The sequence below is a fragment of the Pleurodeles waltl genome, chromosome 11 (assembly GCF_031143425.1).
Source record: "Pleurodeles waltl isolate 20211129_DDA chromosome 11, aPleWal1.hap1.20221129, whole genome shotgun sequence".
Lineage (NCBI taxonomy): Eukaryota > Metazoa > Chordata > Amphibia > Caudata > Salamandridae > Pleurodeles > Pleurodeles waltl.
Window position 1 is genome coordinate 740,481,436 of NC_090450.1, and position 144,179 is coordinate 740,625,614.

The window sequence follows — 144,179 nt, forward strand, 5'->3', positions numbered from 1 at the left end:
CTAACTTAGAGAAGTCCCGAGTTAAATAGATGCTTTTAGAGAGGGCAAACGAGTAGAAACAGCTACTCAACTCTGCACTGGGCCAGTGCACCTCTTTATGATGTACCCCAACAGTGCTTATGCATAGTCTGGACACTTCTTCGTTTTTTTAAATTTAATATTGCTGTTTCATTTTTGTTTTTTTTCTACATTTTCTACAGATTGCTTGTTTGGTTTTGTTTCACATATAACTTTGTTTTGCTTTCACAAGGCCTTCTGCAAATGTTCAAAAGGAAAAGCTTTTCAGGTAATCAATCCAGCACCCTTTCCCTCGGGAATTTCAACCAGAAAGGAGGTTGTGGATCAGTAACACTGTTGTACTCGAGGGCTGCCATCTCCAGACCAGCCCCAGTAGCGTACATAAGATCCTTCGCAAAAAATAAATATGTCACCGCTAAATAGAGGAGCCAGGAGCAAGACCTTAACATAGCACAGAAGTGAACAAGCAGTGGACATTCACTCTTGCAATGGAAACGTGTGAAGCAGTGTTGGTCAATCTAGAAATGAGACCCGGCTTTTTAGGAACCATTAAATATGCTTCAGCAGGTAAGGTCCTTGATACATGGGGAAGAGGGAAAGCGCATATAGGTGCTTAACTTTAAGAGGGAGGCACGTAATATCTTAGATGTATGCAGAAGTAGAAGCAAATTAGAAGCACGTTGATTTCTTCTAATTCGAGGCAAGGCAAGAAAGAAATACACTCATACACAATGTTGGGATTAGGCACCATCGACCCTCACCCTCAGACAGGTATTTCACTCAACACTTAGTAGTTTGATAATGGCAGACAGGAAAAAAACGTTATTCTACCCCTTTGCCAGACTATGTTTGAGCTCATGTTTAAAAATGCTAAAAGTATGTGCTTTTCTAGAGAAGGCCTGTTCCAAGCTATTGTATTTCAGAGTTTTAGGGATTTCTGGTCACAGACCTCTTTCGCTTCTAGAAGTGCTGGCAACTCCCAATACCTCACCTTTGTGTGAGCAAGCATGGCAAGCATGATGCAAGCACGTTGTCAGGAGTATTTTCCTTTAATGGGAGACAATGGAGATCATTTAGCACTGGGATGCTGTGGTCGTTGCCAGCGACGCCAGACAACGGACAAAGACTATTGCGAGCCTAGATTTAGGAAGGCCAGCCAGAAGGACAATGCCTTAAGCGGTATTGTAAGAGCTAGCATGTGCACAACATTTTTAGGTCTTGTTTGGAGAAAAAATATTTTAATTAACTTACATCCTGAGTTGAAGGCATGCACAGCTGAGAATATGTTAAAAGTGTTTGACCATGGTCTTCCCTAGGAGAAATCCACAGGATTTTTTTTTTCTCCCAGAAAAGGGTCTCTAATAGGTCTATTTGGGAAGGGCTTTTTAGGGCCTGTTTTGGGGTGGTCAGGCACACTGCTGTGGTAATTGGAGGAATTCATATTAATATGAAGAACGGGATTTTAACCTTTGAGGATTATTTGTTTTTGGTAAAGATGAGAAGATAGGGTATTTTTGGTATGATGAAGGCTTTGTGTTTGCCTTCACTTTTCTGAAGGAGATCTTTAAAAACGTGTGAAAGGTTACTACAATCAGGCACTCCACTGATCGCTTGACTTGTGTCATCAGTAGTTTAATCTGTAGCTTGCCAATGACGAATCAAATCTTACTGATTTTATCAATGAAGAATTCTGCCAATGTTTCAATCATCAACTGTAAATAAGTATTTGACCAAGTGTTCTATGCGTTTCGGTTTGTTTTTGGCCTGGTTTATCTGGGTTTTGAAAAAGACTTCCTTAGCCATATGTATTTCTTTTTGAATGATCTCATTCTCTGTCATAAGTAGCAAATATTAACCATGAAGGTTATTTTTAGCATTTCCGTTCCAGTCCACGTTTGTCTTTCCACTGGGTGTTTGCTTTTCAGAATAGCACAGGCCGAAGCATTTAGCTTGCTTCCCTCTCTTTTTATAAGAAGCAAAGGAGTCAAGTGCTGAGGCCACCACACCAAAGTAGTGTGCGGTTAAGACAGATCCATTGTCATCTGAGGGTTTCATTTTTAGGTGATCTGTGAGCTGCATCAGAGACATTGATTTATCTTGGCCAATTACCTCCTTCTTGGACATAAGACAATCAAATTTGATTGTGAAAGGAATACATTTCTGATCAGACCAGTCACCATCAAGGGAGTTTAAAAAACTAGACAGAAACTTTCTTTGCTTAGATAAAGCCCAGGATTCTACTGACTGTACGGGTGGTAGATGAAGAGAGCTGAGCAATATAATTCAGCTATTATTTAAGAGTAGTGATTGCTAGTCTGTTTTGTAATTCCACAGAGCGATTGAACACTTCAATGAAAATATTGGAATTGGATGACATGAGTTGTGTTGACATGTGATTAAGACATTGTACCTCACAATATGTAGTACCACTGAAGGCGGAAGGTGGGGAATTACACTGTGGAATCATTAAGACTGAACAAGATGGCTGAATGTCCACATTTAGGTACGCTAAAGAGTAGAGCAAAGTGGAGATAGGCATACAACACTACCTCTTGCTTTCTTTCTTTTTCTATCAATGCTCCTAATACAGAAACACCCCAATACTGGAACCAATAGTGGAATTAGAGAAAGAGATAAATCAGGTTTAGAGATTGTGCTTTAGAATCATCATGTAATCCCATGTGGTAAACTGTGGCTGAACAGCAGTTAATAATAGCTCCTCTGATATGCCATAGAACTTTAGTAGTCATAGGTGTCTGGAGTGTCAGGAATTGTCTGGGGTTGAGGGTACTACTAGGTGAATGTATTGATTCAGTGAAATACTTATTGCTTCTATGTGGGAGAGATGAGTTGTTCGTACAGTGTCTATATGGTCATCGCTCAATGTTAACATGGGGTGGAGACTTGGGGGTTCATTGCGACTTTGGCGGGCAGCGGAGGCCACCTGCCAAAGTCCCATGTCGGATGACCGCCCATGCGGCCGTCCCTCTGCGGGCTCTATTACATTTTTCCCACTGGGCCGATGGGCGGAAACAGCGTTTCCACCCACCAGCCCAGTGGGAAACTCACCACAACATTGCCGCCGGCTCGTAATTGAGCCAGCAGCAATGTTGTGGTCCACCAGGTGCGACAGCGCCCATTGCGAATTATAGGCAGTGAAAAGCGCTATGGGGCTGTCCCTGGGGGCCCCTGCACTGCCGACTGCCGACTGGCAGCTCTGCCATGGTCATAATGTGGCTGTCAGACCACCGCCATAGTGTCTTAAGACTGCCACACTCGTAATGAGGGCCCATGTGTGTGTTGTGTAGCCCTTTGCCAGTCCATTTATAACCCCTAGAATAGCCGCATGGCCAGGGATCCGCTTATAAAAAGGTACTGAAAAATCAGTGTGTGCGGTTTTCCAACTTCACTCTTCCAGCTAATAGATCAGAGTAGTCTGACTGGAAGCATGAGAGAATGGAAGGCTAATTTGGAGCCAGAAAATACATTGATTACAGTTTGAACTTCCAACATATTAGATTGAATTTTTGGTAACACTTGGGTGGGATTAGGACTTTTTGCCAAGTATGAGTTAAACTGGAAACAAAACAAAGTTTGTCTTAGATTATTTAGTTAAGGTGAAGCTATGAAGCTTCTAAGAAGGGTTAGTTGGTGATTTATTCTCTGTATAGGTTTGAAATGGATGGAAAAATTATGTATAATTTAGCTGGTGACCAATGCAGATTTTTTGGTAAAGAGTCTGAAATGTACATAAATGGGGGATAAATGGAGGGTGGTTCGTGTTTGGGTTAACTTCTCTGTGGAATGTGTGACTATATTCAATGGGGTATACTTTTTGCCAATAATCCTGTGAACTTCAGTTTTGCCAAGATCCTGGGTTCATTGCGCTGGCTTCGAACCTCAGCATCAATTGAAAGGCAAAATGTGGCTTGATCCTTGTGAGAATAAAAGGAAGGAACCCGGTGTGTCAAAGTGTTGACAGAGTGTCGAAATCAGCTAAAACATAAGATGTGATTTGAGGTGGTGCAATCAGAGTAGGGTGGATCACTAGATGTGTCATGTTAAAGTGTTGCCTGAGGGCGGTAGCATCATCCCAAACCTAAGCTGAGATTTGGGTTGGTGTGATCTGAGTAAAAAAGGACTAATAGATTTGGTGTGTCAATGTGTTGGCTAAGAGTTGCCCCACCAGCTGAAAGATAAAGCAAGAATTTGGATCGATAGGACGATTAGGCATTCTCACTGTATCTAGTGTTTCAGTGTTTTGGCTGTATAATACAGTGTCAATTTATACAGAATATGAAACTTAAGCACTGATCGTTCCACTTTTGGTATCAAATCCTTCATTGTACATAAGCTAATCACCACCCTGAAATGTTAATGTTGACTTTCCAGACCAACCCCAAGCGTTTGAAAAACAGACTGCAATTGTTAATTTGGGCAAGGAACCCTACAACCACAGCTAATAAAACAATATTAAAACAATACAGTTCAATACATGAAAAATAACATCACATTAAAATAAAGATTACAAAATTCCCCAAAATTGGCCCTGGACTTTATTGTCAGTGAGGTTCAATCAGTGTGGGTGTGTTAGGAGTCATTTGGCATGCTGGGTAAATGGATACATTACTTTCACATTGGTGGAGTCACCATGTTGCTCCTCAACACATGTGTTGTGCTTTCCACCACCTAGACCCTCCGTACCTCACCATTCCACACTATACCTTACCCCCTTCTGTTACATCTAAATAACTTGTCCACTGGCATGTGGAGGGTTCTTTCCTGCAGAAATGAGTGAGAGTATGTCTAGAGACCAAGGGGGTCATTCTGACCCTGGCGGCCGGTGACCGCCAGGGTCACCGACCACGGGAGCACCGCCAACAGGCTGGCGGTGCTCCCTCGAGCATTCTGACCGCGGCGGTTCAGCCGCGGTCAGAAACGGAAAGTCGGCGGTCTCCCGCCGACTTTCCGCTGCTCGGGGGAATCCTCCATGGCGGCGGAGCGCGCTCCGCCACCATGGGGATTCTGACACCCCCTACCGCCATCCTGTTCCTGGCGGGTCTCCCGCCAGGATCAGGATGGCGGTAGGGGGTGCCGCGGGGCCCCTGGGGGCCCCTGCAGTGCCCATGCCAATGGCATGGGCATGCCAATGGCATGGGCACTGCAGGGGCCCTCGTAAGAGGGCCCCACTTAGTATTTCAGTGTCTGCTTTGCAGACACTGAAATACGCGACGGGTGCAACTGCACCCGTCGCACCTTCCCACTCCGCCGGCTCAATTCTGAGCCGGCGTCCTAGTGGGAAGGTTGATTTGCCCTGGGCTGGCTGGCGGCCTTTTGGCGGCCGACCGCCAGCCCAGGGCAAATCCCAAAATACCCTCAGCGGTCTTGCGACCGCGGAGCGATATTTTGGAGGGGGAACATTGGCGGGCGGCCTCCGCTGCCCGCCAATGTTAGAATGACCCCCCAAGTCTAATTTCTAAGAATGTGGGAGCGTGATGTTTCTGTGAACCTTCCAGTGGGTGCCAAAGCTATTGTTCCCAGGAGGACGAATTAGAGCTTCTCGAATTCCATTGTTGGTGTGCCTGCAGAGTGCATAGGCTGACTCTGGGTGAGAAAGGCCAGCTTTAAGGTCAGTGTTGCATTATACCTCCTGCCATTCCACTGCTCTTCACAAGGATTATTTCTTCTGGATTACAGGTATGGCTTTTTCCATTATTGCAGGTATTGGGTTAATATCTTGGGTTGTGTGACTTGAATGTAGCACACTTCAGAAGTACTAACAAAGTTAAAAGACATGACAGTACTGGTAAATCTCTTGTAGAACCTGCTCTCAACACTGTGGTCCTGTTCCATCTCTAATGGATGTTGCCGCAGAGTTTGGCACTAAAACTGAGACAAGGCTGGAGCATTCTTACATACACATACTACCTGAACATCTAGGCTCACTTCTATTCTAAGACCATTTTACAGCTCTTCAAGCATCAAGATGGCACTCATTTTGTCACATCAGTATGTAAATTGTGCTATGATAAACATTGGCTCCCAACCTAAACCCATTATTAATCCCAAATATCGATGGGACTGAAAATCATTACAAAAGTATTGAGGAACAGTTAATCGAACTGCAAGTTCATGTACATATTCAATACCTGACTCCACATATACATACATTAGTGATATAAATATCTCCGAGGTATGTAGATGTGGGATTAAGAATAGTAAATCCTTACCTCCTTCTGTGCACTTACCTTTGAATATTTTGTCACTAGATAGTGTGGTAACGATATTCTGCCCCGTCAGTACTGATATTCCTTTATCAATAGATGGTAGTATTGACAACCATTATCAATAGATGGGCACACTAAAGGATACAGACTTGGATATTGTAATGATGACAGAGATTTTTTGGATTGTTTGTCAGGCTGCACACCAGGGCTAACTCAAAATACAACATGGGGGCCACTTGTGGCCCTCCAGGCCTTTTCTTGCCCCCCCTCCCACCATTCCCTCCTCCTCCTCACACCCCCACCCACTCGGTGAACAGCAGCACTGGGCTGCTATTTACTTATGTTAGCACTAATACCCAGAAGGCTTTTAAATGGGGAAGCATTTATTTATGAGATGGAGCAAACAAGGTGTCTTGCACCACTTGTCTTCAAGAGCACTGTCAATTTGAAGACCTTGTGCAACAATATGCAAAAATATGTCTCTTAAAAACTAACTCTCTTCAAAATTCAAAAACGTTCACGCCTTTAGTTTGAGCTTGGCCCGAAACTTCAGTGGCTCGGCCTCCTCTTTCACACAATGGCAATAAGGGAACAAAGGCATAGGAAGGATAGGATTTGACTAGAACGAAAATTGGTGCACTGTGCAGTACTACTTGTTTCAAGATTCATACCTTTCTAATTACAAACGTATTTTAGTGAGTGGACTACAGTCTAGGGGCTTGATTCACAAACTTCATTTTGTAGTTTTGTAGTAGTACTACAACACTTACTACCAAGTGCTGTTCACAATCTGCACTTTATAGTTTTGTAGTCGTACTACAAAACTTACTACAAAGTGCTTTTCACAAACAGCACTTTTGTAGTAATTTACACTTTTGAGTAAGTTTACTACTTTTGAGTTCACACAAACTGCACTTTTGTAGTAACTTTCAGTTTATTAATATTAATATTAACCTCTTAGCTGCTGGGCCTTCCCCCCCCCCGGGCTGAGCCCTTTTTTGGCTATTTGGGGTAGTTCGCGCTTAGGCCTTCATAACGTTTTGTCCATGTAAGCTATCCATGCCAAATTTGTGACCTTTTTTTCCAACATCCTAGGGATTCTAAAGGTACCCAGAGTTTGTGGTTTCCCCTGGAGGAGACCAAGAAATTAGCCAAAATAGAGCAAACATTTAGTTTTTTTCAAAAAAATTGGAAAAAAGGGCTGCCGAAGAAGGCTTGTGGTTTTTCCCCTGAAAATGGCATCAACAAAGGGTTTGTGGTGCTAAAATCACCAGCTTCCCAGCTTTTAGGAAAAGGCAGACTTGAATCAGGAAACCACATTTTTCAACACAATTTTGTCATTTTTCTGAGACATACCCCATTTTTACTATTTTTTGTGCTTTCAGCCTCCTTCCAGTTAGTGACAGAAATGAGTGTGAAACCAATGCTGGATCCCGGAAAGCTAACTATTTTGGAAAAATAAACAAAATTCTGAATTCAGCAAAGGTTCAGTTGTGTAGATCCTACAAGGTTTTCCTACAGAAAATAACAGCTGAAATAAAACAATATTGAAATTGAGCTGAAAACAACAGCCATTTTTCTTTATGTTTTACTCTGTAACTTTTTCCTGCGATGTCAGATTTTTTAAAGCAATATACCGTTATGTCTGCTGGACTCTTCTGGTTGTGGGGATATATAGGGCTTGTAGGTTCATCAAGAACCCTAGGTACCCAGAGCCAATAAATGAGCTGCACCCTGCAGTGGGTTTTCATTCTATACTGGGTATACAGCAATTCATTTGCTGAAATATAAAGAGCTCAAGATAAGGTGTTGAGGAGCAGTGCTTATTTGCACATCTCTGAATTCCGGGGTGCCCATACTAGCATGTGAATTACAGGGCATTTCTCAAATAGACGTCTTTTTTACACACTCTCTTATATTTGGAAGGAAAAAATTTAGAGAAAGACAAGGGGCAATAACACTTGTTTTGCTATTCTATGTTCCCCCAAGTCTCCCGATAAAAACGGTACCTCACTTGTGTGGGTAGGCCTAGCGCCCGTGGCAGGAAATGCCCCAAAACACAACGTGGACACATCCCATTTTTCCAAAGAAAACAGAGGTGTTTTTTGCAAAGTGCCTACCTGTGGATTTTGGCCTCTAGCTCAGCCGGCACCTAGGGAAACCTACCAAACCTGTGCATTTTTGAAAACTAGAGACCTAGGGGAATCCAAGATGGGGTGACTTGTGGGGCTCTGCCCAGGTTCTGTTACCCAGAATCCTTTGCAAACCTCAGTATTTGGCTAAAAAAACACGTTTTCCTCACATTTTGGTGACAGAAAGTTCTGGAATCTGAGAGGAGCCACAAATTTCCTTCTACCCAGCGTTCCCCCAAGTGTCCCGATAAAGATGGTACCTCACTTGTGTGGGTAGGCCTAGTGCCCGCGACAGGAATGGATCACACAAGGGTCAATGGTAGTCCTTGCATTACGGCTACTGTTAACCCTGGAGTGATCCATTCCTGAAGCAGGCACTAGGCGCAGGCACACAAGCGGGGTTGTGTTTTTATTAGGACAAGTGGGGAAACACTGGGTGGTAGGAATTTTGAGGATCCTGCACATTCCTGTAGTTTCTGTGATAAAAAAAGAAAGGAAAAATAGTGGTTTTAATCAACGTTTCACTTTTTCAGGGTATTCTGGGTAAAAAAACTTAGTTAAAAACTTAGTTAAATCCAAACACACCACATATACGTGGGCTGCCTCGGGTGTCTAGTTTTCAGAAATGTCTGCGTTTGGTAGGTTTCCCTATATGGCTGCCGAGCCCAGGACCAAATACTTAGGTGACTGTCTTAAAAAACAAGGCTGTTTTGTGGTAGGTAATTTTAATGTCTCCACAATCCGTTTTGGGTACTTCTCTGTTGTGGTCACTTGCCCACTCACTAAAGTGAGGCAGTTTTTCGCTGGAGACTTAGTGGAACTTGTGGCTCCCTGCAGATCCCTGGACTTCTGCTTAATGGAATGCAAGGCAAATGTGTTTTTTAAGCACATTTTGTGATTTCAAGGGGATTCTGGGTGAAGGAAAACTGGTGAGAGCCACGCAAGTCCTTCACCCTTGGACTCCCCTGGTACTAGTTTATTAAAGTTAATCCACCACTCACACTGGTTGGTTTTTAGCACATCCAGAAATTATGGTTTCAAAGCATGAATACTTATCAAAGTATCTGAATATTGAAACCAAGCCTTCTGAAGGTGGGCCATAAAGCCGCGTCCAGGCACCAACCTCTTTATGGTCCATTCACACGCCATTCACGCACAACAAACAACTCTTTCATATCGCCGGCCACGGCCCCAATCCAACCAATCACTGCACTCACATTAACTTACCGCTGCCAGACAAGGGCCCATCACATTCACACGCCACAGAACGGAATAAGTTTGACTACATTTTACCACCTGTCAAGTAACTGCCTCCTTCTTCCTTAACATTACCAAATGCATGCGTAACGAACCTTTACTAATGACTCCTGTGACAGCCACCTGAGGCTCAGGAAGACATGTTTTTCATGCGCCTTTAACGCACTCTCTGTGCTAAATCCAACTCCTTCCAGTTTGTTGATGCAAGTTGGGGTTATCCGAGTATGCCGTACAAAGCGATTCCTCGAACTGAGTGAGCATATCAACCTTTGAAACTAAGGGAGACATGCTGGGGATTTCTCATGATGTTCCCTAAAGAGAAGGTCATAGGCTATGAAAAAGGGTAGTGTTTGGTACACAGGGGAGTCCATGAGAACGTAGCATATGTCCCAGCCAACATTATGTGCAGTGATGTGACTGTAATACACTTATACAGCAAACTGAACATCTACTAAGTTCTGATGGAGGATGAGCATAAAAAGCAGGTCAAACACTGACCTATACAAGTCATTCTCCTTCAGTGCTGGGATGGCACCAATGGGTTTGAATCCATAGGTGTAGATGATGTACATATGTACTACCTTTACTATCTGCCTTCTACCTGTGGTACTATACCAGGTACTATACCCCTGTGAAGGCACACCTACCATAAGCTTTTCCTTACCCATTCATGTCTCTGTTCTCATCAGAGTCCTGGCTAATCCTGTATAATTGCCAAGTGAACCTATACTAGTTTGTGGATGCAAGTATGCCGTACAAAGTGATTCCTCGAACTGAGAGAGCATATCTACTGTTGAAAGTAAGGTAGACATGCTGGTGAAGAAAGGGTACTCCGTGACAATGTGGCATATGTTCTGTCCACTAGTATATGCATTAGGGGGAATATAATGCATGTTAATGGAACAGAACACCGACCACGTTCTGACGGTGGATTTAGCTCTCAAGCAGTCCAAAAGGAAGTCCATGATGAAGTAGATGAAGTAAAATTCTGTGGCTCCTTGCCTAACGAAGCAGTGGCCCATGGACGTTCGGTATCCATGCACTACCACTGAAAGGATTACCCAAAGGCAGCTCAACCTCAGTCGATTTCCGAGAACTTTGTTTTAGTATGATACAACGTAAAGCAAGTAGGGATACAGAGGCCTGGTTGTGATGGTCACTGGGGACAGTAATACTGACTCTCCTGCCGTTTTCCATGCTTCGAGCACACTTTACAGCGACGACATGGACGATCCTTTTTGGGTGTTTTAGGAATGCGATCAGCAAAATCACATCCTCCAGAACATATGAGGTGGAGGCTGCTGCTGCTTCTGTAACAGCAGTGAGGCTTTCAATTACAGACAACTGGAAGTCAAGGAAAGTCATGAGTCTTCCTGTGGTTGTCTGACTGTAAACAACATAGCATTATATGTTGCCATCTGAATCAGGTGAGTAAACAGTTTCTTGTACCAAGTGCGAGTTTTACGACACGCATTGTATGGTTGAAGAACCTAGTCGTTCTTGTCCACTCCGCCCATGTACTTATTGTAATCAAGTATACAGATGGGCTTGTGGACTTCGGCCATCTGACCCCAAACCGTGATGGGAGCAGTGCTCTCATCATGAATTGTAGTGAGCACGGATACATCACGCCTATCTAAAAACTTGACTGCGAGCAGTTCGTTAGAACGCAATGCAGTACTCTCTGATTTCTGGAGCTTCTTGCAAACAAGCTCCTGTGGGAATCCTTTGCGGTTACAATGAACTTTACCGCAGGCCACAGTGCCAGCTTTGTAGAGCTCACTGAACAGCTCTACTCCTGTATAGAAATTGTCCACATAAAGGTTATAACCTTTGTAAAGAAGTGGCTGGACAAGTTCCCATACAATCTTACCTGTGACCCCTAACGTAGGAGGGCAACCTACAGGGTTTAGGGTAGAATCCTTCCCTGTATACACTCTCAAGCTGTACACATAGCCAGAAGAGCTCTCACACAGCATGTACAGCTTTATGCCATAGCGAGCTCTTTTGCTGGCAATGTACTGTCTGAAAAGCAGCCGTCCTTTGTACAGGATCAAGGACTCTTCGACTGCTATATTCTTTCCAGGAGTATAGATCTCTGGAAACCTGGCAGACAAATGTTCCACAACAGGCCGAATTTTGAACAACTTGTCATGGTCTGGATGGTCCCGGGGCAATGCAGCAGAATTGTCATTGAAATGCAGCATGCGCTGCAGTAGCAAAAAACGATCTCTGCTCATGTATGGTGCGAAGATGGGAGTTACCCAAACCGTGCGAGTCGTCCAGCAGGACTGCAAGGTGGGTTTCTGCACTAACCCCATTTTGAGCGTAAGGCCCAAAAATATCTTCAACTCTGCCAGCGAAGTGGGAGTCCACTGGCATGCCCTAGAACGGGCCCTAGAGTGCCTCCACGCTCCCTCAGAAATTGGTCTGCACGCAAATTTGTTTGCTGCACAATTTTCTGAAGGAAGTCAACATCCAAAAATAGATGGATGTAGTCGACTGGCAAAAAGTTAGCTGTATCGACTTTACATCCAGCGTCACCAGTAAAAGGTGGAATTTGGGGCTGAACTAAACAGGGGGGCTGCCAAGAGAGCACTCTCTCTGTGCTTGCGGCCACAAGCAGGTGCTCTCTGGGTTTGGATAACCCAATGTGGTTCCGGTGCACAGAATGTGCTTGCGAAGGGACAGCACGGCTGTCATCATTGTCTCCTTCAGACTCACTTGAAGTGGTGTAGTTGGATAGGACTCCGCCGACTGAAAAATCACTCCCAGATTCTGCCCCATTGTCCTTTCCCTCAGATGCTGTCTCAGTCTCTAAGCCTACATCAGATCTGTCCTCCATAACCCGAGTTAGGGCTTGATCAGCAGTCATCCAATGAGACGCCATCTCTGCTACTGGCTAAACTGTCCCTCTAAATTACTAGCCTACGTAGAAGGCAGATAGTCAAAAAATTGCTCGTGGATATGTTTGTTGTGTACAATAGGAAATGTCGTCACCTTACCTTCGCTTCTTCTCCAATTCTGCAGATTCTCTGAAAACACTGAAAAAAAAAAAAAATAATGTATTACTTCACCTTACCATTTACGCATCATCACAGCCTTCAGCGCTGGTGGCACCCAGTGCGACAGTCATTTTTGGTGCTCTGCCTCCCATTACCTCCTCTTCTAATTCCCTCAGTACCACCCAGCAAAAGCGCCACTCATATAGTCCCCCTGGCATAACATTTGTTTTAAAGCGCAGGTAACGCATGCCTTTACTAATCCACTCAGCTAAATACATATAAATGTATATCCTTTTCAGCAGGACAATAAACCATCTGCGCTACTTTATGGCAACTGCCACTACAGAAAAGACATACATGCATGCATACACATATATATTTTGTGAACAAGAATCTCACCGCACTCCATGAGGTTCAAATTGGCATGTTTTATTGCAAGCAACAGCCACCTATGCGTTTCGACTCTCAAGGAGTCTTGATCACGGTAAATGAGTCCCTCTTTTCTTTCATTTTTTATACTTGCAATAAAACATGTAAATTTGAACCTCGTGGAGTGCGGTGAGAATCTTGTTCACAAAATATTTTCGAGGTTGCTCTCCTCCATCACCGAGCACCGGCAGTGGAGTGCCCTGTGCAACAATCTTTTAACCAATTTGTGTTGCATATATATATATATATATATATATATATATATATATATATATATATATATATATAAAAAACACTCCACTTGTGGCGTTCCCTTTCGGCACCTGAACGTCAACGGTGCTTTTCCTCATACGCACGCCATCGCGTATTATATTACACACTTCTCTTCCGTGGATATAGGAAAAAGGCAGCACTCCACAGCCACAACGAATTCAATCATGTTTATTCACCTACAGGGACGCGTTTCGGCGTTGCCGCCTTCATCGACCTGTGAGCCGCCATTTTAGCTCGGTTTTTATACTCCAATTACAATGAACTCAATTAACATATATCATGCGAAAAACTGTTTTAGTCACAAATTTTCACCATACATTTAAATTAAACAGCAATTAAATACAATTAGAAAATATACAATGTAAAAATGCATTAGCTTGTCGAGTGTCAATTCTTCAGTGTTTATAAAATGTGTTAAACTAACCCTCGCCTATAATCCATGAATACAACTATCTCTATTCAGTCAATGATCCTTTTCAAATTCATTACCATTATGATTCAATAATAATATGCGTGCTGAATGATGATCTACATGAAATTCATTCCTTTATATACACTTATTTTCTTAGTGTATATATGTATACATATATAGTGACAAAATATTCTCATCAATCCTTGTGAGTATGGATCTCTCTAAAATTACTTTATTAATATAAGTGAAAGTGCATCTCCTCACTACTATTCAATCCATTTGGCTCTTTAGTATCAAATGCCAATATGTATTTGGATTCTAATTTCCTTAAATGTTTTTCTCTGTCTCCTCCCCGAACATCTTTTTTCACTCCATCTATCACGCTATACATTATTTCCTCTACTTTACCTCCGTGTACTTCATGTATGTGTCTAGCTACCGGGTAAGTCTCATCTCGATTTTAAATTGCCCTCAAATGTTGCAAAATTCTTAGGTGTACCTGCAATTTTGTGCTGCCTACATACATTTTGGGACAGCTGCATTTTAGTATATACACCACATGGTCGCTTTTGCAATTGTATTTGCCTCTGATAGAGTGTATGATTTTACCTCCTACTTTAATAAAACTGATATTCTCTCCATTTTTGCAGGCTTTGCATTTAAAGCATTTATAGAAGCCATCTTGGGGTTTGAGCCAATTAGTATTAGACGTTACCTTTCTCACATCACTCTTGACTAAAATATCTTTCATGGATGTTCCTTTTCTGTATGTTATAACAGGTTTATTGCTTATTTGTTCCCCAATCACAGGATCACTCTTAAGCATGTGCCAATGCTTTTGTAGCAACTTTCTCATCTCCAAGTGTGCCATATTGAAAGTGGTTATAAACCTCGTTGTATTCTCTAACTTGTTCAATCTCTGTCCTGTTCTGTTACATGTCCTAGATACTCCTCCGTCTTGTCTAGAAAATAGAAGCAAATCCCTGGTACGTGATTTTACTTTTCTCACTGCCCTTTCTAATATGGGTTGAGAATATCCCCTATCATGTAATCTGTAAACCATTTCTCCTTGTACCTCTTTAAAATTTTGCTCTGTGCTGCAAATTCTTTTGGCCCTTAGCAACTCACCGAATGGGATATTATCAATCAATGATTGTGGATGATAACTAGTGGCATGCAGAATACTATTGCCGGCTGTTGGCTTTCTATATAATGTTGTTTCTATTTTGTTATTGACAATCATTATTTTCACATCTAAAAATTCAATCTCATAATTATGGACTTTCCCAGTGAATCTTAGATTACAATCATTTATGTTGATCTCTTCCAAAAACTGTGTAGCAGTACTCATATCACCTTTCCAAATTATAAAAATATCGTCTATATACCTTAACCACAAAATTATGTTGTCATTCCATTTATCCATGGGGGAATTGTTAAGGACCAATTCTTCCCACCACCCCATGTAGAGGTTGGCGTAACTTGGGGCAAAACATGTGCCCATCGCGGTACCCCGTTGCTGTTCAAAAATCTCTTGATTGAAAAAAAACATATTATGTTCAAGGCACCATTGTATCATTTCAATTAACATTTTACTATGCTGGTAAAAATGGATTGGTCTTGCACGTAAAAAGTGTTCAATAGCCTTTACCCCTAGATTGTGTGGTATGCTTGTGTATAATGATACAACATCTAAACTTATCAGCAAAAATTCACTCTCCCATGTAATGTCGAAAATCCTCCTCAAAAAATCCGTACTGTCCTTCAAATATGAAGCTAAATTCATTACTAGAGGTTGTAGAAAGGAATCTATATATTGGGACACATACTCAAAAAGACTCCCTCTGATAGATACTATCGGTCTACCTGGCGGCTTTAAGGCATCCTTGTGGATTTTTGGTATCAGGTAGAATACCGGGAGTTTAGGAAAATCAACCTTCAAAAATCTGTGTTCATGATCATTAATAAACCCCTCTTTTCTCCATTGCTCCAGTTTATTGTCAAAATTGACCTTAACTTCATCAACATGTTTCATATCAATCCTTCTGTAACATATTGCATCATTTAATTGCTTGTATGCTTCTTCCATATAATCCTCTATAGACCATATCACAACATTCCCCCCTTTGTCAGAACTTCTAATTATGATCCGTGGATTATTTGATAACTTATTCAAGGTCTTATAATAATTATTCTTGTTTCTACTGGTTTTGCTCATCATCTTCAAACTGAGAGCTTTCAGTTCTTTAGTTACAGTATCCGAAAATTGATCAATCATGTCTCCACTTGGGGCTGGAACAGTTCTAGATTTTGATTTAAAACCTGATGCACCTTCTTTGTCTAATCTTATTCCCTCAGATTCCAGTCTTGCAACTAGTTGTTCCTCACCAATCTCCTCAATTGAGTTATCTTCCAATGACCATAACTGTCTGATTAAGTGTATATCTTCAATTAGTAGGTTACCCTTCCATTTGTCAATTTCATCCTGTTCAAATTCTGGTCTCTCACTAGGTCTCTTTGTCTTTCTTTTACTGATAGCATGCATCTTTGATAATTTTAATTTACGTGTAAACAGAAACAAGTCAATACGGCTTTGCTCATAATTAAACCCATCTGGTTGGCAGAAAGAAAGACCTAAGGATAAGTTCTTAACATCTTCTTCTTCTAAGATAACATCTGTTAAATTAATTATTGTTTTATCATCGGTCAATACCGTCTGTTGCTGCGAGTCTTTTTCTCGCCCTCTTCTACATTTGTTTCTCTTCCCCCCTCGTCTTTTCTTCCTCTGCCTCTTCCTCTTGCTCTGTTTGATCCTCGCCATGGTCTGTGATTGGTCCTGCGATCTTTCCTTAAAAAATCAAATTCGTCCTGTAAAGAAGTATGAGTTTGGAGACGACCTGTATCTTCAAGATCAGTATCAGAACTTTCACTGATGTCTGTGGATTTCATACTTTCTATATCTAATCCTCTAGAGCTTTTTCCATTTCTTTTTAGTCTTCTCCAGTAATCAAATTTCTTTGCAAATGTGTAGATCTGCCCTGTTTGGTAATCAATCGTGTCTCTGTTGAATTTACGTGCTTTTTTCTGTATGATTTCTTCCTCAATTTTTGCCAATCTCTCTTCCATAGCTGTTTTTAATGAGTCTCCTAATTTTTTGTCAGTGAATCCATCGATTGTCTTTTCTAAATTTTCAATTTTCTCAATTGCTTTGTCTCTTTCGATTTGGGCGTATTTAACTAATATTCTCATCATTCCTGCGGAGCTCAATGCATTATGGGCTGCCCATTCTTTTAACAAATCCGGATGCGGATCTTCATATGTGGGCATGATGAAAATGCGTAATCCTCTTGGAATAATCTCTGCTTCTAAATACCTGTTTAAGGATTCGCATTCCCACCATTTGTTTAACTCTTTTTTCTTGAATTTTTCTAACTCTTTGAAAGATCCATAAACATCGGCTCTTCCTTCCGTTTTATCACCACTCAAAAGCGCTGTTTCACTCGCATTAGATTTAGGAAAAACTAATTCAGAAGCATACAAGCAATTAAATGATGCAATATGTTACAGAAGGATTGATATGAAACATGTTGATGAAGTTAAGGTCAATTTTGACAATAAACTGGAGCAATGGAGAAAAGAGGGGTTTATTAATGATCATGAACACAGATTTTTGAAGGTTGATTTTCCTAAACTCCCGGTATTCTACCTGATACCAAAAATCCACAAGGATGCCTTAAAGCCGCCAGGTAGACCGATAGTATCTATCAGAGGGAGTCTTTTTGAGTATGTGTCCCAATATATAGATTCCTTTCTACAACCTCTAGTAATGAATTTAGCTTCATATTTGAAGGACAGTACGGATTTTTTGAGGAGGATTTTCGACATTACATGGGAGAGTGAATTTTTGCTGATAAGTTTAGATGTTGTATCATTATACACAAGCATACCACACAATCTAGGGGTAAAGGCTATTGAACACTTTTTACGTGCAAGACCAATCCATTTTTACCAGCATAGTAAAATGTTAATTGAAATGATACAATGGTGCCTTGAACATAATATGTTTTTTTTCAATCAAGAGATTTTTGAACAGCAACGGGGTACCGCGATGGGCACATGTTTTGCCCCAAGTTACGCCAACCTCTACATGGGGTGGTGGGAAGAATTGGTCCTTAACAATTCCCCCATGGATAAATGGAATGACAACATAATTTTGTGGTTAAGGTATATAGACGATATTTTTATAATTTGGAAAGGTGATATGAGTACTGCTACACAGTTTTTGGAAGAGATCAACATAAATGATTGTAATCTAAGATTCACTGGGAAAGTCCATAATTATGAGATTGAATTTTTAGATGTGAAAATAATGATTGTCAATAACAAAATAGAAACAACATTATATAGAAAGCCAACAGCCGGCAATAGTATTCTGCATGCCACTAGTTATCATCCACAATCATTGATTGATAATATCCCATTCGGTGAGTTGCTAAGGGCCAAAAGAATTTGCAGCACAGAGCAAAATTTTAAAGATGTACAAGGAGAAATGGTTTACAGATTACATGATAGGGGATATTCTCAACCCATATTAGAAAGGGCAGTGAGAAAAGTAAAATCACGTACCAGGGATTTGCTTCTATTTTCTAGACAAGACGGAGGAGTATCTAGGACATGTAACAGAACAGGACAGAGATTGAACAAGTTAGAGAATACAACGAGGTTTATAACCACTTTCAATATGGCACACTTGGAGATGAGAAAGTTGCTACAAAAGCATTGGCACATGCTTAAGAGTGATCCTGTGATTGGGGAACAAATAAGCAATAAACCTGTTATAACATACAGAAAAGGAACATCCATGAAAGATATTTTAGTCAAGAGTGATGTGAGAAAGGTAAGGTCTAATACTAATTGGCTCAAACCCCAAGATGGCTTCTATAAATGCTTTAAATGCAAAGCCTGCAAAAATGGAGAGAATATCAGTTTTATTAAAGTAGGAGGTAAAATCATACACTCTATCAGAGGCAAATACAATTGCAAAAGCGACCATGTGGTGTATATACTAAAATGCAGCTGTCCCAAAATGTATGTAGGCAGCACAAGATTGCAGGTACACCTAAGAATTTTGCAACATTTTAGGGCAATTTCAAATCGAGATGAGACTTACCCGGTAGCTAGACACATACATGAAGTACACGGAGGTAAAGTAGAGGAAATAATGTATAGCGTGATAGATGGAGTGAAAAAAGATGTTCGGGGAGGAGACAGAGAAAAACATTTAAGGAAATTAGAATCCAAATACATATTGGCATTTGATACTAAAGAGCCAAATGGATTGAATAGTAGTGAGGAGATGCACTTTCACTTATATTAATAAAGTAATTTTAGAGAGATCCATACTCACAAGGATTGATGAGAATATTTTGTCACTATATATGTATACATATATACACTAAGAAAATAAGTGTATATAAAGGAATGAATTTCATGTAGATCATCATTCAGCACGCATATTATTATTGAATCATAATGGTAATGAATTTGAAAAGGATCATTGACTGAATAGAGATAGTTGTATTCATGGATTATAGGCGAGGGTTAGTTTAACACATTTTATAAACACTGAAGAATTGACACTCGACAAGCTAATGCATTTTTACATTGTATATTTTCTAATTGTATTTAATTGCTGTTTAATTTAAATGTATGGTGAAAATTTGTGACTAAAACAGTTTTTCGCATGATATATGTTAATTGAGTTCATTGTAATTGGAGTATAAAAACCAAGCTAAAATGGCGGCTCACAGGTCGATGAAGGCGGGAACGCCGAAACGCGTCCCTGTAGGTGAATAAACATGATTGAATTCGTTGTGGCTGTGGAGTGCTGCCTTTTTCCTATATCCACGGAAGAGAAGTGTGTAATATATATATATATATGTGTGTTTAGGAACAAAGTGGTTGAAGGGTTGCTGGGCGGCGTACTCCACTGTCGGTGCACAGTGACAGAGAAGACCAATCTCAAAATTATGTAATGCCGAAAAATTTCACCGCACTCCACAAGGTACAAATAAACGTGTGTTTTATTGCAGTCAACAACCACCAACGCGTTTCGAATCACCAAGGAGTCTTGATCACGGTCCTCGTGGAGTGCGGTGAAATTCTTCGGCATTTTATATATATATATATATATATATATATATATATATATATATAAAAATAAATAACTTTTATGTATATGTGTGGTTTCCCTGGTGGGCCAATTGTGGCTCCCAGAAAACAACACACAAAAGAAAAAAAAAAAAAAGAAAAAAAAAAAAATATATATATATATATATATATATATATATATATATAGAGAGAGAGATAGTGAGAGAGAGAGAGAAAGCAAGACACTAACTCTACATAACTTTTTTTTTTCATACATGTGTGCTTACCCTTGGCAAAGCACTCATGTAGAAAAAAAAAATGGCACCATAGATGGTCACCCTAAGGGCTGACCAGCAACAATTTCATTTTTTTTTTTTTAATGCAATCTAGTTTTCCCTGGGGGGGGGGGCGATCGGGCCCCCCAGGGAAAACTAGATTTGTTTTTTTGACCCCTAAGGGTCGGCCCGTGTTCGGAGGGCCGACCCCGCCATTTTTTAATTTTTTTTTTCAAATCTGGGGGGCGCGATCGTCCTCCAAAACAGTAACGTTTAAAAAATACAAACAAGGGGCGACCCCCCCAAAGAAGATCCCTGGTGTCTAGGGGCGTTTCCTGCGATCCATGGCCAGGAAACGAGTCTCCCCTTTCCATCGATGCCTACCTGGCATCTGGGGAGGGCGTTTTGGCCTTTTTTTCCCCACTGGAGCAGAAGAGGACTCTTACCTGATCAGCTTCTGCTCCGGTGGGGAAAAAATGTGACGTCATCAGCTTCTGCTCCGGTGGGGAAAAAATGTGAAGTCAGTGCGTCTTGCGGCGCGCTGACGTCACAAAGGGGCGGGAGGGGGGCAGGATGGAGACGCGGAAGTTGTTCCGCGTCTCCAATGGGGAAAATAATTAAATAAAATCCTCCGGTGCATTGCACCGGAGGATTTTTAACCCCCTCCCTGGTGTCGGCCACTGGTCGTGACCCGCACAAGGGAGGTAGCGTGGGCGTTGGCCAATGGCCGACGCCCGCACTTTTGGGGTTAATGTGTAGTATTGGACCCACTACAAAAGTGTTATTTACTTTAAAAGTGTAAGTTATTACAAATGTGCATTTTGTGAAAACCAAAAAGTAGTAAACTTACTCTATAGTGTAAACACACTAAAAAGTGTTTAAGTTACCTTTGTGAATCGGGCCCTGGGTGTTCTCTCCCCAGTGAGTAAAATCAAATGATTGTTGGGTTACAGCCCTGTTTTCTTTTCACTTACTATCTTTGTTTAAATTAAGCTTTCCCCATTTGTGTTAAAAATGGAGCAGAGAAATATGTTTAAAAATTGATTACCCAGAGCGCACAATTTATCACAAAGGGAGGTCAAGCTTATTAAAATACATGCCTTCTGATCCAATAGTGTCCATTTTACTCATTACACAGCAACTGGGGCATGTGTGGTTGTGATAGTGAGACTCAGAGACTTCTCTTACTAAAGAAATGCCACTGTGTTATGGAACCTGCCCATTCTTTAAATACAGTGGATCTTAATTCGCAAGGACCAGAAAGGTTTTATATCTGGCTAGCAGCTTTTTGACATAGCTCATATAATGGTGGGGACAATAGACCCAGCTGAATAGTAAAAAATAACCTTGGGGTTATAACTTTATATGCTTAGATGCTGCCAAGGCATTGGACAAAATCAACTGGAATTATATGTGGGAATATTTGGAATGCTTTGGTCTTAAGCACAGTTTTATACAAGTAGTTAAATCTCTTTATGCACAATCGTGGGCTAACATGTTGGTTAACAGGACTCTAACTGATGATATAGAAATACGGAGAGGTACAGGGCAGGGATATTCACTGCCCCCTTTACTATTTGACCTATATTTTGAACCCTTTGCTAGGAAAATTAGAGATCATAAAAAGATTATGCCGTTTCGCTATAAGCATGACATTAGGACACTAGCATTGTATGCAGATCATACAATGGTCTATACAGCTAAACCAGAACATGCCATATTAATTATAGGAAATGCATAGCAGTGAAATTCTACAAATTCTCAGAATATCATTCATATGAGGATGAAACAGAAGTTATGACCTGAAATTCTGATATAACCACCAAAGAACCAGGCAAGGAAATGAAATACCTGGGAATTACTATGATAGAAATTATGAGGGTTATTCTGACATTTTTTATCTATGGTAGCCAAATACATCAGCATTTTATTGAGTAAGTGATGAAAAGTACAGCTAACTAATATTGGGTCAACATAAGCAAAATGAGTATCTTGCCTAAATTAACATGTTTTTCTATTGCATCGCATAGAAGTTCAATAGGAAAGAAATCCTAAAGATTCAAGGGAATCTGAGCAATTTTATCTGGGCATCTAAGTAAAGGAGACTAGGCTGGAAAAGATTAATAAGGAGACTGGCGAAAGTAGGTCTGCCGCTTTCAAATATTAATCTTTACTGTCTGGGCTTTCAGTTTAAACATTTCAGGATGCTGTTAGGGAAATCTGATCAATCTAGTAGCGTGCAAATGCACGGTATCATGACCATAGAGGTATGCCAACCAGGGATCTTTTTTATATAAATTTGATGTAACACAATTCTTCAAGAAGGTACAAGTAAAGTTACTTAGAGAAGCAGCAGAAGTCTGGTAGCCCAGGGAACACCAGAGAGTATGAAAGGACCAACTTGGTAAGTCACTGATGGACACAAAAATATCAGGTGGGGGGACTTGACAGACAAATATAGATTAGACCGCTGGGAGGAGATAATGGAGAGAACTACTGGCAATATCTCAGGATTCAGGTATGCACAGATGAGGTCATAGAGTGCCACTCTGACCTGGAGACAATGAGATGCGAAGGAAACGGCAGTTGAAATTCAAGATGTAAACCCTAGGATAAAGGAAGTGTTGAAATGGTGTACTTCATAGTGTAGTGCAGAAGGAAATATAATGGCCCGCCTCATGGTATCTTGGAAAGAAGCTTGCCAAACAAATAAGTCGCAACTTTAGAGCAACTATAATTTATACTTCACAGTTATTTCCAGCCTTTGAAAGATTCACTTTTTTTAACCGTTGCAAAGTTCACTAGGGTGGAGAAGAACCAGATATGTACCTGTAAGAAATGTCCAGCTCCAGAGCCAGATGATATGCATTAGTTTGTGTACTGCCCTAGTATTAAGAAATTCTGGAGTAAGGAATGCTTTGTCTGATATATTTTGTTTGAAAAGATAATAGAGGTAGCCCTCCTGCTTATATTTGGTATTGAAGATAAAGATTAGGAAAGCAAAGAGACAACACACAGAATAGAACATTAACATTTTACCTAATCTTGTTGGCAAGAAGAGAAACATGTAAAGGATGATCATAAGTACACCAATCTTTTTGGAACAACAGCATTGATTTAGAGAAACAAATAATGAAACCCAGTAACAAAATCAAGTTTTGGATTCCAGCCATGAGATGGCTAGATATAGAAGCAGGTTGTTAGCCACAAAAGTCCCATGATTAAATCCTTAAGGGAGGATAAGGAGAGGAGTGGTCAACTCACTGCTTCCCGTAGAGAAGCGATCGCATGCCCCCCATCCCCCTTGCACAAGAGGACTAGGCAGATTGTCCACATGGTCAAGAGAACTAAACAAAAAGAAAAAAACGTGCTGCGGCAATAGGAAGTTGAAACCACAGGGTGTGGATTGTCAAGTTGATTGACCTGTATATATTGCTGAGATGAATATTCACAGTTATAGTTAAGGAAAAAGAGTATTGAAAAATGCAAATATGATACCTGAATACACATCGCAGAAAAGATGGCTCAGCATTTTGTTCAGTATGGAGCACACTTAGAAATTAACATTGCACCTACATCACAACCTGTATCTTAAGAAAACTTTAAATTCTGAAAGGCTTACCAAAATCATTGTTCGACACCTCCTAATGGCACGGCATTACCAGACTGATGCAATCAAATTCAGGACACCTTTGCAGACAAAATATACAACATGTGCAAGCATAGTACCTCTTCCATTAATGCCAGCCCTGAGCATAAGTCAGACTTCTGCACAATACACATAGGCTCCAGAGTGCAGTGGCTCGATTTCTCTGAAATCTAATAATGGAAACAAGGTTATGATTTAACAAACGAACCTGACACACTGTTCTGGAGACTATACTGATAGTGGAATGTTATGATGAGATGTTTTCTTTTTATCAAAACTTTGTAGATTACTATTTTCCTTCAAGGTGGGTTGCAGAGTCAATGAAATGTGTTTGGGTGATGCCTTTGCTCAAGAAAGGCTCAATGGATTATCTAAAGTGCATAAGTCATTGCTCCTCTTCAAATAATTTGTACTATGTGAATTCAGAGGGGTGAACATTGAGTTGAGGCAAGGGCTGGTTTACATCCATCCAAGTAAACAAACCCTTTTGGGTCTTGGTAAACTCAGTGTCTGACCATGTCAAAGCTACCTGTGGCTAGGTATACTAGAGCTACTGCTTGTAACCAGCACTTTTTAACATATATATGTTAGGTCCTTGCATAATCTTCTGGTGTTCCCATAGTTGTCATCCCATAATTAGGTAGATAACACACCATGTTGTTTTTTAATTGACCCCCTCATACAAAATGGAACTTTCTTTCCAAAGACCCTTTAATTAGGTTACTTTTACATTGACATTATCATCCAAACTGCAACAGTCGGTCCACTGTCTCTTTAATTCAGAGGCCCTGAACCCCAAAAAAGGTTAAGTCGAAATTAATTTAAAACTGAATTTCTGCTGGTGGGGTATTTTCATTAGCTGAATCTGAATAAAACCCTCTATCAGCAGATTACACTTGGTAGTTTCTTAATAACCACAAAGGGTAAGGTAAATATTTTGGGCGTTGTGCTTGATGAAACCTTGTCCACTGGCCAAACATATCAGCACTGATGTGGCTTCCTCCAGTTACTTCAACAAACCTCTGTGCAAAAACAGTTTATTTTGGATATAATTCATAGATTTTCAATAGCACACTTAAGTCCACATTCTTAATGTTTGAAAAACCAGTCGCCTCATTTAGAGTTAGGCGGGTGGAGTACAGTCCGTTATGATGGCAGAAGCCATATCTGCACCATCATGATGGGAAAACACCTGGTAAATGTTGAGATGAACACCAACCCAGCAGTCATTTGTGCACATTAAAGAGAACCACCATCAAGGCAAGCCCTTTTAATATACTACAGGTTTGATAGTTGGCAGCTTCCAGTTTTGTTGGCATCCACCAGAACAGTTTTTTTTTCTTCAAAAAGAAACTCCCAAAGCGAGAGTTTGTTTTTACAAAATGAAAAACTGATGACCCGCACACCCTTGGAATCTTCTTCGGGGTGTGGGCATCATTACGGGTTTTTTTTCCTGTCCCTCAATGCCACGTTTTTCCTGGCAGTGATGGGCAGGGAAAAAAAAGAACATTACAACGTCCACCCTAAATAAGGCAGGCAGTGTAATGTCCTTCCTCCGATGGCTCCTGCGCCTTTCGAGTTTCAGATAAAGTATTCCATCAAAGGAGGCAACAGTTGCACTGTAGGCAAAATACTGTCCGCCCATCTCTAAATAAGGTCAAACAGAGGGTTCGGCCAGCGGAGATACTCCTTCATTTTTGCAACTTACTACCCTGTCCGTCAAACTCTAAATCAGGCTCTAAGAAAACTGTTAGCCTGCACTCCAAAATTCAGCTGACCAAGCAGTGAAACAAAAAAAAAAAGAAAAAAACACAATCAAGAAAAGATTACATTTTTTACAATGTTGAGATGTCTTCTTTGGATGTCCCTAGCATATAGAATGAAATTTAATCACTTGACAACCAGAGTACTTGCATAAATCTTGTACCAAACCCAATCTCCAAAATTAGTACAGATCTTGAACAAATGTTTGTTATTGGCAAAATCAAAAACGCTTGGTCTGTGGTTATTAGAGCCTAACTATAACTCCCTACTGGCTATCGCCAGTAGGCTATTTATTTATTTATAGATATATATACATATCAATTTTTATTTCTAGCCCAGAAAAGATGCCAAACATCATGATAAATCACCTAAAAAACTATTGCACCGTAAATATTACTGCTTAAAATGTCAAACAATAAACTATACATTCCAGGGCTTTGATAAAAGAAAAATTTATAACAAATAGTAGTGTAACATTTACAGTCGAGGCTTAAGTTTGTTGGATCTAATATTCGTAAACAGCTTAGAATAAGATAAAAGTGCTGAGTGAAAACGTGATGCATAGTAACGAGCTATTGTGTAAAAAGCATTAATTCATTGGGGACAATGCATACACTTTTCAGAAAACTGTACCCACATTTTTCCTGATTAGCCACACTTCATAAAAATATGAGCTAATACCAAAGACTACAACCGGACTGGTATCAGACCGTAGAATTCAGTAAGCTTCCTTAAATTGTCTCACACCAATAGACATGCAGAGTGGCTTAATCCAAGTCCTCCCAGGTCTATCATATGTGGGGCAAAAAAGCATAACATGTGGTCGACTTCCTCAATCACATGTTTACAAAATACGCAAGCTGCCAGTTTGGAACAATATTTTTTCCAGTTGTTTGTGAATATAATAACCAGCAGTGTGCCCATCCTACATTTTATAAGCAACGTGGGGGCCTGAGTGGTTGGATCACATCCTTATACAATTCCTTTGCAGGTGCAGGTTTAAAGGATAGATACTCTCCCACGAGCCCCCTGGCTTTAGTGTTACAGTGATATGCGATGGTTTCACTATTCCAGAAAGCAATTTTTACAATGCCCTTGATGCTCGGTTTAATTAAATAAGGTTACTACAGTAGGCACTCAGGCTTATATTAAAATGGAATTTAACATACTCACGCCAAGATGTGAGTTGTGTCTTATCCAAATTCAAAACGTCCTCAACTGCCAACCTTTGTAACCCTGGGGTGGACCACAACCCAACCCAATACAAAAGGGGTTTCAACAATGTCACATCACTAATCCTCTTAGGCATGTGTCGAAGAATAATGGTGTCGTAGGGTGCTCTGCAGTAGAATGAACAAAGGTCTCACAAAACTATTTTCTTTGGGGCTCAGACTTTTAATTTCTGCCCCATAGAGTGCTACAGACTAGACTTTTGTCCTATACACTTCAGTAACAGGAGAGACAAATTAAAGGGGTGGTTGCCTTAAACCTCTTTGTGATTGCAGAAGCATTATGTAGAAACTTTAGTTCACTTTTTAGGATGTAGGATTTCCAATTTCTTGTTTTATCAAATCTAACCCCCAAATAATCAAATCTTTCTACCAGGGGAGAGTCGGCCACCCTTCAGTGAAACCCCACCTCAGCTAGTTCTGTGGGGTAGGAGTATCATAATCTTAGTCTTTGAGGTATTCACCTCCAAACCACAAATTTCACAGAACTCATTAAATTTGTTAAGCAGGTTTTGAAGCTCAGATAGGGTTCAAGAAAGCAGAAGGGTATTGTCTGGAAAAAGGAACGCAGGTATGGAACATCCACCCAACAGTGGGGAGTTGTTGACACATTCACTTAGATACTTAACAACATCACTTATGTACAACGAAAACAACATTGGTGCAAGTACACATCACTGGTGCACCCCTCGCTTAATTGGTATGCGATCAGTTAGTTTGCCACTCACCCCCACATAATTTGAGCAAACGTGTTATGTAATCTGATGAGTGTGTCTAACAATGCATGTGTGTGTGTATATCTACCTTCTTTCGATAGTCAGTAGGTAGGTATAGTTAGGACCTAATTCCCATAGATAAAGTGTTTTTTGTTTTGCCACTAACCTTGTTCTGTTTGATGAATCTTCATGAAATTTTCAAAATGGAATTACACCAAATTTGGGAGGAAGATAGATCTGGGTCTAGAAAACTTTCTTTTTATAATTTGGTGTAAATCCGTATAGTAGTTTTTGAGATTTTAAAGGCACAGAAATATAGGTATCTAGGGATGTGGACCTCTCACAGAGGATCCATGGATCCGGGTGAAAAGCACAGCCCTAATTGGCTGGCCGCAACTTGAAAGGAAAGTTATGGCTGCCATTTTCTTTTTCTTTCTTGCATCGGGCAAGAGTGAAGAAAAAACATTGCAAAAATGGAGGGGTTCCTGTGGGATCTCTCATGGGCAAAAATTGGCCAATATATATGTTTGACCGGATTGCAGATCTACAGATCCTCCGTGGACTCCCAGTGTAAACTCGTAAAGGATCTGCGGATCCTCAAATAATTAGTATAAAAAAAAAATCACCCACTAACACACCAAAACCCTCTGTGCATGGCAAAAGGGCGTGCATGGAGTGGTGTTGGATGCATGCAGAGGGTTTGGCTGCAGGGCCTGACCGCAGGCTGTGCCTTTTGGTGGTTGTAGTAATGTGTGGTAATGTGTGGTAATTTGAAATTATTTTAAGTAAAAAAAAAAAAAAAAAGAAATTCACAGACAAAAAAAAAAGATTACAGGGATGTTATAGTTAGGTTGACGATTTACTCATTCAAAACCAGAGAAATTCAGCAGTTATAGTTATACTTATCTATAGAAACTGTCATTTTTGCTGTAACTTTAGGCAAGAAGTTATTGTTTCTTAACATAACCTTTGGTTTTGTCAGTGAATATAAATATATCTGTCATAAAGCTTTAGAGGGTGCACAGGTTATGATGTGTAAAAACATCATTAGAGAAGTTAAGGAGTTAAGGCTGAAACTGAAATCAAATAAGCAAGTTGGAGTAATTTGGAGGCCTAGTCTTCATCCAGAAGGAAAATGTGGTATAACCGTGAGCAGAGATGAAACGTGTAATGGAAGATATAAGTAAATTACCAGAAGAAATGTAAAATACTGCTATAAATGTAATGTAAGGCCTTTTGCAACAGGTGTTATATACACCGGCCTTTAGTGGTACCCTGTTTTGGAATTAATAAAAGGTTGTTCATGGTTCTTTTATGTGAGTAGTGGTTCTTAGTTTGTGAGAATCACTTGTCCATTCAGCACTGTTTACCAAGTCCCAATACTGATCACTGAAATAAAATCTCAAATTCATATTCTAACAGTTTTTATTCGGAAAGCAGTACTTTAAGTGATAATACATAAAATCAGTACCTCCACCCTTCCCATGCAGGGAGGCAATAGTGTCGATTGAGGGCAATTTCCGCAGTAAAATTACCAACATTAAAAAAATTAATCTGTATTCTTAAAGTAATAACACATTAATCTGATAATTCAGATAAATCAAAATTTATGTTACTAACAACATTTCTGGATGTCAAGTACTGCAAGGCTAAATCTATACAGGCACGTCTATATATTACAGAATGATTGTATATTCATGTATGCGCTTCCTTAAGGTAAGCAGTTCCTAGAAAATGAAAGCTAGTGTGTACCACTGATTTATATTTAGAGAACATTTTTCTGAAATTAGTTCCTTCAACTGGTCTCTGTTTCAAAAAGCCCACTTTGTCCCACACAATGTTTATGATGGGAAAGGTGATTAGAATGGTTGGTAGAGACAATGGAGCTGATTTAAGAGCCCTTAGCGCCTCCCTGCACCACATTAGCGTAATTTCTTTTACGCTAATGTGGCCCAACAAGGCCAACATTACTGCGCCAAATTTACAAAGTGGTGCAATGCATGCATTGCGCCACTTTTGTAACCCTCTGCACTACAATATGCCTGCACCAGGCATAATGTTTGCAAAGGGGGTGTTCCCCCGATATGAAGGGGGGGGGGGGGCAAAAAAAGGCACAAAGAAATCTAAAAGATTTTTTTGCATAATTTATTTCAGCACTTTTAACACCGGCTCAGAGCAGGCGTTGAAAGGAGGCATGCCATTGTTTTCAATGGGCTTTGCATGATTAGCAACAACATTTTTGACGTTAATCCTACAAAGCTCCGAACTAGCATTAAAAATGTTGACGCTAGTTCCCCTAACTACCACCATGGTGTACCATATCTTAGATACAGTGCACACATGGTGGCCTGGGGGGGCGGTAAGGGGCAGTGCCACTTTTCTTAAATCAGGGGCAATATGTTTTCGCTAGTTATGACAATAATATATTCAAATAGTGTGGTTTCCTCTGGCAAAAATAATATTGCTCAACTGGAGAACTGCTCTCAGTAAGGTCAGCCATAATTATTTCTTTGCACTGGCATCCTTTTACCAGCACATCATCTATGCTCCAGATCTTTATTGATTAATGAAGGGTAACTTTCAACATAGCTCTCTGACTGTTATGTCCTTTGTTCTGATCAATCTCCACTATAATTTCAACTGTTTCTCTAGATTGGCTCCTGGTACTTAATCCCATTATTTCAATATGGAGACTTAAAGGATTGTGACATTTGTAGAAACGAAACTACTGCACTCTGCTGGCGTTGTTTGAATGGCTCCAATTCACTGCTGTGTGACACATATGGTGTTTCAATTTATTGTGAAACTAAGCCATTTCTGAATTTTCAATATAAAAAATGAAATAGGACTTCATAATTTAAATGCTGTCCTGGTAATTATATTACATCTCAGCACTTCAGGCATTTCAAATGTAATCATTTAGAAACAAATGTCATGTCACCTAATTTCTAACCATAATCATGCACAAAGCTTAAAAATGATAAGCAAAACAATTAATGATTGAAAGGAGGCAAGGAATCCTTTTTAAAACATGAGTGTAACGAAACCTGATGGGAACCCCCTGATCAAAATGTTGGTGGGCACCAGCCAGCTTTTAAAACATGTATGCAGACAGTACAAGACACAGATGACAGGGCTCCCTCCTGACCAGAAGCCAGCCCTCTATCTGCACTATAGGTGTGAGTGGCATATTGTATTACAAAAATATATGGGCACACCCTATATACGACCATAGTAATCATTGGTTATCACTGTCTAGTACACAATTATCTATGTCCCCATTAGGTGTTAAGCAGTTTAGAAAACACATTACCCAAAAGGTCTCTAAGCAGGAACACATATGTTACAAAAATCCATCATTATGATTGTATGCACACGAATCATTAGGTTGTATTTATATGGTCCGCTGCTCTACTTGGGTGGAGCTCCCCCCCAAAAAAAGAATCAAAATGCGGGATGGATAAGATAACCCACTGAATATATGGAAGGCAGTGTCAGACCTCTCAGGGGAAAGACGATAAGGGAATAAACTCTGACTGTGGATTCCTCAAAAAACAGGTTTTAACAGTAATGGTCTGCCAGAGGTAAGGGCAACTCTTTCCAGTAATCACAATGCCACTGGTACTATGATGTGTCTAAGCAGATGGTGCCTTCCAGAAGGAGGACAAAGTTCTTGGGCACAATACCTTTTAGAGGGCAGAGAAAGGAGACAGGCAGAAAGCATTCAGGGGATGTACCCCACGATGGCTGAAGAGGACTAGAGACGCAGTTAGGAGTATTACAAGAACCAGCAAAGGGGCAAGAAAAGAAGATGCATCTCCCTGGAATGTTGGATGACCCTTCCAGTCGATCAAAAATTGAAGCCTCTTCCTAAACAAGCAAGAATCACTAATTTCCAGGACCTCAAACTCAGAGGTACCATTCACAAGGAGTACAGGAGGGCAAGCAAAAAAAGGACGATGAAATGGATTACTCTAATATGGTTTTCACTGCAAGAAATGGAAAACAGTATGGACCTTCCAGGACAAAGGCAACTGGACACTAAAGGCAACAAGATTAATGATTTGAATAATTTTGAAAGGACTATAAAAGCAAGATTTGAATTTGTTCTGAGAAAAGTGAGCTAACAGGAGTTTGGAGGAGAGCCACACCTTGTCCCCAAGGTGGCAAACAGGAGGACACCCACAAGCACCAGTAAAAGACTTCATTTTCTGCTTAGACGAATAAAGATTATATAAAATCTTCAGTCTGACTGTCAGGAGTCTGAAAGAAACTAGCTGCTGCAGGAACAAAAAAGAGGGGCTCGAAGATCAGAGTGAAGGGACCGAGGATGAAGACCATAAAGACAAAAAAACAGGCATGAGCCTGCTGCCACTATGGAAAGAGTTATTGTATGAAACTCGACCAGGGGGCAAAAGTAAAAAAGTAGACAAATCACATTGTGTGGATTACAAAAACATCAGAGATATTGTTTGAGGTCCTTGTTCAGACGTTCAGTATGCCTGTTAGTCTGAGGATGAAATCCAAAGGACAAGGCAACATCAAGCTGCAGGGATTTCCAAAAAGATTTCCTAAAATGGGATACATACTGAAGGCCTCTGTTAGAGAAGATAAACTGAGGCAGCCCATGAAGACTAAAAATCTCCTGCCTTTGGCAGAAGGTAGTTTTTTTGGGTGCTGTAAAATGAGCCATCTTAGAAAAAGAATCAACTGTCACGATAATGACTCGATTACCAGTTGATGGAGGGAGAGCAGTAAGGAAATCAATAGAAACAGTGTGCCAAAACATTGTAATATCTGACAAATAAATATAGAAAACACCGCCTATTTGACCACAATGTGTACCATAACAAAGTATGTGTGACTAAAGCATTGTCCACAAGTTACCATTTACTTATGCCCATTGTGACTGCTTTTCCTCAAAGGTATAGTGATGTAGAATACAGGTTAACGATCTCACTGGTGTCCACTAAAGATCACCTGAGGAGAATGGAGTATGTATTTACTCATGTTACCTTCCATGTTTTTGTCTATTTCTGAATAATGCGCTGGATTACAAGTCACATCACATGAAACTACATAAGCATTGTACCAATTGTTCGTTAAAACGCAATATAATAAAAACAATATCTTGAAAAAAAGAAAAAAACAATATGCCAAGATTCAGGCTGGCAAGGGGCGAAGCAACCCAGAAAGTCAAGCACGAGAAGACATCTTGAGCCTTGCAGTCCTCACAACACTGGTATAACCTTCTTTCACAAATGAATAATGACAATGAGATAGGAATACAAGGTCATTTTCTCCAATTCTGGGGATAAATTCACTGACATTGCCCACTCGGTGGGAGGGCTGTTGGGAATCCAGGGGTAGGAATTAGAGAGTGAGGGCAGGGTAGGTTCAGTGAGGAGCTTTGTCTACTCTACTCATGTCCTGTTGTGCTCAAGGTTAGTGGTGGGGCCATCAACCATGGGATTGGGCAGTGACCCTGCACGTTCTCCTTTTGATGGGTGTTCAGTTGCACCCAGCATCATAGCTATTGAGTGGGGGATGAGGAGGGTTGCGGACAGTATGCCTGAAGACAGGTGAAGGCACTGGCCTGCTTCGTGGGAGTTTAATCTGCTCCCCTGTGCAGGTGTTAGCACTGGTGGAGACCGTGACTGCCCCGTGCAACAGTCTTTATTTAGTTTGGGGGTAGGTGTAGCTGGGTGTGTACTGATTGGAAAGAACCTTGTATGCTCCCTTTGTGCTGCTTCACCAATCAGGTGGAGGTCAGGTTGTGCTTCTGCCCGCAATACCTGCCCTTGCAGTAGTTTTCTCTGGGTGGTCATCCACACCTGGTCACAGTGGGCCCAAAAGTACCAGGTCTGGTATTTGCAGACTTGGTAATTCCAGATGCAGAAAAACCTGACTACTCAAAATGGCCTGGATACTAATCTCCCCTAATGGGATACGGTGCTCCTGGCCCTTTACAACGAGAGTCATTCCAGTTATCTTTATTGGTTAAGTGCTGCTCAGCGGATGACAAGACTTCACAAACTGCTAATGTAAAACCTGATCTATGTTGTCTGATGTTTTTGTCAACATGTGCATGAAAAACACAGTTATCAGTCAATGTATCAGCACAATTTCAAGAAAATGCGGATTGCAGTCATGCCTAGAAAATTGTACCCTAATACAGTGCTTGCAATATGCACTTTGTTTATTTGTTTTATAAAGTTTTTTGGAGACAGTGTGAGCAAGACGGCTCGCACAAGAGCAAGGTAGTAGGAGTTAATCGAAGGAATATTATTACAAGAGCATCACCAATGTTTAGTTAAAAGCCCCCCATAAACATAAAAAGTAACCTGAAACGATTATCAGGTGATTGTGATGTGATTCAATAAATATTACTCAACCACCTATCTGACGAAAGAACATTTATTTAGACCACAGATAATTGCACAATGTAAAGTAAAAAAATGATTTTTACAGTCCTTTGAACTTATTGGACACATCCTGAATTTGCAATTTCAGAAGCACATAAAACACCAACAAGAATAAACTATAGTGTTAGTATTCATCCACAATGTCTAGAGACACACAGAAGTGAGCACACCCGATTAAATTCAGAATTCCCAATTGTATGTCATTGTAAAATAAATGAATATACCAGTTGTTACAAGTGTAAAAGATGCCATAAATAAAATGTTTGTAACACAGGTAATTTATATTAAAACATGCAGTGTTGTGCAGCGTAAACTGATAGATTATGACTTTTCTAGAGTGTATGAGTTTGAGTCGTTTATCACTGGCCACAAATCAAAACTCCATTTGTTGATTCAATAATTGACCCAAATTCCTCCATACGCTTTACACTAAGCACTTTATCTCATATTTTGCGAAATATTTTTAGAACTCACTGTTCCCTCCGACACAACTTCCTTTCTGAAACTATTAAAATGCATCATTTAACTTAACGTTTCCAATCACAATTTTTGGAAGGTTAAGGAATACAAAAGTAAGATGTCATTGTTAGTCTCACCCCTATTGAGACAACACACACTATGCTTACTCACAATTGCGGTCTTACTCCTCTGCTGGTGATCCAAAGCCAGCAAGACTAAAGTTCAAATTTCTTGTAACAAAATGTCATAACATATACACAAATATAATTTGCAATAGGAACTTTCACTGTCAAGAACGGATTTTCCATTACTTTAGCTGGGCAGTTCCCAGGGACAATTCCCCATGAGACTAGAAGCCAGATGGCCAAGTTCCACCCTCACGGTAGAGGTGGCCAGTCTGTCATGTTATATAGGCTCTGTTTCCAGCAGGATTTTATATCCATATTCCATTCCTATATTCATTCAGCATAAAAAGAAATAATTTAGGGCCAAATGTACTAACATTAGGAATTCCAATTTCCTAATTGTTATACTGTCTGAATCGCAATTAAGAAATCGGTATTCCTAATGTATGAAACTCGTTTGAGTTTCATTAGCGATTCCTAGAGGGTCACAAGTAGACCAACCTCAAGGATATTAATGAGGTAAGTCGCAATTTGCAACCCATGAGGAATCACAGCCATCACAACGATGGTGGATTGCTGATGTTAATAAAGCAATCCTTTTTTTTTTTTTTTTTTAAATGCAGGCCTTTTTCCTTAAAGGAAAACAGAATGTTTTTGAAAGGAAAAAATGAAACTTTGCAATTTCATTTTTTAAGAGTATGCAGCTACTACCTATTCTTAAAAAATATTATTTATATTCTCAAAGGGGAAGGGATCCCATGGGGACCACTTCTTCGTGAATGGCTTACCACCAGTTTTGAAGTGATGGTAAAGTGTTACTGTTTTGCGACTAAACTTTGGTTGCAAAACAGTAATACATACTATAGTGATTTGATATTTGGAACGGTCACCCTAAACTCGCACCTTCCAAATACTGAATACCAAATGCAAAATGTGATTTGGAAACAAGTTACCAAATTGCGTTTTGCACATTAGAAAAAGCATTTTTCTGTTCGCAAATGGCCTGATTCGCAAAATGCTTTGTACATCTGGTTCTTAGATACAAAAGTGATGGAAGCTTAATTAATCAGTTGTTCCCAACTTGCAGACTGATTTCAGCCCCGAGGGAAGCGATGGCGGGTGGGGGCGGAGGATGGGGGTTGGGAATGGGAGGCTTGTCTATCCTAGCAAAGTGCACAGCACCAAAGGGACCACATGGATCAAGCACTGTGTCTCTGCGGCCTGGCTAAGTAACCTCCTGTGGTGACATTCAACAAAGCACACTGATCATCTGATGTTACCTGTGAACAGAAGTATCTATAAAACAATCCTCCCACAAATGCCCTCAAATCCCCCCTGCAGATTACCAGTCACTCGTGTGATGCTGGCTTGATGCTTAGTGGGCTGTTATGAAAATGTTTCCCACATCTATTGCTGACCATGAATTTACTAATTAATTGGCATGCCTATCGTAAACAAAATTATCTCATGTCGATTGAAATCTACATCCACTTCATAGGCACACAGAAGAGCGATGAGGCGAATCTCCCTCAGAGTGATTATAATCACAAGTATGGCCGATCTTCAACCTAACAACTGTTCCAGACACGAGGCAATATCTGAACATGATTAAGATGTAAAGAAAACAGGTAGTGTTGGTGTAGAGAAAGACTGAGCAACCCACCGTGCATCACATGCACCTAGTGCTACGGTGTCTCAAAAGGGCTGCCCAGCACTACCCTTGTAATCCCAATTGACCACGGATCCACCAATAAACTAGGACAGTTTTAGGAGATGTTTGCTGGTTTGCAAAGATCCCTACCCAGAGAAGCAGTAGTCATCAGTCAGTCATCAATAGTCAAACCCTAGAGTCTTCTGATGCTCCTACCCTTGACTCAAGTATCAGTAATGACACGCACCATAAAACCAGACCCATTCTATCCCTAATATATATATTCCTGATTTCAATAAAAATACCTTCTCATTACAGAGGACAGTTTCGGACGGTCTTACTTCCTCTGTATGCTTCAACTGCAGGCACGACTTGTATGACATCTGTCACAGCTAAGGTTTGGAGGCCTGGCTCAGAGTTTAACATTTTCTCTAATTGGGGCAACATTTTTGTGGATGTTTCTAAAGCACCTTCTCTAATTTCCAGTACACAGGCACAATCATAGACCAGTGGCTAACTGTGCAGTTGTTGGATGTGGACTTTATGAGAGGCATTTATACCGCATATTTGTGAATATAATTCAGAAACTGTAGCCTGATACTGAACATTTTGTCCATCAGAGTGCCATTTCTGAGTGCAAAAAAGATGAGTTTGTCTTTGGAAAATGGAAATCCTAGTTGAGACAATCAAAATGTTTGCTTTGCCGGCTGCAAATTCTACTAACGACTGGGAATATGGTGCTTTTCCATAATGTGAAACGTAGGGGAGGCTGTTGACCCCCAGAAAGTGTAGCTTTGTCTTTATTGGCAAGTATTTTTAATGTTGTTTCCCCCCCAATTTGCAGAGGTAAATGTACTCTTTAAAAAGATGTAAGTGGGTGTCACAATGACCTGGGTAACTAAAATTGTTTTTAGGGTTGTAGTGGAAGGGGTTTCACCACATAAAACAATGTTTCCAACTAGAAGAAAAACGTTTCAGGTGCTTATGCAAATGTTTACAGTAATAACTTGAGTGGATTGCTCGCAGGAGTATACTTGGGAGGAGGAGTATGTATGAAAAGCAACAATTAGGTTAGATTACCATATGTACCCTTGGCGATTTTTGTGCATCCTGTAAATGTTAGAACCCTAAGGAAACGCAGGAGGTAACATACAATCCACGCATTTCCACCTTTTTTAAAAAGTCTTTGTAAATCACACACTAACTAATGTAAACCCAGTACTTCAGCAGTGCAGATGGTCAATCCTACGACTGTGCGCACTGACAAACGTAAAATAAACATTACAGGGCCTGCGAAATAAGTCTGAAGATAAATTCTCATTGTGAGTTAAGGAGGAATTAGTATTAAAACTGCCACATCCCCACAGCACACAAATTCTGTATGCTTGCGCATTTCAAAATACAGCTTTTAAAAGATTACACGGTTTCACGGTTCATGCCTATAATATCAAAGAAGATGGCACAAAAGTGTTGCAGATGGAGATAAGACAGCATCCCTGACATTGTTTGTACATTTGTCAGTTTAAAATTGTCTTTTATACTGTCAGGAATGGTGTGAAGTCTTGTGCATTCATTATGCTAGCAAAGAGTGCCTTATTGACCAGTGAAAGATTTGTAACTTAAATATAATGTAGCTTGGGCGTGTCTCCGTGGGCACTTTTCAGCTTTGACCCACACAGCAGGGTTATTAATATCTATTAAGGTGCAACCTTCTCCAAAGTAGACAGACTCAATATCATTTTTCATTGAAAGGCAACATTATCTATTGCAGGCACACTCCTCAGTCTTGCATGACAATCTCCATTGATACACATGAAGATCATCTAGTCTTCCATCCATTTTGGCTCCATATCCAAATATATGGTGGGGGGCTGGGGAGGGGTCAGGAAGGGCTTTCAAGAACGTTTATAGAGCAAGGGAACTCTGTTGGTTCTGGTCGTTTCGTACAAATTTCACATTTCTTTTGGCATGATGGCGTTGGCAGTTTGGTATCCACACAATTCAGCCAAAAATTTGCACAGCTGACATGGTACCGGTGTCCCTGATGCATCAGCAATTCTTCTCCGCTTTCTGAAGAATCCTGGGGAACAAGAGAAAGGTGAATAGCAAATGATACATTTCTTGTGCATTAACACAACCATGGACGGAGGACCCCAATTAAATCATCATATAGGCAATGAACGTTTACTAGTTGAACTGTATCAGCTTCTCATTCAGTGTTATGAAAACGTACTTGTAATAGTGTCATCAACATATTTAGTTTATTGTGAAATTGTGCAACATGAAACATTAACACACATATGACAGCCAAGACAAAGATAAAAAAAGACTGGTATAAGGACTGAGGGGCACTAGAAAGTACACTCAGGAATCGCAAGCCTGGCTAGTAATTACACTTTAGTGACCTGACCTTTATGGATGAACATTAGGAGAGGCTGGTAGTAATGTCGACCAATGCATAGTTTAAGTTTTTGTTTAACTTGTTGGTTTCTCTGAATCCACATGATTTGTTCTCTCCATTGTACTCTCTTCGCAGAAAGGTTTGTGTGTTGGATGAATGTGCCTTTATGTGCATCTCTACTGTTCGTACTTGAAAGTGTTTCTTTCCTAGACCCTTTTTTGAAGATTCAGGCTGAATCTTCGCTGAAGGGGAGGAGGAAAAAGCACAGCACTGCATCAGAACTGCAAGGCCAGAGACAGCACACTCAAGTAATTGACAATGCACTCCTCAGTGACGGGAACAACCCTTGCCTCCTGGTCCTGCTTTACCTCTCCGTAGCCTTGACACTTTCGATCCAACATACTGAAAACAGCACATAGGACTTTCACGCTCTACCTTCAAATGGTTCCCATCCTCCTTCACCAACTGGTAGTGGCTCTTTCCAATATGGTCAACAGGATCAAAGGCACTCACACTCTCATGTGGAATACACCCACACATCCTCCTCTCTCCAATCATCTTCAACTTCTACGTGGAATCCCACAGATCCATTTGTGCAGGCAGCAGCGTTAGGATCCATCAATACACAGATGATATCTGTGGGTGTGCTATTTGCTTAGATAACCTTCATAACAGTGGCGCAGGCCCAAATTTTGGAAGGTAGGGTCAGGGACACTGGTAACCTCAATGTCTGAGAGGTAATGTGTCCCCAGAGACAAGATTCAAACAGCCCTTCAAAATGCAGTCAATAAGAAAGGACTGACTCAAAACGGGAGTTTAAGATCAGAAATTTAGAGAAAAAACATGAAGGTTTATTGCAATTTAAAGTGTAATACAGAAAAAAGGAAATGCAAATGCAGCACTGAACTTATCAAAGTACATAGAAGTCAATTGCTATAAGCACACTGAGTTATAGAAATAATGCAATAATGAGCAGAATGTGGTAAATAGTCTAAGGGCCTGATTACGTTGAGGTCTGTTAATTCTGACCTGTGGGTAAACCCCAGTTTACATACGGGTTGAAATCATGAGTTTGGTTGTCCTTAAGGCCGCCACTGATAATTGGATGTGTTAAGTACCCCAATCTTTGTTAAATTTCGACAGGTGTAATCTGCTGAAATTTAACAAGGGAAAGCATACAGTATGTCCCTTTTTATGCAGATTTTGGCATGGTAAACACCATAATCTGCATACTATTCCCCACAAACTCATAATAGGTGCTATTTATCACACCAGATAAATATTGTACCCCATATAGGTATTTATCAGGTGCAAAAGTTAGCACCTATACTCCTAATCATGGTTAAGTTGCAAATATGCCACAAATAAGTAGAAAATCAGGCAGCATCTATAGGGGCTCAGGATAAAAATATGGCTCATGTCCAAATTCAGGGGTTTTTAATAGGTATTTTCAGCATAGGAAATGCATGGAAACTGCAATGTCAGTCTGGTGTGAGCATTATTATGCAAATCATATTTCATATTTTGTAAATGTTGCATACCCTTTACATCTTAGCACTAATCCACCACACAAATATTGATTCGCCCTCCTAACCTAATGCCACCCGGAGGTGCCAGAACAAACCAGTCATATAAACAACAGAAAACAATTGTGAATGAATGCAATGCAGTGTGCTAGCAGAAAGAGAAGTGGAATGTAGCTAAAGGCTTCCTCCAACAAATCCTTTGAGAAAAACATGTCATAGAAATAAACAGTGCACCTCTTGCCACATGAGGTTTCAAGAGAGAAATGTAAACACAGACTGAATGTCATGATTTGGCAGCCATTTTAACAAAGATGACGGTCTAACTGATGACTAGTTAGCCTAAGACAGAAAAACACACTAAAATATATTACAATGCTTTTGTATTAATCGCAATAGGTCTGTGTTAATGCAGATTTGTGAATTTATTCACATAACAACTAATATTAATGCAAAGGTATAGATCAACTGCAGAAAACTCCCACAAACCCAACTGTCCCTATACAAATCCTCGACCAGTGACAAACAGGCCTTGAACTAATTCCATATTGGATGTAAACCAACCTCCTTAAGCTAACCCTCACAAAGACTGAATTTCTTGTTTGCCAAAAGCCTCAAACAAATCCCTATTCAAGCGTGGCTCTTTAATCTAAACCCACACAGCTTCACCACCCACCTGCTAGAGCTTGCATATCTAATAGGATTTATCCTTTACACACACCTCTCATTCAAGGAATCCTAAATTTAGAGAGCAGCATTAGCGTGCATGTATTTCTGGAATATTTATTTTTCCTTGTACTTTGCACTTTTAGGAAATTGGCATTCCTGAAAACTATGAGTTGCTTACAAATAGATATAGCTACGGTATATCCATTTATAATTAAAGTTAGATTTAGTATTTTAATGAGAAGTTTCTTAAGACATCTCTTTATCTTGTGGATATCCGTTAGAATCTGCAGATGTCCTTAACCTCAGAAGTGATGAGGTATAGTGTGGAGTCCCAAGTCTCTGTTATTCTGTCTTATCCCATTCTTTACACCCTCTTCTAACATTAGCCCTCCTATATTAGTGTATGTGGGGCCAGATGTAGCAAACGTTTAGCGAGTCGCAAACGGCAAAATTTGCCGTTTGCGACTCGTTACCGACTCGCAAAATGCATTTCAGACTCGCAAATAGGAAGGGGTGTTCCCTTCCTATTTGCGAGTCGCATTGGGATGCAATACCATTTGCGACCGCATATGCGGTCGCAAATGGCATCGCAGTTACCATCCACTTCAAGTGGATGGTAACCCAATCGCAAATTGGAAGGGGTCCCTAAGGGACCCCTTCCAGTTTGTGACTGGACCCCAAAATATTTTTTCAGGGCAGGGAGTGGTCCAAGGGACCACTCCCTCCCCTGAAAAAAAACCGAAACTAAAGGTTTCGTTTTTTTTTAAGTGCAGCTCGTTTTCCTGTTAGGAAAACGGGCTACACTTAAAAAAAAAAACTGCTTTATTGAAAAGCAGGTCGCAAACATGGAGGTCTGCTGACGACAGCAGGCCTCCATGTTTGCGAGTGCCTATACTCGCAATGGGGCCGCAATTTGCGACCCACCTCATGAATATTCATGAGGTGGGTCATTGCGACCCCATTGCGAGTCGCAGTCGGTGTCTGAGACACCATACTGCATAGCAATTTGCGACTTGCAAATTGCGAGTCGCAGGGACTCGCAATTTGGAAGTCGCAAATTGCCGACTTGCTACATCTGGCCCGTAGTCTCTTATGGAGAGGTAAGAGCATTGTTTACATTGGATACTGAACACATGGTTAGTGCAACTTGAAACTACCAACACTGGATTTACTTGCAGCTAATATTGTCTTTATCCCCTTCAGGACACATAATTAATTATGGTGTTTCTTACTGCAAGAGAGCCAGTAATCCCTTCTTGTAAATTTGTGTAACTGCATATGCATTTCTATGTGTTAACCATTACAAGGTAGGTTCTCGATTTGTATTTTTCTGTGCCATTACCCTGTCAGGAGACTAGTTTTTCCTACTTCCATTCCTGGATCAATAAAGTTTTTATTTTTATTTATTTTATTATTTTGAGCATGAAATTTACACTTTTCATGTCCGGCCCATGCTGCCCACAATTCCTCCCTTCCGATCCTTATCCCTCCCTCCCTTGTACTGCTCAGACATACACCTACCCACATTGTATTTTTTAGATTACCACCAAATTTTGCTACTTGTACAATTGCCCCTGACATAGTCCTTTGGATAAAACACCCATCACAGAGTCTCCCTTATAACAGTCTGCTACGTGTATTCTCGCCCCATGTTCCCCAAATCTTTTCAAATTTCTTCATACATCCCCTGCCCTTATACATCTCACTCTCCAGTAACCTGCTCTGTCCCAACCCTAATTTTCAGTCTCAATAGTGAGGAGGTATTCCGGCTCCTAACTTCTGAGCAATATCTTGTTTGGCGACCATTTAGCCTGTATCATGTGCTCCTACGCCATCCTGGCATACAGACACCATGGATGATACCACGGAGGTTCCTTCTCTGCCGCCTGTCACAGGAAAGTTAGGCGCAACTTTGTGCCACTGTAGCCTCTTGCCATGTGCTCCTCAATCATGTCTCCCCAGATTGGATATTGCTCTTCCGCAATGACCAAGTTAGTTTGTGATACACCCTTGCTCCCCTCTACCACCTACTTTTGGGTTGCCACTCCATTGGGCCTCAATGCATGGAGGCCTTCCCACTTCCTGCTCTGTCAAAACAATAATCCGGGCACCAGGCACACTCTTGACACAAGTGAATCCTCTGGGCTTCATTAAAGGGGCACAGTTAGATCTGTAAAAGTATGTCACACTTGAATTGGCAGGATTTTGAGAAATTGAAGTGGTAGCTCCCTAGTTTCATCCACCATCTTAGGAATCTGGTCTTCCTATCCCGACCCCATTTTTAATGGAATGAACTAGAGCCAGTAAGGAAGATTGCCATATATTACACCAAACTCTGAATAGGTCTATCCAATACACAGTTGCTTAGATTTTTATTGCAGGCTCAAGGGTTGAGAATGAAATATATTTTTGGAATATTTGATGATACTGAGTATTGTATATCAATCGTTTCAAATTATTTTTTATTGATTTGTGAACAAATAAACTACTAACAGTAGAAATAACAGATGTAATAGCTCCCTTTTGGAGGTTGAAACTGATTCAACACTCACTAAAATGATGTGTTCCTTCAACTCTTTCTGATGCTGCTGAGACACCAATTCACTGAAGGTGATAACGTTTGAAGTTATGTAGTCATGACTACACCCTGGTTTGGGTCCATTGATAGTGGGGGCCAGAAGGAGGTAAAGCCTTTGATCCCACTGGAGTGTTGTGCATTCCCTGGAATTAAGCACTGGATGACATCTTAGTTGGATGGCAGGTAATAATTAGAACTTAGAGGCTTTCTTTTCCTCTGAGAAGTCTACTCTTAGCATGTGAGGGTGAGGAAAAGAAGAATCTGGCATGAGGTTTATAAGATTGAAATACATTAACCAACTGGTAGGACAGGGGTCTGATTGCTACTGTTTGATAGAACTGAGCAATTTGACAGTGACCACACCAGATTTGCACTACTTCAGTATCTCCCCCAATGAGGGTTTGGACAGATTCATGATGTTAAATGATGAATCGGTGACATTGTTCTTGGCCTTCTAGTTTAGTCTGAAGTCTTCAAGCCTGGTGGTTACCACATAATGTGTTGTTCTCAGATCATGAAGTACTATTGATGTGGTCCCATGTCACCAGCAGGTAATCCTCTACCACCTTTCAGCCTATGATGAGCATAAAATATACTTTTCCATAACATATCTGGGCAACAAGGTCAATTTCATACCAAATCTGTAAATAGAAGTATGCCATGATCACAGGGACTCTAGCCTGTCTAGCTAAGAGGCAGTTGTACTGGTATATTCTTTGTCTTGATTTCTCAAGGAACTTGGCCTCCTTGCCTTCATGGGATGATAAATATTTTACAAGTATAGAGCTAGATGATGAAGCATGTCTCAGTCAACATGTGTAGTGAGCCAGCCAGCATTAACACACACACACACAAACACCGCTCGCCTCCCCCACTGGCCAGGCTTGGTTGAAGGAATAAATAAAGGAAGTGTGATGGCTCGAGGCCCAGTACATACTAGCGATACAGATGTTTGCTTCTAATCCTTGTTGCACTTCCAGTCCTTCCCACATACCAAAGCTGCTCCACTACAGTGGTGAAGAGGATCTGAACCCATAAATGTGCCAGACCCACCTTGCTTCACAACAGAGCTATACACTAAATAGAAGACGCATCTTCTCTGAATTGCCCCCTGCCATTCACTGCCCTCTGAGGCCCATCTGCTGAGTTGGGTGTCTGTTCAGCGACCACCACAGTAACTGGTGCAGCCAGTGCGAATGCCTAGAATCACTTGCACCACTAGCAAGAGGAAGTTATTACTGGCACGTCTACAGCAGCAGGGCAGGCAGGAAGTGAAAAAGAATAAAGCCGCCCAACCTGAGATGTGCAGTATACTAAGCCTGAGCAGCTGAATATTCACAACGCCACCTACCGGTGAGCATCCATCACCACACCCTCTTGCAGGCATGAACACTGCTGAGAATGCCGGACACTCAGAAACAGAAGACCAAACAAGATTGGCCAGAGCAAGCCGAACAAGACACATTAGGTGCTCACACTTGCTTCCATCGACATTGGAGGTGTGGAGTGCACACGTTTTCACAAGGACTGAAAACACACCGCCCATTGAGAGGTGGAGATCATGTGAGTTTTTGTCATTGGCTGCATATGACATATGTACACCACGTGATACAAGGTTTTGCATTAACAGCTTTAAGATGCTGTTTCTAATTTTGCAATTACATTACAGTGCCCACAAGATAGGAGAGTTATTGATCCAGACACAGGTCCACTACATGTTTGCACAGCCACTGTCTGCTTGTGCTTCTGCTGTTACATTACTTGATCAGACTGTGATAGTATCAAAAGTTCTTATCATATAGCTGTCTCTGGAATAACTTCTGCAGTCATTCAGATTTAATACCTAGAAAATGGTAAATAAAATTCCTCAGGGGGTGCGGCCAATAGTGGAGGAGCATCCTAAAAATGCTCCACAGATCTCCTCAGTACTCTTCTCGAATCCATCACCCTGGGTCCTTTAATGTGCCTGTGGTCGTCAGAATTGACCCTCTGACAACTTGTGGTGGCTGCGGCTTTCCAGATAACTGCTCTGAGGTCCCTAGAGTGGAGATAATGGTCCTGGGCTGCACTGCCTCTCTAACACCCAAAATGGCAGCCTCCCACAGTCTCCAGATCTAACATCGCACACACATTGACGCCACCCGTGGCATCCTGGGGGTCACACGCTGGATGCTGATTGCGTCCTTGAGGGGCAGCTGACTTTGTCTTCGGCACCCAGGCGGCATTGAGGGGTCCGTGGACCCCACTGATACCTGAAACTACATTGGGGCCATGCTGTGCTTTTTAGAGGCATGTGACTGGGCCTCCTGTACTGGTCCTGCCCCACCCAGCACACCTGTAGCTGCTGGTGGCCCTGGAGATGAGTGGCGATCGCACTTGAGGAAGGTGCCAGTGTTCCGCATGGCCATCTGCTTCCATATGCGGCCTCTAATTACAATGGTGCACGCTCATCGCCGCAATGGCCTGTGACTGCCTGGGGCCTCGACACTGGCCTTCGGTCAGGCTCTTGGAGGGCAGCTGACTTCTGTTGGTGCCGCCTGTCTCCTGCGCAGCCCTATCTTTCTCTGGCTGTGGGACTGTGCCCGGGTGGTGCCGGGGGGGGCTGCACAAATACAAACACCCACGTTAGAGCTGTGCTGGCGCTCTGCCGGGACCCGCAACCCAGCTTCCCACACCAGCCTGCCCTGTTCTGCATAACTGCAGCTGTGGATGGCCCGGGGTGGCAGCAGCTGGGCTTGGAGTGGGGCCGCTGCAGTGTGGGGCTGCCCGCCTCTGGATCCTGCCTTAGACCATTCTGCTTTTGTGGCTGTGCCTGGGTGGCACTTGGAAGCTGTGGGTCATGTTGCTGCCCAGTGGTGCTGGAGGCGCTACTCTGCATGCCAGAACTTCTGTCTCCATTTACCAAGATCTGGAATATCACTCTTCTGAACTTCTCTTTCTACCTCTGACCTGCACTGCTCCCGGTGAGTGCCGCCTTACAGCCATAAACAGGGGAGACCTCCTTATGATCCTTTTCCTCCTGATTTTGCTTATGAGAATGAGGATGCTATATCTTTTCACTATCCACCATAACAGAGATTGACCTCTGGGCAGTGAGATTGCTGGATGTTTTCCCTCTTCCCTCGCCCTCTGGCACCTGTATTCCTATGTGAACTGCTGATCCTACACAATTTTTGACAGTGGTGGTAGCGCACTGCTTGTGAGGCGTGTGGATTGGTGGAGCCCTCACTGGACCCATAGCTTGTCTGGACCCTCCCCGCAGCTGCAGCATAGTTCACCACGGAATGGCGAGGATGGCCTAAAAAGTGCAGGTCTGGTGGTGTTGGAGACCCAGATCATTTGTCCACTGTTGCTGCCCTGCACATCTCACCGTGACTGCTTGTGCTGCCACTGACCAGAGCAAGGGTGTCACAAGTGCTCACAGGGCTAACAAAAGACTTACCTCTGATGCCCTGAGTCTCTAGATGCACATCACATACTTCATGAAGCCATGGAATCAAAAATTGGGGAAAGACGGAATTGATGTGGCCCTACTGCGGCAAGACCTCTGCAATGTGCCGGGGTGAGTGACGGAGGTGGAGGGCCGTGTTTCTCGACTCGAGGTGGGGGAGACTTTAACACTGTAACTGACCTGGCTCTTGATGTTTCTGGCCCTGTCGCCCAAGAACATCAAGCCCACTGCTGATCCCTTAACCTCTGGACATCTTCCCTTGGACTTTTAGATGCTTGGAGGGTCTGGAATGCACAAGACAAAGCCTATACCCATACCTGGGCTTCTACTCAAGCTATGTTCTGCATTGACCATGTCCTTCTCCCTACAGTCAACATTTCTGCCATGACGGGAGCCTCCATGCTCCCCCATGTTGTATCAGACCATTTCCCACAATTTCTCCAACTGGGATCCCTGACTCCCCATAAACATCCTATGTGCACGGACAGACTGGCTGAGCACTTGGCTGGGAAGTTTAGATCCGATTTTGAAACTAACACAGTGACAGTTCAAAATGTCCATACCCTTTGGACAACTAGCAAGGAGAGGGATAGGGAACGTGATATTGCAGACTTGGAGACCCATATACCGAGCAGCATAAATGGGATCACAGTCTGCACTACTGAGGCGCTGATCCGGCAACTTGACCTAGACAGAGCAGCACTGTGCCACTTGGTCTCCCACAAGGCCTGCCGATGCTGGTGCATGATCACTCAATGCATATATACACAAAAGCAGTGTGCTTCTATACTGGCTGGAGACTAGAAATATTAGTTTGCGATTTATCGCTGCCATGAAAGATGCTTTGGGATCCGTAGTTACAACAGCTGGCATTGCAACAGTATATGCTGCCTGTTAAGAGCAGCTCTATGCCTGCCAGCAACGTCCTCCCCTTGAATGTGCTCAACCTTTGCTTGCAGATATCCCCTTTCTTTCCATGAAACGGGTTCAGCAAATGAACCAACCATTAAATACAAAATCCTAACCGCCATCCTGGACTCCCCTTAAATATTACTCCAAAGTCTGCAACATTGTAGCCCCTCACTAGCTCCGGCTTTACTGAGAGGCCATACAAAGGGGGTCCTTCCCCTAAGAACATGATCTGGCAACTACTGTCATCATCGCTAAGACTGACCAACCATCAACAGATTGCGCGTCTTACTGTCCCATCTCCCTGATCAACGTTGATATCAATATTTACGCAAATATCCTGTTGACCAGGCTCTAGACAGTTATCTGTTCCCTGGTTTCCTTGTGCACCCAGACCAATGTGCCTTCATGCCAGGCCACAGCACTAGACACTGCATACGAGGTCTGTACATCGCCCTTGCCCGTGCTGGTGAAATCAAAGAAGCTGTACCCTTACAACTAGTTGATTTTGGAAAAGCACTTTACACAATTGATTGGGATTACCATGGTGCAGTGCTCATCCTCAGAATTTGGGGTCTGTTTTCGGGCGATGAGATCTCTTCTGTACTCTCATCCAACCGCCCAGATGGGGTGTTATCCCATGCGATTCCACTTGGGTGAGGCACCCGTTTTTGATTTGGCCATTGATCCCTTGGCACGTTTGATTCAAACTGATTCACAGATGAGGGGTTGGCAATGGGTTGGGGCCTCTGATGATAGATTCACATTGTATGTAGATTATGTCCTGTCTCTCACAGATCAAGCGCCCTCTGGCCTGTGTGCCCTTGAGCTTCTCCAGCTCTTTGAGAGGCCTCCAGGGTTTGCCTAAATAATGAGAAATCTCTTCTTATTCCACTGTGAGGGGACAGATCAATGAATGACTGGAGGGCGGGCATCCCCATCTTTCACCTCGGCTTTAAATGCTTAGGGATGCACATTACAACTCTACCTGAAGTTGCCCAGGGGGACCACAACCAGCCTAACAGCATAGCAAAATCTCCCTATTAATATCTTGGATAGGGTTGCTTTAATAAAAATGTTGATACTGCTCCGATTGCTATACATCCTACAATATTTCCCACTCCACATTCCCAACGTTTGGTTCAATGAGGTGGCGGGACTGTTTTGATCCTTTCTTTGCCGCAGCTTTCCTTCTCGCATCACCCAGAGTTAATGTTGCCTCTCAGTTTATGAAGGGGGAACTTGCTGTGGTGATCATCCACCTCTTCCATTGGGCATCCCACCTACCGATCATAAATAACTGACTAGTGAAAGGATGGGATGACCTGGCATAACGGCAGGAGCTAAGCAGCCTCGATGGGGTGATCCATTCTTTATATGGCCGACCACTTCATCTCACTCTTCCGGAAATACCTAGAGTGATATTCTTGGTTTGGAGAGGGCTCTAGGCTTCACTGGCCGGGATGGACGCCTGATCGGAACGTTTGGAAGGTTTGCAATGTTGGGATCTCATAGGGGTCCCTACACAGATTGACATGTGGCATGGGTACACCATGAGCTCCTCTGCCGCTCTTCAGACCCAATTTTCACTCTCTCATATTCAATTCCATAAATCCTTATAAGTGTGTCACCCCCTAGGATGTTACAGCAATGGCTACAAGAACTCCCAGAATTCAACCCCCTGCAAGCTTGGTTATTGACGAGGAAGCTGAGGCAAGGGGGCACTTCCCAACTATACTGTGCTGTTGTGGGTAACACCCAGGAGGCATTGAGGCAGCTCTGACAGAAATGTGAGAAATGGATTGAGGAGCTGGAGGATCCGGAGTGGCGAGAAGCATGCATGGCTCCTAGAGAGCTAGCGATCTCGGCCCACCTACGTTTGATCCATTGTACTACCTACACCAGCCTTACATGACTCCCCAATGACTGAGTTACTCAGGTATCCTTGCAGACCCCTTCTCCCACAATAGACTTCTTTCACATGTAATACACAATGGGGTGACCCTGTAAAATACATAGAACAAAGAAATATATCATTCATATGCACATGGTTGCATAAATCAGTCCATAATGCAACCTGTAGGTCTTGAAGTCAATTAGTACAGTAAATTTTATCAGTCCAAAGTTTATTGTGAATATGATTTCATATTGAATAGTCAGCAATCCAAAGCAATTTGTAATTCCGGTTTCCAGCCAACACGTGTTACGTCTTTGGGAGTTATTAACATCCCTATACGACTTCTTCAGGGCTAGAAATCACAAATAACACACACGAGTTAAGACCAGTATGCTCAACCGTCAAATTAATACTAAATGTGTTTCAAAAGCCCAAAGGGAGGTAGAGAGTGAACATTGAAAAAACACCCAAACATGGTGAAATGAAATTCAATCACAAATGAAGCGATCCTCAAAAAACCAACACACCAATATCCTCAACCTTTATATGAATAAAAGATATTTATGTGCCATATATACGTGACAAATCATTAAACCCTTAGTTGATTTAACAAGCATGCAACCCATAGTGCTAAAAAGCCACCAAAAAATAAATATTCTAAAACACAATACCTTACAAATCCAATATCATTTAAACACTTGATAGTAGTGTCAGCTAATCCAAAACCGATATATTGCAATTTGAAATTTCTCCGAATGGAAGACACATGGTTTCCAGGCCTAAGCCCCCTACTCCAGTCGGCACTTACACTCACCGCTTATTATTCTGATTATTAGCACCATTAAACAAATATCGGCGCCTCCGTATCCGGACGCCTAGCGAGTGCGCTAGCACCGCGCATATGAACTCTGAAGTTTAAGTATACTTCCGGGTTTATGTGTCTTTTTAATTAACCATACTTTAATATTTGCTGTTGGTGATAGTGCTAAAAGTGATAATTATTATAAAAAGTCATGAATGCTTTCGCAGCTATATGGTCAGGCACTTATCTTGGATGGTTTACTCCTGATCTTGTGAGGACATTTATTACCATTAGTTGCTGTTGTTTGGGGGTTAACATGTGGTAACTACATTTTTAAGTTATATCTACTCTTCCATTGACAGTGTTTTTGAACTTCCAGTCGGAGAAATTTCAAATCGCAATATATCGGTTTTGGATTAGCTGACACTACTATCTAGTGTTTAAATGATATTGGATTTGTAAGGTATTGTGTTTTAGAATATTTATTTTTTGGTGGCTTTTTAGCACTATGGGTTGCATGCTTGTTAAATCAACTAAGGGTTTAATGATTTGTCACGTATATATGGCACATAAATATCTTTTATTCATATAAAGGTTGAGGATATTGGTGTGTTGGTTTTTTGAGGATCGCTTCATTTGTGATTGAATTTCATTTCACCATGTTTGGGTGTTTTTTCAATGTTCACTCTCTACCTCCCTTTGGGCTTTTGACACACATTTAGTATTAATTTGACGGTTGAGCATACTGGTCTTAACTCATGTGTGTTATTTGTGATTTCTAGCCCTGAAGAAGTCGTATAGGGATGTTAATAACTCCCAAAGACGAAACACGTGTTGGCTGGAAACCGGAATTACAAATTGCTTTGGATTGCTGACTATTCAATGTGAAATCATATTCACAATAAACTTTGGACTGATCAAATTTACTGTACTAATTGACTTCAAGACCTACAGGTTGCATTATGGACTGATTTATGCAACCATGTGCATATGAATTATATATTTCTTTGTTCTATGTATTTTACAGGGTCACCCCATTGTGCATTATCTGAGTTATGAGGTTATTTGACCTCTGAGGGTTGGGTGTTTCCCTAGTGGGGTTCCCCGATTTACTCTGGTAGATTGGCACCGTGAGCGCAATATTTCCTCATATTACACCCCGTTCTTTTATTTCTGACTTCTTTCACATGGTGTGGGAATGCCAGAAGATTATTCAATATTGGTCCAGATCCATTCTACCCTCTCAGCCATCTTGAATAGCCCAATCCAACTGACCCCAAAAGGTGGCACTGCAGGATATAGTGGATGACTTTGGGGCTTCCTGGGGCGATAGGCCTCTGGTTGGACTAGCAGCCCTGGTGGTCAAAAGGGACATAGCACAGTCTTGGAAACAACCCAAACCACCGAAGCTGAGGCAATGGCGAGCTGGTATGGACTGGTGTGCTAAGCAGGAGGAACCGATTTATATTGCTTTGGGATGTCTGAAAAAAATTATTGTAAATTTGGGGTAAATGCTGAGAGTAATATGGGTTGTCCTCAACGTTGGCTTTTATGTTTTCTAATGAGGATTGATATTGTGGGGTGGTGGGTGGGGGAAAGGAGGAACTGGGATTGAGGTAGAACATGAGGAGCTTTTATTTTGTTTACAATATATTGCTTTATTTCTATTCCATTTGTCAAAACCAAATAAAATATGTTTATATAAAAATAATCCTCAGAAAACCTAAAAAAAAAATCCAGGAATGTTTATGAGTAATCCGCCCCACAAAATGTTTTTCTAGATGGCTCGGTTGTAAGCCTTGCAAATACTGACATGCAGCTTGACTTTGTGTGGCAATTAAAGTACCATATAGTCAGTGGAAATAGATGGTATTGGTATAGCATTCTGTGTTGCACGCTTTTCAACTCTGAAGCTTGAACAATGTTCAGGCTTGCAAACAATGCACTCCCCTGCCTCCCACACAGAGCCAGATTTTGCCTCGTTTTGAACCTCTGTGCTGTGTGCAGTTAATCTTTTATGCACTGAATTGTAGCTGGTTAAATGTAGAAAAGAGATTTACCATATTTACTTGAGCTTTTCTATTTTGAAATAAGCTTACAACTTTACTAAATTTTTTACACTTTGAGCAATTTCACTGCAAGGGGTGCCTTCTCTTGTCTGCTCTGCAATTTGCACTACCCTGAACACTCTGTAAAGTCTCCGTGCTGTCTCTCGCAAGGTCTGCTGTTCTTGGGATAATCTGTGAAACTCACAGCTTCAAGAGACAGATTTTTGCAGTCTCATACTTATTCCAAAAGCCACTGAGCAAGGATTGCCCAGGCATGAACACTGCTGTTCCCATCTATTGTGGAGTGTCTATTTTTAGTCTGTATTACTGCTGCACCTACTCATGGAACCACAGAAGCTCCTCCGTTTAATTTATATTATTAATATCAATGCACTTAGAGGAGCTGTTTGCTCCAAATCACTGTTTGCTCTAATGATGAGTTTAGAAAGAAATCTTACCTCTATGCTTGCAGGCACTTCCATGAGACACACACCACAGTTATGATGAGGGCATAGTACTGAATCGGGCTGTGGTATGGTAATTTCACAGGACAGCTTAGATTCTGGAGGCTGTGAATTTCAAGTGATAAAGTGATTAGTCTCATTAATTAGTGCTAGGTACCAATTGAATATAAGTAAATCTTTTGAATGAAATAGAGTATTTCAACTAAAACGTTTACTAAAATGATAACATGCAAGCCCCATTCAAGAAATGTATTAAATTAATAAAAGGTTTTTTTTCTGTTTTAACTGAAAATAACGATCAAAAACCAACAATAGAAAATCAGGGACATGGGTTTAAACCTATTTCCACTGACTGTCAAACACCAGGTGGCCTACTTTGCCAACTAAGGGAGCAAACACACTGCAAGTGCAAACTGCCAGAGGGTTAAGTTTTTCTTGTATGCAGATCTGAACATAATGCAGTCTCGGCCTTTTCATTCTTCTGCCTGTACATGCCGTGTTGGTCCTGGGATCTACCCCAACTCAGGTTGTGTGCTACAAAGGCAAAAAGTTCCATTGAACTTGCAATTATGGGCTCACAATTGCACTGAAAATTGCATCTGATCTATTATTGCTGCTAAATGTTCCAAGGGCAGTGAGAAAATAAAATTCTTTAAAACTATTCATAATAATGAAACACCTAAATAAACTGCCATTTGTCTTTTCAGAAGCATTGAGTTTTGGTATGTAAGTGAATTTACAAATATGCCATGTTTCTCATAGAAGGAGACCATGCTTTATAAATAATATGGTGAATTTTCAACGCTAAATAGATTTCAATAAAAATGTAAAACTATGCACCTGTTCAATAGCTTGAGCTACAAGTAAGAGAGCATGTTCCAAACAACATTGAGGTGATAAGTACATCAACCTGTAGTCTTCATTCCTTCTCGCTGGCTCCCGCTACCCAAAAACAGAATGGCAGCTTTAACATTTTGATTGGTAAGGGTAAGGAAACACCCTATAGAGATACAAGTCTAAGCTTGATAGAAGATGGTTTGAAACAAAGATGTAAAAGATGTTAAGGATGTATCGTATAGGTGTGATGTATGGGTTTGATTAGTGATTAACATGGCATGCACCGGATAAGAAAAATCCAAGATTGAATTTTCAGCCACTATTCTTGAGCCAGAAATGGGTTCCAGTCATGACTAAGTGAATCCTCCGTATTGTGTCCCAGTGCATAATGTCCTCATTGGGCACATGCTCAAACAGCGCATATGTTCTGTGGGCTTTGCTGCACATACAAATAGCTTGGAGGAGACATTGAAGGCTTGTTTTCCTTTCCAGCTTGGTTCTGCTGGAATTCTTTACATCCAAGATTGTGGCCTTGCTGTGAACAGCTGGAGGTCAAACAACATAACCCGGACACTCACTCTCTGACATCAGATTCAGTACCTCGATCAGAGGAATAAAAAAGCACAGCCTGTGACTTCATAAATTGTCAAGAGATAAACTCAACTCTATCCAACTCTGCATCTGTTAAGCTATGAAGGTCCAAGTGTAGTCTTAAAAAATGTCAGGTATGCCTGTCAGCTAACGCTAATAGTTTGCGTAGCACACAATGCAAACTGATTGTCATGGCATTTGATTATAAGTATTAATTTGGGTTATTTCCCAACAGGGACCATTTTGTAAACCTTACAGAAGAGAAAGATTGAGTTAAACTCTTCAAAGATTTAAACTTATGCCTTGAAGGATACGTGCAACTCCTAGCTGCAGGTCACACATCAATTTCTGAAATAATACAAACTAATATTCATGACATTTAATCATAAGTGTTTATTACAACAAGTTCCCACAAAACATATGCCTTGAATGTTGTATGGAACTGCTTGGGGCTGGCACATAGCTAACTGGATTATAACTTGTGGCTACAGGTTACACAACGATTTTTGCAACAAAAGTATCAAGACTCTTAACTATCACAAAAATATAAATCTGTGATCTACACGTATTGTTCTGCAAAAGGGACATTAATCATCTGAACTATTTTATGATGATTCAAACCTATCAACAGAGATCATGCCCTCACATTGCTTTCCAGCAATTCTATCAACCACCTAAGCTATATTACTTGTTCTATAACCTAAACCTTTCTGGGTACAATACAGATCTCTGTCACATGTTCCTCACCCTACTGAGCCATCATAATAGGTCATCTGTTGGCTGCCACTAAAGTAAGCCAGAACACCATCACTGCTCCTACTTTTTAATTTATTTTCAAGGGCTGAGCTTATAAAAATTCTTCAGGGGCTACGTTTGTAAAAAATATCATGCATTCCCTGATCGTCCTAACACCACCCCTTGTGACTCCGCCTCTCATTACTCTGCCACCTTTGTATTCACTGGTGTAACAAAACTTGGGGGCCCCCCCTGGACTCACTCAGGAGCCCTCAGGCCAAGGTACTGTGTTGAGGGAGCCCCCTGAATCTCGGAGGACCCCACCCTCGAACAGCAAGGACTGCAGGGGCCCTTGTTACGTCACTGTTTACACTGCTGCTAGCACACAATTCTACTTCCAGCACTGCCACCTAGAGATGTCATTTTTTTAGTTGTGCATTGCATAAAATAGCCTAGTTGTTTCAGTAGGTCTGGCATTGGCTCAAAGAAGCAGTTCCCTGTGAAGCACACTTCTTGAGCGAGCATAGCTATACCTACACTGAAACATAAGTGAGTCATAGCGATGCACACACTGAAACATAAGTGAGTCAGTTATGTTTCAGTCTGTGTTTAGCTATGCTCGCTCGAGAAGTGTGCTGCACAGGGAACTGCTCCTTTAAGCCAATTATTGTAAGAAATCTATTAAACTAAGGAATAGGAGGAGTAAACACACGTTTACTGTTCCTACTTCTCTGTACTAAAGGTTCCAAATACTTTCCTCCTATTACTTACTTCTCTACGGTCTCCCTCAGCACTTTAAGTCGGCCTTTAAGTGGCATAAAACACAATGAGCATCGCACAAAACTAATTTGACAGAACGTATCACGAACACATAACACTACCTTGATATTCTTATAGTTGGTCATATCAGAGAGCCTGGCAGCAGTCACCAGTTCGAGGCAACAAACCCAGTCAAATGACAGAGGCAAAATTGTACTCACATGCGATGGAAGTGATTGGACGCGAAGAAGGGTAGGTACGAATGGCTTAACAATATTAGATGCAAAAAGACTATGTATAACTATAACTACTGCCTCATGTACACTGTATGCATACTTCATATAACGTCGGTGCCGTAAGGAAACAATAATACAAGCAAAAGTGTATGCAAGCACCTGAAAAACACTAACCCATGTGTTTTTAGAAGGTGAAAAACTGTAAACACTGATAGCCACTTGTTTTATCAAGTTATAAAAAAAACAGAAAGACCTCATTGGAATTTACAACAAATAGAAACTGAAAACAGGAATATTTAAGGTATTTGATGGCCACTAATTTCCCACATACCTTGTGTGTCTTTTTAGAGATGGGTGTTCCAAATCTTGCTTCAGTCAAAATCACCAATCAATAGCAGTCACTTTGGGCAGAGTGATCAGTGAGCCATTTCATTGCTTTCCAATAATTTATTGGATGTGCTCGCCTCAATCATTGGCCAAAGCAATAGGTCTGGCATAAGCTGCCAGCCTTTTGGTTTTCCCATGGTCACCTTCTTTTTGTAAAACGTTATTGTTGAGGGAGCTGCTGGGCCTTTGCCCTTTACCAATACAAACAAAATATGAGGTAAAATCCAAAAATATTTGTTGTTTCCAAAAAAAGCGCATTGCCAAAGTAGACCCTAGTTATTGAAGGGAACTTCTTTGTGTGTGGATATGCTCCTTGTGAAGGAGCAGAATACCTTTAGTCACAGTGACATTAGATGAACTTGGCTGGCCGACTGCCCCATTCTGCTTGTTCTAGTAAAGGATCAAAAATAAGAAAGACACAACAACAGGCCAATGGACGAAGAGGCCTAACTTTGAAAGCTCCTAAATGTAAGTATATTATGGATAAAATGTTAACAAAACCAAAAGGTCTTTGCTAACGCCAGACTTAATAACGCCCTTGTATAACAGAAACTCTGTTGTTGAGTTGCCATATCCAAATAAGTATAGTATGCAACCAATTTAGAGTATATTATAATTCGAAAATATGCCACTGTTAAATTAAAACAGAACTCATCAGAATTGAGCACTGTCAGAAATCCGCCTTTTCTGCATGACACCCTGGAATTCTCACCTCTTGCTGGCCCTATATTTTTGCTGCTTTCAAAACTCTGCACACTTTATCCATGTTAACCAGTTGTAAACTGTCTGTGCTCCCCCTTTAAACTTGGCCAAACTGACATATTTCTAATTAGTAAATTTAACTTACATGTATGTCCATAGTATATGGTACAAAATGTACCCAGGGCCTGTAAGTTAAATGTATCTTACAGACTACAGCACCGGTCATGCATTTCACTATAGTGATAGTGAAAACATGACTTCAGGCATAAAAGTGTACCCTAACTGTGGCAGTTTAAACTCTGCAGTCGGACCGGTCAAAATAAACCCTTTTGACACGTCAAAACCTCCCTTTTAAATATTAATGTCACCCCTATGTAGGCCTTTTCACCCACAAAGCAAAGTGTGACATGTAGAGTTTTAATGCTAACATTTCCTTATCATGAATAGATCCCAAAAGCTATTTTTTGCTGTGGCAGGCTTAGCTGTTCTATGTAGAAAACGAGAATACAGATTAAAAATCCTAATATTGTATCCTGGGAATGTGACTAGCTGGGAAAATAATTGAAGAACTCTTTTTCATAGTTACTAAATATAAAATTCAAAGGTGAAGTTGGATTTTTAATAACTATTAAGTCAAAGTAACTTTTAGAAAGTTATCTGTTCCCTGCCTGAATTTCCTGGAGGCTAAATTTGCATTTGCTCCCTCACTTCTGCCAGTCTGTAATTACCATCTCAATAGGCGTGAAGAGGGTGGGAAATGTTTCCCAGACATAGCAATATGCTGACCTGAATGGAGAGAGGTGACGCCTCTAAATGTGACAGACTTAGAAGAGGGGGCTGTGAGCACCCTATTTGACTTCGTAGTATCAAATCCTGCTCTAACGTCAAATCCTACTTCAGAGGTCTGCTTGGTTTTTATACATAACACTGTGGCACACTTGAAAGAAAGAGGAAAAACGAAGCCAAAATATTTCATGTTTATCTACTGTTTGGTTTCTGAAAAACCTAATTTTGTTACCAGACTCCCGTCTAAGGATTTATTGTGGGTTCAGTGACTGCCCCAAACTGGATTTTAGTGGTAGATGTGGGAAGACACTAGGCTTGTCATAGTCCACTCCCCAAACACACACCCAGCCCTCAGAGCCCAAGGTTATCATGACCCCCCTCCCCTTAACTCATGCCAGGGATAAACTAGTTCAGTGTACTCCTAGACCTGAGGAAGAGCAGAAGTGGACTATACTTGCTGTATGTGACCTGAGAGATATGCCCTAAAGGACTGGGCCTGCTCCCTCTTATGCCCAGGATAAAGAAGTGCGTTCCTCATGCCATAAGGCTGACCTCCTGTTCACGCCATATGGTCCAACTAGCTACATGCTCTACTGCCCAGCTGATGAGTGACAATTGGACTTTGACTGGACCCTGCCTCACACCCTGTGAGTCTCTAAGTGTCTCTCCTTAGGTCCTGCGGAGGGGCTTTAGAACTGTACTTCTGTGGTGGATTAGGGACTAAAGTCAGAAAGCAAAATCTTTGACCAGGATGGACCTGCTTAGTGTATCCTACCCAGCTAGATAGTGGTCAGCTTCAAATTGTGCATAGGTACTGCCCTACCCTGACCATTGGCAATCATTGCCTCATTATGCACATGGCGCTATTCCTATTTAAAAATTCATATCTCCAGATTCCCTTATTAGATGTTTGTTATTTTGGTGTCATGTTGTTTATTACATTCTGCGTTATCTTTCTAATTTGGTTTGGGATCTTTTTTATATTGCATTTTGACTTTATTATAGTTTTGGTACTGCATAAATACTTTACACATTGCCCTAAATTAAGCTTGTCCGCCCTGTGCCATAGCTACCATGGGGTTAAGCTAAAGGTAATTTAATGACACTGGGGGTCCACCCTTACAAGGGGTTGTGATTGTTCCTTGAGATGGGAAGTCACCCACCCCAAATAATATTCCAATTTCTTACAAGAGCTGTATGTTAAAATGGTGCTTGTGAGCGATCCAGAATTCATTTGATATAGGATCAGAACTATATTTGAGTTACAGTGAGAATGCTGTGACATATGGGTGTGTTTTTTAAACACCGCCTGTTATAAAGAGGTCCACTAATTCATGTGAAGGGTTGGTCCATGCACAAAGGCTGTTATAACATTATAAATAAATGCTGAGGTCTACCATACCCTCATAGTAAGTGTCCCTTAATGCTTATAGACATTTTATAAGTTCACCTTAGTTAATACTATTGATTGTAAATGTGACCATTTTGTATTCTTTCAGATATTTTCCATGATACATTAGCAAAGAAGAAATACATTATAAACGTAATAATAAAAGAAATCTTCAATATTTTCGGGAAGTTTTTTGAACAGATATTTTGTAAACAAGTTTCTGACAATATCACTATTCAACTGCATTTTCATTTTTAATTTGTATCATCTGAAATCTGGTTAAATGAGGGGAGGTCTTACACTGTTAATGATTAATTTTTAAATTATTTTTACAATTCAGTAGCATGGTGCATTGAACATTATGGCGCAGGATACGTGTGCTGTCAAAAATATTGCTTTATCTAAAATGGCATAATATCAGTGCCTTAATCTTCCATATAAATAATGCGGTGAAACGTCATTAAATAATGGTTGTTAAAAAAGGTTTTACAATATGAATATTTTTAGTTTATACTGAATGTTAAAGTGCAAAACAGAATTAATTTCCAAAGCATGAGAAGGTTTCCGACTAAACAGTTTGTCTGCAAGACAGATAAAGCAACTGCACTTTAAATAACATTGAAAGAGATGTAAAAATATGCTTTGTAAACAGGTTATCAAACTAGGTACTAATTGAATGAGAAATGAGGGTACGATCTAACGTTTTATAGCTTATGTTCGAGATCCGACCACTGTTCAAGAAATATCTGTATCCTAATTCTTGATAGCGAACAACACACTTATGTGAACTTTTAGTTTTTATTGTAACTGAAAATAAAATGAGATTTGATTCATTAATTTTCAGGTTTGGTAATGGAGGAATTGTGAACTACGTACTCAACAATGATTTTATCTGTATTAAGAATTTCTTTAGTCAAAAATAACAATAATAGGAACAATGGAACTCTTTGGAAGTGTATTTACATTGTGCATGTCACTGTTATTTTATTTTCATAGTGTCAATCAAATGAGTGTGAAAAATCTTTTAGGTAATTTTTTAACCTTTATATCTTAACAGAAGAGAGCTGCAAAACGTGTAGCCAGTGGTCTACTGATCAAGATTTAATTGGAGAATATTAGCTATTTTGGAATGGACTTAATAGATTGATAAGCAAACACTAAATTGCATACTGATTTCACATAAATGTTTACCATAATCTGCAACTTAATAAATATTTGTAAGTACCTCTTGAAGTTTCTTTTGTATTGATAATTTGGCTGCATGGAGATTTTTAACATAGCTACCTTTGGAAAGAACATTTGCACAGGCCCATGTCAATAGCAACAAGCACTGGCAAAGTCAGTTGGTTATTGCTATTATTGAAGAAGCCATTTGCTTTTCCCCTAAACATGTTAACACTGGTGTAACCACACTTGGCATATTTGATTTACCTGTAAGTCTCTTGTAAATGGTATACCCAGGCCTGTAAATCAAATGCTACTATCGGGCCTGCAGCACTGATTGTGCCACCCACTTAAGTAGCTCTGTAAACACGGCTCAGGCCTGCCACTGCAGAGCCTGTGTGTGCAGTATTACTGCCACCTGACTTGGCATCTAAAACCTCTTGAAAGACAAGAACTTCCCATTTTCTTACTTATAAGTCACCCCTAAGGTAGGGTCTAGGTAGCCCATAGGGCATGGTGCTATGTAAGCAAAAGGCAGGACATGTGCTTTTAAGTTTTTCATGTCCTAGTAGTGAAAAACACCTAAAGTAATTTTTCATTACTGTGAGGCCTGTCCCTATCATAGGCAAGCATTGGGAATTCCTTATACCTTTAAGCTGTAATTCCCGATGTGAGAGGATTAGCTGCATTGTGTTTAGTACCATTGGAATGGTAATAATAAATCCTCTTTACTGGTAAGGTTGGATTTATTATTACTATTTTAGAAATAACACTTTTAGAAAGTGGACATTTCTCTGCACTTACAACCATGTGTACCCACAGCCTTTCTCCAGTAGACATTTACCCTGGGCTGGGTGACAACTACATTTGTGCATTCCCTCCAGACACTCACAACACAGGATGCTCAACTGCATCTGCATACATCTGCATACTGATGGGTTCTTCCTGTGGAGGAGGTTGGGAAGAGCTCAAACTAACACCTCAAAGGGTAATGTCCAGAGTCCACACAAAGGGACCTCCCAATGATGGCCTGGAGCTGAGGCTGACCTGAAAAGGGTACCTGTGCACTTCACAAGAACTATTTGTAGTCATCCACCGCATGTCAACATCAGGGCAGTGCGCGCTCTACGGGCGACCAGAATGCAAAAACCTAATGATTTCCAGCTAACATAAGTTATGCATTGTGCTGATATAATGTTGTTTAACCTTTTGCATTGCAGAGTTTCATCCTGTAGACTTATGTTCAGCATGCATATAAATATTGTCCGCATGTAATGTACTGCTGCAGGCTTTCAGCTTGTGTCAGGGTGTGGTCCCTTTCCAGGGCCTTCTAGAAGCTTCCCTGCAGCATGCCTAGGTGTGGTTGGCGGGCTGGGCTAAAACTCTATAAAAGGGAGCCAGCCCAGCTCCAGGTGCTCACTATTCAGAGGTCCCGGTGCACAGCAGCAGCAACTTCATGAGCCCCTGTTCCGGAGGCCTAATTGGATCTTCCAGACCTCGCCCTTTCACTGCGCTTGGTGATTCTTGATTAGGGCGGTAAGACGGAGGTCCGGCTGGGTCCCCGATCCCGTTCTCGAAGGAGTTTGAGTTCTTGGGCCTAATTATCATGATAAAATCTTTTGACTCTCGTGCGTGTGAAAGTGTGCTTGATGTTTATTGGTCATTTACATGCTGGCATTCGAATCGGCAAGACGCGCGATTCCTTACTCGTGTTTAATTCATGTTATTCATTGTGCTTTACCATTTCCAGGCATTCATATGGTAACATTCGAATCGGCAAGACGTGCGATTCTTCCCTCGTGCTTTAACCCTTGATATTCATTGTGCGTTACCATTTCCAGGCATTCATATGGTGACATTCAAATCGGCAAGACGCGCGATTCTTCCCTCGTGCTTTAACCCTTGATATTCATTGTGCGTCACCATTTCCAGGCATTCATATGGTGGCATTCAAATCGGCAAGACGCGCAATTATTCCCTCGTGCTTTAACCCTTGATAATTATTGTGCGTTACCATTTCCAGGCATTCATATGGTGACATTCGTATCAGCAAGACGCGCAATTCATTCCTTGTGTTTTAAACCTTGATATTCATGGTGCGCTACCATTTCCTGACATTTACATGGTGGCATTCGAATCGGCGAAATGCACAATTCATTTCTCATGTGTAACTCATGCTGTTCATTGTGCGCTACCATTTTCTGGCATTTACATGGTGGCATTCAAATTGGCGAGATGCGCGATTCATTTCTCGCGTGTAACTCATGCAGTTCATTGTACGCTACCATTTTCTGGCATTTACATGGTGGCATTCGAATCGGCGAGACGCGTGATTAATTTCTTGTGTGTAATTCATGCAGTTCATTGTGCGTCACCATTTCCTGGCATTTACATGGTGGCATTTAAATCGTCGAGACGCGCAATTTCATTCTCGTGTGTAATTCATGTTATTCATTGTGCGTTAACTTTTTCTGGCATTTTCATGGTGACATCTGAATCAGCAGGAAGCGCGATTCTTTTCTTGTGATTAATACCACGGTGCTCATAATGTGCTACCTCTTCATGGCATTTACGAGGTGGTTTTCTAGCCAGCAAGACGCATGATTTAATTCTCGAGCCTAGCTTATGTTATTCATGGTGCACAATCATTCTATGGTATTTACAACCTTTGTGAAAGTATACAATGTGCACAATTCATGTTTCCTACAGTTTTTGAAAGAATAAAATGCTAGAGTTCTAGATGTGATGTAGTGTGTATATAATAATGTTTTTCTTTCCTTGATCATCATGCAAAAGATAATGTTTGAATCTGAACATTGCATTTAACCATTTCTTGATTTCCTCTCAGGTGTCCAGTAATCTTGAAGCCTAGTTGTTTAAGTCCATTCATAGGTTATCTATGAGTTCAGAATGACAATGCTTAGAGTTATAATCTAGTACTGATTCATATGATATAATCTTGATATTGTGTTTTTTAACCTTTTGCTTCCTACAGGTCTCCTTCCCAGCTGTTCCCTTCCTAATCCCCTTTTCCCCACTTGGACTCTCTTAGACTCTGTGATAATTCTAATCAGAGTATTGGAGCTGTCTTGTGGTGGAAGTGCTGGGAACGTGCACAGACCCCGAGGATCTGGTGACTCTGACAGAATAGTGAGCCCACAAATTATTATCCTCCTGGTTTGTGTATGTTCTCAGCATGGCCACATTGGACGAGCTAGTCAAGGCTATCACTCAGCTCCAAGCTGAGGTGGTATCATCAAAAGATTTGGCATTTAGCCTAGCTGAGAGAGTGAGTCAGTTACAGGATAAGGTAGAGAAGAAGGAACAACATCCCACAGGTGTGTCTGGGCCAGGTCCTCCTTCTCAAAGTTCTGGAGGTAATCTGACAAACATTTCCCTCAATGTCCCTTCAGCCATTCCTTTAGCCCCCCCGAACGTTTCTCAGGCAACCCCTTGAAAGCGCAATCTTTCCTGGTTCAAGTGGAACTACACTTTACCTGCAGACTACAGACTTTCCCTGATGCCCAGTCCAAAGTAGCTTTCTTGTTATCGTATCTGACTGGAGATGCAGCTACCTGGACTATTCCTCTTGTACGTAAAGATAGTCCTCTGTTGTACAACTGGAGAAATTTTGTTTGAGAGTTTGAGTGAGTTTTTGACCGTAGAACTGTAACACTGTCAGCAGATCATGAATTATTAGACTTATGCCAAGGGAATCAGGACTCAGTGTCATATTTAGCCAACTTTAATCGCTGGTCGCTGAGACATCCTGGCCTGAAGAAAAACATGCAGCCTTGTTCTGTAAGGGACTCAAAGAGGAGTTGAAAGATATCCTAGTTCAAATCGACCCACAACCTACAGACTGTCAAGAATTGATAAACCTTGTCTTGAGGCTTGATCATCGTTTATCAGAACGAAAAGGAACACGCACAAATACTGAAAAATATTTCTGGCGTGTTCACGATAATAGAGACTCAAGAACTCCGAAAGAAAGAATGCCGGAACCAATGGAATTTGGAACCATCAGGAGACCGTTGACCAAAGATGAAAAAGACTTACGTAGGACGAACGGACAATGTCTATTGTGGACGCAAGGGTCATTTTGCCAAAGATTGTTCAATCAAACCAAAGAGCAAATGAGGCCCAGTTCAGAAGGTTGCAGCCAATGCACAAGTCGAGTCGGAAAACTAAAGCACCCAAGAGGCAGAGAAGGGTTGCTCTTGGGTGTCACTGTGGACCCTTCACAATCCAGACATCTCAAACTGGGAATAAGAGTTCAGGTTAAGAAAAATACCTATTTCAAGAAGGCTGTAGTCGATACTGGGGCTACCGGGAACTTTGTTGACGCCCAATTGGTTCGTGCATGGGGGATCCCATGTATTGAAAAGAAGACCCCAGAAATCATCCAGGCAGTCGATGGAAAACTCTTGACTGGAGGTCCAGTAACTCTTCAGACTGTCCCCTTGGTGGTGATTTGTGAGGATAAGAATCAAAGAAAGAAACATAAAGAGAAACTTATCCTTGACGTTATCCATGCTCCTCAATATGGAATAATCCTTGGCTTACCATGGTTAATTCATCACAATCCAGAAATTAATTGGGCAGAACGAAAGATTGTGTTCTCATCTGCGCTATGTAAAGAACAATGCCTCCAAAAGATTCCAGTATCAAAAGTTTGCAACTCTTACATAGCTACTGCCGCGGAGAAAGAAATTCAACTGCCCAAACATTATTCATCTTATGAGGATGTATTTGATGAAAAAGAAGCAGAGAACCTACCTCCTCATAGATCGTATGACTGTCAAATTGATCTAGTCCCAGGTGTGATACTTCCCAATTGTCGTGTATATGCCCTGTCAGAACATGAAAATCAACATTTACGAAAAATATCTAGATCAATTCTTGGAGAATGGTTTCATTCGCCCCTCTAAGGGCCAGATGTAGCAAAATTTTGCGAGTCGCAAATGGCCTCATACGCAATTTGCAACCCCGCAAAATCGGAAATGGGATGCAAAAACCCCATTTTCGAATCGCAAATTGCGACGCGAGCCATTACCCACTCACAAAATTTGCGCCCCTTTGTGTGACCCGCAAATAGGAAGTCGCAATTTGTGAATCGCAAACCATATGAAAAAGCCACTCGCAAATTGCGACTAGTCGCAAAAAGCCCATTTTGCTCACCCAATTTACCACTAACTCAGAGCAGGTGGTAACCAGAACCAAAGTATAAAAGGAGACCCAGAAGGCACCTTTGTTACTCAAGATGGAGATATATGTGATAGCAAGGAGGAGGAGAGTCCACGCCGCACAGCAGAGGAGGAGGAGGACCAGAGACAGGAGAGGATATACAGAACCAGGCAGACACTATTCCAACAAACAGAGGAGGAGATATATGATAAATACAGACTCAGCAGTGCAGCAATATTAGAATTAATAGATCTACTCAATCCGCAGCTGCAACGCCAAACTGTGCGCGGCAGCTCCATCCCCACACATGTGCAAGTGCTATGCTGACTGCACCTCCTGGCCTCGGGTAGCTATCTGGGGGTCATTGCTGTGGCAGGTGGGGTATCCCAAAGTGCACTCTCAGGGTTCTTCAGATGTTTCTTAGATGCCATACTCACACACATGTCCAGATACATATACCTACCCAGGAATGAGGCAGAAATCAACAGCACCAAGTTGGAATTCTACAGGATTGCCAACTTCCCTCATGTAATAGGGTGTGTAGACGGGACACATATACAAATATGCCCTCCTGCAAATCTGGGATATCTGTTCCGCAACCGGAAGTGTACCCACTCACTGAACATCCAGGTGGTATGTGACGCCCATTATGTTATCACTGACATGGTTGCCAAATTTCCAGGGAGTACACATGACTCTTACATTTTCAGGCACAGTGGGATACACCAACGCCTAGAACGTGGGGAGTTTGGGGATGGATATCTCTTAGGTATTGCTGAATACACCCTGAAGCCATACACACCGGTCACTGTAGAAACCATCATTGCCCTGCTAACATTGTCCATTTATGCCAAACAGGTGACAGTGCATATGCGCTACGACCATGGATACTTACCCCGTACTTAACACCCAGCAATGAGAATGAGAGGCAATACAACAGTGCACATAGGAGGACCCGAAACGTCATAGAGAGGACCTTTGGACTGTTAAAGGCAAGATTCCAATGCCGCCACAGATGTGGAGGTGCGCTCCAGTATGCCCCAATTACAGCATTCAAGATAGTTGGCGAATGCGCTATACCTCACAACATTGCCACCAGACGTGGGCTACATCTCACCCCTGAAGACCCAGATTCGGAGGATGACGAGCAAGAGCTACCACATCGCCATCATGGGGATAGAAGCATTGCAAATCAAGGCAGACAGAGACGGGACCACATTGCAAACCAATACTTTGGAAGGTGCGTGCTAACTGTCACCACACACACTAATGTCACACGCGAAGAGGCCAGTTGTGAAGTGGAACAAACAGGAACTTTTATTAAGTGAACCTAAGTAATGATGATCTGAACTTTTGGGAAGGGGCTGTAAATGTCCACCTGCAATGAGGACACATTCACCTCATGTGGCTCAAGTGTCCTGCAGTGCATAGGCTCAACTCCTCCGCCTGGGACACCCAGCATGGCTAGTGCTTGGTGTGTCAGCAGACCCCTGTCGTGCACTGCCACTCCTCAAGACTCGTGTATCCGTGGCAGATGCACTGCTGACGGTGGACCCCTCCTCACTATCTTGAGGTGTGTCTGCCGTGCCCCTAGCCACCTGTCTTGCCTCCACCATGTCCACAGCGTGGCTAATCCGACCCAGTGCCCGAGCCAGATCCCCTACAAAGTGGCCCAAGTCAACCTGCAAACTGACTGTACGGCGTGACAGCCCTGTGGTGTTGACTGCCAGGCGGACGATTGATGCAGCCATGCGGTCCAACCGGTGTACAAGTTGCCGCTCAAGGCGCCTTGCACTCTCTCTCTCTGACACTAGTTCAGTTACGAGTTGACGGATGGAGAGTGCAAGGTCACCGACATTATTGCTCAGGCGTTAGAACTCTGTGTGCACCTGTGCCAGCCCTGTGGTGAAATTTTGCTCCATACGTTGCATGGCCCCTGATATCACTCTCATCTGCCTTGTTTGCAGGCGCTGACCACTTATGAGGGCTGCCTCCGTGGCGGACATTGAAGAGTCATCTACATCCTCCTGAGACACTGCTGGGACATGGACACGGCGTCTGCAACGTGGTGGAGCTTCAGGGTCCTGCTCTATGACACTGTGGCTGGGACCGGGTGCTGTGTCAATATCCACAATGTCCATTGTTGCAGCTGGAGGGGACTGTGGTTGGGTGGTGCTGGTCCCTGTAGTGGCTGCCTCTGACTCCTGTGCTGCCTGTTGGCTGCTCTCTGCACCCTGAACGGATTGGCTGGTGGGGGTGTCTTGTGGGAGACCTGTGGGACATAGGGAACACACTGTCAGTATCTAACATCTATTGTCTGCCTCCTAATAAACGGTTGCCTATCAGCTGACTACTGTACTACATTGCCCATAATGCACCATTCTGGTGGTTGCAAGTCTGGAATGGAGCTAATTTGGTTGTGCATGCTGCTGTGTACTTGGTGGGTGGGGATATGGCAAACATGGGTGTACATGCATGTTTCATGGTACTCACTTGTTGATGTCCCTGGCGCTGACGTGTCCAGCACTCCCATTCCAGCCACTGCCTCAGGCTCAAGGGTCTGTTCCACAAGTTCCTCCATGGGTGTGGGTGGTGGGACGGTGGATGGGCCTCCTCCTGTGCCCCTCATCTCCCGGAGGTGCTCTGCCACCCTCTCCTTGGTCCTGGAGCGCAGGTCATACCATCTCTTTTTGAGCTCCTCTATACTCCTGTGGCTCACCCCTATGGCGTTGACCTTCTCCTGGATGTCATTCCAGATCCTCCTTTTTTCTGTCTCTGGCACACTCAGGGCAGCCCTCCCGAATAGCTGGGCATGGTGCTGGCAGCATTAGTCTGTCAGTACCTGAAGTTCCTTTTCTGAAAACTTCAGTTTTCTCTTCCTGCCAGAGTATTACATTCTTGCTGCTGTTCCTCCAGGTGGTTGCTCAGCAGTTAGAAAAGGGTGTGGTCCTCCCTCCTCCCAGGTGTATTTGTTGACTTCCTGGCTGTGATGTCATCAGCAAGAGCCAGGAAGTGTTTTCCAGACTGTTCTGCTGCACCTGCATTCAATTTGCAACACCCACTCGCAATTTGCGACACCCACTCGCAATTTGCGTGTCCGTTTTCAGCGAGGTCGCAAAAAGCAACCTCGCAAACAGCGGACTCGCAATCAGCGGTGCGACTTCATTTGCCAGTCGCAAAATGAAGTTGCTTTTTTTTGTTGGATACCAGTTTGCGAGTCGGAAATTGCGACTCGCAATGACTCGCAATTTCCGACTCGCAATTTTTTAGCTACCTACATCTGGCCCTAAGTCTCCTGCAGCTTCTCTTTTGTTTTTTGTTCGGAAGGCGAATGGAGAACTTTGAACTTGTATCGACTATAGAGGACTGAACAAAGTCACCATCAAGAATAAATATCCTTTGCCCCTGATTCTGGTATTACTGGAGCAAGTAAAGAAAGCAAAAATCTACATGAAGCTTGATCTCAGAGGTTCTTATCATTTGGTCAGAATGAGAGAGGGTGACGAATGGAAAACAGCGTTCAAGACAAGATATGGCCTTTTTTAATACACCGTCATGCCTTTTGTCCTGTGTAATGCTCCAGCAGCATTTCAATTTTTCTTGAATGACGTTCTTAGAGAGTAACTTGACATATTTGCCATAGTCTACATCAATGACATTTTGATCTACTCAGACAATGAAAATTAACATGTCAAGAAAATCCTTGCAGCCCTTCAAAAGCACCATTTATATTGCAAACTAACCAAGTGTGAGTTTCATGTTACCACAGCTGAGTTTTGGGGGGTTATCCTTACCCCTCAAGGTATGGTGATGGCAGAAAAGAAAGTAAAGGCTGTATCCGATTGGCCCACCCCTAAGACTGTTCGTGATGTACAATGTTTCCTGGGGTTTGCAAATTTTTACCGGGGGTTCATAATCATTTCTCCCAGACAGTGGCTCCAATGACTAAGTTATTAAGGAAGAAGAAGAAATTTGTGTGGTCCCCAGAAGCTGATCAAGCCTTTTCAACTTTGAAAGAAGCTTTCTCCTCTGCCCCAGTCTTGATTCATCCTGACACGGATCGACCCTTCATAGTAGAAGCTGATGCTTCAGATGTGGCAGTAGGGGCAGTCTTGTCGCAACGAAACAAGGACACTGGTCAACTTCATCCTGTAGCTTACATGTCTCGGAAGTTGAATGAAGCCAAACAGAACTATGTCATTGCTGAAAAGGAGCTTCTGGCGATTTGTGACGCCTTTAAAGAATGGAGACATCATTTGTTGGGTGCCAAAAACACAGTCACAGTATATACTGATCATCGCAATCTTCAGCTCATGAGTTCCGCCAGACTTTTGACTCCTCGGCAATTATGCTGGATGCTGTTTTTTGCCGAATTTGATTTTGTGGTAACTTTCCGGCCTGGTAAAGACAATCGCAAAGCTGACGCCTTGTCCCGCCAAGAGTCTACCACGTTGCCTACCATTCAAACCTCCAGTGCTATCATTGCTCCAGACAAAGTCCTATGTATCATAAGAACTGAAGATTTCTTTGAAGACATCCGCAATTCTTTCACTGTTGAGAAATGGCAAACATGGGCCGAAGCTAATCCCAAAGGGTCAATCAAGCAAGGATTACCTTTTCATGATGCTCATTTGTTTTTGCCCACTTCCAAACTTCGCAAGATAGTGTTTCATTGGCTGCATGTTATACCTAAGGCAGGTCATCCAGGTACTACTAAAACTCTTGAATTAATCCAACGCTATTGTTGGTGGCCTACCTTAACAAAAGATGTAAAAACGATGGTAAACAACTGCGAAGTCTGTGCTCACACAAAAACAAGTCATTCAAAACCGAAAGGGTTGTTGCGTCCACTCCCAATTCCAAGTCGTCCTTAGGAGCACATTTCCTTAGACTTTATTACAGGTCTACCTGTGGTTCAACAACATTCAGTAATCCTGGTGGTAGTAGATAGTCTCACAAAATATGGACATTTCATTGCCTGTAAGAAATTGCCCACTTCCAGTGAATTAGCAACTATTTTATTGAATAGGTTGGTTCGTTATCATGGACTGCCTAAAATGATCCTCTCCGATCGAGAGTCGCAATTTGCCTCCAATTTCTGGAAGACATGGTGTAAAACACTTCAAGTGATATCAACACTATCTACTAGCCACCATCCTCAAACAGATGGTCAAACCAAGAGATTAAATCAGACTTTGAAGCAGTACCTGCGTGCTTACGCTGAAAAAGCACTTCATTCTTGGACATCAATGCTATGATTGGCTGAACTAGCCTACAATAACTCTTTCCACACTTGTACTGGGGTCACACCTTTTTTTGGCTTGTTTGGCTATCATCCTGACACCTTGCCCATCACTATCCCTCAAGAGAGTTCCCTTTACTCCAGCTGTGTCAGAAACCATTCAACATCTGCATCAAACCCAGAAATTGATCCAACAGCATTTAGAAAAAGCCAAACAAAAATACAAAAAGCATTATGACAAGAAACATTGTGAGGGGCCGCAGTATCAACCAGGTGATAAAGTGTGGCTTTCCACAAAACATATAGACCTCAAGAAGAAGCACATGTTCAACCCCAAATTCATAGGTCCTTACACTGTTCTTCAGCAAATTAATCCTGTGACCTATAAACTGCAATTGCCAAGGTCATTATGGATTCATACAGTGTTCCACACTTCCCTCTTGAAAAAGCAGTCCAGAAGGTTCGTCCTCATCCACCTCCAGTTCTAGTACAAGGGGAAGTAGAATACGAAGTCAAGAAAGTGTTGCATTCTAAATTGAGAGGGCGTAACCTATGGTACTTAATCTCATGGAAAGGTTATGGCCCTGAAAGTAACTCATGGGTCTCCGCATCTGATATCCATGCTCCAGTACTTGTGAGGTGTTTTCATCGCCTCAATCCAGACAAACCAGGCCATAGAGCGCGTCTGGGAGAGGGGAATACTGTCAACATCAGGGCAGTGTGCGCTCTACAGGCGACCAGAATGCAAAAACCTAATGATTTCCAGCTAACATAATTTATGCATTGTGCTGATATAATGTTGTTTAACCTTTTGCATTGCAGAGTTCCATCTTGAAGACTTATGTTCAGCATGCATATAAATATTGTCCACTTGTAATGTACTGCTACAGGCTTTCAGACTGTGTCAGGGTGTGGTCCCTTTCCAGGGCTTTCTAGAAGCTTCCCTGCAGCATGCCTAGGTGTGGTTGGTGGGCTGGGCTAAAACTCTATTAAAGAGAGCCAGCCCAGCTCCACGTGCTCACTATTCAGAGGTCCCGGTGCAGAGCAGCAGCAGCTTCCTGAGCTCCTGTTCCGGAGGCCTAATTGGATCTTCCAGACCTCGCCCTTTCACTGCGCTTGGTGATTCTTGATCAGGGCGGTAAGACGAAGGTCAGGCTGGGCCCCCAATCCCGTTCTCGAAGGAGTTCGAGTTCTTGGGCCTAATTATCATGAGAAAATCTTTTGACTCTCGTGCGTGTGAAAGTGTACTTGATGTTTATTGGGCATTTACATACTGGCATTCGAATCGGCAAGATGTGCGATTCCTTGCTCATATTTCATTCATGTTATTCATTGTGCGTTACCATTTCCAGGCATTCATATGGTAACATTCGAATCGGCAAGATGCGCGATTCTTCCCTCGTGCTTTAACCCTTAATATTCATTGTGCGTTACCATTTCCAGGCATTCATATGGTGACATTCGAATCATCAAGACGCGTGATTCTTTCCTCGTGCTTTAACACTTGATATTCATTGTGCGTTACCATTTCCAGGCATTCATATGGTGACATTCGAATCGGCAAGACGCGCGATTCTTCCCTCGTGCTTTAACCCTTGATATTCATTGTGCGTTACCATTTCCAGGCATTCATATGGTGACATTCGAATCGGCAAGACGCGCAATTCTTTCCTCGTGCTTTAACCCTTGATATTCATTGTGCGTTACCATTTCCAGGCATTCATATGGTGACATTCGAATCGTCAAGACGCGCGATTCGTTCCTCGTGTTTTAAATCTTGATATATATGGTGCGCTACCATTTCCTGACATTTACATGGTGGCATTCGAATCAGCTAAACGCACAATTCATTTCTCGTGTGTAACTCATGTTGTTCATTGTGCGCTACCATTTTCTGGCATTTACATGGTGTCATTCGAAACGGTGAAACGCGCGATTCATTTCTCGTGTGTAACTCATGCAGTTCATTGTGCGCTACCATTTCCTGGCATTTACATGGTGGCATTTAAATCGGCGAGACGCGTGATTTCATTCTCGTGTGTAATTCATGTTATTCATTGTGCGTTAACTTTTTCTGGCATTTTCATGGTGACATCTGAATCGGCAGGAAGCCCGATTCTTTTCTTGTGTTTAATATCACGGTTTTCGTAAAGTGCTACCTCTTCATGGCATTTACGAGGTGGTTTTCTAGCCAGCAAGACGCATGATTTATTTCTCGATCATAGCTTATGTTATTCATGGTGCACAATCATTCTATGGTATTTACAACCTTTGTGAAAGTATACAATGTGCACAATTCATGTTTCCAACAGTTTTTTAAAGAACAAAATGCTATAGTTCTAGATGTGATGTAGTGTTTATATAATAATGTTTTTTTTCCTTGATCATCATGCAAAAGATAATGTTTGAATCTGAACATTGCATTTAACCATTTCTTGATTTCCTCTCAGGTGTCCAGTAATCTTGACGCCTAGTTGTTTAAGTCCATTCATAGGTTATCTATGAGCTCAGAACGACAATGCTTAGAGTTATAATCTAGTACTGCTTCATATGATATAATCTTGATATTGTGTGTTTTAACCTTTTGCTTCCTACAGGTCTCCTTCCCAGCTGTTCCCTTCCTAATCCCCTTTTCCCCACTTGGACTCTCTTAGACTCTGTGATAATTCTAATCAGAGTATTGGAGCTGTCTTGTGGTGGAAGTGCTGGGAACGTGCACAGACCCTGAGGATCTGGTGACTCTAACACCGCATCAAAATGCACTTTCTAGTATAAGTATTGGGTCCATGACCCACTCAAAGCAGTACATATCTGAACTCAAGGAAATGCTGCTGGAGTAAAGACTGCTTTGTTTGAGGATTGCCACTCTGCTAGGATTGACTGTTTCCTGGAACTGCTATCGTGCCTTGCTGTGTCACCTTGCTGACTGCTGATCTCTGCCTGGTAGCCCAAGGCTCATCCACCAAAACCAGAGTGACTCTGAGTGGCTTTTGCTTTCCTTTGCTGCTCACGTTCTTCAGTTATGCCAAACGACTTTGCTGGACCATGCCACTTGCTTTCTTCAGCCACCCAGAATGGCTCTGCTAACCTTCACCACCTGCTTTCATCAATCACTCAGAGCAGCTTTGCTAGGCTTTGCCGTTTGCTTAATTCAATCACTCGGAGCAACTCTGCTAACCTTCACTGCTCGCTTGTCAATTAAACCGAGCGGCTTTGCTGGACCTTGCCGCTTGCTTTCTTTAACCATTCTGAGCGGTTTTGCTAACCTTCACCACCCACTTTTGTCAATCACCCTGAGTGGCTTTCCTAGACTTTGCAATTACCTGTAGCGGCTCTGCTAAGTTTTGCTGCTTGCTTTCGTCAATCACCCTGAGTGGCTTTGCAAGACTTCTTCACTTGCTTGCTTCAGTCACCCCGAGCAGCTTTGCTAGACTTTGCCGCTTGCTTTCTTCAATCATCCGGAATGGATGTTGCCACTGGTCTTCTTCACTCGCCTGGAGCTGCCCTGCCAATCTTCAACGCACACCTTCTTCAAGCACCTGGAGTGGCCTTGCTGAACTTGGCCACCTCCCAGTTCCCTCGCAGTCCCTACCTGCTCTCCTGGTAACCTCACATGTGAATCACTCAGCAACTCCTCGAGAAGAGTGCATCCAGGACATTACTGCAATCTGTGGAATCAATGCGCACTTGTGCTGAGGAGCGCCAGCACAACCTCTTCTATTTTATCAACCTTGTTTTACTTAATCCTGCTGAGTGAATATTTAGCAATTGATGAATTGGATCTGTATCTTTCAGATCTTGATTTATACAGATAAACAAGCTTTATTTTCTACATCTGTATGTAGTCTTTTTGTGGTGTACCTCCTGGGATTATTGTGTGTGTGTTGCACAAATACTTTACACATTGCCTTCTAAGTTGAGCCTGCCTGCTCCGTGCCAAGCTACCAGTGGGTGAGCACAGGTTAATTTAGGTCATGCATTTTGACTTACACTGACTAGGACTGTGGTCCCTACTTGGACAGTGGGCATACCGCTGACAACTAGAGACCCAATTTTTAACAGTTAGGTATGATGGATAGATATAGTAGATAACAGTTGATAGCTATTTCAGTTTATGTGTGGTAGGTTAAATATGTCTGCACAAATGAATCCATTTCTAGACTTCTTGCTTACAAATCATAGTATTGTTAATGAAAAGCACAAAAACATACTGTTTATAAAACACACTATTTACTTATTGACCAGCTATCCATGCACATGTAGGTGTGTTTTCTTAATAATAATAATGATGAGGAATTAAAAGAGGTGTCTATTATGCCATACCCTCAAAGAAAACAGTTCTGAAGTTGTTAGACCGGTCTGCTCTTGTTGTGGCTTCCCCTGTATTTTTGCTTCTGAGCTCCCGCTTTGATCTTGTGCTGAATTTCTTTTTTGCTGGCTTTAGGACTCTGGGCACTTTACCACTGCTGACCAGTGCTAAAGTGCAAGTGCTCCCTGTCTAAATTGTATTGACGATTGGTTTATCCATGATTAGCATATTTGATTTACTAGTGAGTCCCTAGTAAAGTGCACCTTGTGTGCCCAGGGACTGTAAATCAAACGCTACTAGCGTGCCTGCAGCACTGACTGTGCCACCCACATGAGTAGACCTGTAAACATGTCTTACACCTGCCACTGCAGTGTCTGTGTGTGCAGTTTTAAACTGCCATTTCTACGTGGCAAGTGCCCCCACTGGCCAGGCCAAAACCTTCCCTTTTACTACATGTAGGTCACCCCTAAAGTAGGCCCAATACAGCCCCATAGGCTGGGTGCAGTGTGTTTAAAAGGTAGGGCGTGTACAGGTGTGTTTTACTTGTCTTGATAGCTGTATTTCACTAAGTTTGTTTTTCACTATTGCAAGGAATATCTCGCCCATAGGGTAACATGGAAATTACCTTGAAATATCTTTTAAGTGTAGTTTCCCATTGGGAGCGGATAGAGATATGGGGTTTGAGGTCTCTGAACTCACAATTTAAAAATACATCTTTTGGTGAAGTTAGTTTTTGAACTGTGAGTTTGAAAATGCCACTATTAGAAAGTGGGCATTTTCTTGCTTAACCATTCTGTGCCTCTGTCTGTCTGCTGAATACATGTCTGGGTCAGGATGACAGTTGGACTGTTTGTGCATTCACTCTAGACAGTCACACAAAGAGAGCTGAGGTGTGTCCTGCATATCCTGATGGCCCATTACCAGGCTGATGGGTCCTCCTGAGCTAGAGTGGTGGGAGGAGCGGACACTTGCCTCTGAATAGGGATGTGCCTGCCCTCACACAAAGCAGTCTCCAACCACCTGGACTGTGTCTGGGGCCAGGGCAGGGAAAGGCAGGGTCTTGTGCCGTACAAAGACTTTTCTTTGAAGTTTGCCTACTTCATAGTAGTGGTGGGTGGAGCAGATGGAGTTCTACTCTGCAGAATTCCACGGAGTTGGGTAAAAACTCCATGGAATTCCACAGATATCTACGCGTGGTGGAGTGCCACCAACTCTACTATATCAGGGTACGCCGAAATGGCAGCGAAAGCTGCAGTTTCAGGCCTCTTTTGCTGACACAGCCCACCAGCTTTGAGCCACACCTGCACACTTTCCTTCACCAACTGCCCTCCTTCACAAACTTGTTTCGGAGGGCCAAGCACACCCCCTGTCTTGCACCAGCCTTACAAACGCTTCATCTGCACTTACACACAGCGTTAGTCTGCTCTTGCTTTAGGGCCCAGCACTAGCAGCAGCAAACCAGTTCACCACCACAGCCTGGTATTTTCACAAAGTGCCTAGCCTTGCTTGCCACTGGGCTCTAAGGCACTCTCTCAGGCCACACACATCTCTATCTGGCGGGGGCTGCTGGACTACCACTCAGATGCTCCCCTGGTCTCCAGCTCTCCCTGCTGGCCTTAGCACCGTACCACATAACACCACTTCCTTTCCCAGGAACTCTGGGGAAACAGGTTCTTTCCAAGTGGAGCTCTGACTGCAAGTTTCCTTTTTTACAAGCACAGACCCCCGCCCCCCTCATGTGCAAATACTGTCCATACCCAGTGTCGGCCCCTGTGTGCAAATAGAAGAGAAAGCGAAACAAGGATCTTACCTGGGTCCCCGCTGCCAACGGTCTGGCTCTCTGCCTCCCACTGCCCCCTACTCCCAGGCTGCTGAGGACACTGTAAGGAGTGAGGCCTGGATCCGGTGCAGGTGCTGCTCCTCAGCAGAACCATGTAGCTGCTCCTTGGCCATGCTAGACTGCACCAACATCTTCTTTGGGCAGAGTGTGCACTGCAGCGTTGTTATGGGCCACACAGTGCAAACGCAGACTATCTGCGATTGCAGTGTGTGGCCCATAACAACGCTGCAGTGCACATGCAGTGAGCTCTGCTTCACTGCCGGAGCTAGAGGAGTTTTTCGCAGAACTCTGCGCTCCAAGCGGAGTGCGGAATGACAAAAACTCAGTTAACTCCGCCAGAAAAGCAGAGCTCACCCCCCCCACCCTTACTTCAAAGACAAAAATGGGTATAAGTACTGAACCTCTGACACCACACAGTTAGAATCCTTCTGGACTGAGGGCTATTCTGCCAGGAAGAGCTGGATGCTGTAGGAGGGACCGCCACTGTACCTGTTGCTTTGTTAGCTTGGCTGCTGCTTGCTGCTTGCTGCTTCTGTCCTGGGAGTAAAATGACTGGACTTGGCTTTCTACATCCTGCTTCCAAGGTAATCCAAGGGCTTGGACTGAGCTTGCCTCCTGCTAAGAAGTCTCAGGAACATCAAATACTTCACCTGCCAGCACCTGGGCTCTCTTGCTGAGAGGCCTGACTTGCTAAGTGGTGCCAAATCTAGTTCCTGGGACCCTGGGAGTGAGTTCTGTTAGAAACTAGTGCATCAACTTCCAAAACTATTTTGGAACCGGTGCTGCTCTCTGACCACGTTCCGCTGCCTGTACTGGAGCCGTGGTCCTTGCTGAGTGCCACAACCATGACTTACAACGCAGGCCCTGATGCTGCTACGTTGCCTCTGAAGACCTGCCACAGCGTAAGTCCAGAGTGCTGTGTCACTGACGTCCGTTGCACCCGACTTTGACTGTGCCGCAGCATCTGTGGCCCTGTGGCGTGATCGAGACACTGCAAAGTCGATGCCTCATGTCTTGACCTGCTGGATTCATCAACCCTGTCTTTTCGTAAGGAATCGATGCCTCGCTGCTAATACTGCATCTCCTCCTCTGCAACCACAAGGAGCCAACGCCTCAACCTTCCCTGCCTAGCTGTGAGAAACAAATGTCTCACCTCCACCTTGGCAGTAAGGAACCAGCGCCACACTGGCTCCAGCGGCGCCTCATCTCCCCAACTCCGTGCAATGTCTTTATTTCCTCATCGTTTTCTAAGGTACTCCAACTGGGGTCTACTTGACTCTATGGCCAGTCTCTCTCCCTCGCGGGTGGCCCTGGACAGTTGGAAGCAACTTTGTCAAGCAGTTTTGATAGCCCCAGTTGGAGCTATTGTATTTCTAAGCGATATACTTAATTTAATCTTTGAAAATTTGTATCTTTACTGGTATATGTTGGATATTTGTCATTTTGATCTTGTTCTACTGAGATAAATATTGCTTATTTATCTAAACTGGAGTGGAGTACTTTTGTGGTGTTTTCACTGTGCTACTGTGTGTGTGTGTGTGTACAAATACTTCACACCTTGCCTCTGGGATAAGCCTAACTGCTTGAGCCAAACTACCAAGGAGGTGAGCAGGGGGTATCTTAGCTGTGTGACTCCATTACCCCAACTAGAGTGAGGGTCCCTACGTGAACAGGGTGCAAACCACTGCCAACTAGAGACCCCATTTCTAAAACAAAGTTGAGTCAGAAGATGGAGTTTGTCTTCGATTTGTATGTTCAACTTATGCACTGCAATACAGTATTACATTTTTGATGCTTTTGACAAAGGGCCAATGTGTTGTTCTGAAAGATGCCTGTATCCGAGGACATATTGTCATGACTGCATACTAAAACAAATGAACATGAATAGGCGATCAATGAGCTGCACTGTGACTTCATTTCATGGCAGGCTTAGGTATTCAAATAGCAAGCACTAAAGCCACAAATCAGTATTTAAATTGTCATTTTGCCAGCAAAGTAGCTACATCAAAGAACAGCGACTAGGTAAAGCTACACAATGTGTTGCATCTGCAGTTTATTCAAATGGATACATGACGTAACCATCATCAAAATGCCATGGCCTTGCAGTCACCCAATCACGCAATGGCAAACTACATGAACACGAATGGATAAAGAGGGATCATCCCAAGCCCACTCTATATTCTCCTTTTTGATGTACTGATGGGAAGAGCTCTGGCAACAGTCAGTAGTGAAACAACACTGGGGATGTACACTCTCAAGGAAAGGGGCCATGGAGATTATTTCTCTGGATCCACGCACAGCTCTTGTCAAACAGTTATCTTGATGTAAATTGCCTCCTTCATTCACAGCGTGTACCTGCCTCAGCATCCAGTGCCCAGGTAGAGTCCCCCTCATCTACCATGGCCTTATTTGTGCCCTTCCATCACAGACACTGTCTGGTAAAGTTTGGGACAAACTGTCAGGGACACAAGAGTTCTGCACAAGACAAGGTAATGGGGGCAATTGCTCTATGTGGGGACAAAAGCTTTGTAGAGAAGAGTTTAGATATAAACAACAGAATACTTGAAGTCTGGGAGCGAAGCAGGACAGAACCAGGTTGGAACAGACAGTGAATAGGGAGTCAGATGTCTGTATGGTAAACTATGAAGTTAACAGACTATGAAGCTGAAACAAGTACAAATAACAGGAAGATAAAAGCAGGGAAATGATACACAAACTATAATAAATGGTAGTTTGTCTGTTCCTTGGAGGTGATCTCTCTGTGAGGTGAAAAGGATCTTATGAGAAGACAAGGAGCAAATTACTCTCATAGAGTTCAGGAGCCACCCAGCAGGTCATATAGAGGAGCACTGGTTGGTTCTCTGTGCCAAAGACACAAGCCTTAGAGTCTAAGGGGTACCCTTGGCAAACATTGCAAATCAGGATAATCATATAAACACACAAGAAGACAAAGATACATATAAATTGGAACTTGGCTCAGGCAAAATTTGAACGGTAATAAGGCCCAGGAACAGGATCGGAATATAGAAAACAGAAATATTCCAGTCTAAACTGAAACCTCTGAATTCCAGTCTAAACTGAAATCAATCTGCACACTAACTATAGAAAATAACAAGAATATGCAGTCATAACAGAAACACAGAAATACGAGACAAGGAATATGCTTATGCAAGACAGGTCTGGAGGTGACCTGTCAGAACTAAAAACAAGGCAAACAGTGGAAAAAAGGGGCAGGCTAAACAAGAGAAAGGCAACCAACACAATAACTAGAGAGACTAGGAACACAGAATCAAACAACAATGAAAAGAGAAATCAAAGGGCCACCCTGGTGTATAGTAGCAGGATCAGCAGGGTTCAAGATGGCTCAGCAGTAAGGTCAGTTATGAGCCGCTGCACCCTAGGCTCACCAGGAAGAAATAGCAGGAGGCTCAGGGTGGAAGCACAGGTTCAAGGAGAGCCAGCTGCAAGGAGTCAGTAACCACCAATGAAGGGAAGACCGAAGCGGGACTTGGAACGGCGAAGATCATGGAAACTAGCAGATGCCAGGAAGGACACAGAAAATCCAGGAACAGAGTATGGGTCAGAGGCAAGAAAGAGAAAGGAGAAGCAGGTATAAAGAGGTCAGAAAAGCCTCAGGTTCCAGGAATCAAGAGAGGGAATAGAGCACCACCACCAGGACATGATCAGGGCACGGTCTGGAGACAGAAAGAATACAGGGACCATGATGCATCAGGAAGGTGGTGCAGAAGCCTGGACTCAAATATGAAGTGGGTCTGGGAATGCAAGCTGTAGAAGTGTATTAAATCATATTCAGGAATAAAGGCAGGAACTCAGAGATGCCTTCATGAGCACCACCTAGTGGCCAGATGGTAAAATCCCTACAAACACATGCTTCAGGCTGTATTCCCACTCACTCCTGCTCAAGGGCAGTGATGTCTGGTGTTTCAGACACAAATTCTCTCACATCTGCTGCATACTACTGTTGTATGGCACTTTCTCAGATATCACATCAAGTCTTCTCAAGACTCAGAGTGTCAGCTTTTACTGCTGCTGCACTTAGTGGAATGGGCCTAGGTTTCAGCATCCTTTCAAGTGTATATTTCCTATATCAATCTTGCAGGCAAGGCAAAGGTTTATCTCTATGTCTTAAGCAAAGTTAGGTGAGTTGCAACCTGGTTCCTTGTAACAAATATTTGGCCAGCAGAGCTCAGAAAGGAGCTTGAAGAAGAGCAGCTAACCTCCCTCCCCACACCCTCCCGCTCCTCGCCTCTTGTAACAGAATCTTAAAAATAGTTAAATAACATGGACTGGACTTACCTAATTCTTTGATTAAGGTTTTGTAAAATCATACAGTGTACCGATTGTCTAGGGGTTATATTGTTAAGAAAAGTGTGAGAAGCCATGCTTCATCTTGCGTTATGGCATGTCAGAGCTTAAGGCCACTTCATCTGTTAATTCAGGGACTGGCTCCATTAAGATAGCTCTCTGACTCTCATCTTGACATATCACCATGATCCACTATCTAAGTGCTATGCTATCGGACAATAAAGTGTGTAGATTCAAGAAATTCCTTCCTTCATTTTGCCCTATTAATTACAGCCTTCCTTCACAAGCACCCTAACATCTTATGTTTCCCTCTCACAGAGAATGATCAGTCCCCTCAAGCAAATAGTTTTCTTAACAAGACAACTGATGGACACTTTAGAAAGTCCGCCTACTCCATGTCCTTTCATCTTCCTGAGCTACAAGGACCCCTTTCACCATGCTAAAGTTTCAAGCCTCAAATCTTCCTCTACCAGCACAGCCATCTGATCTCTGTGGGGGAGATTTATTCTAGTCCTTGTTTAACACCATTTAAAACCTGGCGCATGCTGGGCAGCATACCCTTGGTAGAGATTTCATATGAGTGGTTACTGTCCTAGGTAACGTTGACATGTGATGCGTGCATTGGGACAGTTGGGATTGATGTGCGTAGAATACAATTGCCAAGAGGAAAACATCAATTAAAATTAAAGTACTCAAAAAGCCTTTGCTCAATAGTGCAGTACAAATCAACAACTTGTAGCTACTGTCAACACTTCAATATATGAAAAAATTAATAGAAGAAAATGAATCATCAGGAGAATATGGGTTTTCAAGCTCCTGTATTATACAAGGCATGCTTTAAGATTAGTGTTTATTGCCCTATTTAGAATCGTATTAAATGGGTTATTTACCAACATGTGGAGCACTGATGGACACAGCGAGAGAAAGGCTTGCAGATTGTTCCAAGCCAAGTCGATGTCTCTAAGAAAGAGCTGCAGTGTTTCATTTGCAATATGTAGAGTTTTCATTCCCCCTTCAACTCTCTTAGAAACTCTGTAAACCTCTGCAACTCCTGCTTGTATGAAAATAGAAAAATGGATTTCAGTGAAGCAGGAGTAAAAAGGGGGGGAAATAATGCATGCAATACACAGTGAGATTGAATGACCCAAAAAATTCCTCCTCAGTTACAGAACCAACTCAAGAAAATCCAGCCCTTCAGGGAAGCAAACAGGATACCACCTCCCTGGCCTGAATAACAATCCCAACTACAAGTGAAATATATTATGTACCTGGGAGCCACAGCACCTATCAAGTATGTTATAGCACCCCATGGACCTGCCTAAAGTTAAGCACTTGCCATCAGCCAGCCCAGCAAAAATACCAACTATTGAAAGTTATTCTAAGTCACAAATAGAAGCTATTTGGTCACAACATGAGAGGCCTCGGTCGTCATCCCCACCATAATCAACAATGAAATTCAGTGGGCTGGGGATCAGGAACAAGAAAAACTGAAGCAAGCAGAGACTGGAGAGTGACGTTTCATGATCACAGCCTCTCCAGCCCAGATCTGGACACAAGAGATGGCCCAAGTCTTCACGAGTCACACCACTGCTACACACAATATGCAGTTTGCGTCACTTTCATCAGGCTCTCTTGATCATTCACTTCTGCAGAGTACTGAAGAAAATCTTTTTGTCAGTTGTGAATTATGAGTAGTCACTTAATTCCAGTAGGGTTGGTTATTGACCCCATCAGAATTATAAGACCTGTGGGAACACTGGATTGTTTCCTTTCAGCTAACGTTTCTGAAAGAAGGCCTTGAGCAAAATGAGTTACCAGAACATTGGGCCCAGAAATGCTGATTCCCCCAGTAATTCTTCATTTCTTGGTGGACCCTTATGAACTAATCGCGAATGGGCTAGATTTTGTCCATTCCCTAAATTACCTGTATATTTCCTATCAGTAACTCAAGGGGTGAGGAAAAACACGCTAATTTCTGGGGCCACTTGTAATGAGGGCCTTCTACAAGTTTCTCGAGTTACCTGGATGATTATAATGATTTCCCATCTTCTCAATCTTTTATGTGGTTTGCATTACATGTATATTTGTATTCATTCAAGGGTATCCATGCTGCCAGTGCGTTGCTCCTACTTGGCACACTGTCTCATATCCTGAAAGCATACACTGTATTGAAACTTGTGTTGACACTGGCACTTAATTAGATGGGTTCTTTGTAGAGACATTCTCCACTTACAGTGAAGATTGTTCCAGGTACAATCTTTGTGTTATTTGTTACAAGTGATTCAATCTTGAAAAGTTCAGTATCTCCAAAAGAGGTATTTTGTCATGATATATCCCTTAGGTTCCGACTGTAAAGACTTGCTGACTCAGCAAGAACTTGCCAGTGAACCCCGAAGCAAGGGAAGCAGGATACAGCGGCTCAGTGATTCATTTGTAAATAAAAAGGCACTGGTGCCCAAAGCCCTCCTCTTAAACACACGGCTGCTGCAATTAAATGTGCGAACACAGAATACTGAGGCAGAGTAATCCTGAAGCCATCTCGAGCGTCTTCAATCCATTTAAAGCCACTCCCTGCCCCTTCAGCTCACTCTTGCAGATTTCTGCGTTCTCCCTTTGCAACGCTTTTTCGTTTTTCTCTTTCTACGTTTTTCTCGTATGTGTCTTTTGCTCGCAGTAAATGTTTGAGGCAGAAAAATAAGCACCAGCCCTCAAAAATAAGTGCCGCTGCTCTGCACCGGAAACAATAAGGACAAATTAAGCACTGCAGTGGCTAAAGGTAGCGACGGGTTAACAGAGAAACCATACGTTAGTGGGTCTCACTGATTGAAGCAGTACACTAGAAAAAAGAAAAAACACAGCAATAGAATAGGACACTACAAAAAGAATAGCAAGAACAATAAATATTCAGACAATGTTCAGGTTTTCATGGAGCGGTTCAACTACATTACAGAGTGGAGGCCCAAGTAAATGTAGAAGCTAGAAAAACTGCAGGTTGAAAGAATGCCAAAACATGCCATTCCACATTACACACATCTGCAAAGAGACTGGTTTAAACATACAATAGCTGTGAGTAACTGAAATCTCATCTCCAGCTATCGGTCTCAAATAATGCATGCAGACACCATAATGCAGCAGTTGAACAGAAGGAAACTCCGAAATGCAACATGGAATCATTTTGATTGAAAGGGTGCATGAGGGCTTGTAAATGAACATGAGAGTTATAACAGTTTCCAAACAAGTGGTAGGACTTTTGCAAGTGGAGTCTCTAAAGATCCTGTATTCACACCTCCTGGTGGAGGTGTTCGGAATAAGGGTGTGCATATATATTAATATATGTACAAGGGCTTACTGTCAGCCTCTTCCCCCAGTGGTCTGTTCAAATGTTCTTCACATTTGGCTTCTGCCCAAGACAGATACAGAATGGGCACCTGAGACAATTCACTTTATCCAGTGTCTGCACTGCAAGTTCAGTTAGAGCATTTTTTCTAATCACAGCTGCACAATTACCTGATAAATAGTGCACTTCAGTGGCAGGGTTGGTGGGTCAAGTGCTGCTTTGGTTTATTTTCTTCTTTTTTTATTTAGGTCGAGCGTGCAAGTGCTCTGACATGTTGTAATGTATCTGTGGGCTATCAACCATGCCCACCATACGCCCATCACCATCACTCGTTCATGGCCTTGCCTTTCAATAACCCTTTGTTATCATTGGTAAGTGCTTAAAATGTGTCCCTCCTTGGGGCAGTTTTGTTACCGCCTTGGCCATCGACCCTGTTACATGGATAATTGCACGTTTACTGATACTTCTGACTGCGAGCAAACTTATTTTTCCTTTTGTGTCTCTCCCTCGCGCTCATGCTCCTGGTGGGCGTGGTGCTTTGAATTGGCTCGCTTATGTCAACTGTTTTACTTTTCATTTTCAATTTATGTGGCAACAAAAGTCCAGTTAGGAATTTACAAAGCTAATAGCTCTAACTCGAGCAAACGCTAGACCCATTGCATTGCAAATGCTAGTTTTAAAGATTTTAATTTCTACTGTACATGCTTGCAAACAAAAAATCACACTTGCCACGTCCATACATATTAGCTCAGGGTTTTTACTATGCCATAGAAGTTTTACACAATCCAGTTTTTAAATCTAGCGCATGGTAGTAAATGGTTGTTTTTGGTATTTTGTCAGGGTATTACTCGCCTGTATTTCTTATACCATAAAAAGTGTACCGGGCAGATGCAGGCCTCAAATTCAGACCATATCCTTCCAGCTTGTTTGTTACACATCAGGTTTCCACTAGAGCAGGGGAGGCGCACACAGGCACACAGCTACACCCTAGGCCAAAACTCCATTAGAGGAACCGTTCATTTACTATAAACCACTGCCACATATGGAATATATCGAATTCTGAAATAATGAACAGGTAAAGACCTACACGACACCTATTCCATAGCCCATGCAACTGCTTTTTCCTACAATTTTTTCAAACTGTTGTGCTTTGTACATTATCATCTGGTTCCTAATTTATATTTGCAGCCAACTATGATGCACTGAATCGATATGTATTTTTACATTCATTTTAGTGGCATTGTTTTTTCGAGGACGATTTTATGGATTTACTTTTGATATAAACTGTAGTATGAAGACTAAACACTAGTAAAGAATTTACGTCACTAACCCCTCCGGGGACCACCGCTCCCAGAGAAGCAGAGAAAGGAGACCATCTGGCGAAGACTTCTGGTTTAAAACTGTCTCTGTGAACTAAATGTACCATGTTTGTTTCGTTTCAGAAAATCTATTTACTTGTATTTCTGAGTTTTTTTGCTGTTTCATGTACAATTTTCCCACTACTGCTTAGAAGTCTATACATAACATTTAACACACAAAGTATTAAAATGATTTGTAACCTTACAAGCAACCCTCTTACATCCTCAGGAAAAGTTTGGAAACGTTTCTTCAAATAGATCCTCTTTCCCCGCCCATCCCTGATGGGCAAATAGGGAACTCCGAGGACTCTCCCCTGACCAGTGTGGCCTCTGTAAGGATATCCCCCCGTATTTAAAACAAAGTATGGATCGCCTGCAATCTACACACCAGTTAAAGACCCATCTATGACTGAGACAAAGCCTAATTTGCCTGTGAATTTTCTCTTTCTGTCATTGTTGACTAAGAAAACAATTGTGTGGAATGCTACCACCGAGTCAGCCTTTTCTATCCATTTTTAGCTTACCATCTATTTTAGCAGTCGTTATACTAGGTCTTACCTATCTGCAGCTTCACTGGCTTTTCATCGTTCACTCTCAATGCATCAGAGCATCAAAGTATGTGCTACACATTATGGAGCAATTTAAAACTACACACTAGAGCACTCATGTATCAGTTCAGTGTGGAATTGTGGCGCGGAACAGTTTTGTCCCCCCATCGCATACAATACCTAAGATATAGGCAGTCCCTTGGGAAGAGAGCAGGACCTCGGAGCACACGGAGGGCTGGCTGATACTGCACAGGATATCGTTGGCCTTTCTTATCACCTGGAAAGACAGATACATTCAGAAAAAGTCCAGTAATAACCAGTACCTAAGAATAGAACGTGGTTTGCCATTATACAAGGTCTTATTTATGAGTGGTGTGTATGTGTTCATGTGAGACTTTTGTGTGAGTGGAGTTGGTGGTAGAGATTTCCCGAGTTTCCTTTTTAAGCTGTATTTTAACCTTCTTCAAAGTGTAAAGTGCCATCACCTCCCTTGCCTGGAACCATGGGTCATAGCACTCTATGATGAGAATTCTAAGAATGACATTTGCCCAGAGATGAGGGGCTCTGTCAGATGTCATGTTGTACCCTTCTGAAAAAATGTACACCGCAAGATTTATCACTGTAAGATGTAGTAAAGAGAAGCATGCAATAATTAAAAAAACTAAATAATTTTCTTATTCCGATTTTGTTGGGATATTACTACTAACTTGTATTATGAAAACAGCATTACCACTCTACTACAATAATTACAGTTTTGTCTTGACATCATAATATGTGCTGCAAGAACAGAGTGCAGAGTATAAAACACAATTACGCCTGCCACTTCAACAAAAAAAATGATAAGTAGTTTTTCAGCTCCCTTTCTTCTGAACTTTTCCCCTCTAAAAATATGTATTAGGCTCTGATGAGACATTTATGATTCAGTGTGCTTTTCATTGCACTGCTGGAGGTCTTTAGAAGGAGAGATGGAATCTTCCGGCATGATCTGACACATTCTAACTCAGAGAGGCCTTTGAAAGACCTACGCTGAACACTAGAAGAGTCACTATAGACTAAGGACTTACAACAGTTGCAGTAAAAATGATGACGCAACCATATATTTTAAGAAACATAATATTCCCTGCTAAATAATATTAGGGATAAATTCCCCCTGACGTACATTAAAAGGACATTGCAGGTCGCCAAGGAGTTCCATAAACATATAGCGTAACACGCCAAAGGCCAAGTTCCTTTATAAGGTTATGGACCTCCAAGGTGACTTGCAATATCCTTATCATGTACATCAAGAGGTACTTCATCCCATATAATACATGGTCGCACCGTCACCTTTCCATCAAACCACTTAAAAACTTGGTATGTAGCACTTTCAAATGAAACAGCGAGCATGTTTGCCAACATGAAGAATAAACATAAAACCTCTAATGCAAAATTAAATACATCAAAAACCTGTTAGATTTCCGTTGCAACAGATATTGTAAACAGTTGAATGCAAGTCAGATTTGTTTTCTTTTTTTAAAAAGGTGCAGTAGCTCGAAGTGTGGTGAAGCATGTATAAAGATTCTAGGTTTTCTCTGTATAAGGAGCACAAAAAGTAAACATATTCTTTCTGCTTTTCATTGTAAACTTTTAAAACAGAGCTGAAGAAAGAAAAGCAATGTTCTGTTGGTTGCCTTAAGCAGCTGCTCCAATCACGCTTCATGTCCTGACCCGTCTTTCACCCTGGCAGCTGGCTCTGGCAGCAGGCTTTGTGATGTCAGAACTCAACTGTAATAACTTATAATAGTCGAGTTCTGATAGCCTTTCTTAATCAGCAACTTGGTGCATCAGAAGTCACCAATTATAAAGAAAGTCAAGACGGGCATTTACACAAGGATTACAAAATCCCATGTATTATAAAAGTGCATAGAAAGCCATCCTTGCAAAGTCACCGTGCCTTTGGTCTTGCTCCTCTGTGTAGTCAATGAGCTCATCAATGACTCGCAGTATTCTTAAATGTAAAGCGGTGTTATTTATTCCATATGTAATAGTTGAGAGTGGTCAGCCTCCTTATAAATGGGTGAACTTATTTTTTGGCTAAACACATGCTGACATTAGACTGCACTCATAAAATGAAAATTATGTTACTACTCACTTGTTATAATTAATTACAACTGAATAGTTATGTTAGGGCACAATCAAGTGTCCCTCTGCTGGTCTGGATGATCATCTCCTCCCCACTCCGCAACATCGACCCTGAAACAAGGAGTCCACTAACTGAGATGTTGTGCATTATAGACCAGCCACCTGCCACTGACGAGAGCCTGTGCCATGAAAAGCTGCTCAAGCCAGCCAAGCAAAAACAAGAGCAACCGTTTCACCACTAGTTTCACTAGCTGCAGAAAGATGGGTTCTGCAGGCAGCAAAATTTGAATCAGAGAAAGGCCGACTAAGCCTTGTGTCCTTCAAAGGTGGGTACAAGGAGAACCACTAAACTGGAAAACATCCGCTATTAATAGCACTTAGAAACTGCCGAATTTCAGTGTAAAGTGTAAACAAAAAATATGTTTTTTGTTATTTAAAAAATCTATACAAGGCCGAAAGGTAGGTCATAATTATAATGTATTGACAAATAACCCCTTATTATATAGAATAACGGCCCCCTTCTTCCCCACGAAACATTCAAAAGAATATTGCAAGTCACCTCAGAGTTCCATAACTGCCTAAAGCCACATACATTTATGGTGGTATCACATTATGGAACCATTTCAACATATCCACATTCACATCATAAACATATGTAACCACTCCAAAGCACAAACAATATTTGCACAGGATATGTTCAGACTCTTTGTGCCTGGTTAAGAAAGAAGGGCAAAAATGTGGACTAACACACTCAAAAATGTTTAAATCTTTTTTTCTATGTGATATCACGACTTTTGTACGTGTGCACTCACTGTGAAAGTGGGTGGGACGAGTCAATACAAAATGCAAGCTCAGCTCCAGATAAGTGTTAGTGCCAAAACAGCCACGAATACTGTTTGTGCCACTTTTCCCACTAGCTTTGTGAATAAGTACATTCAAGCAAAGTAACTTACTGTGGTACTTGTGGGTGGCAGTTAGGTCTCTTTTGTACAGAAAACCTTAGCCATTGCATTATGTTTTAATTCCCGACTTTGTGTTTCTTTGGACTCTGCACTCTTACCATATAATGCCTACAAGTATGAAGAATATGTGACATCTACACCTTGTAACTCTCAGTGTTCTTATGTTACATTCCCTAAAAATTGATAGTACCTCTGAGGCAAGGTAAGCACAGTCTATGGGTTGATAATTATATTTGACTATCAAATGGATGAAAAGAGGCATGACTGGAGATTATAATATGGTTTACATTAAATTAATATTGATAATTACAAAGGTTTTTTTCAATATTTTAGTTTTTGGAGGAGCCTGTGTTTATTTTCTGCTTCAGATCTATTGTTGAGGCCCAGTCGTAACGTTTTGTTCTATTGAAATGGTTTCAGATAACCATCAATAAAAAATATTTTCAACTCAATCCTGTCCTATGCAACAAAAAAGTATCCTTTCTGTGCTACATGGATCCTGGATCTGGAATACCGAGCCATGGTTGGAAGGAAAACGGTTATGCCCACCAGGTTTGTGGCCCTGAACCTGCCTGAATTCATGTGACAATTTTGTAGTAGATGGTTTGGTGGCTCTGAGTCTTTGTGAACTAAAAGCACATCTGTGCAAGTTTAATGATGCTAAAGTGTGACGTTTATAACTAAGTGTCAGTGGTTCTTAACCTCTGATCCCAGGACCAGCGGTAGCCCACAAAGCCTACACGGAGACCACAACAGCTTAAAAAATTAATTAACATTAACAAATTAATGAAGTGTATAAAAAGAAGCAAAATATACAATTAAAAAAATGTAAAGCATTCTGTAAATGTACATTTCTAAGACTGCTGATGTTCACACACTGGACTAAAGTCAGAGCTAGAGACTTGTGGTCAGGTTTATAAATTGCCAGCAAAGAAAAGAAAAGAATAACAATGCACTGAGATGCAGCTGTAGTCCACTTGTAAAGTGACATTTAAATATCCCACAAATTATTTTCCACAATCACGGCAAACTATCTCTTTATGTTGATAGTTAACTATAACTGTGTTTACACAATCATATCTTTCACAATACTTTTCATGCTATTACATACAAATAACAATTACATGAATAAGTCACATTCATTCCTTCAGGGATTCCCAGATGTTCTATCCACCATAGTTCCTGTTTTGATGGAGGTGATTCCCTGGCTGTTTGAGGCAGGCAAATGGAGGATTTCTTGAGCCCAATGTGCCACTCATAAGAAGGGCAGAAATATCCTCTAGTGAACTCTGCAGAGAAGGTGGGACTCACAAACTGCCAGAGTACTCTATTTCACCAATTTAGTTAAAAAACAACATTGAGGCAGCACTATAGGCAAGGATTTGATAAGGCTCATATGAAGATCTATGTGACTAGTTTAACACATCATTTTTTACCCTCCACCAGCCTTGTATGAATTTGCACAGCCTCGATGCCTAAGCAACTACCCATGCACTATATTGTGGTTTCTTTCAGTGAAGGCTCGCCCTTCCATTCCATCAACCAAAACTGCATTGGGCATTTTCAAGGCCTAGCCTTGGCACACAAGTTGTATATCATTGCTCATATTAGAAGAGTCCCCTATGTTAGCCTCACTTGAAATGTGCATCAATATCTCTTTCTGGGTACCAGCCCTCTGTGTGGCGTGAAAAATGGGAAATCATAATCCAATATTAATCTACAGTCAAAACGTCTGCAGATATTTAAATATTTTTTGTTGCCCTGGTTTTAAAAAAAGTCTAGGATTTCCCATGTTCTTGCATGAGCATGTACCATGTAATTCTTGCCTCAGCCCGTTTTGGTACTCGAAGACACCAAGGCATACAGCTGCACTGCCCATCTCAGTTGAGTGTTACCTTATAGGTACTGTGGCCTGCCCCTGCTCTTCAACAGCATGGCATGAAGGTGACACACACTACATGTCATTTTTTTCAAAGTATAGAAGTACAGCCAACGGCCGCGTGACTGCGAGAAAAATTCTCCTCCCTCAGCAGGGATGGACAGGTCTATAGCGCAATTCAGGCGGTGCCCCATAGGCTGCTGTTTTTTTTGCGGTTGTGGGCCTGTTTAATGGCTAGGTGGGCCGGTTTTTACTCTTGATTTCACTGATATTACCACAAACATTGCCTGCAGAAAACGAAAATGCATGCCATCTCACATAATATACTAAATAACCATGCAGCGTGTCTTTAAAATTTCAAAATTAGCCTGATATGCAAGCGTAGGTCACTGTTTAGCTATCTGGTTTGCTAATGGGGGCTACTTTTATTTGGGGGCCCAGGCCTATTTTTTGTCTTAGTCCGATGCTGTACCCCCCGAACTGATCTTCCCAGCTCTGCAGCAACCTCTTCTTTGCAATAGCATCTGCCTTACCACCCATTCCCACAGGAAAAAGCAGTCAGATAAGGGTGGAGAGTATCAGAGTTAGAGTTCATAAGTGATAAAATATCAGCAGCATTTATATATCAGCAGCATTTATTTTCACCATCGCACCACTCCCCTGGCTTGTTTAATTGTATGTCAGAGTCCAGCCGTGCTCTTTCGTAGAGAAGTGTCCATACTGTCAAGTTGGGGTGGATTGCATTACTGTGTTGGTAGTATGAGAAATCCTACAGTACTGTTGAAAAGTACTTATTCTGTTTCATTTTAAGGGTTGCAGTGATGCACGAAGGCGTTAGTAGGTCCATTAGAAGGGTCTCTGTGCTCTTCTTCAGAGCAGTCATTATCAAGAGTCAGGCTCTGCCTTCACAGTGATTGCTGTAGCTTTACTGACAAGTAGGACATGCACTGTCTTGATGGCCAGCCCAAGCCTAAACATATCACCTTTTGATGTCACTGTGACCATATTGCCAATTAGTGAGATGATGCTTAACAATGGTGGTAGGTGGTGATCGTGTAGAGTTCGAGATGGAACTGAAGTGGCATAAAGGTGCACTGTGAGGGTTTTAATATGGTGGTGTGGTTGAGGTAGGGGGTGGTGTGCAGAGGGCAGTCCATTGGCAAGGTTGGTACTGCAAAGATCATGCTGGTGGTGCACGGATGAGGTAGTAGTATCCAAGAGAAGACCTGGGTTGGCTTTGAGGCGAAAGAGTGAGCCTAGTACAAGAGATGTGAGGTCTCAGTTTATTAGTATGGAAATGTGGGGTGGATTACTGTGAGGTGGGTGATTGTGCAGTGCTGGATCTGGTAATGTCTGGCTGAAAGTGATAGCAGGGTGTTGAGTGGTAGTAGTTTGGGGATTGCCTGGTGGTAGAGATGTGCAGGGGGTGGTCAGTTAAAACAGAACTAGAGACTGAAAGTGTGGTGCTAGGTTTTTATGACTGGTACTGCAGTTCACGAGGTGGGAGTTCTCTTCCATTGTTAGTGTTATAGTATGGAAGTTGAAAGTGTTGGGACAAGGTTATTGTAGTCTGACAATGGGGGCAGCAGCTGGATAGGATAGGATATACCAGCAAATGCAATTGGGGTGAACTCAAAGAATAGAAAGATGGACAAATAGTTGGTTCCACTATATATGAAAAAGACTTGTGACGCCCAACATTTAGATTGATTTTGAAGAGACATAAGAGATTTTTAGCTTACCTATGTGAGAAAAACTATTGAAATATTTTCACAGTAACACTACTGCTATTTAATATCAATGAAACACTCTTCAGTTTAGCAGTGATGCTATTAGAAGTGTTAAGAACGAACTGATGCTATTTTCAGTAGAAATTTTGAAGCAACAAGGTGAAATCTTGCACAGTAGTATGGCAGTGCATTGCTGGGGAGTAATAGATCTGTGCAGGAGAGTGGTGCTGTGATACTTGTAGTAATAGCAGATTACTATGAGTGGTAATGTGGTGCTGGAGAGTGGTTATGGAGTACTGTAAGGTGGAAGTATGGTGCAGTGAGGTGGTAGCGTGGGAATGGTAAAGTAGCACTTTGAGTTGGGAAATTACAGCTGGGGATGGTTTTCCAACAATAATGGGTGGCTGTGCAGTGATGTGGGGAAGTGCCGTACTGGGCTGTAGCAGTGTGGTACGAGGAGGCAGAAGAGTGTTTTTGCAGTAGTGGTTTTTGGTACGATAGTGCTTTTGTGGGGGTAACATTGATGTAGTATCACTGCTGTGGATGGGCTGGTTGTGCACTAGTGGGTGGTGTAATGTGGAATTGTAGTGCAGACAGTCATGCATTGTACGCTAAATAGTGTAGTATTGTAAGTGTCAGCCACAAGCACAAACTAGAAATGGCCAATGCTTTGAAGCAGGGGGACCCCCTCAAGTTTTCATGTCAGCTCAACTACTCTAATGATTACATAAAAATTCCTACTCAAAACTCAAGGATTATCTGTGCTTATGACACGTATCTGTGTTAAAGAATCCTCTCACAGTGATGTCTTATATCTCACCTGAAACTCAATCTCCTAAATATTTAGTTTTTCCTATATCCCATCTGCACACTTGTCTTTCCCAGTTCTATCCTGGATTGACTCATGCAGTGTCCTCACCTGTAAACCACATATCACTGACAGTGCAAAATGATTTGACCTCATTCTCCATAAAATTCTTGACCTTAAGTATAAATTAATCTGATGACCAGGAGTAGGCACTTTCAAAAGCAACTTATTTAGGGGAATCCATCAGTTTATTCCAGAACAAGACACTTGTTCAATCTCTTGTGTTGTCAAGGATTGACAAAGAGGGCTTTCTATTGAAGAGACTTCCTAAAACCTTCAACATGGTCACAGAACTGAACATGTACTTCTTTGGTTTAGTAGATGCATTTATGGTGCTATCTAAAAAAACGATAATCAAAAAGTCATGAACAATTGTCCAGCATAAAGCCTAGTATTCTTGACTGAGCAGATATTCCACCTAAAGTTCATGTTATTATCCCTGAAAAAAACCCCAACAGCCAGACCTAAAAATTGCTTATCCTTAATACATATCACTTTGCACAGAAAAGAACGCGTCTGAAATATAAAAAAAAACAGGCACTGGCAAAATCAACAGGCCTCGCCTTTGGTACCTTTCGGCTTTGCAGAGGCTTTTGGCAATGATGAACATTGTCTGGATGTATGCATGCACCAGTGGAATGACAAGTGGCAGTTGCCTTAATTTTGTATTTACCCCTCAAAGATGCAGATGCTACTAGGATTGGTAAATAAAAAAAATACGACTTTTTAACATAAAAGTGCCACTTAAATTAACAAAAGAACTGTGGGTGTTTCTAATGGAGGATCTCATGGGGAAGGGCCAAAGCAGCACATGGAGGGAGAGAACACAGAAGCATAAGGACAAGAAAGAGCAACAGGGACTGTAGGGTGTGGGAGAGAAGCACACAGATGAGTGATCAACATGGGGAAGGAAGCACATGTAGAAGAAAGAGCAACACGGGGAGAAGAGAAACAGATGAGGGGGGCTGCTGGAAAACACATGCACTCTTGCAGAGTGCCTAAGCAAAGAGTCCTTCCCTAAAGTGAGCAGCAAAAGTACAGAAGTAAGGAGTCTATGCCCAAGTTGTGTGAGGAGGGTTGGGGGGGACAAACGCAAGATGGATATAACAAGCCATTGAATAAGACACAAGCAAATGAGGGTAACAGAGACAACCAATGATAACCAATTGACGGGCTTTAGCCCACTGTAAGATCTTAGTAAACTGACAATAGGTCTTTTGTAACCCAACAGCTAGCATTGTCTGATATGCTCAACCTATAAATACTACAGCTGATCCACCTAAACATGGGAATCATCAGAAAAGTACATCAGACATGCTGTATGTTCCTGTCATATAATCCATAGCTTTTAAGAATGTATTCAGACCTCTGCTTCTACTTTAGTTGGTGTGCTAGATGAGATTTTTTTTGATGTTGCTGGTGAATGGTGAGTATGGGAAATATCTCCATGGAGTGTGCTGTTAAAATGGATCTTAGATGCAACGTAACAAATGCACAACATGAAGATCCACTGGGCCAGACCTTAATGTCTCTCATGAGATGCAGATGACTTTGTGTAATGAGGACAGTAATGAACGGTTAATGGGACATTAGGGTGAGGTGATTTCAGGGAGAATGTTTGGAGTACCCCGTGCTAATAGGTTTGATCTTAGATGATCATGATTCTGAGCAGACTACTAGATCAATAAAAGCCTTTGAGCAACCTGCCGAGAATTAGAGGGGACTAAACACACACTTATCGTTACCTTATGAATATTCTCCAAGCACGTTTTCATCTTTTCAACCTCAGATTCCATCTAAATATCAGAAAAAAACAGTCATATTAAGAGCTATGGGAACATAGCACATTGTTCAGTTTATCGGGCGAGACTCATAAGAAACCACAGATAAAATATCAGCATTTTTAAATTAGTTAAACATGCACATAGAAATAATATACAACAGTTGAGTCAAAGCAAAACAAAAGAACTAGAACATGCTTTTTTAAAAGGTATTTCTGTAATGCGTTTTCATTTATTTACTTTGCATTTCTCAATTGCTCTATATTACTTCACCAAAGACGCAGTGGCTAAAAACCTCTACCTTGATGTGGAACATAAATGAAGTTGACGCCCATTTGTGTCATGAAAACAACATCTATTCTACAACTGACTGAATCGTCCAGATTTCTGAATAATGCTTCTCTGTTGTCTATCTTCATTCTCCTGCCAGAAGATCCAACATTGCTACGTTGTTTAAATTGCTCTAGACTTGATGTTTGTGTGCATGGCTCGCACAGGAGGATTATAACAACTTCAAAGAGCTGATTTCATAAAAAACAAATGAAAAAAATTGCTTTCTATATAGAAAGGATACATGAAAAATCGTTTAATCTTCAATGATTCAGTGTATGCTTGAGATGTAAAATGCAAGCACTCAATGGAAGATAGAAAGATACCTCAAACAGCCAATATAATGAGGTGAGATAGAAATACTCTCCTGGGCGCAGCCAAAGTGCAGTCTACAAACGTTTTAAAGAATTGGTAACAATGGGTTTTGCAAACAGCTGTACTGACAAGCCATACCTAAAGAGTTGAGCCAGGTGTGAAATTAATGACATCATTATGAGACACAGTAGGTCTCTGAAAGGAAAGTTTTTCTGAAATTCGAAAATACAGTTCTTTCAGTCAGGTAATGTGGGATTTCAACAGGAAATCCCTAATCCATCGTGGAGACTGTGGAGATAGCACTTCAACATCACACTTCAATGACAGGAGGACATCATAATAATAGGGCCACAGCTAATTCCTTAAGTTTCAATCCTAGGCAAATAATTAAGTAAAATCATAGAGTGTTGCATACCAGACTTGACTTCATTACTGTATACACAATAGATTTCACATGAATGATGCTAAAGCCCCATTAAAATCAAACCTACAAATATCAACAGTTGTGTCATTGGCATATGTACATCTGCCTTGTTTCAGTAGTTCACTAAAGTTTCTCGATGTAGCTTTTTGTGAAGTTTTCTCTTTGGTATAGGGAACATTTAAAGGACAAAAATGTTTAATCCGGGTGATGAATAGTACTGACAACTAGTTGAGCTGATGAAAAGTCAAACTATCAATAAAGAAAATGTAGCATGGACATTAAAAACCCACAGGTGTATACTTAAATGTCAGATTAACAGGGGAAAAACACGTAAAACAACACAAAAAATTTGACAACACTAAAATGGATTGGCAAAAGCCAATAGCTCGTGCTTTTTATTAAGGGACGTGTATAGTATTAGCTGGGCTCTTTTAGTTGTTGCTTCTAGTTGTTCAGGAAAGAAAATTCAATAGTGAGTCAACATCTTCGGCTACAATATGGAAGCTGGGAGAAGAACCTCTCTCCTGAGCAGATTGCATTAGCAAGGCGGAGCTAAAACCTCAAAGAATTATGAAGGGCCTCAGAAGATGAAATTTGCATTGCAGGAGATTAACGTAATAGACATATACAGCTAAATACTGCATAGCAAATACCCCTGACAAAGTACAAGTATTTTCTTTCCATCTTTAGGTTTATTTTCTGGTAAATCTTTACTTTGCGAACAAAAAAAGTGGTAAATCCACCATATTATTATGGCAGCAAAGTGAAACAAATGAACATGCACTTTCCCTTAGTGAGAGACTAAGACATTCAGATAGTTGCACTGCTGAAAAAGCCATGAAATAGCTGTTATCATTATGTTGTCATCAACCTAAGTATATCCAAAACCGCACATTGGGTCTTAAGCTAAATGTTGCAGTGGTAGCCTAACAAAAAGAGTGTTGCGGGCCTAATCACCAAAACGTAACGAGAACACAAATGAGGCAAGGCAGCCGTCCTTAGATGGATAGCCCATTCAAGCACTGGCAAGCCATGAAAAACACCTGAAAGGCAATGGTTGGAGAAAGCTGACCCAATGCCCACTCATTCTCTTGCTCGACTTCTTATTGTAAATTCAAAGTTGGAAGTAGCATAAAACAAAACAACAACAAAAAAACAAATCAGAAGATGGATTTGTGAAAATAAAAGAAAAGAGTTGGTTGCAATATTCTTTTGTCTTTCATTCACAGCTCTTCCATGAAAAGCGATGATCAGAGGATGCCAAAAAGCAAAGAACTGAAACAGAGGTAGACTGGACCCACACACTGAGATTCTATCAGTCTATCCTCAGAGGAAACTTACAGAACAATCTATCCACCTTCAACAACTGGATCTCAAACTGTGCCAGCACCTTGCCCCCCTGAAGATCAGACATACCAGAACTCACCCCCCAAACCTCCTGGTACACGGAAGACCTCAGAGACTCCAATTGCTATTGCAAACAACTAAAAAGAAGATGGAGAACCAGCCGTGACAATACCTCTACCAACATCTACATACCCATACTCAGAAGATACCATGCTAAGCTCAAAGAATCCAGACAAGTGGCCCTCATGCTCAGACTTGAATCCTGCTCCAAATCCGACAAACAACTCTTCAACATCGTCAAAGAATTTGCCAATCAGACAGCAACCTCAAACACCATCTTCTCCCTACAGATCCTGAGAGACAATCTTTTTTACTTTTTCCACAACAAAATACTCAAGACCTACAACAACTTTGCACTCCAATCCACTGTAGAGGACATCATCACTCAACCTCCCATTACCCCCAGGAGCTCCTGCCTCCTCACAATCTGGAACCCCCTCACCACAGAGGGCACTGTCAGAACCATGAGACCATCCAATCAAGGCCCCCTACAGACCCTTGCCCACACCACTTGTAAAACCTGGAAAGCACACTGGTCAGCACCAGCCTCACCACCATCATCAACTCTTTCATCCTCAGCGAAAACTTCCAGGGCAGCTGGAAACAGGCAGAGGTCACAGCTCCCCAGAAGGAACTCTTGGCCAACCCAAATGACCTCAGCAACTTCAGGCCCATCTTGCTCCTGCCCTTCCTGGCTAAAGTCCTGGAGAAAGAGATCAACAAGCAACCCTCTTCTCACCTCAAAAAACACAATCCCCTGGACGCTACCCAGATAAGATTCCACAGCAACCAAAGCACAGACACCGCCATCCTAACAGCAACAGACGACATCCGATCCTGTCATGGACAGAGGAGAAACCGCCAACCTCATCCTGCTCGACCTCTCATTGGCATTTGACTCTGTCTCCCATGGCACCCTCATCTCCAGGACTCAGGTATCCAAGGGCCATACCTGAGCTAGATCACCACCTTCCTCTCCAAAAGGACACAACAAGTCAGACTTTCCACATTCACCTCCAAACACAAGAAACTAGTCTGTGGGGTACTCCAGGACTCCTCCTTCAGCCCAACCCTGTTCAACGTATACATGCCGTCCCTCGCCCACATCATAAGATCCCATGTGTAGGAAAGTGGAGTAATAAGCAGGAAGGCTTCACCATGAAATACTCCCACAATACCCAAATGATGGCCCTTTGGATTCACAATAACAAACCCTTATCACAGTCCTGGTACCAAGGCAAAGAGCAGTCAGGATTTACTAGAGGAACATGTGTTAAGCATTTCAGAGTACCAACATGGACGCTAACTAATTGACATGACTCAAAAGAAATCTGATGCCAATTTATAAAAATAAAGCAAATTTTATATAATTTTAGACACCAAAACAAAGTAAATCAGATATGTATAACCGGAGTTATGGATTTTAGAGTGAAAAGAAAATCAGTATATTCACAAGCTGTCAAACTTGACCATTGCGGTCGATGAGAAAAATCACTAGTGATACTCGGTCACTTGTGGGGCGAGTTCAGAGAAACCCACTGGTAGTTAACGTTGTGCGGGTCCCAGGACCAAGCTGTGACAATCAGACCAGTTTTACCTGGCTCATTGGGCCTGGGTGCAGAGGTGTCCTAGCTGTCCTTGGTGCTGAACGTGGGAGCTGCAGGTGCTTAAAAATAGTACTTGTGACACTCGGTAACTTGCAGGTTGCGATTGTGGGAGCCCACTGGGGGTTAAGCTTGTGTGCGCCCCTCGACCAGGCTTCACCAGGCAGAACAACTCCACCTAGCCTGGGTGTCTCGGGTGCAGATGTGTGTTTGGCTATCCTTGGTGTTGAACAGGAACTGCGGTTACTGGTTTTACCATTGAGGCAGTGAGGGTGAGGAAGCAGATGCAAAAACTCAATAACAGAGCCACAGATGGTGTCTGAAGAAGGTGCCGCAGTGTGCCCTCAAGTTGCAGCATCAAGTAAAGGTGGTGATGACCGGACTGGCCACCAAAAAGCCTTGGCAGTGGTAAAGTGGAGGAGAAGCTATCTCCCCTTCCGGAGGTCCAGTGGAAAAAGGAAGCCATCTGAAACTTGGTGGAGAGCTGGGATATACTTCCCACAATGTACAGCACCACCTGTCTTTGGGCGATTCTTCGGAGGGCCCATTGGGCAGCGCCTTTTCCGATTTGGTAGATGCTTTTTACCTGCAGGGGGCAGGAAACTAGTGCCACTCATCCAAGGGAGCCTGGTCTTTCCTTTGATTCACAAATGGTTCTCTCTTACTGGTGGAAGCATTCTTTGTTTCAGGACTACCCACAGTTGAGCAGTTCTAGGAAGGCTGCTACAGGTTCAAGGTATCACGCCTTTTGTTAGTGCAGGTTCCTGTTGTCATCGGTGCAGATCTTATTTTGTCCTTTCTTTGAAAGTTGTTGCAGAACTGGGGTTCTGGTGCTCGGAGAGCAGCTTAAATCCTAGATTTAGGGGCATTGGGTTTGTAGGTGCAAGAAGCCAATGGGCTACTAGGCCCAGCGGCTAATCCGAGGTGACCACATTGGGTGGACTGTAGCACCTTTATTTATCCCAAAACCCTATATTTTGCCACTTTTCAAGATGGCAGAAGCCTTCCTTGGCTGTGCAGACCAGGTGTGGCTAGCCAGCCACAGGTGTATGCCTCCTGACTAACTAATGTTCCCGCATACCTGGGTGCAAATATGCCTGGGGGCAGTGGGATGGCTGGGGGTTAAGCTTGTGTATTCCCCTAGACCAGAATCCACCAGGGAGAATAACTCCACCTAGCCTGGGCGTCTCGGGTGCAGAGGGAGCTCCTTCCCATACAGGTCATTGTTCTGACTCTTGAGAGTGTTCATACTTCTGTCCAGGGAGGTCAGAATCCTGTCTTGGTGGCAGCAGCCAGAGCTGGCAGCCAGAGCACACGTAAACTGGGGTAACTGTTGGGCAACCTCTAAGGTTGATTTCTGGGTCTATGCCACATCGCCCTCTACACCAGATTCATTTCAGGGGTAAAAAGGCATGTTCTTTGATACCAAACATAACCCCTTTCAGTGGTACCATAATGGAGCTGGCAACCTCAGGTTTGCCTAGGTGGCAGCCCATGTTATCCTATAGACTGTCGCTCATTTATAATAGCCTTTAATAGAAAAGACCAATATTGGGACATATAAGCTTACACTTATATGTCCACAATTTTATTATAAAGTACCCTGCTTTCTGGGCTCAGGGGGCCTTTCTTAGGAGTAATATATATATATATATATTGAAGATAACGCTTTTTACTGTGACAAACATGATGTGGGCACAGTCAAGTTAAAGTAGTTTGCACTGGTCCTGCCGTCTGCAATGGCAGGCCTGCTGTCAGTAGTTTACTTGGGTAACTCAGGGTGGCACAAACAGTGCTTCAGGCCTTGGTGACCCCTTTGACACCCATGCCCTGTATACCACTGGTACCATATACTAAGGACTTATAAGAGTGTTAAAGTAATTGTCAGTTGGGGGTGCCAATTCACATATACCAATTTAGGGACAGAACACTGACCCTGGGGCCTGGTTAGCAGGCTCCACTGCAATTTTCAGAGTCATAACCAACAGTATCTAGAGCAAAAAGTGAAGGGGTGACCATCCAAAAAGGGCACTTGCCTACACCACGGCTTCAACATTGCTTCCTGTGCTGATGGCACTCAGGTCATCTGCTCCCTCACTGACACTAACAACCACCAGGACCAACTTCACTGCCTGTATGTCCAACATGATCAACTGGATTTGAGAGAACTGCCTCAAACTCAACACAGAGATCAAGATCTTCTGAAATAAGAACTACTACTGGTAAACCTTCTGGGTGCCACAAAACCTGGTTCACACTCCCACCCCCACAGACCATACCAGAAACGTCAGCATTGTCCTGGATGACAAACTCATGATGAACAAACAGGCCAGTGCTGTGACCACATCCTACTGCCACATTCATAGAATGCCCCGCAAGATCTTCAAATGGCTACAAACACAAACAAGACACATGGTCACCCAAGCCCTCATCACCAGCAGACTTGACTACAGCAACACACTCTACATTAGCATTTCCAACCATCTCACACAAAGTTTTACCGAACCTACCTCGAATATTGGGGCAGTTCTCTCAACTTGAGGATGAATGACAGCCCTTTAAAAAAATGTTGTGTTTATATTGCTACAAAAATTTATATTTTGTCAGACTCTGTCCTTGCCTTGGGAGACTGAAAATCCCCCTTTGATTGGCAAACCCCAGGTGCGGAAGTGTGGGGTGAAAGGGTAGTCTCAATTATTAAAGAGTTTGTATCTAAGAAATAATACTTCTCTTAGCTGGTACACATCGCTGTTCTGCAAGGCCCAAAGAAGAGGACTGCTTCAGTGGATTGTGGGGCATGTTGTTGGTTTAGTGACATTGATTTTACCAATCAACAAGAGCTACCTCTACAAGCGTTAACTTTAACAGAAGCTAAACATAGTATTTATGGGAGTTTTCAAGTTCAGGAGGTGCATATGGGAAACACAGCCTCTTGTCATGCTCTCAGAGACCAGATGTGGAATCCTTGACCACAGATGTCATTGATTATCCATCTGCACAGGAAGTGACATCACTGGATTTCCCATCATTCATCTGCACAGGAAGTGACATCCCAATTTTCCATCATTTATCTGCACAGGAAGTGACATAGCTGATTTCCTGCTCAGGGTACCCTGTGCTCCTCCCTCTTCCGAGGACATTTTAATGGTGGCTGCAGTGAGGACACTTTGCTGGCATGTGGAAGGCACCCCAAAAGCAACCCCTTCTGCCCCCAGCTGCAACGGCACTGTGCCCAGGGGCAGGAACCCTGGTTATCCCCCTAGCCCACTCTATCCTGCTGGGCTCCTGTGTGCTCTCGACCTCAGCCTCCGCTCACTGTACTACTGCCACACCACATAACACGGAAGCAGCATTCACATCTGCCTCCTGCAAGTTCTCATGCACTCTCCCAAACCTTACATCCACAACTCCAGCACCAACAGCACTCCACTCACTCACATGCCATCTGCTTATGCTTACACAGACCAAACAACATACCACACTTGTATGCATTTTTCTCAACACTCACTCGCTTGCCAAACACTCCACTGAGATATGAGATTTATTGCACGACGTAATGCAGCTTTTCCACATAAACATGGCTAAACCGGACATTGGCACCAGACATCACTACAGCCATCCCCGCTGGCTGCAACATCACTAGGCTAGACTATCATCACTAGCCTGGAGATACAGTTGTCATTGTTATCAAAAATACCATCAGCTGCACCACCCCCACAGACATCCCCTCTAGCTACATGGAATACCTCATGCTCAAGATACGCATCATATCCCACTTCTCTCTGGGTGCACACTTGTAAACAGACCACCAGGACCTAGCACCAACTTTGTCAGTGACATCATAGATTTAGTTGCACCCCTCATAATCAATGTCAACATGTTCATCTTCCTCTGAGACCTCAAATTCCACCTAGAAGATCACACCGACCCAAACTCTACAGCCATTCTAGAAAACCATGGCCTCACCTAGCATGTTACAGACCCAACCCACACAGCTGAACACCTATTGGACCCGATATCTTCCTCAATCAGCAACACCATAGTTAACAAGCCAGCAACTATGACCTGGACAGACTGTGACCAGTTCAGTTTCAGAATACCCATCCCGCACTACCTCACACCTCCAACCACCAGAATCTCCCACCACAGCTGGTAAAACATCACAGCAGAGTAGTTGGCTTCTGCCTTCTCTGGGCACTGGCCCGAGCACACCAGCAACTTGCTGAAAGCCATTAAGAATCTCAACATCTGGATCACTGCATGTGCTGATGCACTACCTCCCTTGAAGTGCAACCCAATGGCAAGAGCCTGACCACATGCCAGCTGGTACACAGAGGAACTCAGGCTGACGAAACACCACTGTATTTAATTGGACGGCAAATGTAGAACAAGTCAAGAGACTGCAAATAAAGACATCTTCAAATCAGACATAAGACGCTTACACAGGCAGATATGCGACACCAAGCGCACAGCTCATGCATATTGCATCAGTGACAGTATTAACAGCAGCAAAGAAATCTTCGCCATCAAAGATTTCACTGCACCTCCTCTCGCCTCAGCAACATCAGTCCTTCACAAGACCTTTGCAACAAGCTCTTGGAGTTCTTCTGTAACAAAATCACCTCCACATACAGCAACTTCGACCCTCAACTAGACCCCATCACAACTCAACTTCCCATCACAGCCGATAAACAGGCCCTCACCTCATGGCCTGCTGAGCCCACCATCGAAATCACTGCTACCATGAAGACAATACACATGGGGGCACCATCTGACCCTCGCTCCACCACGTCTTCACCAAAAGACCCCTACTGATCAGTGAAGCACCAGCACCTTTTCTCAATACCTCCATGGACTCAGCCACATTCCCAGAAACCTGGAAACTTGCTACCATTATGCCCCTGATCAATAAACCATCCACTGACCCAGCAACGCTTTTCAACAATAGATCCATCTTCCTCCTACCACACATGGCAAAGGTCTAACAGAAATTAATCAACATATGCCTCACCGACTGCCTCAGCAAACGCCAGCTCCTCTGTGCTGCATAGTCCGGATTCAGGCCCAACTACAGCACAGAAACAGCACTCATCACTCCCACAGAGGACATCCACTTGAGAGAGGACACATGGAAGCCCTCATTCTCCTGGACCGTTCTTCAGCATTTGACACAGTCCCACACCCCATCCTCATTAAGCGCCTGTAGGGGTTTGTCATCTAAGGACCGTCTCTTCGCTGAATGTGCTTCTTCTTAATGAAAAGAACACAAGCTGTCACCCTGGCACCATTTTCTACTAAAGCCCGCAAACTCATCTTCTGAGTGACTCAAGGTTTCTCGTACAGCCCACCCTCTTCAACACATACATGATCCATCTGACCAACATCATTCATGCACACATCATCACATCCTCTCCTATGCCAATGACACACAACTCATACTCTCAGACAAGACTCCCAACACAAAAAACAAGTTCACCACCTGCATGACTGAAGTCGCTAACTAGTTCAAAGCCAATTGTCTCAAGTTCAACACCAACAAGATAGAAGTAGTGATCTTCGTCAAGAACACCTCACCATAGGACTCCAACTGGTGGTTGGCTGAACTCAGGCACCCATCCACACCCAGAAACCACACCAGGGCCTTCAAAATGATCAACAAAAGCAAACTGGACATGACTGCACAAGTCATTGCCGCCGTTACTGCATCCTACTTCCACACCCTGACGATGCCCAAGAAGATTTTTAAATGCAAGAAAAGCTGTAACTCATGCCTTACTCACCAGCAAGGTGGACTATAGGAATACCATCTACATCTGGATCACCAAGCAACTCACTAGAAGACTTCAAATCTTCCTGAACTCAGCAGGCACATTCATCCTCAACCCCCCACATTAAACACACATGACTCCATACCTCAGGAAGCTCCAAAGGCTCCTGATACACAAACATGCTCAGTTCAAACTCCTCACACACACATTCAAGGCACTACACTACTCAGCTGAACAATTGTATTTTCTTCCACCAACCACCTAGACATGTCTACTCATCAGGCCTCCTAATCGTACACACCCCATGTGTACACAGAGCCGGATCAGGAGTACAGGGATTTTCCTAAATAGCTCCTAAAGCATGGAACAGCCTCCCACGCACACCAGAGCCTCCTTCTCTCTTCTTGAATTCTGCAGGAAGCTGAAGATCCAGCTTTTCAATTAACCAAACTACAAATGGCAGGGCTAGCCACACAGCTGCTTACTTCAAGGGTGACAGTGCACTTTATGAATACACACAAAATACCATAACATTCTCACATCCACATTCCAACAATATTGGGCAACTCTTGGCTATAAACACTCAGGGGGTTATTACAACTTAGGAGGAGGTGTTAATCCGTCCCAAAAGTGAAGGTAAAGTGACGGATATAATGGACTTGTAATACGGCTGGTGGTATATCCGTCACTTTACCGTCGCTTTTGGGACGGATTAACACCTCCTCCAAATTTGTAATAACCCCCATAGTCCTTTCAAGCATTGGAAAAATAACTATATAGAATTAATGTCAGACTATTGTCAGCAACAGTGTTGGTCGAGACCTTTTTGGCAACTACCACGGTACTCAGCTTGTTTTATAGTATAAACAAAGAAAAAAGATCACCTTCTGTCTGCAGCCTATGAAGAGTTTCTCAGCAAGCCTCCAGTCATCAGTGCGAGACTATCAAACACAACACTGGCAGCGAGGATACCTCATTTGTTATTGGGTGTGGTGGGGGCGTTGTACATATTTTTCACCTGCCTAAATGTGTGCCTGAAGAATAAACTTACCACACATTAGAGAATTATTAAAGCACTCCAATGAAGGCCACACCCAGCACTTTTAACTTTATATTATTTTGGTATGTCGTGTAGCGTACCTTTTGCTAAAGGCGTGAGCTCGTAGCGAGTCGTGTGAATTTCCACCTGGTTCAAGATATGCCAACCACTCCTTGCTAAAGCGGTGGGTTGGCAAAGCAGTGACTTCGAAGTGAGGGACTTACTTGTGCGAAGGCGGAAGAATAGCTGAACGTAACCACAGCCCGTGCGTTCCACGCGCCACGGTAGTTCTGAACTCGCTGGGGACGAGCACCGCGGTGGCCGCCCGATGCAGAGCAGTGTGGCCTCAGATGCCATCCAGGCCTGCCTGCCAGTCCTGCCGCCGGAGGACCAGCCTCTCGCGGCAGAAGACGGGGTAAGGACGACGAGGAGTGCTGTTGCAGCTAGGCGAGCCCTGGGAGGAGCCTGCAGCAGGTGGGAGTCAGGGCAAAGGCATGTTTGCGCTCCACTCCTTGGCAGGTGATAGGAACTGGTTCACCTGCTTCACTACACAGAGACGTACACAAAACTCCCACGCCACTCTGCACGGAATAAAATGACCAAGCGTTATTTAATATGCATTAAAAATGATGCCTGTGTTCACTCGATGCTGTCAATTGCTCAAACAATGCCAAGAGGATAAATAGTGTGCTTTTTTTGTTAATCGACGGCAATGCTCATGTGAAAGTAACACGTATATGGATCTGAAAAATTAAACTACAAGACCCAGGATGCCTTTGCTGTTGTTTATAAACCATTATTGAAAGTTCCCAGCAATGCACACCTATATAAGTTACTGTGAAACATTGCGCTAAAAACGTATACAATAAAACCAACCTACACAACTTCATCACAGTCTGCGGAACAGTATAAACTGACGTGGCTGATGGTCGCGCTGCATGAGCACTTATGAGTATCTTGTCTCCAAGGTCGCAGCACTGAGTCCCTTCTCCGCGTTCACCCACCCTGCAACATAAAAGCATTTTTTTTCAGTGTATAACGTGTTCAGGAATGTTACGCTCGCGGCGAATCACAAATATGAAACGCTAAAGTGGTCCCTGCGGCACCTCCAAATAAATGAGTACATCTGTCTTGCTTGCATATACACGTTTGGGCGAAGTTAATGGTGGAACTATCGTGTCATTGCACCTTAGTCAAGAGACATCTTGATGCAAGCCACGGTGACATGAGCGTTGGACAAAGAGCGCTTTACTAACAACCGGTGCTGCAAGTTGCCTGACCCTTCGATGGCAGTTGTGACACCTGGAGCCCCCGGCTGTTCGGCCTACTGCGCTTTGTATTCTTGGCTTCTAGTTTCACATTTCGTGTTCTAAGTGTGGAAGTAAGTAAGTAAGAACAAGCTTAAATAGCGCCATTTTGCTGAAGCCAAAAGTGGCTTATAGTGTCGCTGTGGACAGCCACCCCCAGGGTACACACCGACAGTATGTTTTAGCACACCAATTGTGTGTGCAAAGTGGGTATAACACACAGCACTATAGGTCTGTGGAGTACATTGCAACATATAGACCCACAAGTGTGTGCTGAGAAAGAAGGTACCAACACACATACTAAGCCATTTCCTACTAACCCACTGCACCACAATTATGTGGAATGGTACTACATAACAACACGCTGCAACACAAGTATGTGTAAAGTGCACACACTAACAATAAGGCAAGCGCAACACGATTGTGTACTGAGAAAATGCAAACCACCACAAGTTTCCCCAATGAGAGTACATATCAACACACAGCAACAGCGGTATGTTTAGTGGCGTTTTCCAGAGTTGAACAGGCTGACTGTAGTTTGAGAAAATACCAACATAGGCACTGCAAGTCTGTAAAGAATACACAGCACTGCGCAGCACCACAAGTGTGTGCTGAGAAAGACGGTACCAACACAACTCCACATGTTCTGCCACCTGGCTGTGCATACCAATTCAGTGCTCTAAAATTCTACGTGATAGTGAAGAGCACACAGCACTACACATTTATATATTGAGAGTACTTATCAGCACACAGCACCAGGATGCATATTAATATTCTGGCCTGGTTCCTATACTTACATATCAACACACTACCCCTACAATTGTGTACAGAGTACATGGCAAAGTGCAGTATTACCGAGCGTGGGTTGAGAAAGTGAGTACCAAAGCAGCAGTACATGAATTCCCACACACTGCCAGGTGATTGTGCTATGAGAATACATGTTAACACACTACACTCTTCTTTGTAATGAGAGTGTATATTAACGCCCAGCCCCAACACTATATGCAATGCAAATACAAATTAATACAGAGGCCAGCCAAACATGATTGCGCACCACTCAAGCCCTAAGGTAACTATATCTTGCCCCCTCACCATGCAGTTTTCTCACCAATATTTTTTACTACAAATGTTAAAGTGATATTATCAATGATGTCATAGAAGATGTCATAAGTGATGTAATATCTGGGGTAATTAGCAGTGCATGGCGAGGGCGTGACTTATAGTACCTTAGGGCACGAGTTATAGCTATTTGAAATAACTCTAATTATAACGGCTGCATTTCTGTGGTTTGTGTGTGTAAAATCTGAACCTAACTATAATGTCCCTGTAATCTTTGTTTTTTACTGAATTTCTATGGTTTTATTTGTATTCTATTTCCTGACTATAACGTCCCTGTAACCTTTGAATTTTTCAGTGAATGTCTAGGGTTTTATTAACCTTAAGTAAGAAGCCCATTGCAATGCACTTGGGGGCGGTTGAACGCACCGCCTAGCCTAGCATTGTGCTGCCCCCACCCAAGCTTGCTGCTCCCACTTCCTCCTTGCCATCCACTGTCCAAGTCCAGTCCCCTGCTCCCTCATTACAGCCCTGTGTGGCCATTGTACTGCTGCTGCCCTTCCTGCCTGTCCTAAGCAGTTGACCTGCTGCCCCATCCACCTCCTCTCTGCCCTCTGTTGTCCGAGTCCATGCAGCAATCCCTTCCCTCCTGCCTTACATGGTCAGATGTGCTGCCTCTACCCCCTCCATCCTTCCCTTCATGGACAGTTATGCTGCAACTTTCCCTCTTGCCTCTCCAGTATGGTCAGCGTGTTGCCTTTGCCTCTTTCCCCTCTGCTCTCCATTCTTCATGTGCATGTCCCTGTCCCCTTCCTAGTACTTTCCATGGTCTGTTGTGCTGCACTGTCATCCCGCTTGCCCTGTGTGGTGTATTGTGCTGTTACAACCCCTGACGCTTACCCTGTAAGTTCACTTTGGTGCCAATGCCCATCTCCCTCCCGTCCTCTCTTATCCCAGTCCATGTCTCTCTCCCATTTCTTCCGCACTCCGTTATCCAATGAACCATACTTGCCAACCCTTTGAACTTGGTAAGAGGGAGATTTAAAAAAATAAACCTTGGGAACTGATTTTTCTCATTGACTTATATTGCAAAAGAGGATATTTTATTAGCCTCCAGCCTAATTTTCTTCATCAGTTGGACATCCATCTGGTCAGCCTCAGCAACGGGACAGTGAAAGGATTGGCTCGGTCACAGTTGGGCCCTAAGCTACCTGAACCACTTAGGGACCGTTAAACTAAAGAATCAGCATCTACCATTAACGGACTAATCATTGAAGCTAAGGTTAGGACGGATAACAGCAGGAACTGCTCAGCTCCACAAACAGGATTACTAAGGGGTAGAGAATGGAATAGGACTACCAGACTGACGGACAAGGACAGGGAATAGGTTCTAACAGGACTAGAATGAAAAAGCTTCTGCACCTGCTACACAAAAGAACTGAACTCCTCTTCTGCGGTGTGGTCTGGATATATCAAAATTCATAAAGCATTTTCTCACACCGTCATTGGTCAAAAAATCATACGTTTACAGTAGGACCAGTACTCTCTGAATTCTAAATCTAAAATATAAGTAGACAGTCTTTCACATGTCGATGATTGGCTCCTCTTCTCCGGTTCCCATTGTCTGCTTCGTAAGGTAACTTTTTAGTTGCAATCCTAGCTGCAGTCAGTGCGCCCATTGTTAGATCCTGGGAACATCTTCGTCTTACGCATCAAGTTTACAAAGTAATAACTTGTAGTGCAGAACATTTCAACAAGCAGTTATCATGAGAAAGGTTAAGACATTTACAAATTGCTTAGTCAGCGCAGTGTGAACAATGAACAATATTAATTATCTGCTTTCACAAGACATTTACAAACATTTATTAGGACATGGAACTTAACATGAGGCTTTGTCGACAAGGCCCAAACCTGATAATTAATCAAGGCTCAATATTATTTAAACAAATACATAACATTAATATATTAGTGTAACCCATTAGTACATTTTATTCTACATGTGCACATTATCTAAACTATAAATGTGAATTAATTATTAATCTTCACTTGTGTAATGGTGGCCACTCAAGTGGGTACATTCTTCAAGGTACACATTATTTTCTATGTTAGCCTAATTCTTGTAAAGTCTTAACCATTTATCAATACAAATGTAATTAGTAATCAATTCAGCTTTCACACCTTCATGCTTTATTGTGTTGCCACTGCCCCTCCCGTCTGTCCAGCGTGGTCAATGTGTTGCCTCTGCACTGCCCTCTCTGCCCTCAATTATCTGAGTCTGTGCCCCTGACTTCTGCCTTCCCCACAGTATTCTAATGAACAACTAGATTGCTAACATTCTATATCTATTACAAAAGTGTGGCACGCCTGACACCATCTTGATGTTACCAAACCTGTAATACTTGAAGTATTTCCATAAGAAATCATAAAAATGAGAAGGTCTTATTCCCATAGAAATTATGGCTAGTGTCATAAAAAACTAAAGAGAGAACATCTTTTCTGAGTTCTCAGATAGGGACAAAGCAAGTTTACATTATTTCCTATCTTTATGTTTTTTATCCAGTTGATCACTTGATTATTTCTTACACTTAGGAGCTCATGTAAAGCACTCCAATACCTTTGGTCAAGTTTGCACTATATAAAACTGCAAGAAAACAAAAAAAGCATTTTACACACTACTGTCATTGGTCTATACTTGGGCTACATTTGGTTGATATTTGTGCTCTTTTTTCTCTGGTGGCCATCTTGGGAGATTTATTTGTTATGAAGATCCCTAATTTTCTCAATACTACAGTTTCCTCACTTGAAAATGCTTTCAGTTTTCCATTTTGATTTCATCAAGATGATGGTCAGATGTGCTACACTTTTGGCATACTTCTGGAATGTTAGCACTCTAGTTGCACATTAGAACTCTGTAGAGAAGCTGCTGATCACTAGGGAGTTAACTGTCAGTCTGCTGCTGGTGTTGAAAGTGCATGTTTTAGTCAGAATGTTTTAATGAAAGAGAAGAGGAAACTATTTCAGACACACTTAAAGCATGTTCTAATTCTTCTTTCTACAGCTCGAACCATAATTTCCATGACAAAACGAACTCCTTCATTTTGTTCCTTTCTAAATTGAATGTTTTAAGTTTTACCAGCTTGACTCAATCGAGATGGTGTGCCACACTTTTGTCATAAGTAAGACTGTTAGTGCTCTAGTTGTTTGTTAGGAAACTCTGGGAGGCTGCAGTAGAACACAAGGGAATCAACTGACAGACTGCTTCTACTGGAAGTACATGTATTACTGGGAATGTCAGCCTCATACAGCAGAGAAAGATGGTGTGAATTTACAGAAAATATGCTCTCATTTTAGCTTGTGGACCACCTTCCATAACCATATGGGGAAATCATGAGGAAACAGTTTTCTCTCAAACAGGATTCATGAAATCCCAGCAGGGTAAAATCACCTTAGATAATGCTACAATTCCTAAAATTAGTATGGTAACATCAACAAATCATTTATATTGCAACTAAAATTTGTTATGATTCCACTTTTTGTGACCCTCAAAACCTGCCATTCACTACAATGCATTCCAATAGGTGCTATCATGTATATTGGTTCCAAGTTGGCTGCCAGTACATCCTGGTTGAAGTGCTGACAGCCAATCAGATCTCATCATGAGATCTGTGCTTAGGCTCCGCCCAGATATACAAATTTGGATTCACATTAATGTCTCAAAAACTACTGAACAGATTTACACCAAATTAAAAAAAGCATGATCTCCAGACCAGAAGCTACCTTTCTGCCAAATGTTGTGTAATTGCGTTCAGCAGTTCGGAGTGTAGTTGTGTTCAAAGTGCCTATGGGAATTAAAAATGGAAACACACTTCTTTTGATCCCCCATTTTAATTACCCCCCTCTTGACATATCACCCGAAAACTTTCCATGCACAACAAGACCCTTGTGCACACTTTTTTTTGTGGCAAATTTTTGTGAAGACTTATCAAACAGCGCCAAAGATATAGCCAAGTCAAAAAAACACTTTTTCAATAGAAACTAGGTGCTAACTAGAACTACCTAGTGGCCACCGCCAGTGGGTTATATTTACATGTAATTTGCTCTGTTTTATTGATGACTTATTCCTAATATGGAATGACAGCATGACATAATTTAATGAGTATTTTTCAAACTCAAACAATAAGCCATACAATATCCTCTTAGCGTAATCTATCAGTGCTGAAAGAATAGAATGTTTGTATACATTGGTTGAGGATAACAAGCTGGAATTACCATTTTCAGGAACAGTAGTGTCACAAACTATGTACTACATGCTTCAAATGACCATGATTCAAGATTAAAGTAAATATACACCAAGAAAGGGGCAGTCCCGGTAACCCACCTGGATAGGGGACAAAGGTAAAGAAAAGAAAGCTAAATATCCAGCAGGGATAAATATGTATTCAATTATCTAAGCAAAAAACTTAGGGGGTTATTCTAACTTTGGAGGAGGTGTTAATCCGTCCCAAAAGTGACGGAAAAGTGACGGATTTACCACCAGCCGTATTACGAGTCCATTATATCCTATGGAACTCGTAATACGGCTGGTGGTATATCCGTCACTTTACCGTCACTTTTGGGACGGATTAACACTCCTCCAAAGTTAGAATAACCCCCTTCATTTTTTGCTGAAAAATAATTTCTTTATTCCAAATAAATAAATTAAATCCAAAAGTCCAAATGTCGCTTGTACATAACCATAACACATATAAAACCAAATACAAAAACCAAACAAGGGCACCGTAGTACATAAAAAGAAAACTGCTAAACCATCTAGTGGTAAGCATTCATATTTCCAGGTAGTGACTGTTGTGGGAAGGAAATATCCTATATAGTGAAGACCATTGTTCACAGGGATAAAAGTTCAATCCATTCCCCAAATTATTCAGTCTTATTCAAAATTCCAAGAGCCACTCCTTCGTTTGATGTAGTCGACGCGTTTCGGCCTTATCACATACGGCCTCCTCAGGACAAAAAGCAACAGTGCCTAAACAGTTGTAATACACCAAAATTACCACACAGTATGAAACAAAATATGAACAAACCTTTAACACCAGGAGTAGGTGAAGCCCGCTCCTGTTCACCAACACCTTTAATGTGCTCAATAATTCATAAAAATAATATAGTGAAACCCTTATTATCTATACAAATATATACAAAAATATATTCAAAATTATATAAAAGTATATAAGGCAGAACCCTAAGACAGGACCATATTAAACAGAGTTACACTCAACTAAAGTCCATTGCATAGCAAAAGCTCACTTAAGTACATGGTCAGGTAAAAGCACTCACACCGGTGCTTAACCAAATAGTCTAAATGATAAACAAAGATTAACTAGATATACACAAACAGAGAACTGAAGAGCCCATGTGACAAAAAAACTGACCTCGGTAAGAACAACGAAGAGATAACTAAACGGGATAGCGAAGGAATCACAGCTATGGAATTAGAAAAATAAGGACAATCAGTAAGGAGCGGAAATCTACAACAATACTCCACTGCAGCGCATACACACAAACTAATGAGTGCTTACCTTTATCACCCGAATTCTAACTAACCGGCTTCATTACGGCTCAAATCGCGTAAAACAGAGATGCGGAATCAGCGTCTATAGCTCGCGGTTAGTGCTGAGGTCATTTTTAAAGTCGCAAAGGCTTGTGGATAGGAAACTAAAAAAGGACTCACAAAGCTGCATCTTGCCTAGAAACTATGGGGGCCATTTTGTAATAGATGAAACTGCAAATAAATCGGCTATTTTGTAATATACAGCAACACAGATAAGAACATTAGAAACATAGAGCATATAGAGCAATCATTACGAACTTCTAACATGTAGCACAACATCCAATCTTAATAGGCAACATTTTCTAGATGGATTTTCCTTTACACAATAGAGGAGTAATGCAGTGTTGTTAATCTTAATCTAAGAGAAACATGGGGGAATACACAATCCTATAAACATTTATAAAGAGTCCCACATAAAATGTAGGGCTTTAAACACAAATGATGGAAAAAGCACACATTTTGATCTCTGCCAGACTGAAGAGATGTACATGTGCAAGAATCTTTCAAAGACTTCTGCAGAAATTTTTCGCAAAACATTTTTTTCGCAGAAAATACTGCAAAAAATCCCAAGTAAACTTTTCAGTATTAGATCCCAAAGATACCGCAAACTATATATCGATGCAGCTAGAGACTCTAGCATAGCTGTAGTGATCATAGTTAAACTTTAATTAATGCCCACATTTCTGACAGATCATTTAGTCCATATCTGGCCGTGCCGAATCTTTCTATTAGATGGGCTTCCATTTTGTCCAAAACGGAGGCTCTTGCTGAATCTGTTTTTATTTTATCAGCTACATATAAGATGGACCATTTAATGTCCTCAGGACGATGATTTTGCTCAATATAATGGTCAACCAAAGGAGCATTTTGGACTCTACATCTAATCCTGGACATATGTTGTAATATCCGTGTTTTAGTCGGTTGTGTTGTCTGGCCCACATAAGTTAGTAGGCAAGGGCATGTGATGCAATAAATCACATTACGCGTGTTGCAATTTGAAAAACACCGTTGATGGTGTACTTTTCCATTTAACAGTACTTGTGTAGATTTTTCTGTATATTGACAAGCTAAACAATTAGTGCATGGAAAATGGCCCAAAATGGGAGGTAATGCTAACATAGTTCTTAAGTCATCTTTCTTCTTATTATTATTCAGAGTGAATGGAGCATGTACTAAGGCATCATAGATGTTGCGACCTCTTTTGAAAGCAAAAAGCGGTTTATCTATACCTAAAGAAAAAAGCAACTTCCAATTTTTTTCAATAATGTCTCGCACCCGATTTGCTTTCGGGTTATATGTGAGTATACATGTCAAGGGACAAAGTGTATTTTTTGTTTTTGGTATTAGCAAATGTTCCCGAGGGGTATACCAAGCTCGTTTACATGCAGCTTTGACCATTTTCTTGGGGTAGCCTCTATTCAACAATCTAGAGATCAATGCCTCTGCATTTTTGAAATAATCATCTTTAGTGGTGCAGTTACGAGGAATCCGGAGGAATTGGCTGTAAGGAAGATTCTCTTTTAAAGTTCGAGGATGATTACTTGCAAAGTGGAGTAAACAAAAAATACACTTTGTCCCTTGACATGTATACTCACATATAACCCGAAAGCAAATCGGGTGCGAGCCATTATTGAAAAAAATTGGAAGTTGTTTTTTTCTTTAGGTATAGAGAAACCGCTTTTTGCTTTCAAAAGACGTCGCAACATCTATGATGCCTTATATGCTCCATTCACTCTGAATCATAATAAGAAGAAAGATGACTTAAGAACTATGTTAGCATTACCTCCCATTTTGGGCCATTTTCCATGCACTAATTGTTTAGCTTGTCAATATACAGAAAAATCTACACAAGTACTGTTAAATGGAAAAGTACACCATCAACGGTGTTTTTCAAATTGCAACACACGTAATGTGATTTATTGCATCACATGCCCTTGCCTACTAACTTATGTGGGCCAGATAACACAACCAACTAAAACACGGATATTACAACATATGTCCAGGATTAGATGTAGAGTCCGAAATGCTCCTTTGGTTGACCATTATATTTAGCAAAATCATCATCCTGAGGACATTAAATGGTCCATCTTATATGTAGCTGATAAAATAAAAACAGATTCAGCAAGAGCCTCCGTTTTGGACAAAATGGAAGCCCATCTAATAGAAAGATTCGGCACGGCCAGATATGGACTAAATGATCTGTCAGAAATGTGGGCATTAATTAAAGTTTAACTATGATCACTACAGCTATGCTAGAGTCTCTAACTGCATCGATATTTAGTTTGCGGTATCTTTGGGATCTAATACTGAAAAGTTTACTTGGGATTTTTTGCAGTATTTTCTGCGAAAAATGTTTTTTTGCAAAAAAATTCTGCAGAAGTCTTTGAAAGATTCTTGCAAATGTACATCTCTTCAGTCTGGCAGAGATCAAAATGCATGCTTTTTCCATCATTTGTGTTTAAAGCCCTACATTTTATGTAGGGCTCTTTATAAATGTTTATAGGATTGTGTATTCCCCCATGTTTCTCTTAGATTAAGATTAACAACACTGCATTACTCTTCTATTGTGTAAAGGAAAATCCATCGAGAAAATGTTGCCTATTAAGATTGGATGTTGTGCTACATGTTAGAAGTTCGTAATGATTGCTCTATATGCTCTATGTTTCTAATGTTCTTATCTGTGTTGCTGTATATTACAAAATAGCCGATTTATTTGCAGTTTCACATATTACAAAATGGCCCCCATAGTTTCTAGGCAAGATGCAGCTTTGTGAGTCCTTTTTTAGTTTCCTATCCACGAGCCTTTGCGACTTTAAAAATGACCTCGGCACTAACCGCGAGCTATAGACGCTGATTCCGCGTCTCTGTTTTACGCGATTTGAGCCGTAATGAAGCCGGTTAGTTAGAATTCGGGTGATAAAGGTAAGCGCTCATTAGTTTGTGTGTATGCGCTGCAGTGGAGTATTGTTGTAGATTTCAGCTCCTTACTGATTGTCCTTATTTTTCTAATTCCATAGCTGTGATTCCTTCGCTATCCCGTTTAGTTATGTCTTCGTTGTTCTTACCGAGGTCACTTTTTTAGTCACATGGGCTCTTCAGTTCTCTGTTTGTGTATATCTAGTTAATCTTTGTTTATCATTTAGACAATTCGGTTAAGCACCGGTGTGAGTGCTTTTACCTGACCATGTACTTAAGTGAGCTTTTGCTATGCAATGGACTTTAGTTGAGTGTAACTCTGTTTAATATGGTCCTGTCTTAGGGTTCTGCCTTATATACTTTTATATAATTTTGAATATATTTTTGTATATATTTGTATAGATAATAAGGGTTTCACTATATTATTTTTATGAATTATTGAGCACATTAAAGGTGTTGGTGAACAGGGGCGGGCTTCACCTACTCCTGGTGTTAAAGGTTTGTTCATATTTTGTTTCATACTGTGTGGTAATTTTGGTGTATTACAACTGTTTAGGCACTGTTGCTTTTTGTCCTGAGGTGGCCGTATGTGATAAGGCCGAAACGCGTCGACTACATCAAACGAAGGAGTGGCTCTTGGAATTTTGAATAAGACTGAATAATTTGGGGAATGGATTGAACTTTTATCCCTGTGAACAATGGTCTTCACTATATAGGATATTTCCTTCCCACAACAGTCACTACCTGGAAATATGAATGCTTACCACTAAATGGTTTAGCAGTTTTCTTTTTATGTACAACGGTGCCCTTGTTTGGTTTTTGTATTTGGTTTTATATGTGTTATGGTTATGTACAGGCGACATTTGGACTTTTGGATTTAAGTCATTTATTTGGAATAAAGAAATTATTTTTCAGCAAATAATTAAGTTTTTTGCTTAGATAATTAAATACATATTTATCCCTGCTGGATATTTAGCTTTCTTTTCAAGATTAAAGTAAAGCATACCATAGCGAGAAATGTTGATGGTGAAAAGAAACTGCCCAACAGAGGTGGAATCCAACATTAATTTGAACAAAACAAAAAATAGATCACTGTCACAAGGATAAAGAGTTTTGGAGAAAGCAGAGGAACACTCAAAAGAATGGAATTGCTGAGCAGCACAAAGAAAAAAGAGGAAACTGCCATTTGAAAACATCCGACGGATAATTGCTTATGATAAAGAAGTGAACAAAATAAGAGGAAGTATGAAAAAGCATTGACACTTGCTCAGAAGTGACCATGACTTGAAAGATCGGATTGGTCCTTTCCCGAAATTAACATTAAAAAAGGCACTCTCCTTATCCAGGATTCTGAAAAGCAGTCATTTAGGAAAAAGTTGTCCAATCATGGTTTGGTTCCGAAAATAACATGGTATTCTGGAAATGAAGTAGAATTTCAAGTACTTCAAGGAATTATGGCCCTCATTCTGATATTGGCGGGCGGCGGTCGCCGCCCGTCAATATCTGGCCGCCGAATGACCGCCCCACGGTCAAAAGACCGCGGCAGCCATTCCAACTTTCCCGCTGGGCCGGCGGGCGCCCTCCAAAAGAGCGCCCGCCGGCCCAGCGGGAAAGCCCCTGCAACAATGAAGCCGGCTCCGAATGGAGCCGGCGGAGTTGCAGGGGTGCGACGGGTGCAGTGGCACCCGTCGCGATTTTCACTGTCTACTATGCAGACAGTGAAAATCTTGGTGGGGCCCTGTTAGGGGGCCCCTGCACTGCCCATGCCAGTGGCATGGGCAGTGCAGGGCCCCCCAGTGGCCCCACGACACCTGTTCGCGCCATCCTGTTCCTGGCGGTAAAAACCGCCAGGAACAGGCTGGCGGGAAGGGGGTCGGAATCCCCATGGCGGCGCTGCGGATTCCCTGGGCCAGGGGAAAACCGGCGGGAAACCGCCGGTTCCCCTTTTCTGACCGCGGCTTTACTGCCGCGGTCAGAATGGCCATGGAAGCACCGCCAGCCTTTTGGCGGTGCTTCCGTGGTCCCCGGCCCTGGTGGCTTGAAACCGCCAGGGTCGGAATGACCACCTATATCACAGAGTTATTCCATAGTGAATAATCCATCAAGTAACTCTTTATTTCAATGAAACTTGGCACAATGTTCCAAAAGTTCCATAGATGGGTTCTGCAATCTTTAATTTCAAAACAGGATAACCAAAGAAGTTTCCACAGCATCCATAGCCAACACGTGATCCCAATACTATATTATGCAAAGTACTAACTCCGTCACCACGGGTCACTACATAGACTACCCCCTGTGAAGGTCACACCCATGCAATATGATTTGTTTTACTACTACTCACTCAAAGGTAGTTACTTACCAAAAACCTTTGTAAACACTCAATGGAGAAAAGGAAAATTGAACAGTGATAAAGTAAGTGTATGAGTATACATAGTTACACCAGGAATGAAAGTTAGACTTAACATCTATGGCTCACCTTCCTCTAGAATATCAAACTAATTGCCTATCTATCAAGGGAACCTAAAGTAACATAAATTGTATGCAGGGTCCCACAAATAGCAACCTTACTGATGGAGAGTACTTCAAAGAGGATTGTGGAGTGCCACATACTCATGTTGTCAGCCTTCTGCATGGCCGCCATATTTGTTATAACCTTTAAAGGCAATAGAAAGAGGGCAAAGTAAATGATGGACTGTCTGCTGCATCCGTATAAGTGATTGCCATCTTGCCTGTATGTGTGAAAATCAGGCAGACTGAATTTGAGTTAAAAATATATAAAAGACGGACTACCTCCATACTAAATGTAAAATTAAAAATTACAAATAATGCAGTAAATCCCTATATAAGTCAATGTACTCGAGGTAAAGCAAAGACAAAAGACCTTTAACACCATATAGAAATTAGCCAACAAATCCCTACAATGAGCATTATACACAAATAAATAATGACACTTAATCAAAAGAAAATACTGCACTGCATTCATGCATATTTAATAGAGATAGTCATGTCAATAAATCCTCATAGTCACCAATATCCAAGAGTACTCACATCCGGTGTAATGCTCATAGCAAATTAGGGTAACAGCATAATTACAAGGCATAATCTCTCTTACATCAGTTCCCAGTTAATTACAAGGTAAATCTTGAAGGGGCAAGAGTCAGATGGCAATATTCTTTTATTCATAAACACGCTCTTCAACTATGTTATCACAACCATATTCTCCAACTATGTTGTCAACATGTCTCCAGCATGTTTTCACAGCTCAATCACAAAGCTAAGTGGGACACTGATTTACAAGTCTTTGTGAAAAAATAAAAAAGTGTAAGAAAAGAGAAAGATCACCCTGAGTGTAAGTAAATCCACAGCTGCATGCAAAGGTTACTTTGAATGTCAGGAGAACTTATGTAACTTATCCATATCGAATACCTCTGTCTTTGCATAACATTGTATCCATCTTTCTTAAGTAACTAGCAATCCAAAGTTCATAAAAAGTCACAAATAGCAGCAACATGTCCAAATTAGGTTTACAATGCGTAATATACCTAATATAAAAAAAGACATATAAAAAAAAGTTTCATAAGCATCCTGTGTTCAATGGTATAACTCATTACATAAGTATATTAAATATGCATTTCATCAAATTATAGTAACAAACACGTGATATTTGTATATAGGTGTACTAATGTATTATGCATATAGTTAGTTTCCCTCACTATGTTTTGAATCGATCTCTTAAAAAGTAATGTTCATTGTCTTATTTTATTTTTTTTGTAAAATATTTGTTATTAACATTTTCCTGTTATACAAGTTAGGTTATTCAAGGCATTGTCATTCATAACCATTACTATAGATTCTAGAAATCGTTTCCCACTAACATATATCGTTACTTAGTTTACTGTGTCTCAGAATCATTAGAACACCTTACTGTTTCCATCTGCCTTGTGCTTGAACGTGTTCTAATATTATGGCTCCTGCCACGTACCTTCACTAGCAATCCCTTACATGCTGTCCATAGACCGATATCAGTCAACATTAACATTAACATAAACATGAACATAAACGTGATGGTGCCTTGGTTCCTTATAATTCTAACTGTGGGGGGTGACGTGATGTATTAGTGCCTCTGTGGTGGCTGACCACTACCCAATGCCCGGCGTTCCTTCCGTGTGTGCTGGGTCACCTGATTATCACTCTGCTATTCTCCAGCTCTACACTCTGTGTCCTTGCTGTGTTCTGTGCCTCCCTCCTGCTTTTTAGTGGTTTCATGTTTCCGCAGTTCGCCCTCCGTGCTATGTAGTAATGTAGTGGGTTCTTCTCTCAGTTATCCCAATTGTCTGGCTGATCTGTCAACTCGATTCCCCGGTGTCACTGTCTCCGCCCATCACTACTTTCCTCCACTTCATCAACACCTCCTCCCAGGCCGGGGCAATTGGTGTTTGGCATAGGCCTCTCGCCTCTTCACCCTTCAGGACCTGTAATTCAGCCCCAGCCCATCTCAATACATCACGCCTCCACTCAGTCATAGTCGGACTCCTGGGTGACTTTCAACCCATGGCAATTAGTCTCCTATATAGTACTAGTGTAATATCCAAGAAGCACTCCTGCACCTTCCCAATTGTTAATCCTGTTTTCAGGCCTACCAGGCACACTGCCAGGGGTTTGTGGTATTGACACTTCCAACAGCCTCTCCAGATCCCTCACCACCGTTCCCCACCCTGTCTGAACCTCTGGGCAATGCCAGATCATGTGATCAAGATTGGCATCCGTGGTGCCACACTTGAGGCATACCTTAGGAGTGCCTCCATATATACGAGTTAAGCGTAGTGGGGTGAGATATGTCCTGTGTGTGTAGTTGAACTGAATGTATCTCAGGCGCGTATTCCTTGAGAATAACTTCGGGTATGCCAATAGCTTCCTCCACTCAGTGTCTGACAGTTCCCGTGCGAATGTCCCTTCCCATCTATCTCTCAGGGGTCGCAGCTGATCTAATGTGTCTTCAATTTGAGTTCTGTATAGTTTTGTGATTAGGTGGGTATCTACGCCTGATGTCAGTAGCAGGTGCATCACCCGGTGTGTGGTAGGCTCCGCGTTAATCGTTTCCCGGTGTTCCCTTAAAATATGAATTAGCCTCTGGTGCACGAGGAACTGTCCCCTAGGGATCCCTTTATTGTCTACCAATTCAGTGAATGAGCTCAACACCCCCCCACAGAACAGGTCTCCGATTGTCTCCACTCCAGCCCTCGTCCATGCCCCCAGATCGGAGTCCACCCGGTTCCCCACAATCGTTTCTACCCTCAGCATGGTCAGTGGCAATGCAGGGGAATAGGCCTTCCCCACCCCTACCCGCCGTGAGCACCTCTTCCAGCAGGCCAAAGCCACCCTCGTCAGTGTGCTCTTTTCCTGTGTCTTCATCTTCCGGCCCACCATATCTGATATAACCTCCTCCACACCTGGTTCTCTTTTCGCAGTGCACCTATCCAGGTGGCCCCCGCCCGCGAACCATCTAGCAGTCCACTGTAATTGGCATGCTAAGTAATAGAGTTCGAAGTCCGGGACGCCGAGTCCTCCCTCAGTGGCTGGTCTACATAAAATTGATAGTGCTGTGTGGTGCTGGCTTCCGTCCCACACCAGATCTCTGGGTAAGGAGTTCAACTCCCTGAACCATGATGCAGGGATCTGTACCGGTAGGTTAGTGAAATAGTAAAGGAGATGAGGTAACATGATCATTTTAGACAGAGATATCCTGGCCATTGTGGATAGTTTCAATGACCTCCAAAACCCCACAGAAGCTCTAAGGGAGCCAAGCGCTCTCCGATGTTCCCATCTCGTAAGTCCCTCAGGCCGTGAAATACCTGAATCCCTAGGTACTTAAATGTATTAGGACCCCATACCACGGCCTCTGGGAAAACAGAAGGCTGGACGCAACCTGCTGTCGTCGGGAAGACAAAGGTTTTGTCTCTATTGAGTTGTAAGCCTGAGAGACCTCCAAAGTGATCCAGTGCCTGTAAGGCCCAGGATAGCCCAGATTCCCCATTTCTGAGGTAGATTAGTATATCGTCAGCATAGAGTGAATGTTGTGTTTGGTTCCTTCCCATGTCACTCCCCTGCCCCTACCCTCCATCCTTAGCTGTGCTGCCAATGGTTCAATAGCTAGGGCAAATAATAGCGGCGATAAAGGACATCTTTGCCTAGTGCCCCTATGTATGGAGTAGGGGCTTGAGATGGTTTTTCCCGTCTTCACTCTAGCTTGTGGGGCTGTATAAAGAAGATCCACCCACTTAACCCGCTTGGCTCCCATGCCCATCCTTAACATCACCGTCCTCAGGTAGTCCCAGCGGATCGAGTCAAAGGCTTTCTCAAAGTCTACTGCTAATAACATCCCTTTTGGGGGTTTCACTGCACTTGGCATCTGCAGGATAGTGAAGAGGCGTCTAAGATTTAGTGATGTATTACGGTTCGGGACAAACCCATTTTGGTCCGCGTGTCCTAGAGTGGGTAAATGCTGAAGCAGGTGGTTGGCCAATATTTTACTAAGAATTTTGAAATCGCTGTTCAGCATTGAGAGTGGTCTGAAATTGGTGACCGACGCTTCTCCCGATTTCGTCTTGGGTAGAGGGATCACTAATGCTTCCTTGAGCGTGTCTGGGAGTAGGCCACGGTGTAGTGCTTCTGCATAAAGGTCCACTAGCTGTGGGGCCAGTAACTTGGAATATTTCTTATAAAAGTCCATTGGCAACCCATCAGTGCCTGGTGTTTTCCCTGGGGCCAGCTGCGAGATGGCCTCCAGTACCTCCTCCGTGGTCACCGGACCCCCCAGCTCTTCACCATCTCCATTGGCCAGGGTCGGCAGCGGGAGTGGTCACAGGAATTCCCTCAGGCTGTCCCTATCTAGATCTTCTGGCTCCCTGTACAGGAAGGTATAGTACTCTTTAAAGGCGTCATTTATGGGTCCGGGTTTAAATCTGTGGTCGCCTTTGGGCACTCCCTCCCCTCCCGATCTCACCAGCCATGCCAGCATCCTACCTGACCTACCCTCCTCAGCCTGTACTGAGGCTAAGTGTCTCTGGAAGCAATGGCAGCGGAGTTGTTCTTCCACCTGTGAGTGGGATTTCCTCGCCTGTTCGTATTCCTCCTGCTCTTGTGTGCTTCTTTTTCCCACTCGTGTATAGTCTTCTCGAGCTTGATCAGTTCTCGTTCTAATGTGCGTCTTATCCCGACTGTCTGACCTATGCTATAACCCCTCGTAGCCACCTTAAGTGCTTCCCATTCCATATGTCTGGAGGAGGCTGACCCCTTGTTTATGTAAATATGATCAGTTAAGTAAGATTGGAGTGCCCCTCTGAATGCCTGGTCTTCCAATGCTGTCGGTGACATTCTCCACAGCGGTATGGGGGGCCTATCCTCAGCTGCTCTCCACGTTACTAGTAATGGATTATGTTCTGATATGGTTCGCCCCATGTACTCAGTGTGAGTTATTCCTCTCGCTATCCCTGGAGTGCACACCACCCTATCGATCCTAGTATGTATCTGGTGCACGGCTGAAAGAGTAGTCTTTATCGTGTGGGTGCTGTTCGCGCCAGACGTCTACCATTCCCCAGACCTTTACCCACTCACTTACTTTCTTGGCTATTTTATGTGTCGCTGCGCCCAGCAGCGGGGGTGTGGAGCGGTCCAGATCTACATCTAGAACGCTGTTAAAGTCTCCTCCTAATAATAGTTCCCCATGTTGCTGGCGGGTAATGTGACTCGAGAGGCACTGCAGGAAGGGGGCCTGATCTTGGTTGGGGGTATATACGCTTCCTAATATTATTGGGGTCCCATGGAGCCTCTCCTCCACCACTAAAATCTGCCCTCCTGATCTGTGTCTATGGATATCGCTTCGAAGGGTACTCCAGCGCGAATCCAGATTAGTGCTCCCCTGGAATAGGCAGAGTACCTAGTGGCAAACACCTGTCCTCGCCATCTGCGTCGCAGCTTCTCCACCTCACTCGTGGTCAAGTGGGTTTCTTGGAGCATCGCTACACGTATGCCCCTCCTCCTCAGGTGGGACAGTATTATGGGGGTCATTCTGACCCTGGCGGCCGACCACGGGAGCACCGCCAACAGGCTGGCGGTGCTTCCACGAGCATTCTGACCGTGGCGGTTCAGCCGCGGTCAGAAGCGGAAAGTCGGCGGTCTCCCGCCGACTTTCCGCTGCTCGGGGGAATCCTCCATGGCGGCGGAGCGCGCTCCGCCGCCATAGGGATTCTGACACCCCCTACCGCCATCCTGTTCATGGCAGGAAACCCGCCATGAACAGGATGGCGGTAGGGGGTGCTGCGGGGCCCCTGGGGGCCCCTGCAGTGCCCATGCCAATGGAATGGGCACTGCAGGGGCCACCGTAAGAGGGCCACGCAAAGTATTTCAGTGTCTGCTTTGCAGACACTGAAATACGCGACGGGTGCAACTGCACCCGTCGCACCCCTGCAATTACGCCAGCTCAATTCTGAGCCGGCGTCCTCGTTGCAGGGGCATTTCCTCTGGGCCGGCGTGCGCTCTTTTGGAGAGCGCCCGCCGGCCCAGAGGAAATGTCTGAATGGCCGCCGCGGTCTTCTGACCGCGGTGCGGTCATTTGGCGGCGGTACCTTGGCGGACGGCCTCCGCCGTCCGCCAAGGTCATAATCAGGGCCTATGTGTCTTTTTGCAGGGGAACCCATCCCACGTATGTTCCATGTTAAGAGATTATAGTCGGCCATCTGGATGTGTCATGTAAAAAATGCGGGCCCCACCACCTCTCGTTATCTTCCCCACCACTTTGTGTGATCCAACAAACCTCGCGTGTATAACCTATTCTCTCCAGGCACCATCTAAGTTCAAACTTTAAAAAAACCAACTCTCCTACCCCAGGGCACCTCCCTAACTGTAGGCTGCCCATGTCACGCCGCTGCGCGTGGCACGAGCTGAACATACGGCTCGGGCTGCAGCACGCGGTATTCAGACGCGCCGCGCCCCCAGCATGCTCTGTACCGTACGAGGCCCCAAATTTGGCATGGGGCCTCGTTCTCTTTTAGCGCACCACGTGTCTAGCCAGGTCTGACCCCCCCACTCACCTGTTCTTTTCTTTTCTTCTTTTCTCTGGACATCTGGTTGTGCCTTCCTTTATGTTTTTTCCCCCTTCCCATATTACCCTTCTCTTCCCAGCATTCCTTGTTCCCTACTCTCTATGGTTCCTAGTCCATTCTGTTCTATGTGCTTTTCCCTATCTAAGATGGTGTCCTTTTACTTCCTGTTGGTTGTTTCCTGTTTGTCGTTTCCTGTTTGTTGGTATTTAAGGGCTGTGATTCTTTCTCTCCTTGCGCTGCAACACTTTCTGGATGGTGTCTTCGCTCCTGCTTCCTTGTATTCCTGTGCTGGTTCTCGTTGGTTCCAGTGTATTTTCCTGTATTTGCTCCTGCTGTTACCTCTTCTTTTTGTTCCTGTTGCAGGAACCTATCTTTTTGGAGGTTTTTTTCCCCTTTCAGGGTTTTTTTCCCTCTGGCACTACTTCTGAGGGACACGGCCTGCTCTTGGTGTACCCATTGCCTGCAGCACCTTGGCTACCAGAAAGAGTCGCCCCTACTTGGGCCAAGGCCGAACATTCAAAAACAGGATCCACGCCACTTGCTCTGCGGTCTCCAGGGTAAAGCAGCACGTAAGTTGTGACTGCCCAAGTAAACCATGCAACCAAGCAATGTAGTCCAACAAATAAGCTTAGTTCTCGCCATTCCACCTGATTGGACGAGAAACCGGTCAGGGGGGTGGTACAATGTCTGTTTGCAGCCAACCGTCTATTCAGTGTGTTCCACCCCAGAGTCCATCCGTACCTTTGGTCATCCCAATTCATCTGCCATCTGCGGAGTCACCTTCGGCCGCCACTCCGAGCAGCCGGAGTCCTCCACTGACGATGCCGCAGTGCCGTCTGAGTCTATGTCATCGCTCCCTTTCGGAGAGGCTTCTCTACCCATTGATGCCGCTGCCCTCAGGGCCTCAGGGCCTCCTTCTTGCACAGGTCTTTCTGAGATTGCGATGGCTCAGTCCGGGGGCGGGTTCAGTGCTGCTGCCCCCCCACCCCCGGAGGGATGGGGGGTGGCCCTACCCGGTCCCCCACATCATTTTCTCTGTCCTCCATGTGCCTCTAACCATTCCCATGCTTCCTCGGGGTTTTGAAAGAAAGTGGACTTGCCCTCCTCCATCACCTTCAATCTGGCTGGGAAGAGGAGTGAGTATTGGATTCCTTCTTCTCTCAGCGCTCTCTTCACTGCAAGAAAGGAAGATCTCCTTATTTGGACCTCAATAGTGAAATCCGGAAAGAGGGTCACTTCTCCATTGGCCACTCTGTAAGGGCCTGTCTCCCTGGCCCTCTGGAGCAGAATGTCTCTGTCTTTATAGTGTAGCAGGCATGCGATTACTACTCTAGGTGGTCTCCTGGGCGCCGGGGGCCTCGCGGGGACCCGGTGTGCTCTCTCCAGAGTAAAGAACGGTGTCAGACGTCCTGGGGCCACTGTCGTGCGCATCCATTCCTCCAGAAATTCCACCATGTTTGTGCCTTCCGATCCCTCCGGGAGGCCCACCACTCGCACATTGTTCCTTCGGTTGCTTCCCTCAGCATCCTCCGCCCTTTGCTCAAGTTGTGTTATTCTCTCCGTTAGATGTAGCATAGTGGACTCCAGGTCCTTTTGTCTCTGCACTATGTCTGTCAATGTGACCTCCGTTTCTTGGACCCTGTCTGTTAACTTTTGGTGGTCTGCGCAGAGGAGGCCAACCTCCACTGCGACCTGATTGATGTCATGCTGTAGGGTAGCTTTTGTGTCCTCAATTGCTCCTAGGATTTTGTCTAGTGTATCCTGCACTTTGGACTGCGTTAGGTCACGCATGTCCTCTCCTTTCCTTTCATTAGGTGTTGGACGGTCCATCTTCTTCCCTCCGCGACAACTTCTTGTGGTCATCAGCACTGAAAGACCGGGTATCCGGCTCCCTACTGTGGCCGGCTGCCTGTACTCGGGTGTCGGTTAGCCCCCTTGGTCCCGCGTGGACCCTCCTTGTGGTTTGTGGTGGATCACCAGAGTCCTGGTCAGCCGTTGCCCTCTTCGCTGGGGATGTCACTGCTCACGTTCGTCCCTATTGGTCCTCCACCAGGATCATTTGGGTCCTCACACTTAGACACTTCACTAGGGGCCTGTGCAGACCCCCCCCCCGCACGCCCCAGAGGAGCCCGTTTAGTGTCCCAGGACTCAATAGGTCCTCCTCTTCTCCCAGTGCCCCCCGGAGCACCCGTTGGCAGTTCCAGCCCCCTAGGGGTTCTCTTGTCGCCTCCTGCGGCTCAAACAAAAGAAAAAGAAAAAAAAAAAGGGGGGGGTTTCCCAGGGGCCTGCCGTCTACCTTCAATGGGCCCAGTCCTGCCCCCCACCAGGCACTCTCTGCGCTGTATTCCGACTTGCAAGGGTCAGGGGGTTCCTTTATGCCGCCTCGTTCCTCAGTCGGCACCTCTCTCCAGTTCAAAGGGGGTCTGGGTTCGCCCCCCCCCCACAGGGCCCCGGCCGGGACCCCGCACACCTGTTCCCCTTCACTGGGGGGGGTGGAACACCCGCCGGCCCTCCAAGTCGCTTCGTCAGGACAACTCCAAGGCCCCCGCCTCTTGGTGCTCATCAGTCGCGGGCTTCCCCACCCAGACCCGGGGGGCCCGGACGCGAAGACCGGCCCCCTTACAATGGGCCCAGTTCTGCCGCCTTGACCTCCGCTCTCTGTTCTGCCTTCCGACCCGGGAGGGTCAGGGGAGATCCTCTGCTCTGCCTCGCTCCCCAGCCGGTACCTCTCTCCCGTTCAAAGGGAGCCCGGGGTCGCCCCTCTCCACAGGACCCCGGATGGGACCCCGCTCACCTAATCCCCCTTCGCCGCAGGGGGAGGGGGCTTCCGCCAGTCTCCTCAATTTGTCCTCCAGCTCTGCTCCATTGCCCTCGTCTTGCGGTATTCCTCAGTCGCGGGCCCCCCCTTCCAGGTCCAGGGGGCCTGGAAGCGAAGACAGGCTCCCTCTGCCGCCGCCTCCCAGGGGCTGCGCCCGGTGCGCCTCAGCCACTAGAGCCCCTGGCTCGCGTTCAGTGCCCTAGGGCACGATGGCGCCGCTCCGCTGTGCCGAACCTGTTCGCGCCGAGGCCGGGCAGCCCGCCAGCGTGCACCACCGTCTCCTCCGCACGAGATCGCACAGGTCTGCTGTGCCAATGGCTCCGGGGGAGGGCTCTGTTTAATCAGAGAAGTAGAAGGCCCCGACGGAGCTCACAGACTACACGTCCGCCATCTTAGTTCGCGTAGCCACGCCCCCAAGTAATGTTCATTGTCAATATTGAAACCTACATCAACAGCTTAATCTCAAGATCCACAGTGCTTTCTATCTCCTTAATTTCAATTAATTGTTCCCACCTCTAGCATTAAGATAAACCGTCTCTATGCCATAGAACTGAAAACTGCGATGATCATCTTGTTCATGGCATTGTACTGTATGTATCGCAAATGGTGATTTCAGATTTTCCTTTTTTAACTACTCTCAAATGTTTTATAATTCTCTCACAAACTGGACGAATAGTACTCCCCACATAACTTCTGCTACATTTACGTATTAATACATAGATCACAAATTAGGTATAGCAATTTATATTGTTCTGAATCTTAAATGTAGGACTACAATTGTAGCTGAAAGATGTAATTTTATCTTTTGCTAATCTACAAACTCCACATTGCCCACATTTGTATAAGCCGTTCATTATGACTGACCATCATGTTACTGCCTTTGAGGGAATTGGGTAACTGGGGCTGAGAATATTCTCAATAGTACAACCTTTTCGAAAAGTAATGTACAGACGTGTTGACAAAGGGTTTGGTCTTATCAGCATCTTTTATTAGATGCTAATGTCTCTAATATTCTCCTCAGTTTATCAATGTTTCTTCCATATGTAATAACCAGTCTGATCTCATTACCCAGAAATGTTGTCCTAGTCTTACCATCTTTTAAAGTATAATTTCTAATTTGTTTAAGAGCTCTTCTACTAGCTTTTGTCACAATACACCTGTCAAAACCTCTAGTCAAGAACCTCTGGACTATAGCATCCACATTACTTTAGAACTCATCATCAGAGCTACAGTTTCTTGCCCTGATCATCTCACCATATTGAACAGCATCCAGTTGATATCTCGGGTATGCATGGGATACATGTAGCACTGCATTACACGAAGTATCTTGGGTAATTCATTCATTTTCAATTTCTGAACAAAATTCTTTGGTTATCCTGCAATAAAATTGAAAATTGTGCAACCTGTATATGGAACTTTTAGAACATAGTGCCAAGTTGCATGGAAATAAAGAGTTATTTGAAGAATGACTCACTATTGAATCAATTTGTGGTTTAGAGCCCAATGTACGATGCCTTTTTGCAGTTGCAAAAGACGAAAATCGCTGTTTGTGACTGCAAAATGGGCAGGTACGATGTATCATCCCTATTTTGTGAGTTTGTATGCAATTACTGACTTGCAAAATAGGGATTGTGACTCGCAATTAGCAAAGAGTTTGCTGAGGGTGTCCCTTCCTTATTGCAAGTCGCAGTGGTATGTATGATTGTTTTTTTACCGTGAAGGTGGTTGCAAAACAATCAAGTTAACACCAATTTCATATTGATCTTAACCCATTAGCAAACGGGAAGGGGTACCCAGGGGACCCTTTCCCCTTTGTGAATGGTTTCAAAAATATTTTTTTAGAGCAAACAGTGGTCCCACGGACCACTGTCTACTCTGAAAAAATGAAAAGAAAACTTTTCATTTTTCTTTTTTAAATGAAGCCCGTTTTCCTTTAAAGAAAACAGGTTGTAATTTTTCTAAAAAAAAAAAATGCTTTATTGAAAAGCAGTCACAGACATGGTGGGTTCCTGTCCCCTAGTAGGTCACCATCCCTGTGAGGGATGGCCATTCCCAAGGGGAATTTGCAACCCCATTGGGAATCGCTAAATGTGTCTGAGACACATTGGGCCAGATGTAGCAACCAGTTTGCGACTCGCAAACGGCAAAAATCGCCATTTGCGAGTCGCAAACCGGAGTTTGCTATGCAGAAATGCATTTTGCGAGTCGGGACTGACTCGCAAAATGCATTTCAGAGTCGCAAATAGGAAGGGGTGTTCCCTTCCTATTTGCGACTTGCAGTGGTATGCAACTCCATTTGCGACCGCATACGCGGTCGCAAATGGAGTCGAAGTTACCATCCACTTGAAGTGGATGGTAACCCACTCGCAAATTAGAAGGGTTCCCCATGGGACCCCTTCCCCTTTGTGAGTGGACCCACCAATATTTTTTCAGAGTAGGCAGTGGTCCACAATGTGGAAAGAAATATGCACCTTTAGATGTGGAACTAATACCACCTGTTTTTCTAATCAATTAATAATCTTTTATTAAATGATTGTGAACTTTTTGCTTCGTTCACTGATTCATTTGCACAATTTGATATATTGTATGAGGGAGATAAAATGATAAATGAGAGGAAAATTTTAATTTTGTGTGAACACGATTCAATTTACCTGGGAGATAAATATGTCTTTTTGTGATGAACTACAACTGCCACCCGGGTGTGCAACCAGTAAGATGGAAGAACTGAATTTTCTGAAATAAAATATAATTGGAGCTTTTATCGCAGACTGCATTGACGTCATTTGAGGGTCGCAATTGCCACCCCGGGTTCTCCCTTGCGACCCCTGGCATTGTTTCCTTAGTGGCCAAACATCACCAGAAAATGGGAAATCCATTTCTTACATGCACTTGTCCTTTCAAAATGGGCGGGCTGTGGCTGAGATTGTAAACAGTTTCTAAAGAACTGCTACAAATCGTCTGGTTACATAGCAGCAACCTTTCAAGCCCAGGGTTCACAGACACTTGTTTTCAGTGTAGAGTTGTAGACATTTTGTACAGCATTGGACACATTGTGTCAATTCATTCAAGTCAACAAGGAACGAAACAACTTAGTAGAACTGGCAATGCTGAAACAGGGGGTTTATGTGCCAAACACTTTATAAAATGTTACTATAATCTTTGCAGGCCTGTGCTTTTATTTGACAGTTGAGTGTATTGTGAGTGACTCTGTGTGCGTGCGTGTGTGTGTGTTGGTGTGTGTGTGAGAGAAAACAAGTGCATATGTGTGAGTGAAAATTACAATTCTGTCACTTGTATGTAATTCTTGGCAAAAGTCTGGAACTGGGATACTGCATTTAATTATTGGGCAAGGGAGTACACCAATTTCATACTGGGTGTACACATTGACATAATGGTGGTAACATTTTGGAATAACAGGGTCAGCTCCTGGTTAGCGCAAAGCTACATATCCATTGCACACAAATGGATTTTTGCACCAAATGTGTTTGAAATTTGACCCCATGTTTTTCAACATTGTCTCATGGGAGAATCCTCCTAGCTGATGTCCGTGGGTATGGGTGAAGCTTGCACTGTTAAAGCCAATGCTGTTCTTGATCTTTGTGACTTTCATCCACAGCTGTGCATTTTCACGTGGCAATCCTGCTGGAACTGGGTTCAGTAATTTGACATTTGTGGCTCTAATTGGGCACCATAGGATGGCCATTTGGCTAATGATGACTGCCACTTGATGTGATGGCAGCCCTGCTGGCATATGTGTAATAGCTTAAACATACATGTACCTATCTTTTTTTCTAATAACCCCGGTTTTAATTTTGCTGTTATTAAAACTTTGGTGATGTCGGTACCTATGATATTATCAGGATCCAAGATCATGTGGCATAACTTCCTGTGATACTACGAGGGATGATGTTATGTGATGTCATGTCTTTTGATATCATTACTGGTCAAAGGGCATGTGATGTCACTTCCACTACCCCAGGTAATTTGGTGTATTGACGTCCATGTTGGAGTGATGCCTCTGTGTTTTGCAACTAAGACGGGAGTGGCTACCCCAAGAGGCACGTCACTGGGTGTGTGTGTGTGTTGACTTGCTCCACCAATCCAGAAGCCTCAGGTCTGTAACTGCTATGTAATCTTTACTCAACTTCTAATGCTGCACAATGACAAAGATGTTTCTCATTCCATTCCACACAGGTAACTCTATAAAATCCAACTGCATTCTGTTAAAGGATCCTCCTGATCTGCTCCTCTCACTCTACCTGTCCCCCCCCCTCCCTCGCGCTTTCCCGCCGCGACCTCCTGCACGCCCCCGCCCCCCAGCTCCCATTCGCCCCCAGCTGACCCCTCCCCCCCCTCCTACCTCTTATGGCGGCCGCTGCGCGACTGCGCAGCGGGCACGCCGCTGGCGCGCCGGAGGCGCGCCAGAGGCAAGCCCGTCTGCGCCCGTCCGCACCTGGCCCGCGCCCAGCGCCACGACCCCTGGTCCCCAGCTCCCCCAAGCCCCGCTGATCCGCTACGACCCCACCACCCTCCACGCCCTCAACCCAGGGCGCTCCAAAACCTGCTTCCTAGCTCACCCCAAACGCACCCATGGACCCTTCGCCTGCAACTCCTGCAAACGCATCTTCCACCACGCAACTACCACGACCACAAGCCCACGCGCCATCAACCACCTCAAGTGCATCCTGATCAACGCCCGTTCCGTCCACAAGCACGCCGTTGAACTTTGGGACCTCCTGGACTCCACAGCCCCGGACGTCGCCTTCATCACGGAGACATGGATGAACGCCTCCTCTGCTCCAGACATCGCTACCGCCATCCCCGAAGGCTACAAGATCTCCAGGAAAGACCGCACCAACCAAGTAGGAGGAGGTGTCGCCATCATCTTCAAAGACTCCATCAGCGTCACCACCTCCACCGAGGACCCCCCCCTCGCCGCTGAACACCTGCATTTTCAGATTCGCACCGACCCAAGGACCACCCTCAGAGGATCCCTCGTCTACCGTCCTCCCGGACCTCGCGCCTCTTTCAGCGACGCCATCGCCGACTTCATCTCCCCGCACGCCCTCGCCTCACCGGACTACATCCTCCTAGGCGACCTCAACTTCCATCTGGAACAAAACAACGACCCCAACACCACCACCCTGCTCGACAACCTCGCCAACCTCGGCCTCAAACAACTGGTGAACACCGCCACCCACATCGCCGGACACACGCTCGACCCTATCTTCTCCGCCAGCAAACACGTCTTCTTCAGCCACACCTCTGCCCTACACTGGACCGACCACAGCTGCGTCCACTTCACATTCCGACGCGAGACCTCCCACCTCCGCACTCAACCCATCCCTCATCGACAGTGGAACAAGATCCCTGAAGAGCAACTCTTCTCCGCTCTCGCCGCCAACCAACCCACCCTCACCACCGACCCCAACGACGCAGCTCTCAACCTCACAAACTGGATCTCCAACTGCGCTGACAACCTTGCTCCCCTCAAACGCACGCATCGACAGACCAACACCAAAAAACCTCTCTGGTTCTCTGACACCCTCAAAGAATCAAAGAAAACTTGTCGTGCCCTTGAGAAGGCCTGGCGCAAGGACCACACCGCTGACAACATGACCGCCCTCAAGAACGCTACACGCGAACACCACCACCTGATCCGCACTGCCAAAAGGAACTTTTTCACCGACAGACTAGACAAAAACAGCCACAACAGCAGAGAACTCTTCAGCATCGTCAAAGAGTTCTCCAACCCCAGCGCCAGCGCCAACGCCGTCACGCCCTCACAGGATTTGTGCGAATCCCTCGCCACCTTCTTCCATCGCAAGATCAGCGACCTCCACGACAGCTTCGGACACCAGACCCAACCATACACCACTGAACCCGCTTCCCCGGACATCACCCTCAACAACTAGACCCACATCAACACGGAAGAAACCAAATCCATCATGAACTCTATCCACTCCGGCGCCCCTTCGGACCCCTGCCCGCACTTCATCTTTAACAAAGCCGACGACATCATCGCCCCGCACCTCCAGACCGTCATCAACTCTTCTTTTTCTTCTGCTACCTTCCCCGAATGCTGGAAGCACGCTGAAGTCAACGCCCTACTAAAGAAACCTACGGCTGACCCAAGCGACCTGAAAAACTTCCGCCCCATCTCTCTTCTACCTTTCCCAGCCAAGGTAATAGAAAAGACCGTCAACAAACAGCTGACCACCTTCCTGGAAGACAACAACCTGCTCCACCCCTCACAAACCGGATTCCGAACCAACCACAGCACGGAAACCGCCCTCATCTCAGTCACAGACGACATCAGAACCCTGATGGACAACGGTGAAACAGTCGCCCTCATTCTCCTCGACCTCTCGGCTGCCTTTGACACCGTCTGTCACCGCACCCTAATCACCCGCCTACGCTCCACCGGGATCCAAGGCCAGGCCCTGGACTGGATCGCCTCCTTCCTCGCTAACCGCTCCCAAAGAGTTTACCTCCCTCCGTTTCGCTCAGAACCCACCAAGATCATCTGCGGCGTACCTCAAGGCTCATCGCTCAGCCCGACACTCTTCAATGTCTACATGAGCCCCCTCGCCGACATCGTACTCAAGCACAACATCATCATCACCTCCTACGCCGACGACACCCAACTTGTACTCTCCCTCACCAAGGACCCCGCCAGCGCCAAGACCAACCTACAAGAGGGTATGAAGGACGTCGCAGATTGGATGAGGCTCAGCCGCCTAAAGCTGAACTCCGAAAAAACGGAAGTCCTCATCCTCGGCAACACCCCGTCCGCCTGGGACGACTCCTGGTGGCCCACGGCCCTCGGCACCGCACCGACCCCCGCAGACCACGCCCGCAACCTCGGCTTCATCTTGGACCCTCTTCTCACCATGACCAAGCAAGTCAATGCCGTGTCCTCCGCCTGCTTCCTCACTCTCCGCATGCTCCGCAAGATCTTCCGCTGGATCCCCGCCGACACCAGAAAAACCGTGACCCACGCCCTTGTCACGAGTCGCCTGGACTACGGCAACACCCTCTACGCCGGGACCACCGCCAAACTCCAAAACCGCCTGCAACGCATCCAAAACGCCTCGGCCCGCCTCATCCTCGACGTACCCCGCAACAGCCACATCTCCGCACACCTGAGACACCTGCATTGGCTCCCAGTCAGCAAAAGGATCACCTTCCGTCTTCTCACCCACGCACACAAAGCCCTCCACAACAAGGGACCGGAATACCTCAACAGACGCCTCAGCTTCTACGTCCCCACCCGCCCCCTCCGCTCCGCTGGCCTCGCACTTGCTGCCGTCCCTCGCACCCGCCGCTCCACGGCGGGTGGGAGATCCTTCTCCTTCCTGGCGGCCAAGACCTGGAACTCCCTCCCCACCAGCCTCAGGACCACCCAGGACCACTCCGCTTTCCGGAGACTCCTAAAGACTTGGCTGTTCGAGCAGCGATAACCCCCCCTTTCCCCCCTAGCGCCTTGAGACCCGCACGGGTGAGTAGCGCGCTTTATAAATGTTAATGATTTGATTTGATCTGCCTATGTAACTCAATGTGACTTCTGTGCATTTTCCTACATTCATCTGCTGGCATGTGACACATCTGTGGTACACAGCTTCCACAATCAATCTGAATCTGGGGTTAAATCATGTCTCCTTGGAAGTTCTGATAATCGAAGAGCCTGTCCATTATTGTGTTTAGCCATGGGTGGTAACAAACTATTTGGCAACACAACTCTCCCATCACTTGAAACCCAAATATCATCTTCATCTCTCTTGACACACCCTGCTATAACCCATCTCTGCTGTTCTTTCTCTGCCACTTCTTCCTGCAATCTCTTAACTTCCTCCCAAGTATCAACAGCAGTTAGCAGGAAATTTTGACTTGTTCATCACTGGTCTCAACGTCCCACTCACTATTAAAGGAAGTGCACCTTACGGTGCCATATTGCACCACTTCACCTGCATATGTATTTCCCAAAGTTACATAATCAGTAGACTTTCTATAAGCAACATATTTCACAACAGCAATTTTCACAGGCAATTGTAATGCATTCAACAAATTATGGACTTTGTCTCTATTTCTAATTGGTGATCCAGAAAAGGTCATAAAGCCTCTCTGGGACCATAACTATCCAAAGTCATGAACAACACCAAAGCCATATTGACTATCAGTAAAAATTGTAACTTTCAGTTATTCAGAAATACAGCATGCTATAGTAAGAGCAACTAATTCGGCTACATAGACAGAAAAGAATCCCTGAAGCCATGAAGCTTTGATCACACCTGAGACTGTGCATACTGCATAACCAGCTCTCAGTGTACCATCTTAATCTCCTAAACAAGAGCCATCAACAAACATGACAAAGTCATTTTCAGTTATGGGAATGTCTTGAATGTCAGGTGTTGGCTTGGTGCATGGTTCAGTAGCATCGAGGCAGTCATGCTCAACTTCATCAATACAATCATTAACATTTTCAACAGAGGCAAGCAGTAAGCTAGCAGGGTTCAGTATGGTACATCTCTTCAATTAGATATTTGGTGCGGCAAGGATGATTTGCTCATAGTGAGTCAAAAGGGCATTGGTGACATACTACCTTGGTCCGAGTTAACATTATCTCCACAGATTGGGGTACAAAAATGTTCAGGGGTGACCGATAATAATGCCTTTGCGCTGTTCAATGCTGACGCCAACGGCCACAGCTACCTTTAACCAACAAGGCAAAGCTGAAGCCACAGGATCAAGCATTGTAGAAAAATAAGCAACTGACTTGTTTTCACCTCTGTGCAAAGGAGTCAAAACCGAGAGAGAGCATCCCTCCCTCTCACAACAATACAAAGAAAAATATTAGTTATAATCAGGCATTCCCACAGCTAGGGCACAACTGAGGTTTTCTCTCAGCTCTGTGCAAGCACGCTTGCAGTTGTCGTTCAATGGTACTGGATCAGTCACATCTTTGTGAGTCAGCTTCTGTAAAGGCTTGGCCAAAAGGAAAAACTTTGGAATCCACTGACGACAGCAGCTACCCATTCTCAGTCACATTTTAACTTCTTTCTGAGTGGTAGGGGGATTCATTTTCAAAATTGATGAGATTCTTTCTTGTTACACCTTCCTTTCACCTCTCTCAATGTGGTGACCTAGGTACAGAACTTCTCTCTTACAATACTGCAATTTTAAATAGGGACACTTTAGAGGAAACACAAATAATCAGATTGGATAAGACCATTGATGAGTTGAACTACAAGGATGTTTTTCCTACACTCGTCGATACTAAAACAGACACTACTGGTTTATCCATAATGACTTGGAATCTTGCTGGCCTTGCCAGGAAACTGGACGATATCGATTGGGTTACTTACATAAAGTCCCAAGATGTGTGTCTTATTCAAGAAACATGGGTTGAGGATTGAATTAGTATAGATGGGTTTCTTTCCTTTAATGTCCCTGCACAACCATCTGAGAAAGCAACAGGTCAAGCAAAAGGGGGACTTTTAATTCTTTTAAATTCAAAACTGCAATGTGTTTACAGGGTTTTAAAATTTGATTGTCCTGATCTGATGGGCTTACAAATCTATTTTCAGCAGAATTTTAATATAATTCTTATTAATGTATACGCACGATCAGTCTCACGCGAATCAGAATCACATATTTTAACTCTACTTACAGATTTTTCAGACACTATACAAACTATCTCTTATTTAATTATTGCTGGGGATGTAAATTGTACCTTTGAACCCTCTGAGTTTTTTAGTGATTTAACCTTGGAGGAGGATGAATTATGGGGGATTGCACAATAGAATGGTGATAGCCCCTGCCCACGTTCTCGTGTTGAAACTCAGCTAGCCTCTCTATGTTTAAAATTTGGCCTTAGGGCTTGTAATGGGCGTACTCCTTCTGATTTAAACTTTGCTTCTACGTTCCAACGAGGTTCTTTGACTAGTGTTATCGATTATTTTCTAGTGGATGTGCGACTCTGGCCGCTATTGCGGGATAGGAAGGTGGATTCCAGGTGTGAGAGTGATCATAATCCCCTGTTACTCACCCTCACTGGGAATATTTTTGGTAGAACCTCGAATATGCAATTGACAACGGGTCCCCCCCTTATTTTTAACAATGCTTATTCAAAGGTAGGGTGGCCAAAAGTGATGTCGAACCCTTACTTGTTACGCGAGATCTACCTAATGTTTTCTGACAACTTGTCAGCCTATGAAGATTCTGACCCTGAGGCTATTCCACTTCTTGGTATCCATGCAGACATGACGGTTAAACTTCAAAGTATTTTTTTACAAAAAGGTTAAGGCAAGCCCGAGAGGCAGGGCTCTGAACAATAGTAGATGGTTCAATGACACATGTATGAGGGCTAAGTTTGGTCTAAAAAAGGCCATTAAGGTTGGGACTCCGGGGGTGATTAAACAAGCAAGATGTATGTATAAAAAGACAATTTTACACTCTAAGAAATCCTGGGAAGACTCAATTTGGCAGGCAAACTTTTTTGGGAACTGTTAACCAAACATGAGAGAGGGGGCAGATCTAATGTAAGGAATCATATTCAACCTGAATGTTGGGTGGAACATTTCACTCTTCTCTATGAGGAAACTACCTCCTCTGTGGCCTCTGAATGTGACAATGTGGACTTAGACCCCCTCACTTTTCCAAATGACCCTGAGAGTTATACTTGTTTCTCTTTAGAAGAAACTGCTGATGCTATTAATTCCTTGAAATCTGGTAAAGCCCCAGGACCAGATAAAATTCCAGGCGATCTATATAAATCTGAGCCATGTATATGGACCTGGTATATCAACTTATTGTCTAATAAAATCATAAAAGGAGGGCAGATTCCCGAGACATGGAAGGGTGCCGAAATCATCCCCATTTATAAAAAGGGTAACCCAAATCTCCCATCCAACTATAGACCGGTTAGTTTAATTAACAACCTGCAAAAAATCTTCGCCAAACAGCTTCTAGGTAGACTATCGAGCTGGGTTACGGAACAACAGATTCTCTCTCCGTTACAGGCGGGGTTCCGGCCTAAAGAGAGTACGGTAGATCAGGCCTTTAGGCTGGCTGTGCTACATTGGAAATATGTAGCCCTGGCAAAGCAACCCTTATATGTTGCCTTCGTTGACTTGCGTTCCGCCTTTGATTTGGTCCCAAGGGAAAAGCTTTGGGAAGTGATATATAAAATAGGGATACCAGTCCAGACAATTTTCCTATTGAAACGCATGCATGAAGACACATATGCTCAAGTGAGGTGGGGCAAACAAGGGGAGTTGACTAATAAATTCCCTATTAAAACAGACGTCCAACAGGGATGTGTGTTGGCACCACTCTTGTTCTCCCTATTTATTAACGAGGTAGTGCAAGAATTAAGGGCATGTCAGAATGATGCTCCCATTTTAGTCAATCAGAAAATCCCTATTCTTCTCTTTGCGGATGATTCTTTACTTATCTCAAAAGCCCCTATGGGTTTACAAATTCTTGTGGACAAATTTAATTCATTCTGTCGGAATTCTGGCCTAGAGCTGAACCTGAAGAAAACTAAATTGATGGTGCTCCGTTCCGGACCTCGGAAGCAATGCACCATAAGGCTAGATGGTGTTATTTTAGACCAGGTTAGCTCCATCGATTACCTGGGTGTGAGGCTCACAGATTTACTTCATTGGGAGGAACAGGTTAGCAAGAGTGCCGGGCTTTTGCAACATCGGGCAGCATCCATATTGTGCCTTTATAGGAGCACGATTGCCAAAGCTGTATCCCCAGCATTAAAGATTTATGTGGCTAAGGCGCAGGGTGCTGCTGTCTATGGTGCAGAGATTTGGGGCATGTCAGATAGTAGTAGATTGACTAAAATTGAGAATAGTTTTGCTCGGGCTCTATGTGCATGCCCCATTAGCACCCCATTAATCCCTTTATTTTTAGATTTAGGATTAAAACGAATGGCTGATCTAATTATTTTACGACCCTTGTTGTATTGGGTGAGGCTATGGATAGTCCCCGAATTGGTCGTATATAAGTCCTCACTTCTAGAATTGCTAAAATGTACTAATTCTACCTCTATCCATGGATCAAACATGTATCCAGCTGGCTCTGTATACTGGGACTGAGAGATTTATGGGAGAACCCTTATCAACTTGAGAAATCCCATGTTAAAGCATTGAAGGGAGCCTACTGGTTTTATGTACGGAATAATTATATTGCCCGCAAATCTAGTGGTCGTCTAACTAACCTTTTTATTGACTTTAAATGGTACCCGGAATTTGAATCATATCTAGATATAATACCTGACCTATTCGGCAAAGGACTGTATGCCAGATTCCGTTTCGGAACATTACCATTAATGGCCCTAATGAGCAGATGGGGATCCAATTTAACGTCTGATATATGTCCTGTGTGTGGTAATTTCCCGGAAACAGTAGAGCATTTTATGTTTTTCTGTCCTGCTTATTTTACCCCAAGGTCTAAATGGATTTGTGACATTTGTCGGGAATTGAAGTTAAGAAAATGTGCTTTTGCTTTGAGGATTCTAAAAAGCCATAATTCAAGTGTGTTAATTTATGCTGTAAGTAAGTTTTTAGTTGAGGCATGGCGTATACGTAATTTTTATCTATAATGATTTTAACTGGTTTTAGCTCGGGCAGAATGGATTTTATTCCTTTTGTAAATTCGGTTTATGGTTGATTTGTATTGCTTTATTTATGATGATTTTCTATTTGTATTGTATTGCTTTGATGGTCTGCTGGCCGAATAAAGCTTGTGTGTGTATGAGACTGCAATTTTGTAGGGAAAGTTTATGTCCACTTTCTTCTAAATTATTCGAAGAGTAATTGGATTTCTTCTACAGGCTTCTTGAGTTTTTGATGCCACAGGCAGGCCATCAATATATACTGGACTAGGACTGAATGATAGGGCATTTTAAGTGACTCCAGATTCTTTTTCAAGGTCTGGTTGAAAACTGATGGACTCTCTGTATACCCTTGTGGAACTCTGCACTATGCCAAAAGATGACTGCCAAACTTAAACACAAAGAGAAACGTGGTCTCCTCCTGCAACAATATGGAGAAAAACGCTTGGCACAGATCAATCACAGTAGACCATTCTGCATCACATGGAATTTGGAATAAAATCACTGTTGGATTTTGTACCACAGGACAACATGGGACTGCTATTTCATTCACCTTTCTAAGGTCCTGACCTAGGCAGTATTTTCCAGTGGGCTTCCACAGTCCCATAATGGGAAAGTTACATGGACTTCCCATTATCTCCATTAGAATTCCCTGTTCAATTAGACAGTTTATGAGGGGTGTAATGCCTGCAGTTGTCTCAGGTGATATGTTATATGGGGGCATTTTCAGATAACTGCATTTGGCTTCACTGTTATGTATACAGATTCAACTCCTTTAATGAGTCCTATCTCCATTCCTGAAAAATCCCAAACGTCAGGTGATACAGTGTCTTTAAAATTTTCAGGAGAATCGTTTCATGTCAACATTGGGTACAATTTGACAATGAGGTACTGTTTCATTATTTTGGATGACATCTCCTCATCGTTTGTTTGTATTGCAATTCCTCCGAGAGTGCAGCTAATAGAATAATTTAGCTTACACAACAGGTCACGTCCTAACAAGTTTATAGAACTTAAGTCGCACAGCACAAATTGGTACTCATATTCAAATGAACCTATTTTTATAGGGACAGATTCTGTTACTGGTTTGGACAAGTGTTTATTTGTAACTCCTGCTACCACAATTTTCCTTCCTGAAAGAGGAAAATTTGGTACTTCAGCTGTTCTGGAAGTGGAGCGTGTAGCCCCAGTGTCAACGAGAAATGACACATGGTGACCCATCACAAAAGCATCTACATATGGACCATGCTAATCTACTTCTAAGGAAGCACCTAAAATGCAATCTTCGTCATCTGAACTATCCAAATGAATGATCTCTGAAAAATCCTCTTCATCACTCAAATTAATCAGGGGGTATTGTATTGTCAACAAATTCAAATCTACATTTGCAACCTGATTTAGATTCTACCGGGACTGTCTGTTGTTGAGCCATTAGAGCATGTGATACTTGCATCTGCTGTCTTTGGAGCACATTTACATTGTGCACTCGGGGTCTTTCGACTCTCTGAATCTGAACTTGATTATTACCTTGTGTCTGCATCACATTTCCACTTTGAACCTGATTAGCATTCACATTAAGAGGACACTGCCTTTTACAATGTCCCAAATTGCTGCACTTGTGACACTGAATAGTTCTTTTCAAATTCTGCACATCAACAACAACTCCACTTTGGTCTACCTGAACACCACGTCCTCTGCCTCTAGGATGGAAAACATTTGTTCCTTGCTGTTGCACTTCTTGCATACCACCAGTATTCACCACCATTTGCAGACTCTGACTAGCCTTCTGAGCAGCTTTCAATTGCATAACCATCTCTTTTAATTTCTTCTGTTTCAAATCTAATTTAT

General features: G+C 43.0%; 1 protein-coding gene across 2 annotated transcripts; it reads right to left on the reverse strand.

Annotated features, from left to right (window-relative positions):
* Positions 1 to 33,939: 33,939 nt before the first annotated feature.
* On the reverse strand, positions 33,940 to 107,487 carry LOC138266085 (synergin gamma-like). 2 transcript variants are annotated; one of them, XM_069214455.1, is made up of 6 exons: positions 107,125 to 107,487; positions 95,978 to 96,028; positions 86,853 to 86,949; positions 82,320 to 82,483; positions 52,933 to 53,043; positions 33,940 to 38,276 (listed from the first exon to the last, which is right to left on the reverse strand). In XM_069214455.1, the coding sequence occupies exons 2-6, from the start codon at positions 96,026 to 96,028 to the stop codon at positions 38,079 to 38,081; spliced, it is 621 nt and encodes a 206-aa protein (XP_069070556.1). In that variant the 5' UTR covers positions 107,125 to 107,487; the 3' UTR covers positions 33,940 to 38,078. The 2 variants fall into 2 exon arrangements, with proteins under 2 accessions (XP_069070556.1, XP_069070557.1); XM_069214456.1 differs by having other exon boundaries at positions 82,320 to 82,480; positions 107,125 to 107,486.
* Positions 107,488 to 144,179: the final 36,692 nt, after the last annotated feature.

Bases quoted from the DNA above. Each gene is read 5' to 3' on its own strand.
- LOC138266085 (XM_069214455.1), bottom strand. From the start codon at position 96,028: ATGGAATCTGAGGTTGAAAAGATGAAAACGTGCTTGGAGAATATTCAT. The intron at 53,044-82,319 runs GTAAATAACCCA...TGAAATTCACAG, and splicing joins CATCAGTGCTCCACATGTTG to CCTCCAGAATCTAAGCTGTC. The intron at 38,277-52,932 runs GTAAGATTTCTT...CTTGTTCCCCAG, and splicing joins AAGTGCCTGCAAGCATAGAG to GATTCTTCAGAAAGCGGAGA.